The 144,179-nt window shown below is 32.5% G+C and overlaps 1 protein-coding gene across 4 annotated transcripts; it reads right to left on the bottom strand.

Moving 5' to 3' along the window:
* Nucleotides 1-62,068: 62,068 nt before the first annotated feature.
* On the bottom strand, nucleotides 62,069-116,688 carry LOC127722985 (neuroglian-like). Of its 4 annotated transcripts, XM_052229390.1 has the most exons (15): nucleotides 104,428-104,527; nucleotides 100,946-101,059; nucleotides 100,358-100,469; nucleotides 98,640-98,818; nucleotides 97,078-97,263; nucleotides 94,506-94,637; nucleotides 89,592-89,691; nucleotides 84,289-84,485; nucleotides 83,184-83,342; nucleotides 81,101-81,283; nucleotides 78,532-78,888; nucleotides 77,455-77,586; nucleotides 69,894-69,972; nucleotides 69,052-69,212; nucleotides 62,069-67,107 (listed from the first exon to the last, which is right to left on the bottom strand). In XM_052229390.1, the coding sequence occupies exons 2-15, from the start codon at nucleotides 101,007-101,009 to the stop codon at nucleotides 67,091-67,093; spliced, it is 2,058 nt and encodes a 685-aa protein (XP_052085350.1). In that variant the 5' UTR covers nucleotides 101,010-101,059; nucleotides 104,428-104,527; the 3' UTR covers nucleotides 62,069-67,090. The 4 variants fall into 4 exon arrangements, with proteins under 4 accessions (XP_052085350.1, XP_052085348.1, XP_052085349.1 ...); XM_052229388.1 differs by lacking the exons at nucleotides 62,069-67,107; nucleotides 104,428-104,527 and adding an exon at nucleotides 116,603-116,688 and having other exon boundaries at nucleotides 67,115-69,212; XM_052229389.1 differs by lacking the exons at nucleotides 62,069-67,107; nucleotides 104,428-104,527 and adding an exon at nucleotides 116,210-116,327 and having other exon boundaries at nucleotides 67,115-69,212.
* Between the last annotated feature and the right edge of the window lie 27,491 nt (nucleotides 116,689-144,179).

Raw genomic sequence — 144,179 nt, 5'->3', positions numbered from 1 at the left:
GCTGAACTAGTATACATTATTGTTTAGGGGCCAGCTGAAGCCTGCTTCCGTTTGCGTGATTTACTTGCTTCGTTGACGACCCAATGGTGGCCGTGGTCTGTTTTATGCTCTTTGGCCGGGTGGTTGTCTCTTCGACACATATCCCGTTTTCATTCTCTATTCTACATTAAACAAAATCTATCAATGATTTGCCATCAGCACAAAATTCTTCAAATAGATTACAAACATAAATATTTTAATTGATAAGCAACCACTGGGAAGGTTTCTATTTTGGAAAAGATACGATATAACGCGGAAGCGAGGTTTACATATATGAATATTTTTGACAATTCTGATATAAATTTTAACAGTTGCCAACTCTATTATTAATTTGAGACAGGAACATCAAAACTGTAAGTTTTAAAAGCTGAAGATGTGAAAAAGTAATACATGAATAGCTCAAAATGTATTAATACATGAAGAGTTCATGTGTGTAAATAAACGAAAAGATAAAGACGTATAAATACCAAAATAGCTAAAGATGTATAAATACATGTAAAGTTCAATATGTATAAAAGCATGAAGAGTTCAAGATGTATAAATACACGAATTGTTCTTGACGCATACATTTGTGACGTTTGCTAGATTCATAAATACATGATGAGCTTACGATAAATAAATTCATAAAATGCTCAAGATGTATAGATACATGCAAAGCTCAAGATATATGAATACATTAAAAGCCCAAGATGTATGAATACATGAATATTGTAAAAACATGAAAAACACGAAACGTTAATGAGCTTAATATGTTTAAATACCCAGAAAGCTGCTTTCAAAAGAGACTCGTATTAAATAATAAGTTAATTATATTATTATCTATACGTCTATGATATTAACCTGATGCTTCAATCCCTGATTCAGTTAAAACTAGTAAATCTAGATTTCAACTAAAACCCCTCCAACCTAATTGTTAACAAAATGTACCGAAACAATGCGAGTTTGGAAATTGCACACTTTAAAGTTTCTTCCAAATCTTCGATGTTCTGCTTCTTTCTTAAATTGTTATCTCTAAAGATTCAACATTTTGTCTGATCCATCTGGTTGTTGTGGTGCTTATCGTGAAGTTTCGCGTCGTTTCGTTAATGTATGTTATATTTTAGACATATGAAATAAACTCTGAGAAAATCTTCTACTTCACACTCACAATCTCATTTATGTTATCGTGTTTCTAAAGTTTTCATCGTAAATTTGCGTGCTACTACATTTATCCCTTACGCACGATTAGATAAGGCTTTTGCAATTTTGTTCTAAAAAAATACATGTAAGATTCATTGATGATTGCAATTGAACACTTATCTACCGGTAACGCTGATTCTCTATATTTATGGTGGTTTTGATACTTCTATACGATTGCTTTTTTCAAACCGAATTTGCCGATGCTGTCTGTCAACTTCGATTCTATGTTGATTTGGTACGTACATTTCATTGAAATACGCATTTATTAGGTTAACCATGGGCTGTTTGAATATGGTCGGGTTTTTAAAGAAGTTCTTGTCGCTCCGTTACAACGTGATCAAATGTGCTGGGAGTGATTATGTTCTATTCCAAATATTTGAAGGTTCTGCACGAAGCAAGCTATTTTAGCGAAATATTAGTCATGGTAACAGTAATCTGATCTTGCATTTGTTTTCATTGCTTGAAAACACAATATATACTATTTCCGTATTCCATATCTTCATCGTAACATTTTTCCACTTGTAAAGATTTTAAAAGTATTTCCTGATAGATTTCATTGATTTGAAACCAAATAGTAATAATAGACCAATTGCTGTTCAATTGATTAGTTTACACACGGCTACAAGAGGTTGGACTGTTCTCCACATTGATTTTTCTTTGCTGGTCACTTCCAAGTCATAAAGTTTTTGGTTGATGTCAGTATGACTATAAATGATCCATTGGATAAGAGTTATATCGCTATGTTTTAAACTTGCGCAATAGATCGTTATTATACAGTAAAATTCTCCATAGGTATAAATATCAAACCTTTACATCATTTTGTTCATATTACGATAAAAGATAAAGATGGCAGGTCAGCATTACATCTAGCTTCTTATCGCGGAAACACAGAAGTAGTTAAGCTATTGACTGATGTTGATATGGATATAAATGACATATCGAATACAGGCTTTACACCTTTTATTCTAGCTTGCCAAGGGGACCATTATGATACAGTGAAATTCTGACTTGATTTTTTAAATGACCAAGTATTAACTGGTCTTGTAGATACACTGATAAAAGATAATGAAAAGTAAAATAAAAAAAATACCGAACTCCAAGGAATATTCCAAACGGAAAGTCCTTTATCAAAATGGCAAAATCAAAAGATCAAACACATCAAGCGAATGGAAAACAATTGTTATATTCCTGACTTGGTACAGGCATTTCTTTATGTAGAAAATGGTGGGTTAAAGCTGGTTCAATAGCTAGCTTAATCTCTCACTTGTATGACAGTCGCATAAATTTCCATTATATTGACATCAATGTGTGAACAAAACAAACAGACATAATGGGTAAAAATGTCAAAAACTGGGGTACAGCAGTCAACATTGTGTTATTATCTTAATCACTATAATAAAAACAAATATGTCAACACTTGTCAAAAAAAAACTAAAATGGCATATAAACAAAGCACATAAGCAAAAAATTACTATAGCATAATAACACAATGTCGGGATGTATAAGTACCGACCCATGCCAAAAGAAAAATACAAAAAATGGACTAAACAGTAAAGGTTAAAAATATATAGAGACAAATAAAAGACTATAACACGTAATTAAAATGACAAACAACGTCAGTACCTAAAAACTATACTTCAAGACCATCATGTATTATTTGTGAAGTTGATACGGAATATTTATAAACAAGGTCTTGGTATCTTCCGATGAACATTTTTTTTTAGAAAAAGGACGAGACTTTCTCTGATTTAGGGAGGATCAGCTTTCCATACAGCTTGTCTTAAAGGACAAACAGAAGTAGTTAAGTTATTGATTGATGCCGGTATGAATAGAAATGACATATCAATTAATGGTTTGACGCCCTGAATCTAGTTTGCCAAGAGGGCCGTTGTGACAGTGAAATTTTTACTTGATTTCAATGGCCATGTACTATATAGTCGTTTAGATACAACGCTGAAAGATTCAGATGGATTATCAGCTTTACCTACAAGTTGTTTGTATGGGCATACGGAAGTAGTCAAGTTATTGATTGATGTTGGCGTGAATGTGAATGACACAACAAATACAGGCTTTACGCCCTTGTTTCTGTCTTGTCAGCAAGGTCATTATTATATAGTGAAATACTTACTTGATTTAAATAATCAAACATTAAATTCCCGTGTCAATATAACAATAAAAGGTACACTTGGATTATCAGCTTTACATGCATCTTGTTATAACGGACCTACAGAGATAGTAAATTTATTGGTTGAAGTTGGAATGAATATAAATGACACCACAGAGAAAATCTTTACTCCTTCTTTGATAGCTTGCCAACGAGGCCATTATCTGACAGTGAAATGCTTACTTGATTTAAATAGTCTAATATTAAACTACAGCAAAAAGATACTTGTGGAAGGTCAGCTTTACATAGGAATTGTTATTCCGGACAAACGGAAGTTGTAAAGTTACTGGTTGTTGTTGGAATGAATATGAATAACACGATAAATAATGGTTGTACACCTTTGTTTCTAGCTTGTAGTGAAGGGCTTTATAATACAGACAAATTCTTACTTAATATAAAAAGCAGACCATTGAAAAGTCATGTGAACACTTCAGTCAACGCACAAGATGGATGTTCAGCTTTGCATGTTGCCTGTTTGGATGGACACACAGATGTAGGTAAGCTAAATGGATGTTGGAATGGATATAAATGAATCAACAGATGAAGGTTTCACACCTTTGTTTTAGCCTGTAAAAAAGGGCATTTTGAAATAGTCAAACTGTTTCTAGGTTCCAACGATCAAACATTAGATCGTCAAGTAGAAACAACCGACGATAGATATTCACACAAAGTATCACATAAAGTAAACACAACAATAAGAAATGAATTTGGATCCATAGCTTTGCATGTAGCATGTTCAAATGGATTTACAGAAATAATAAAGTTATTAATTGGAGTTGGTGTGATAATAAATGACACAACACAATATGGATTATTCACACCCATATATCTAGCTTGTCAGAAAGGTCGTTATGAGACTTTGAAATTCCTACTTGGTTTAAATTGCAAGACTTCACACAGTCAAATGGATATACCAAAAACAAATGCAGACGTATGTAGATTGTTACCAAATACCCCGATTAAAGTAAAAACAACTACGAGAGATTACATTTAGCATATTCAAATGGACATACTGGAGTTGTCAAATTATTAATTAATGTAGGAATGGATGTAAATGAAAGAAGGCATGACAGAAAAACGGCTCTACATTTAGCCTGTTTGACTGGACATGATAATATTGTGAATATATTAAAGAATAATGATGCACAACTAGATATATGTGATAATCAGGCACGTAGTCCGGCTATGATTGCACCAAATATGTAAATTAGATATAATTGAACTGTAAGTACAAATGGTTTGAACGGCAAATTAATAAAAAAAAAACATTGCAATTTACATGTCGTTTATTTTCTATATTTATTTGTCACTAAGGGCATAGGATACAGTAGGAGGGGCAAAAAATAACGTTTTCAAAACTTATCGTGTAGTTTTCGCGACGTTGTGAATAAGAACGTTGCAATTTGGGATGTTTCATTAACATTTCGCGACGTCGCTTTAGTTGTAGTCACATTTGCGGAAAATTCACTGAGGTCATAAATCCGGTTGCGCGAATTCAAAAACGTAAGTAATTTAGATATCAACGTAACGTCTTCATCAATATATAGTATTTTTACCATTTGGCAAACTCTCAATCTTATGGAGAACTGTCATTGTACGGATAAATTTAACAGAGACGATCAGCAAAATAATAAAATAACATAATAAATAAAGACAACGTCTCATACTGTTCCTGACTTTGAATAGGTACATTTAAAAGTTGCCGAGTTAAACGGCTTTTTAAAATTTAAACCAGTGGAATATATATGTGCATGTAGAAGAACTGTAAGTGAAAAAGACACAGTTATAATAGACCCGGTATAAATTGAAGTATCGGCACACAGGAATTAGGTATCTGACAAACCAGAAAAGTGTTCACACGTTACAACTCATTGATGTCAAACTGATGACCAAATATGAAGTCATTCTGTAAGGTAGTTTCTGAGAAAAGTAACAAAAATATTTGTTGGACGATCGGACGGACGGCCAAACAAGGTGGTTGCAATATTGCCCCACTCCTAGAGTAAGTCAATAATTATATGTACCGTTATAAACAATACCCTGAAGACAATCTAAAGTAACTTATCTATTGCCATATAATCATTCAAATTCATGCTCTATAATTATCACCGGCTGCTGTACTTTATATCAAATGTTATACTACAACGTAATGGACTATCGAGACAATTATTCATGACATGAATTTGCACGAAACAATTCTAAATATTCACTTTCTAGACATGTTCAGAGTAGTTTCTAAGCTAACCTGAGCTAATGTGGGCATGGTTGAACGTACATATAATGCATATAGAGACAACATTTACTATACTGAGGAAGTACTTTTATTCGTGGGGTACCAATTTTCGTGGTTTTCGTGGATGGCTTTAAATACGAATTTAAGCGTCCAATGAAATATAACAACTGTTGTCCAATTCCAGACATGGAAAGATCCCCATGTAGGTTTGACGACATGGATATGGTCATATTAGCCAACGCACTTTGAACTAAATATACATTTTTGTACAACTTCAGACCGGATTTTACCCATCTAATATTTTAAAAATCTAAATGTATGACTGATAACCTTTTAATTCTCATGAGAAATAAGTTTTGATCGACGAAAGTCAGATTTCTGGTGAGGATATGCGATGATGAAGCGTTCATTTTTTTAGCTCACCTGGCCCGAAGGGCCAAGTGAGCTTTTCTCATCACTTGGCGTCCGTCGTCCGTCGTCGTCGTCGTCTGTCGTCGTCCGTCGTCGTCCGTCGTCGTCGTTAACTTTTTACATTTTGAACTTCATCTAGAGAACCACTGAATGGAATGAAACCAAACATGGCAGGAATGTTCCTTATGAGGTGCTGACCAAGTGTTGTTACTTTGTAGCGGGTCCATCATCCAAGATGGCCGCCAGCGGGGGACTTAGTTTAACATAGGACCCTATGGGAAAGACTTACAAATGTCTTCTTTTAGAGAACCACTGAATGGATTAAAACTAAACATGGCATGAATGTTCCTTATGAGGTGCTGACCAGGTGTTGTTACTTTGAAGCTGATCCATTATCCAAGATGGCCGCCAGCGGGGGACTTAGTTTAACATAGGACCCTATGGGAAATACATACAAATGTCTTCTTTTAGAGAACCACTGAATGGAATGAAATCAAACATAGTATGAATGTTCCTTATGAGGTGCTGACCAAGTGTTGTTACTTAGAAGCCGATCCATAATCCAAGATGGCCGCCAGCAGGGGACTTAGTTTAATATTGGACCCTATGGGAAATACATACAAATGTCTTCTTTTAGAGAACCACTGAATGGAATGAAACCAAACATGGCATGAATGTTTCTTATGAGGTGCTGACCGAGTGTTGTTACTTTGAAGCCGAACCATAATCCAAGATGGCCGCCAGCAGGGGACTTTGTTTAACATGGGACCCTATGGGAAATACATACAAACGTCTTCTTTTAGAGAACCACTGAACGGAATGAAACCAAACATGGCATGAATGTTCCTTATGACGTGCTGACCAAGTGTTGTTACTATGAAGCCGATCCATAATCCAAGATGGACGCCAGCGGGGAACTTAGTTTAACATAGGACCCTATGGGAAATACATACAAATGTCTTCTTTTAGAGAACCACTGAATGGAATGAAACCAAACATGACATGAATGTTCCTTATGAAGTGCTGACCAAGTGTTGTTACTTTGAAGCTGATCCATCATCCAAGATGGCCGCCAGCGGGGGACTTAGTTTAACATAGGACCCTATGGGAAATACATACAAATGTCTTCTTTTAGAGAACCACTGAATGGAATGAAACCAAACATGGCATGAATGTTCCTTATGAGGTGCTGACCATGTGTTGTTACTATGAAGCCGATCCATAATCTAAGATGGCTACCAGCGGAGGACTTGTTTAATATAGGACCCTATGAGAAATACATACAAATGTTTTCTTTTAGAGAACCATTGAATGGAATGAAACCAAACTAGACAAGCATGTTCCTTTTGAGGTGCTGACCAAGTGTTGTTACTTTGAAGCTGATCCTTCATCCACGATGGCCGCCAGATGGGGACAATGTTTAACAAAGGACCATATGGACAATACATACAAATGTCTTCTTTTAGAGAACCACATACTGAATGGATTGAAACCAAACATGGCATGAATGTTCCTTATGAGGTGCTAACTAAGTTTTGTTACTTTGAGGCTGATCCTTCATCCATGATGGCCGCCAATGGGGGGACTTCCTTTAACATAAGACCCTATGGGAAATAAATACAAATGCTTCTTCTAGAGGTGCACTGAATGGAATGAAACCAAAACATGGCATAAATGTTTCTTATGAGGTGCTGATGAAGTGTTGCTACTTTGTTGCCGATTTACTGTTCAAGATGGCCACCAGGATTTTTTATTAAATTACAGGACCAATATTAAACCAAATTTGGCCTCACTCATTATTAGGGTATCTGTTATGATTTTAATCTATTTTTACATGATTTCCAAAGCCAAAGTAGAATTAGGTGAGCGACACAGGCTCTTGAGAGCCTCTAGTTTTTTTCATAATTCCTATACGAAAAAAAAAATCAAATCTTGGCTATCTTTTTATTTTTTGATAATTAGTTCTACAATTCAAAGTACATTTGTAGCATTTTCTTATATGTAACCGTTTTCGTTTTCAGGGGAGACCGTTGAACAGATAACATGTGTATTGATCAGATAAACACGATACATTGTAACTATTGTTTTTATTTTGTACAGGTCATTGATGTCGGATCATGCATACATATTACGTACACATGTTTACGGGAGCACAGATTTGTATTTTAATGCATGTTTAGAAATTTGATTGTAGGATTTCAGTAATATTTACGAACTTTTGAGCGATTTCTACGACATTGATTTTAATTTCGCAATCAAGCAGACCGCACGTGTCTAATCGATTAATTTCAGAAAATACATGAATTGGAGCAGATTTTTGCAGAGATGGATTTCAATTTCAGAAAGAAATTTGTACATAAGAAGGATTAGCATTTTACTGTATAATGTACGGGACTAAAAGCGATTTTCTTTTCATAGAAATGGGATAACTTAAAAAAAAAATCAGTTGAAAAAAAGGGGGGGAGTGTAGTGGTAGACTGTGGTTGATAATTGAGATAAGAAACATTTACAACATGATAGCTGCAAAATTTGAAGTTTTGATAAGTAATTTGTTGATTCGACCATAACAGGGACATTGACCCTGCAATAAAATGACGCGTACCAATTCGACAAAACATTTCTAGTAAACACGTGTCGCGACAAACTTTTTGGTTAAATTGTTTTGTCGATATCTATAACTCTTTCTAGGAAGAAGCGATATGAACTTAATGTAAATAATCACAACATGACCTTGACCTTTGACCTTGACCTAGTTTCTATTCTTAAGGACCAAGGACCTCAAATCAAGAGACCCTAGGTCTCTATCATTTATGGTTTACCAGTTACAAATGCATATCACTTATTTCAAATGCATAAGGGGAAATAACTCTCATATGGAATATTCATATCGCTTCGGTCAAAATAGGACAAATCATGCAAAGGATATAACGAGCAATTTTATAAAATAAATGTGTCGCTTTCTTTTACGGAGGAGATGCAGTCACAAGGAAAACAGTGTTCGGGGAGATAACTCCTACAAAGAAACTTGTTCGGCTTAGAATGGGTGAAAATAAAAAGCGCATAAATTGTATGATACTATATAAGAAATATCTAAGCGACATCTTGCGAAACAAAATTTTACGCGAGAACAAAATTTGGCGGAAGAAAATAATAATAATCAGAACAAAAACAATAGGTCTTTCCACAGAAAAGTGGAAAGACCTAATAATCAGAACAAATACAATAGGTCTTTCCACCGAAAAGTGGAAAGACCTAAAAATCAGAAGAAAACCAATAGGTCTTTCCACAGAAAGTGGAAAGACCTAATTATACAACAGAAAAAAAATATGTTAAGATTAAACTATTTCAGTGCGAAGCAAGGTCATGTAATACAATATTTTTAGTTTAGCAGTATAATAAATTGATAAGAAACAGATGACACAATTTAGCCGCCTCTTGTGCTCTTTTCTTTATTGGTAAGGTGTAATCTATTGTAATCTATTGCGCATGTCAAGTACAGGTAACTCCTCCCTTATTCTTTCTGGCCGACATGTTCTCATTTTCATTGTGAGAACATGGCGAACAGATCGATTAAAAAATCTGATAAAAAGAAAAAATGCAGAAAACGGGACAAATTAAGATCCCGAATAAAAAACAAAAAAGCGACTCGAGCTGAGTCTTGTAGAAAATTCGTTCTGAACTTGTCAACAAAGTTATTGACGAATAATGAAATCCTCCTATTAGGAAAGGGAATGAAATTTATCCCTAATCTAAAACGTAGTAATATACGAAAACAAATATTAATGGATTTTAACGAGTTAACTAGAAAAATGAGATGTAAATTACATTACTCAGGAAAAAACAACAACAAACATATTCATCCATTATATTTGCAATCGGGGCATATACCACCCAGGGGAAATGTTGCCCATGAAAATTACTTTATTGACACAGAACTAGATACTGTGGATTCATTATTATTCGTTGTATACCAATTTTCGTGGATTTCGTGGGTACAAGTGAACCACGAAATTAAATGTTCGACGAATTACAAATTTTATATAGGCTTGTATGCAGAATTCGGCAAAAACCACGAAATTAAATGTCCACGAACATACTAGTTTTCCTTAAGCCACGAAAATTGGTACCCACGAAAATAAATGAATCAACAGTATATCAAAACTGGAGGTTAAACAGTTTAGAGACAATTTGTCAAAATTAGAACGCAAAGCTCTAATAGAACTAAAACATAATGATAGCATTTATATATCTTAAGCCGATAAAAATAACACAACAGTGATTGTAAATAAGATCGATTACATCAAAGCAGGAACAAGTCACCTTAACAGTAATCATTACTTGAAAATAAATGAACCAACTACTAACGTTGTTGTCAAATTTATAAAAGATATTGTTGAAAATCTATATAGGAAAAAAGAAATAGATTCACAAACTTATAATTTCTTAAAGAATAATAACGAATCAAAACATGGACACATATACCTTCTTCCAAAAATACATAAAATCAATCTAGAAATAATTAATGAGACATTTCGAGATGGTCAAATAGTTGGGAACATAAACATTCCTTACCGACCAATCATCAATAAGTGTAACTCTCCCACGAGAGGCATTGAAAGATTACTGGATCTAATTTTAAAACCATTATTGAAGAGGCATAACTTTTACATTCAAGATACAAAAGACTTCATTAATAGAATAGAGTCACATGAGGTCAAGAAAGATTACATTCTTATTGCCTATGATGTAACGTCAATGTACACAAATATGAACATTGATAACCTAGAAGAAACAGTTATCAATGCATTAGAATCAATTGACACACAAGAATATACTTTAAAAATTCCCAACAAAAAAGATTTAACGGCATTTGTTAAATTAATACTAAGAAACAATGAATTTGAATTCAATGGACAATTATACAAACAAATTATAGGAGCGCCTATGGGTGGTATATTTTCTCCGACATGCACAGATTTACATATGTCTGTACTATTAATAAATATTTTAGATAAGTTCCAATGGAGAGAAAACATCAAATTACACTGTCAATACAGAGATGACGGTTTTATGGTCTTCACAGGCACATTAAAACAGGTTGAAGATTTCTTTAACATAGCGAACAAAATTGACCCTCTACTTAAATTCACATTTGAGGTGTCTAGTTCTAGTATGACCTATTTAGATACCGAAGTGTACAAAGGTGAAAGATTCCATAATAATAACATCCTTGATGTTAAATCACATATTAAAAAAACTGAAACATATCAGTATTTACCAATCACTAGTGCACATCCAAAACACACATTCACAAGTATTACAGTGTGTGAATCTTTACGTCATATTAGAAATAATAGTGACATCAATGAGTTAAATAAATATTTAACTAACTTAAAAGATAAGTTAGTTGAAAGAGGATACTGTATTAATAAAACAGAGAATGTTATTAGAAACGTTAAAAATACCACAAGCAGAAAAACAACTTTATTGAAGGCCGACAGGACAAAGAATGTTCCACTCACTCTCATTACTAAATATAATCCAATGGTAAAAAACCTTAGTAAGGTCATAAGAAAACATTGAAGCAATCTGCAAAAAGACAAACAATGTAGTGAAATCTTCACCCAGGTGCCTATGATAGCGTATAAACGTAACACAAATATCAAAGAATACCTTGCTAAATCAAGGAAATAGTTGGGAGACTTTTGAAAAGGGACCCATGCTTTAATAGTATAAGCAAAAAATCCCGAAACACTGTTAATTATTATCTTAATTATAGGCAACAAACTTTCATATAAATGAAATTAAAAAAAAAAAAACAAAAAAAAAACAAAAAAAACGGTGTAGTCTTGAGATTTATTACGTATGTTGGTTGAAGAAACCGCATTTCATTATAATTTACGTTTGATATGAAAATTTATACACATTACAGAATGAACTCATAATTTTAATTTCTTGTTGAAATTAATGCACAACGTAGCTTAATATCTGAGTGCAACCTGTCAATATAAGTTTGAAACGTGGATGATGACTTATTCATAAAGACATATATAATAGACTTTTTTTTATAACCTGTTTACTTTTAAAAAAATATTCTGTTTAATTTCTATTTATCCAAATTAAAAAACATTAGAAAAACAATAAGGTCTTTCCTAACGGAGTGGAAAGACCTTAAATATTTACAATAAAGAGATCTGAACACCTAAGGAAAATTGTCAATCACTACATGTTAATCGCAATTCATTGAATGGTAAATCAGTTGATTCATGCAATAGAATAGAGTATAAAAGCTACGAAAAATATTGTAGAAAGGTCTGACAATTGTTCTACTATCTCGGCTAATATTCTAAAACTAAACTGTGTGGGGTAAAACCTGTATTCCTTCATTTCCGAATTAGGTAGTATTTTTTTTTTTATTTTTCAAAATTAAACCAATTACACAGAAAATACATAAAAACCAACAATTGAAGATATACCGTACAGTTAATTGCATCTTTTGAAATTCTCCTATACATTGTTACGCAAAGAAAAATGAACACACTGTTAAAGTTCAAACTCATAACCCTTATTTAAAGTCTTTTCTATTAGAAGAGTACTATATATGCAACTTTACATATGACATGAGGGTACCGCCTCGTTGGTGATAGCGCGCTCTACTAGAATGCGGGAAGTAGATGCTTGATCCCGGTCGGATCAAACGTAAGACTTGAAAAAGTGTATGTCCGCTTTCTTCTCTGAATACACTGCATGTAGCCGCAACTGCTATTTCGGGACACCAAAGATTTGATCACGTGCCATCCAATCATAAGGAATCAACCAAACTTATAATGGGGAAACTTTTTTTTGAAACATAATAGTAACGAGGCCGTTGCATTGATACTACAAAGCATAGGCATAAGCTCTGGACTCAAACGCTATGAGGGTAACAATAGGCATTGGACTTTTGTTTGTTGTGACGGTAGACCTCATAGTTTGTATCAAAAACTTTTAACAGAAAGTGTTATTTGCTCTTACTGTAACCAATCATTATTAACCAGAAAAGCATACAAGGATCATCATAAATTGATACACCGAGGCAAAAGTTCAACATTTTCCCTAGAATTTGATTGGCTTTATAAGCGAATAGAATTGGGACACTTCGAGATGAATGTCATCAAATCATTTTTTGAACTAAACTGGATGCCATTCTTGGAGAATATGTCCGAGATAATGCAGTTTACCACCGATAATGCAAAAAATATTGCAAAGACATGCAAAGACCATCATGTCGCCTGGCGGCTTCGGTTGGTATTTCACACTACCTCTCTAAAGGAAATGGTACTTCCATTTGTGAGATACATGATGAAACAAGGAGAAATGCCGACACCAGATAAATATCTGTTATTTTATAAGGAATTCATGTCGTCCAATCAAAGATGGGCATATCTACATTTGCAGGTTTTCAGATTTTTACAGGCAATAATTAATTCAAGAATTGGTGTCAGACGAAATAACAGCTGTCTGCTTCAAAGCGCAAAATTCCATCCAAAAGAACTTTTCTATGGTCGCTCACATCCCCATTATCGCAACATTGAACTGTTTGACACTTTGCAATATCACTTTATGCCTGATGAAGTAAAGAATATTTGGGACAACAACACATCATTTACAGTTAGCGGACACAATTCCAAGGGACAAGATCTGGATTTCTTACTGGAAGAAAAAAAATAGAGATGTAAAGCAGTTTATCCATAATGGCTCTATACCATCCAATGAAACATGGGATGCCATTTGCTGTAATTTGCAATACATAGAAGATCTTCAGAATTGTGTTTCCTCGTGGGGAGGGACACAAAGATCAAATAACTATCAGACAAAGCATGTCGATATAGAATTTGCTGTAAACTCTTTCCGGCAAACTTTAAAAACATATCTGAAACCTGAAAATGAAACCTTTTTGTGGTTTGAGTGGATCCAAACTGCACCCTGGGTTACTAAAATTTCTGGAAACATCGACTTTAAAACGAATGGATCACATAAACACTGAGGTTTTGAACGAAGAGCCTAATTTAATAGTTAATCAAAACGAACCAGTTTACGTGTCTGATGAAGAAATTGCAAGTCACATGAACAAGTTATCAAAGATTGACATAATAAGAAAAACAGAACATTTGATTCATGATGACTTGAAGGACAATCTTTTACGATCTCATTATGAAAATGTTCTTCACAGCTTAGATGGAGGGCAGTTAAAAAAAGATGTATACCTCACATTATACTATGAAATTAAAGATGTGATTCAAAGTGAATGTTATATTGGAGAAGATGAGTCAGTCAATTTCGACACTTTATTATGACATTCAAGTTGAGAATAATAACGAAGTATTAATTGATCCTTGTCAGATTGTATATGTGTCGCTCATCTTTTTTTCATTTTCGTTTCGACAATGATGTTTTTTTTTTTGTATTTGAATTGTGGTTTATTATTGCCGTTTTTGTATCGTCCCAGACTTTTTAGAATTATACCTTGCTCAATTTAGATAATTATCAACATCATTAGAAAGTTAAATGAGTTGATATAAAATTATAGAAAAAAAATCGGAATTAAAAGTTTAAACGAGTGAGTTTTATGTATTACATATATGAATGTTACTACATAAGTATACAAAAATGTTGCGCTCACAAAATACTATAAAAATACAACCACTTCCAGAGTCTGTGAATGTAACCTATCATCTACAACATACCACAATTCATAACCATACTCTATCGATGCACTTCTCAATTCTATTACATAAGTTCATTAATGTCAAAGCTGAACAACGCACTAATTCGTTCATTCAACATATACTCACCTGAAACTATATAAAACAATACTAACATCCCTAAATAATTGATTAATTGGATTAAAGAGCCTTATAAACGAACGAAAAAGCAGACGATTTCGACACCATTCAACCTCTGGTTCATGGACATCTTTGAAAACTAAGGCTAATGAACGAAGAGTTAGGAAGAAGGCTTATTCTCTTTGGTAAAGTTCAAGACAACTTATGTTTCCCAGAAAGCGACATACCAACTGTATATACAAGACAATCCATGCACTTAAATAACACCATAATGAATATTATGGTATCCAATTATCTAAGATATATTATGAGAATCAATAATATTATAACATAGCATGATGTGTGAATTAATATTATGCAATCAAATAATTTCGGAAAAGCATAATAATGCATCAAAATATTAAAAAATCAAACACATCGTGATAACGATTTTAATGGAATATGTTTTTGTTTCGGTAGACATATCTATCATTTTTTGTCTTATAATATAAACACCGGCAATGTATTGTTAAACATTTGTATTATCTTCTTAACTGTGATATAAGTATGCTTAACATTTGTGTAACAATTCTTTATAAAAAAAAAAACATTTACCCGTCATTTCTTTTACTTTAAAAAAAATCATAACTAAATGAGAGGCAAAGGATAACCAGAGGACATAAAAACCCATAACTCGAAAATAAACTGACTACGCCATTGCTAAAAAAGAAAAAAAAACTTAAAACAGTACACATTACAGAAGAATAGAAAACCAAAGACAATTTTTCGAATATCTATCCAAATAAAAATATATTACATAAGATCGTTATCACAATGTGTTCGATTTTTTTATTTCATGCATTATTATGCATGCATTTCCAAAATTTTTGGATTGCATCATATTAATTCACATATTATGATATCTTATACTGTTATTGATTCTCATAATACAACTTATATAATGGGATACAGTAATATAAGGGCATGGATTGTCTTGTACATTGGTACAAATAATCTTCATAAATATTAAAGACACAAGTCATTCAAAAAAAACGTGAGAGAAACATTCTAAAAACACGTGTTTATAGAGAGCCGTTGTGTAGTGGTTAGTGCATCGGACTACTAACACAAAGGTTCCAGGTTCGATCCCCACTCCGGGGAGAAAATTTCAGGGACTGAATTTTCGGCTCTTCCTTGACACCATTTGCAAGTATGGTCTTGAGCAAACGATGATAGTCCGTCGGAAGGGGACGACAAATGGCTGACCCGTGTTAAAAGAGAGCCATACCTCTTGCACGTAAAAGGCATCCTTGTAGATTTCGAAAAAGAGCAGACTAATGCTACTACAAGGCAGCACTCGCACCCGCAAAGTGGAAAGGGATTAATATAAGTTGCAATAACTTGTTTCCCAATCCACTGTACTTTGATATTCACTTTAGCAAGTGTAGGGCGGCATTCGATACTTGGTCACACCAAACAGCATCTTATATTAATTGTTACAGTCAATCCGAATGTGTGCTAAAGTTAATTAAAATAAAAGAACCTAGAATTGCTCTTCAACAACGACTTATCAATTTACATGTTTACTATCATCATCTAAAAAACTGATAACATGTGAGATAAGATGTACGAATTTAAGGTTTCAAGACAACATAAATACTACGTATACATATGCATGTAAATAACAGCCATTTCAAGATCCAATGGCATACATAGAATTTAAATATTGATTGATGTGTTTCTATAAAATTATTAGTTATTTAAACAACATGCTTTTTTATCTATTACATGTATAAAAGAAATAGCAATTATAGGCGCAACTTATTCTGGTTGATATTTGCTTTGTTATGCTGATATGATTTATTTAATGTTGTCGATCGTACTCAAACTTGTGCAATGTTTCTGTCGTAGTCTAGCTTAAACCTTAACATTACTACGATTGTGCTCCATCTGTGGGTATGCACAGGATTAAGTTTTCATTTTTGAGTTGATCATATGCATTCATATTATATTTCAACTGTGCATAGAGTACTTATACAATCTATATAGTCTATGACTTGTCCTAAATATGTGAAAATGTTTAAACATTTCTGATCTTTTTTCTGTAGGACCATCTTTTGATTCAAAATCTTCCTGAAGCCAGTTTTTGGAGAAAAAAAAATCAACTTAAAATTAAAAAGCACTATGAATTGGTCATTCAACACATAACACACTCTTATCAAACACTTTGTTGGTAGAGATTAGAAATTCGGAAAAAATGGGCGCGAAACTTTAATCTTTAACCATGGTAAACTGACCACAGACCTTAGAGAAAAACAAATATAGATTAAATCGCAAACATGTATTCGTACTTGGAGTTCGATGATAATGTTATACCAATAGCATTATCATATCCAAAACATATAACCAACTCGAATGTTTGCAAATAACTACATTTTAATCCAATATTTACAATATTTACAATCATTTCGTATTACAATTTCACAACATTGTTTTCGATGTTAACTTATCGCATGATAAAGACGAACTGTTTACGTCTGCAACATTAGACATGAAATTTCACACTAATTTAACCTGATTCCCAGAGATGATCTATCGCCACAGCTGCATTTGCAGACGACTATTGTTTGATTTCTAAATGACTAGACTGACCAACTGAAGGTGTAAATAAATCCATTTAGGGAAGGTGTAAAAGACAATACAGAGATACGAGATACAGCAATACAAGATACGAGATACGAGATACGAGATACAAGATACGAGATACATGAAATAAAATATCTGTGAAATATACTAAAATTTATATCATAATTAATTAAATTGAAGTCTCAATTAAGCATGGCAGCAAACGTCATTTAAAGCAGTCGTGTACTTAAGGATTGAATTGTGGAGTGGAGTTGTGGGTTTACATTTTATAATATAATAAGTAAACAAATTTTCAATATACAGTTTTATACAGTCTAAAAGCATTGAATCACCTTATATACATGTATGTCTAGTACAACCTCTTACTTCATTCTTTGATTATGATATGATTTTGATAATGCATGTACATGTACTTTGTACCAATATTATAACTAACTTAAGGTGATACTTGTATCTCCAAACATGCAAAATTGAGGTCACATACACGTATGTGTAGGTGCTTTGAAATAGTGTACAGGTTATAACTTTTTACTTGAAAACCGTAAGATGGTGCCAAAGGAATTATGAGCAGTATTATGTGTCATTTTAACTCCAGCAGATGACATACATATGTGGCTTTCAATTAGAACAATAAGATTAAAGTGATTTACAGGGTAAAATATTTAGTAGTTGAGAAAATTAATATATTAATCTATGTTGAAATAGTCTATATTTAATAAGCTGGTACATGTATCTGTTTTAAATAAATATCGAACTGCAAAAAGTTATTTGGTATGAACATGGAAGTAATTTCACAGGCCAATAACTTCAAGTAAAGTGAAAGTATTATCTGCAGCTGTTATTTTACAGTGATACTAATGCTTGCGTTTTAAACTGGTGTTGACAAATTTATCTAAAGTTCCCAGAGGTGATATTTGATATAGCAATTAAAATTCAACTTTTTTCTCATGTTTATCTGTCTAAATGAAAACTGATTAGTGCAGGCCTACACACTTGATTTGATTTCAAATTACATTTTATTGTATCTCATATCTCGTATCTCGTATCTTTTATTGCTGTATCTCGTATCTCTGTATTGCCTTTTACACCTTCCCTAAAATTTAGGAATCCCGTTAAGATTAACTTTCTACACTCTTTGGAAAATACTGTTATCTTTAGACGAAAATGTAACTTTGTTTCAACATAATTGTAATGAAAATTAACGATTAACTTAAACTTGCAAAAATATAAGTGCAATTTATAAAAACGATTTCTACTCTATTTAAAACAATCATACTCATTAAAACTATTAACTATTGTCTTCAATCCATGCATAATTTAAAACTACTTAAGTTAAGATATCTCATTGTAGTATTTACTTATCGTAAGACATGTAGAAAAAAATCTGTCCGTTCGGATAAGTAGATTTATGCATATCAGCCCAAGGTTATCATAAAGTTGCCGCGTTTAAATAAGAATGACGAATAGCAGCACAAAAACAGTTTAATGATGGTGTCAAACTGTCAAATCCAATTTAACTGCGTTTTTCCTCAAATGCGCCTACGCAGAAAGAGTTAAGTTTGTGTGATTTTTACGATTTACGTTTCTTTTAAATGCTACGTATTGTGTTTTCTCGTTTAAATTGATTAGATACTGCCCAGTTTGTATGGATATTGATATGTTTTAAATAAATATTAAATTAAAAAGTTCCGTACACGTGTCGTTTTCCATCCGCGTGCGTTATGCAAAAACACCTGATTGTAATACCTGTGTTTCTGGATTTACCAACATCGCATTCACATTCCGAAGGAACTGTGAGCTTTTGCCATCACTTGGCGTCCGTCGTCGTCTGTCGTCGTCCGTCGTCGTTCTTCTGGTGTTAACTATTTCAAACATCTTCTCTGAATGTAACTACTGAACCAATTCCAATCAAACTTAATACTGAATGATCCTTAGGGTATCTAGAATACAGTTTGTGTTTTATTTTCTGTTTCGTCAAAAACATGGCCGCCATGGCTAATTATATAGAAGATGGGGGTAAAATGCAGTTTTTGGCTTATATCTCAAAAACCAAAGCATTTAGAGCAAATATGACACGGGTAAAAGTGTTCATTAGGTGAAGTTCTATCAGCCCTTAATTTTCAGGATGAATCTAACAACTCATTGTCGGGTTGCAGCCACTAAATTGGTAATTTTAAGAAAATTTTGCAGATTTTAGTTATTATCTTGAATATTAATAATGATAATGATAAACTGTAAATAGCAAAAATGTTCAGCAAAGTAGGATCTACAAATAAATTTTGTATGACCTATATTGTCAATTGATCCCTAAAGGAGTTATTGCTCTTTAAGGACAATTTTACACAATTTGTTTATCATGCTTTCGAACTTTCAAAAATCTTCTCCTCTGAAACTACTGAACTAATGCCAACCAAACTTATCAATCTGAATGATTCTTAGGGTCTCTTGAATAAAGTTTGTGTTTTTTTTTTCTGTTTCTTCAAAAAAACATGACCGCCATGGCTAAAAATAGAACATAAGGATAACATGCAGATTTTGGCTTATATCTCAAACACTAAAGTATTTAGATCAAAACTGATGTGCAGTGAAAATGTTCACTACGTCAAGTTCTATCAGCCATGAAATTTTCATATGCATCTAACTACCCATTGTTGGGTGCTGCCACTAAATTGAGGAAATTTTGCAGTTTTTTGTTATTATCTTGAATATTGTTACTGATAAAGATAAACTGTAAACAGCAAAAATGGTCAGCAAAGTAAGATCTACAAATAAGTTATATATATGACCAAAATTGTCAATTGACCCCTTAAGGCGTTATTAACCTTTAAAGACAATTGTTTACATTTTTTTTCATCTAGTTTGCTAACTTTAAAAAATCTTCTCATTTGAAATTGCTGAATCAATTTCAGCCAAACTTGGGCTGAATGAGTTTCAGAGTATCGAGTATAAATTTTGTATTTTATTTCCTTGTACGTAAAGAAACATAGCCACAATGGTTAAAATGGAACCTAGGGGTTAAATGCATTTTTTTGCTTTTGAAGAAAATATTACATTTAAATGGAATTTTTATGCCACTCATTAATATATATTGAATAGCAAAAATAATCATTGATGAAAGATTTAAGCAAAAAATTACAGGTGAGAGATTTAGGCTCTTGAGAGCCTCTTGTTTATGCCTAGGTCACACATTCACGGATTTGACGCCGGATTAGCTACGGATACGATCCGGCAGCATTCGTGGCAATCTGTACAAGTCCGTAGAGCTGTAGTCATACGCAGTAGTACTTGTATATCCTTGTCAAACTGTCAAATCCAATTTAACTGCGTTTTTCCTCAAATGCGCCTACGCAGAAAGAGTTCAGTTGTGTGATTTTTACGATTTACGTTTCTTTTAAATGCTACGTATTGTGTTTTCTCGTTTAAATTGATTAGATACTGCCCAGTTTGTATGGATATTGATATGTTTTATATAAATATTAAATTAAAAAGTTCCGTACACGTGTCGTTTTCCATCCGCGTGCGTTATGCAAAAACACCTGATTGTAATACCTGTGTTTCTGGATTTACCAACATCGCATTCACATTCCGAAGGAACTGTGAGCTTTTGCCATCACTTGGCGTCCGTCGTCGTCTGTCGTCGTCCGTCGTCGTTCTTCTGGTGTTAACTATTTCAAACATCTTCTCTGAATGTAACTACTGAACCAATTCCAATCAAACTTAATACTGAATGATCCTTAGGGTATCTAGAATACAGTATGTGTTTTATTTTCTGTTTCGTCAAAAACATGGCCGCCATGGCTAATTATATAGAAGATGGGGGTAAAATGCAGTTTTTGGCTTATATCTCAAAAACCAAAGCATTTAGAGCAAATATGACACGGGTAAAAGTGTTCATTAGGTGAAGTTCTATCAGCCCTTAATTTTCAGGATGAATCTAACAACTCATTGTCGGGTTGCAGCCACTAAATTGGTAATTTTAAGAAAATTTTGCAGATTTTAGTTATTATCTTGAATATTAATAATGATAATGATAAACTGTAAATAGCAAAAATGTTCAGCAAAGTAGGATCTACAAATAAATTTTGTATGACCTATATTGTCAATTGATCCCTAAAGGAGTTATTGCTCTTTAAGGACAATTTTACACAATTTGTTTATCATGCTTTCGAACTTTCAAAAGTCTTCTCCTCTGAAACTACTGAACTAATGCCAACCAAACTTATCAATCTGAATGATTCTTAGGGTCTCTTGAATAAAGTTTGTGTTTTTTTCTTTCTGTTTCTTCAAAAAAACATGACCGCCATGGCTAAAAATAGAACATAAGGGTAACATGCAGATTTTGGCTTATATCTCAAACACCAAAGCATTTAGATCAAAACCGATGTGCAGTGAAAATGTTCACTACGTCAAGTTCTATCAGCCATGAAATTTTCATATGCATCTAACTACCCATTGTTGGGTGCTGCCACTAAATTGAGGAAATTTTGCAGTTTTTTGTTATTATCTTGAATATTGTTACTGATAAAGATAAACTGTAAACAGCAAAAATGGTCAGCAAAGTAAGATCTACAAATAAGTTATATATATGACCAAAATTGCCAATTGACCCCTTAAGGCGTTATTAACCTTTAAAGACAATTTTTTACATTTTTTTTCATCTAGTTTGCTTACTTTAAAAAATCTTCTCATTTGAAATTGCTGAATCAATTTCAGCCAAACTTGGGCTGAATGAGTTTCAGAGTATCTAGTATAAATTTTGTATTTTATTTCCTTGTACGTAAAGAAACATAGCCACAATGGTTAAAATGGAACCTAGGGGTTAAATGCATTTTTTTGCTTTTGAAGAAAATATTACATTTAAATGGATTTTTTATGCCACTCATTAATATATATTGAATAGCAAAAATAATCATTGATGAAAGATTTAAGCAAAAAATTACAGGTGAGAGATTTAGGCTCTTGAGAGCCTCTTGTTTATGCCTAGGTCACACATTCACGGATTTGACGCCGGATTAGCTACGGATACGATCCGGCATCATTCGTGGCAATCTGTACAAGTCCGTAGAGCTGTAGTCATACGCAGTAGTACTTGTATATCCTTGACAATTTTTGAACATGCGCAAAATTTGACCACTGATAAATCAACCGTAGTAAACCTTACTAAACCGTATAAGAACGTACAAATCCGTTTTAGTCCCTATCAAAACCGTATCAACCCTACTTATTCGTAGGCCCGAATGATTTCTACGGTTAGTTCCGGAGGACTACGAACTAGTACGGTTACACCAAGTATTTGTTAAGGATACAACACGATTTGTTACGAGTTTGTCACGGAACGGCACGATTTCATTAAGTTGCAATACGGATAGCTAGGGATCAGCCAGGGTTCTGACAGTCTGTTACTGTTTACTACGTAACACCACGACAAGATACGGAATATTACGGTCCATGACAAACTGATATAAGGATTCTGTATAAATACTCCCTACTTATAGGGTCCAACGTATTCTGTGTCTTGCCGTTGAGGTATACATAAAATTATCCAACATAAATGATCAATAACTGCTGCTTGCAATTAATTGATTTAAATATGATATAGATACGGCACAAAATGCCAGGGCAGTGGTCGAGCTACTTGATGACAGACGTAGAGGTGACCGGAGGCAGAGTAGATGGTGGACTAGGGACTGACTACCTATCCATGGCCAGTATGAGCCCCTCATGACTAAATTTTGTGCGAAAATTCCAGTTACATTCAAGAACTTTGTGAGAATAGTCCCAAATAATCAAGAATTGCTACATGTCGTTGGTCCGAGGATTACGAAGAACAATACATGGAACAGACAGACGGATAAATAATTTATTTAACAAAACAAAACAAAAGTCAACGATTTACTTCCATAAATAAATGATAAAGCACAAGCTTAATTATAGAAATGATTAACGGCTTTTAGAAAATGTGGCGGTTCGTACTATTCCGTTTCAGACCGTTCTAATTCGTGCTAACCCTTACTTATACCGTAGCAAATCGTTGTTTATCCGCAGTACATACGCCCCGACACGTGTCGTTGCGTACTAAACCGTGTCATTTCCGTATTAAACCGTGTCTCACCGTAAGACCCCGTATCACTCATGTCGCCAAATAACCCTTGTCCTTCATTATCCGTGAAAGTAACATCAAAACCCGTAGTCAAACCGTTATGCATCCGTATCGGATCCGTATCGGACTACGGAAACTGCATTTCTGGGATCATCCGTGGGATTTATTCCGTAGTGGATCCAGCGAGTTTAGAATGAATGTGTGACCTAGGCATAAAATACCAGTATTTGATATCAAGTGGGTTTAAGAAGATTTGAAAAGTTTCAATACATATGCATTGATATGGAGGACTCAGGGGAGGACTCGAGAACTTCTATAATACGGAAAAATATATTAGAAAAAAACAAGAATAACAAACATATATGTAGGACTCAAATCTATGGCGGGTTCCAAATCTATAGCAGATTCCTAATCTATTGCAAATGTGACGTTACAAACGTCAAACAAATCAAGTCCATGGCAGATTTTTGTTTTCTCCAAATCTATGGCAGATCTTTAAATTGCGTAATTTTCCCTGGGAAAGAGTAACATATCACGTCACAATTAAATAACGCCATATTACATCGTCGCCGCCGCAAACGATGGCGAATCCCATAGATTTGAACATCATTCCAGATGAAGGTATTTCCCTCGAAAACAATTTGCGGATGGTTTAAAGGAAGATGTGGCCTTTTATCCTGAAGAGGGACAAAATGTCCTGTACCGGCCAAAGCCCGCGATGAATAAGAGCATTGCTGTTTTCTGTACAGGATATTTTAGAAAAGGAGTTATAGTAAATATTTTTCTGTCAACGGCTGGCAAAGTTTATAAAGTGAAAGATGAAATTACCAGATAACAATTTGATTTAATTCGTCATCAAATAAAAAAGATGTATTGACGATAAAATCAATATTAATTGAAAATTCAAACTGTTCATTTTTGTCGAGTCTGCGAGACATAGCGATCCTACATTCCGTCGTCGGCATCAGCGTCTTCGATTTTGGCGGCGTCCATAAATATTCAATCTGTGGTTAAAGTTTTTGAAATTTTAATAACTTTCTTACTATCCTGGATTTCTACCAAACTTGGAAAGAAGCTTGTTTATGATCATAAGATAGTATCCAGAAGTAAATTTTGTAAAAAAATATAATTCTGTTTATTCGTATTTTTCTTATAAATGGACAAAGTTTTTTTGCAAGTTAATATAGCATTCACTCTGTGGTTAAAGTTTTGGAAATTTTAATAACTTTCTTAAAAACTATGTTGGATTTGTACCAAACTTGAACAGAAGCTTGTTTATAATCAAAAGCTAGTTTCTAGAAGGAAATTTGGTAAACATTTATTTCCTGTTTTTCCGTAAATTACTTATAAATGGACTAAGATTTTCTTCAAGTTAACATTACATACAGTCTGCAATTAAAGTTTTAAAACATTTATTAGAATCATAAACAATCCTGGGTTTTTACCAAACTTGGACAGATGTTCTTACAATCAAAAGAGGAAAACTTTTAATATTTTTTTCCCCATTTTTGTTGAACCCTTACGAATTTTTATTTATTATTTTTTTTTTATATAAAAAAACTGCCTTCTTCTTTATTAAGGGAGTTACTAGTTGGGTTAAACGGTTACCATGCACAGATTAGAAAATGTTTACTTTTTTACGGAGTACATCATTTCAATCTTGAAGTCTGTATTAAGGTATATGAATTCATCATTTACGATTTTTTTTGGTTGCCATGACGATTAGGTTGACCATTATGGAAATTCCGAATGTTTATTTTGCAACTGTTTATAGACATGCTCCCGTTGTCGTACATTTCCACTTGTTTAAGACAAGTCATTGATCGTATATGTACTGCATTGTTTCAATTTGCACAAAATTTGCTATAGATTTGGAGACAACAAAAATCCGCCATAGATTATGACATTACAAAACTTGCCATAGATTAGGATTGTAAAAAATCTGCCATAGATTTGGGCTGGTATGACGTCAAATTTGCCATGGATTAGGAATCTGCCAAAGATTTGGAACCCACCATAGATTTGAAAAGGAATAGATTTCATAAATAAGATTACAGCCAATTGTTTGGTCAAATATGGTTCTCTAACTCTTGATATTGGTAGCGCCTCCTAAACACCAAAGCCTGGATCAGTACATGATGTCTGTTATGTTTATGACAGTAGACGTGAAAAGAAATAACTAATGACCAGTGCATGATAGGAATTACATCTTTCTTCTTGATCAATCATCTTTCGGGGTTCACACGGGTTCGCATGCATATCTGCCATGTGTTCGCTTAATTCCGTTTTTCATCAGCTATTGACTTGGTAATTCTTAACAAATACTTTGTGTGAAATTTAAATCTCATTTTAATTATATATACATGTTAGTTCCTTACCTTTTTTACTTTAAATTCATAAAAAAAGCCATTTGCCAATGTTATAAAAAAATAACTAAAAAAAGAATTCAAATATGCTACGCGCCTTAGTGAGTTAAATAGTTGTTCGGTCACTCGTTGAATATTTTTCTCTATTTGAATTCTTCGATTATTTATTCTATAAATCTCATTTTAATTATATAATGTTATACATGTTCATATGTATATATGTTTGTTAATGGGACAATGTCTATCTGTCTTAAAATTAATTATACGAATTTCATATTTTAAGTTAAGTACTTATGTTGTATCATTCGGTCTTTTTTAGACATTTAATTCATCCATTATTTCACTGCTGTAGCTTAAAAATATAGTAGGAAGGCTCGGTGTTAGTCTTAGAAAACAAGTTGAACCCAACCATGAATAGAAACACCAATACTCTTAGATCTGTACTTTTTTTTTTATCTTTTGTTGTAAGGGATGTATAGATACCCTGCCACGTCCGGTCTATTTTTTTGTTAGAGATTTTTTCTGGATGTATCGATCTGATGAGTTAAGCCATTTCAACTGATTTCTATAGTTTGTTCATATGTTATGCTATACAACTACTGTTACAGGTTAGAAGGTTTGAGCGCTCACAAACATGTTTAAACTCGCCACATTCTGTATGTGCCTGTCCCAAGTATGGAACCTGTAATTTAGTAGTTGTCATCGGTTCATGTCAGTCATATTTTTTTTTTCCAATTGTTTTGTGATGAAAAATGCCGTTATTTTTCTCAATTGAATTGTTTACCTTTTTTTTATGTCGTGGCCTTTCATAATCGACTATACGGTATTATTTTTTCTCATTGTTGAAGGTCGTACGGTTGCCTCTGGTTGCTTACATCTACTTAATTAGAACCTATCTCCTTATTTTTATATTTTTAGAAAAGGTAAGGAAATGGGATATCCATCCATGACACAAAACCAGTGTATATATATATGCATGGCATTAAATAGAATTCATGCGAGTTTTTTTATTACGGAAAATAACATGCAAAAATCAAACGTTTGACGTCGCGCAAAGATTTTACTCCATTAAAACAGTGTCGAATGGCCTTGACAATATGGAAAGGGTGTGGGATATCAACAAAACTCCATGAAACAAAGTGATGAACAAGTTTCCAGACAAACAATCAAAAGGGAGGGAAATATTTCTTTAACGGTTCACTCCCTCATTAACACGAGTAACAATATCAATGCATTAACCTCCATGTTGCATTACTTGATGTGATTAACACGGACATAAATATTAGTCAACAAAAGTAACGATACACAAGTTTGAAGTCCAATTTATCATAAACTATACTAAACATTCATTTACAAAGCAAATGCATATAATAAAAAGAATCTGACCAAATTGAAAAGGTAGAAAATTACGTACCGTGTTATTGAACATAGGGGTCAAATTCATTTTGCGGGAAATGGTTACAAAAGTCTGCACTTAAATTCAAAGAGGATAATTTAATATTCAAATATCTGCAAAGGCATTCAAAAATATCAGCACCATGTTTAAGTTTGAAGTTTTAAGTTCAAAATAGATTCATGAATTTTTGGGTGAAAATACGACTTTTGCAAAATCAAATATTGCAACAACAAAAATCGCGTATTTGCCTTCAATGGTTTTGATAAGAACATTACACTCTGTAAATATTCGACCAATTGGTCTATTATTTTCCTGGGTACAGTGTATCCAATTTAATTATATATAGAAAATACATTGCCTTGTGTCGTTTTTTTGTTGTTGACTAGTATAGATAAATTGATTTTAAATAATATTTAAACTATATTTATGAAGATTCGAACGGATTATTATCATATCATATTTGTTTACCATTAAATCATAGAATCGTCAAGACTTGTCATTGCTAGTGGCGATCTATGTGTGATAGGGCGTGCATGATGTACACCTCACCCTCCGTTCATCGACCAAGAAAGAAAATCTCATGGTTCTCACAATTATATGTATTTTAAGGATATTAACATCTTCTAAACATTGTTTGGCCAAGCTCCGCTTGCCAGTATGAATTGCCTATTCGGAATTTACACCCTCCCCCCCTTTTTTTTTTACATATCCTGGATTCTACCTGATTGCACTTATAGTTGTACTAAAATGGAATTAAATCAGTCTTTATCGAAACTTGTAATTTTGAAGAAAATATGTGTTAAGTTTAAAATGAGTATTATCACAGCTGCATGTGTGTACTTTTGAAAATACATGTATTACAGCAGAATGTCAAATTCCTAACCATGTATCTTTAGATGAAGGTCACTCTATATGATCAACTGGGGAACCGTCGAGTAGTACATTTGCTCGCGTAATAAAACATAATTATAAAAAAAAGAGATGCGTTATTATTGCCAATGAGACAACTCTTCACAACAGACCAACTGACACACAAATCAACAACTATAGGTCACCACACGGCCTTCAACAATGAGCAGAGCCCATATTGCATAGTCAGCTACAAAGCTTCGAAATGATAAACGTAAAACAATTCAAATGAGAAAACTAACGTCCTGACTTATGTTTAAAATAATGAACGAAAAACAAATATGCTATATAGAAACGTGTTCCCCTCGAGATCATTGAAATATTCCCATTTGGAACACATGATAACAGTTATCATTTGGTAGAATAGCGAAATTCTCCTCTGAGGAACCTTGTAATGGATCCCTGGGTAACACATGATACAATTATCACAATGTGAAATGTTCCGCTTGGACCACATAATAAAGTTATCATTTTGTGAAATATTCACTTGGGAACATTGAAAAAGAATTAGAATTACAACAAAAATATCGTTCTCCCTGGAAAATTCAAAACGGAAAGTCCCTAATCAAATGCCAAAAGCTCAAACACATAAAACGGCTGAATAACAACTGTCTTATTCCTGACTTGGTACAAGCATTTATTTCTGTAGAAAATGGTGGATTAAACCTTGTTTTATAGCTAGCTAACTCTTGAAATGATCCTTTAGGAAACTTTTACTAACATAAACGGTACTAACATTTCTGTACCAGATGCATGCGCATTTCGACAATCAATGTCTATTCAATGATGCTCGAGGCCAAAATATTTGAAAATCTAAAGCTTATTAAAAGGACGAAGAGCTATGAACCAAAAAGGACAAAAAGGTAAAGCTAAAGCCGGGCAATGAATCAGAGCTTTGCATGAGGGAGATGCATTACTTAATTTCAGGGAACAGATGATTAAAGTAATCATTTCTTGTATATTCTCCTGTGAAACATATACACTTCTTGTATATTCTCCTGTGAAACATATACACTTCTTGTATATTCTCCTGTGAAACATATAATATAATACCTATTAATAGAAAGTTTCATTGGAGAACATTGCAATGTACCACCTTGGTACACAAAAAGTCATTATTTAGTGAAATAATATCTGGAGGAACACACATATTAATTTGTATCTAGGTAAACGCATATCAAAAGTTACCATTTAATAAAATGTTTCTATGAGGAGCATTGAAATGTTCCATAAGGGAACACATAATTAAATTGTTCTGGGGAATAACACGAATGTGCTTAAGTTTCGCAAATTTGCAGATTAAACATTGTTGTGGTGATAATTATGGCTAATCTGCAAATAAGTCCATCTGCATGCTTGATATATCAAGTACTGTGTTACAACTCTAGATTCTACTGACGAGGAAAGGTAACACTAGGACACCGAAAGCTGAATCATTTAGTTCAGTCTAGGTGGCCGAGTGGTCTAGAGCGATGGGGATAAAGATAAAAAAAAGTCTAAAGCGATTGACATAGTGCAGGCGGTATTGTCTCGATATCCCGTATGAGTTCAAATCCTGGCGATGGAAATGCAAAACTTTGTTGTGCTGATATTTAGAGTACATGTAGTTATGAATATACCCCTGTATGTGTAACAGTGTCATAATTAGCTGATGAAACCTAGTATTTGATTGACTAAATAATATTACTATTGGAAGTGGATTAAGCTTCACGCAGTATTTTTTCAAATATAAAATCATCATATCTTTATGAAAATATTTTTGAAATTGTATATATCGATTTTACTTAAAAGACCATGTAAATATGCATGATGTTAAAAGATAAGATGTATCTAGTCATATTGATAAAAAATAGGGTGATATGGTATGATTACAAATGAGAAAACTATCCACCATGACCAAATGATGAGGAGACATTTAAACACCCATATGTGTCCGTACGGTAAATGTCCGCCTACCGAAATTAAGCAAACAAATAAAAAAATATTAGAGAAAAATAAGCGTTCGATTTATGCTTAAAAAAGCAATAAACGAGAGATAATTATGGGAGACACCTAAATTTGTTTGAATATGTCCTCTGCGATGAAGACCACCCCTTCTGGCTTGAGGGTCCGTAGTTTAAGGGTAAATTCTTAGCATCAATCGACGGACATAATATATTGGTAAAAGTTTTGTGTTTAAATTAACTGTTTGAACCATATGCCTAACCAACCAACACCAAACTAAACATTCATTTTTTCCCTTGGACAGAACAGGTTAAAAATCTTGATCACTGTGACTAATAAAACAAGGAAACTTGGGGTAACTTTTCTTTTCTGGACAAAATGTACTCTTATGAAGAGATTTCTTTTAACAAAGAAGTAAATTTTTTGAAATAGATCCATTAAAGAACCAAAATCTTCCCATTCAAAAATTTAATGTTATTTAGTTTTCGACTCTATCAATCGAATTATTTTTTTTCAAAATTTAACTCTATTAGGTACGGGGAAATCTGCATTCAGAATGTTTTTTTCTGTCATCTGCTTGACCAGAATATTTTTATTTGCATCAGATGTGGGATCCCATAATCCCCTTCCTTGAAATTAAATGGTCATTCCCTTATGATAAAGCTGATTTTCAAGGCCATATTTGCATGATTTGGTCTAAAGTGAACCTTGTTCAAGTGTGATATCCATTTTCTAGAATCATTCATTAATTCTATTAATAGGTATTTTATTATATGTTTCACAGGAGAATATACAAGAAATGATTACTTTAATCATCTGTTCCCTGAAATTAAGTAATGCATCTCCCTCATGCAAAGCTCTGATTCATTGCCCGGCTTTAGCTTTACCTTTTTGTCCTTTTTGGTTCATAGCTCTTCGTCCTTTTAATAAGCTTTAGATTTTCAAATATTTTGGCCTCGAGCATCATTGAATAGACATTGATTGTCGAAATGCGCATGCATCTGGTACAGAAATGTTAGTACCGTTCATGTTAGTAAAAGTTTCCTAAAGGATAATTTCAAGAGTTAGCTAGCTATAAAACAAGGTTTAATCCACCATTTTCTACAGAAGAAAATGCTTGTACCAAGTCAGGAATAAGACAGTTGTTATTCAGCCGTTTTATGTGTTTGAGCTTTTGGCATTTGATTAGAGACTTTCCGTTTGAATTTTCCAGGGAGAACGATATTTTTGTTATAATTCTAATTCTTTTTCAATGTTCCCAAGTGAATATTTCACAAAATGATAATTTTATTATGTGGTCCAAGCGGAACATTTCACATTGTGATAATTGTATCATGTGTTACCCAGGGATCCATTACAAGGTTCCTCAGAGGAGAATTTTGCTGTTCTACCAAATGATAACTGTTATCATGTGTTCCAAATGGGAATATTTCAATGATCTCGAGGGGAACACGTTTCTATATAGCATATTTGTTTTTCGTTCATTATTTTAAACATAAGTCAGGACGTTAGTTTTCTCATTTGAATTGTTTTACGTTTATCATTTCGAAGCTTTGTAGCTGACTATGCAGTATGGGCTCTGCTCATTGTTGAAGGCCGTGTGGTGACCTATAGTTGTTGATTTGTGTGTCATTTGGTCTGTTGTGAAGAGTTGTCTCATTGGCAATAATAACGCATCTCTTTTTTTTATAATTATGTTTTATTACGCGAGCAAATGTACTACTCGACGGTTCCCCAGTTGATCATATAGAGTGACCTTCATCTAAAGATACATGGTTAGGAATTTGACATTCTGCTGTAATACAAGTATTTTCAAAAGTACACACATGCAGCTGTGATAATACTCATTTTAAACTTAACTCATATTTTCTTCAAAATTACAAGTTTAGATAAAGACTGATTTGATTCCATTTTAGTACAACTTTAAGTGCAATCAGGTAGAATCCAGGATATGTAAAAAAAAGGGGGGGTGTAAATTCCGAATAGGCAATTCATACTGGCAAGCGGAGCTTGGCCAAACAATGTTTAGAAGATGTAAATATCCTTTAAATACATATAATTGTGAGAACCATAAAATTTTCTTTCTTGGTCGATGAACGGAGGGTGAGGATCATCATGCACGCGCTATCACACATAGATCGCCACTAGCAATGACAAGTCTCGACGATTCTATGATTTAATGGTAAAAAAATATGATATGGTAATAATCCGTTCGAATCTTCATAAATACAGTTTAAATATTGTTTAAAATTTTTGGTAAGACTTGAACACACCCGCGACATCGTGGTTCCGTCCTTGAATAAAAGTACCTATACTTATTTTTAGACTGGACTTTTAAGTATACGTATTGTCATCTAATAAACCCATTCTGATCGTAAGGTGCACAGTTATCTCTGCTTTCAAAACCTTTCGGTTTGAACCCGTCTTGATTTTCTTACTACAATACTACAATAAACTTACTATAAATTAAATTTAACTTTTCAACTAATTAACCAAAATGTATATAGTTGTATCAAGATGGACTAGGACAGACTTGTTAAATAGTGTACCAAAGTGTAACATACTGTGGATATAAAACAACTACTGGATGAAGTCCATAATCAATAATAAATTACTTCTTGTGTGCATAGGGGAGCAGTTTTGTCCGTATTAGTTCACTCTAGTGTTGAGGTGGTTGCACATGTAAACTGTTTAAACCGGAGAGAGGTATAAAAACAATAAAAAATAACCAAAATCTAAAATATCTCATTTTTCCAACATTAAGACAACAAAAGTTACACAGAAAGCTAAATATCTAAAAACAAATCTTAATTCTCATCTTCGAAAACCAATTCTTTAGCAATTCTACAAAATAGGTAGTTTCCTAACACAGTTTTTTTGGATAAAACACTGCATCAATCGATTCCTTAAACGAGAAGATTGAATGACATACTTTACTGATATATATGTTACTTCGGGTAAGATTTTGTACTACAGTTTGTAAAAAAAATATTACATGTAATGTTGGTCACTCGATGTAAACAAGCTTCAATCAATTTATCTTTACTAGTCAACAACAAAAAAACGACACAAGGCAATGTATTTTCTATATATAATTAAATTGGATACACTGTACCAAGGAAAATAATAGACCAATTGGTCGAATATTTACAGAGTGTAATGTTCTTATCAAAACCATTGAAGGCAAATACGCGATTTTTGTTGTTGCAATATTTGATATTTCAAAAGTCGTATTTTCACCCAAAAATTCATGAATCTATTTTGAACTTTCAAACATGCAGACACAGAGGTTCAATCAGTACGTCGATCACTCGCATTGCAATTGCCACTTTAATAGACATAATCAGATGTAAACTATTTTTTTTAAAAGATAGATCAATTACCAGATGTCAGTTATTCATTATCTCGCTGTTGACGGCTTATTCTTTCTTGAAATAAAACGACAAATAATATGACAAAATGAATATCGTCACCCCGTGAGATGATCTTAAAATTAAATATTGATTTAAACCGTCATTTATATTGGTGTCAAAAATTTCATTTATAGCAAAGTTTGACACCAGGTTTGTTTTAGGTGTTTTTATATAGATATAAATTATGAAAATTATTATGAGACATTCAATTCCAATAATGGTATAAATTTTACTGCACCAGATAAAAAATACGTGAAGCTCAGTGGAGTGAGTGCCCACTTTCATCATTTTATGCTTGGAGTGAGCAAATGAGACACCAATTATCGATCCTTCTTTTATATCATAAAAGTTATCAAAAAAACCTTTGCATATATTTTTCTCAACAAATAAAACCTTAATATGGCTAATGCGAACTGATTGTTTTCATAATACTCATATTTATATTATTATTTAGAGAAATTGATAGACCTTGATTTAATCAATAAACAATTAAGTGTTGACCTGAGGCATTTCTATTTTGAAAACTATGTTAGTCGCCATTTCTTTTTAATTGGATAATACTTAAATAACGAAAAATAAACAAATGCAACACATGGAATTGTTTCCCAGGTGTGTGCTTTGCACGCGATAAAATGTGTAGAAGTAATCATAATAAGTAAGTCGACACTCAAACATGCAGACACAGAGGTTCAATCAGTACGTCGATCACTCACATTGCAATTGCCACTTTAATAGACATTATCAGATGTAAACTATTTTTTTTAAAAGATAGATCAATAACCAGATGTCAGTAACTTTTAAAAAAGACATAAATAAATAAACAAGCATTCACAATAAACAAAAAAATTAAATTTCAAAATATTTAATTTTATACAATTAATATTTTTTTTGAGGATCTTTTTCTTCGATTTATAATTTTAAAATTTCTTTTTGGTATTTTTCACCTCTCTTTTACAGTTTTGCGCTGTCATCACTCAATATTTTTTAATATAAATCAATCTAGTGAATCAAACGCAAAACAAAAATTGCATAGCAAAGACTTTTATATAAATGATAAGATATAGTATCATTCCCAAAGACTCTTGTTCCCACCGGAGACAAAATGACCTAGACGTTAGCAATTATGACCTCGCTTACATTTGCATGTAATTGAATCGACCTATTTTGGAATCGATTTTTAAAAGATAACTTTGCGTTTACATTTGCAAGAGAGAGATCGATCTTATCAAATTAAGAACGTTTACAATATATCTATAAAAATTATTAAATCTTTAGTAATATAAGATATTCAGAATCGTTCTTATCTAAATATCTTACTTTCTGTTGAAATATCATCGTAAAAATATGTTACATATTCATTTTTGCTGCAGGTTGCAGATTATTTTTATGACACTTCTTTCAGTAAAATTTAACTAAGATTATATCGATAGTATAGTTTCTTTTTGAATAGTTTTATTTCGATTACTTAAGATACTATTAGTGTCAATTTGTTTGATCTTTTTCGAATTCACTGCACTAATTGATGGATAATATCTATTATTTACTGATTTTGAAATTTCACCGTACACTTTGTTTTATATGTTATACTTGTTTTCTTGTACATGTATACATCTAATACCGCAACCCTTATTCCCAAAAATTTGAAATGAATGCAATCTTTCTCAAACCGTAGATAAAACGTCTAGATGTAAATTTTAGCGCTGAAGACATAAAGTCTAAGCCTGAAGATTTGAGGATAAAAGGTCGAACACTGAGAGGTTTAATTATAGTGATGAAGATGTAGAGTATAGCGCTAGATGAAAACGTAAGGGCACGGATTTTAAGTATAGAGATGAATCGTTGTTGATTCCAAGTCTTGCATGGAAAATCTTAGGTCTACCACAGCAGTTTGAACGTTATAAAGTCCAGTGCTTAAAATTTAATGTCTTTCACTAACAATTTAAAGTCAAGCGACTAGGATGTTAAGTCCGGCGCTGAGAATGTTAACTCCTGCGCTCTACATTTAAAGCTTCATCTGTTTACTTTCCTAAATTAGCGCTATACTATACATCATAAGCGCTATATTTTACATCATTAGCGCTTGTCTTTACTTCCAAAAAGAATGCTAGAAAATTTCATACAGGATCATAGATGGTAAATTAGTATTTTTGATACAAAGATATTATCATCCCTAAATTATTTTGTTCTAAAAACATTTAATAAAGCCTTACAGAGCCTTTTTGTACAATGTAGATTAAAGCCATTTTATACACATATGATATACCAATGCAAATGCCAACAGAAATGTGAACATCGAATTTATGTATACTTCGATATACAGACACCTTTCCCTTAATTTTTTTTTTTGCATTGAAACGGACATTTTGGAGAGTAAAGTCATTTTTATATGTTCGTGTTTTTTTTCTTTATAATAGTAACCTATTTATTCTAATGCAATCTTTACCATGTCTGATTATATACCTAATTTTATTTATAAGATGGAATAGTGTAATATGACACAAGAGACACAGTAGATATGAAAGAGTGTGTATTTTGTTTGTTAATATGATAAATATGTCAGTTGTTGTTTAAATTCCCATGAGTATCATTTACAGCCGCTGATAACAACCATGTCCATAAGTGTGAGACATGTGGTATATATTCATTAATACAATATTGGAATGTACGTTATGCAGTCAATTGTTTCAAGGTCATCTTGATGGCGTGGCTTTATCGTTATCAATAAAACACTAAATCTTTTAGATTAGTTCGTATGCATTATTGTGCATACGATAAAGGTATAATGCAATAATTATAACCTGAATGAATTATGCTTCATAAATAATAATAAAACAAGAAAACGTTGAAATGTGTATAGTATCGAATAAGAATAAATAAAAATTATATTTACATGTATATATAATCGAAAACAGTTTTGTTTTTATTTGTAAGGAGCTAGATCGAAGGAAAATGTAAACCTAAAAATGTGATACTTAAGGTAGATGATAAAAACGCCGAGTTTTAACTTTCCATAGTTAAGATTGTTTGATGTGGAATAAACTCTCATATCAAATAGTTTCGCTATAGACAAGTGAACCACTACTTCTTTGGTGTTTCGCCGCTGAAAGAACAGGTCTTTCTCACCTGTTCTTAAAATCGTAGACGGGTAAGGTTCATATCTATTCAGAAAAAAAGAACTCCTCCGAAAGACCTCAACGAAGGTGTTTTGATTGTTGTCATCTGCTTGTCCAGTTACAAATATCTGATGGGAATGCAGGATGGAAATAAATCAGAACTTTTTTATAAGCAGGCTTTGAAGAACGACTTTACTTGGGTAAAGTGAGTACATTTTGATGGCTACTTTAAAGTAGAAAACGAGGACATCCTAGCTCGGCCAGTAACTTCTAGCTAAAAAAAAACAATATGTGTATCTGTCAAAGTGTGTTTGCATGAGTTATAATAAACTTGCAAGGATCATAGCTATTTATCCACACTAGACATTAGATATGATGTGCTTTTTTCGCTTGAACGTGGCTTGCTATTTATACATCCCGGACACATTTCCTTTGTTGGGGAATTGTACCCTTCAGTCAAATAAAAGGCGACAAGTCCATAGTTGCATCAATTAATTATAAGCATAAGAGTTTTTGGTCTAAAGTAATGAACACAGTGCAGGCGATGATGTCTCGATTTCCCAAAAGCCGTAGTTCAAATCCTGTTGTTTCCTAATCATTTGCAAATGTTTAGAACTACGAGGTTACATCGTTACCCACTTACATTTTACAATTTTTTTTTTAAAGTATTTGATACAACTTTGAAATATGTTAAAGTTACGAGTATTAACCGCAAGATCGAAAAAAGGCGCGTTGTTGAAATAATCAAAAGTGGATTGGAATGTTAAAGTTATGCTTGTTGCTGATTAGAATAAACATAGACTCGGAGTTCCGATAATAAATCTCAAACAAACGCAACAACTTGACTCTCAGCAATTGAGATTTCCTGTCGGAATAATTATCCGCCATACTAAAGAAGAAATGCATGTGTTGGATGTTATATAATGCGTGTTTTAGTATTTCATTTCGTTTTATACATTTTTAAGGTAGTGATTATTATTTGCATATTTTTTTAGTGTTATACAAACTGTTTTTTCTAAAACATTATATTACTGCATATAACCTTTAACGGATTCGCTGTAATTAATTGGGGTGTTTTTTTACTTCCAGTCACAAATATTTCATACATGTTCAGGACGAGAATAGATATATTATAAATACAACATGTAATGTCCTTTATGCCACTGTATGGAATTTAAACATCACGCATGATTTTATTTGTTGCGGTTCGGATGAAGAGCAAAGATGACCTTAAGTTGTAACTGATTGATTGTTTGCGAAATAATTCTGACGCCCAACATTTAGATATTGACAAATATAATGTCTATCAGTGTTAAAGTATTATTGGTTAATTGATCATTGGTCTTCAATACAGCGAGGTTATCCATAAAGTGGGCTTTAGCTTGCCCCTAAACAATATGTTTGTATACTAGTTCATCAAAAATACACTAATAACATATAAATGTACCAAATTAGAAGAGAAAAAAACCCATACAAGACTAACAATGGCAAGAGAATCCTGACTATGAACAGGCGCAAAAATGTGGCGGGGTGGAACATGCTTAGTTAGATATTATTCCCCCCCCCCCTCTATACATCTAGCCAATGTGGAATAAACAAACACACAGCAATACGCACAGTAAAAAAAGTCCGAGTCCGATGTTAGAATAGGTAACAGAAAAATACTATAAGACACGTTCGAACGGCCGCTATTGTGATTTTATAAGCTCACCACGGACACATTCTAATATTTGCATATTGGAAAAAGGCACGAAGAAAATCGTCCGCGTGTAACATCCCACGAAATGGCTACCCATGACAACGACAAAAAAAACCCGAGTACTGAAATTTATTAAAACGACATAAAGACAAAGAACGGGTCTACACAAAACAACATAAAATCTGAAGATTGAGTAACAAAACCCCTACCGATAAAAAACAGAGAGATGCTGATCCACATTGCACATGTGTCCGCCGTTGCATGCATCTCTCTCAAGTTTTACCAAGATTTACTCTGAAAGTTATAGTTTTTTTTTTTCAAAACGCGATCGTGGATTTAAGACCTTTGCCTGATTAAAGCAAAAACTTGAAAATTAGTATTTACTGTGCCTTTGATCAAACTTAAGACAAAATAGCGATATAGGTGCTTGAAGTTGCAGAACTAAACATACATGGTGGTGTTAAGGTAACAGGTACGTAAATGGCTTGTGTTTGCGGGATGTATAAATACGCAGCAACGTTAAATCGAAAAAAGCACATAATACCTTTGCCTGATCAAACCAAAAAATTGAAAATTAGTATTTACAGTGCCTTTATTTGTTCTCATGATAATTAATTAACCACCCTTAAAAATCAAACCACCATTCATCTAACATGCAATTAAGGTATTGTAATATAATTTTGAATGACATCATTGAAACAGAAATCAAACAACAACAAACAAAAAAGAAAGAAAAGACTTCCCTAATGTACAAAAATATGTCATTTAATTCTCCTTTAAGTCAACATACAACACGCAACATGCAACTTGCAACACGCAACACGCAACATGCAACATGCAACATGCAAAATAGCAGTACCCCCTTTGTTTAAACTTTAAACATACAGAGCAACGTTAACGGAGGTATGCATAAGTGGTGTTAAGGTAACAGGTACGTAAACGGTTTGTCAAGCGGATTTTATAAGAAATACTAGTAGTATACACGTAGAACTTTCAAAAAGACCTCGAAAAAATGTAAAATTTAAGTGGGTAACGATGTAACCTCGTAGTTCTAAACATTTGCAAATGATTAGGAAACAACTTAAAGTACATAGACATAACGTCAAATTTAAATGTTAAATAAGAAATTTAAATCTTTTAATTATTTTGCGGTTAATACCAATCCTGCGATTTTTCTAAAAAAATTAAATATTTTTAGGGTCGAATTTTCCTTTCTATTGATATATAATTTTCATGGGGTTTCCGGACTCCCTTATTAAATAAAAAAAATATATTACCCAAACTATGAACGTCTTTCTAGTAAGTAACAGCTAAATTATATAATGAATGGTTCTAGAAAATGGAAATCACACTTGAACAAGGTTCACTTTAGACCAAATCATGCAAATATAGCCTTGAAAATCAGCTTTATCATAAGGGAATGACCATTTAACTTCAAGGAAGGGGATTATGGGATCCCCAATCTGATGCAAATAAAAATATTCTGGTCAAGCAGATGACAGAAAAAAAAACATTCTGAATGCAGATTTCCCCGTACCTAATACAGTTAAATTTTGAAGAAAAATAATTCGATTGATAGAGTCGAAAACTAAATAACATTAAATTTTTGAATGGGAAGATTTTGGTTCTTTAATGGATCTATTTCAAAAAATTTACTTCTTTGTTAAAAGAAATCTCTTCATAAGAGTACATTTTGGCTTCAAAATCAGCATATTTTGGATACATATGTTTGGTTAAATATCTTCAATGCAGGACTGTATAGTTATTTTTATCTGTACTATTAACAACGTCTGCGCTAAAGTTTACGTTTTCTGGACTGAAATCGTTCTAGGTCGAATTTAACATCTACAGTTGAAACTTTTATTTCAGCGCTAGATATTTTGAGGACAACCATTTACATCTTCAGCAATGTAGAATTTATCTTTGACTGTGGCAATTTTCATCTTGATAATGGCTTTAATTTAAATGTCCAGAAAAGAAAAGTTACCCCAAGTTTCCTTGTTTTATTAGTCACAGTGATCAAGATTTTTAACCTGTTCTGTCCAAGGGAAAAAATGAATGTTTAGTTTGGTGTTGGTTGGTTAGGCATATGGTTCAAACAATTAATTTAAACACAAAACTTTTACCAATATATTATGTCCGTCGATTGATGCTAAGAATTTAACCTTAAACTACGGACCCTCAAGCCAGAAGGGGTGGTCTTCATCGCAGAGGACATATTCAAACAAATGTAGGTGTCTCCCATAATTATCTCTCGTTTATTGCTTTTTTAAGCATAAATCGAACGCTTATTTTTCTCTAATATGTTTTTATTTGTTTGCTTAATTTCGGTAGGCGGACATTTACCGTACGGACACATATGGGCGTTTAAATGTATCCTCATCATTTGGTCATGGTGGATAGTTTTCTCATTTGTAATCATACCATATCACCCTATTTTTTATCAATATGACTAGATACATCTTATCTTTTAACATCATGCATATTTACATGGTCTTTTAAGTAAAATCGATTTATACAATTTCAAAGATATTTTCATAAAGATATGATGATTTTATATTTGAAAAAATACTGCGTGAAGCTTAATCCACTTCCAATAGTAATATTATTTAGTCAATCAAATACTAGGTTTCATCAGCTAATTATGACACTGTTACACATACAGTGGTATATTCATAACTACATGTACTCTAAATATCAGCACAACAAAGTTTTGCATTTCCATCGCCGGGATTTGAACTCATACGGGATATCGAGACAATACCGCCTGCACTATGTCAATCGCTTTAGACTTTTTTTATCTTTATTCCCATCGCTCTAGACCACTCGGCCACCTAGACTGAACTAAATGATTCAGCTTTCGGTGGCCTAGTGTTACCTTTCCTCGTCAGTAGAATCTAGAGTTGTAACACAGTACATGATATATCAAGCATGCAGATGGACTTATTTGCAGATTAGCCATAATTATCACAACAACAATGTTTAATCTGCAAATTTGCGAAACTTAAGCACATTCGTGTTATTCCCCCGACGGGATTTGAACTACTGCTTTTGGGAAATCGAGACATCATCGCCTGCACTGTGTTCATTACTTTAGACCAAAAACTGTTATGCTTATAACTAATTGATGCAACTATGGACTTGTCGCCTTTTATTTGACTGAAGGGTACAATTCCCCAACAAAGGAAATGTGTCCGGGATGTAAAAATACCAAGCCACGTTCAAGCGAAAAAAGCACATCATATCTAATGTCTAGTGTGGATAAATAGCTATGATCCTTGCACGTTTATTATAACTCATGCAAACACACTTTGACAGATACACATATTGTTTTTTTAGCTTGAAGTTACTGGCCGAGCTAGGATGTCCTCGTTTTCTACTTTAAAGTAGCCATCAAAATGTACTCACTTTACCCGAGTAAAGTCGTTCTTTAAAGCCTGCGTATAAAAAAGTTTTGATTTATTTCCATCCTGCATTCCCATCAGATATTTGTAACTGGACAAGCAGATGACAACAATCAAAACACCTTCGTTGAGGTCTTTCGGAGGAGTTCTTTTTTTCTGAATAGATATGAACCTTACCCGTCCACGATTTTAAGAACAGGTGAGAAAGACCTGTTCTTTCAGAGGCGAAACACCAAAGAAGTAGTGGTTCACTTGTCTATAGCGAAACTATTTGTTATGAGAGTTTATTCCACATCAAACAATCTTAACTATGGAAAGTTAACACTCGGCGTTTTTATCATCTACCTTAAAGTATCACATTTTTAGGTTTACATTTTCCTTCGATCTAGCTCCTTACAAATAAAAACATAACTGTTTTCGATTATATATACATGTAAATATAATTTTTATTTATTCTTATTCGATACTATACACATTTCAACGTTTTGTTTTATTATAATTTATGAAGCATAATTCATTCAGGTTATAATTATTGCATTATACCTTTATCGTATGCACAATAATGCATACGAACTAATCTAAAAGATTTAGTGTTTTATTGATAACGATAAAGCCACGCCACCAAGATGACCTTGAAACAATTGACTGCATAACGTACATTCCAATATTGTATTAATGAATATATACCACATGTCTCACACTTATGGACATGGTTGTTATCAGCGGCTGTAAATGATACTCATGGGAATTTAAACAACAACTGACATATTTATCATATTAACAAACAACATACACACTCTTTCATATCTACTGTGTCTCTTGTGTCATATTACACTATTCCATCTTATAAATAAAATTAGGTATATAATCAGACATGGTAAAGATTGCATTAGAATAAATAGGTTACTATTATAAAGGAAAAAAAACACGAACATATAAAAATGACTTTACTCTCCAAAATGTCCGTTTCAATGCAAAAAAAAAAAAAAAAATAGGGAAAGGTGTCTGTATATGGGAATGTGTAAATAGCAAAACCAGAAACTAAGAAACCAGAAATCAGAAACAAGAAACAAGAAACAAGAAATTAAAAATTAAAAATTATCTAATATTGAATATGTTTCTAATAACTAATTATAATTGACCTGATATAAATACACATGCATAACTGATAAGGACTCTGATCTTTATGCACCTGTTGTAGCTGAAAACCTGATCAATTGTAATAAAACTTAATTATATACAAAAAAGTGTCAGTTCAGTGTTGGATTTTTAATTGTGTTGAAAGATTGACATTGTTTATAGATGTTTTAATCGTGTGTTTACTTTATAGTAAAGGGTTTCTGATGTAAAACAATTATAAAGTGTCAGTTCAGTGTTAGACCACAAACATAACTTGGTACAGATTTTTATTTGTGTTGAAAGGTTGACATTTTTAATAGATCTTTTAATAGTGTGTTTACTATAGTAAAGGGTTGCTGATGTAAAACAATTATAAAGTTTAAGAAATATCACCTCTGAATTTGATTTATGTTTTCCTTTCTTTCCTTTTTTCATTGTTTTAATAAGTAAATCTCATAATCATCTGTTCAACCAGTCGAACCAAACTTAAAATTTAGGAACTATGTCTAAAAAAGTTTTCCTGATGAAGACCTATGCTGATGCAGTGAAAGGTATGTAGATTTCCATTCTTAATTCTACTACATAAATATTGTACATTTTTACCCCAAGAAAATAACTAATCTGACTTTTTGAATCACTACCCTATATTTAAATCAAATAGGCCCAGGACCAATCCAGTAATCTTCGAAATTAATTTCATTTATAAAGTATTATGTGCATAGATTTAGAGTAATTAAGAGCTAATATACTCAATGTATGATAAATATTTCTTGTTTTGGAATACATTTTTTCGGCATTTATTTTTATACTTTTTTAAGAAACACTTGCTTGTATTATGATTATTGTGTGTGTATTTTTAGAAAAGAAACATAGAGCCGGGACTGTCTTCTTAATACTATAAGAGTTGTTTCTGTTACGGTTATGTAGATCTTAGCCTATCGTCATCAGGTATCCCTGACCGTAACATTTTCTTTTTGTAATATTAAGAATGGTTCGAATGGTGCAAATGTATCCCCTTGAATCAACAGACTTTCAGTTGAAATCCCCACACTTCTTTCTGGAGAAAAGATGAAATATTTAATGACATGCCAATTTACTTCGAATTCTGATAAAGGTACATGAGTTTCAATCCTGATTTTATAGGTCTAGAAGAAGAAAACTCATTTGAGGATGGTTCTCCAGGTGAAAGTGTAATAAATCCACAGTTATGTATTTTCAAGTATACAAATATAAAGGCCAAAGATTCCAATGAACCAACATTCCCATTGGAGAGAAGAAAAAAAGTAACTCAAAAAGCAGACCACCAATGAAAGTTGAGGAAGATTTAGAAGAAGTAATAGAAAAATGTCTTCCCCAGAGAAGTCACCATTTAAAAAACATAATGATTCCGTGCAAATGCATTTGAGAGGTCAAAGATAAGACGACGAATAATTCCCTTATGTGATGATCAAGATAGCGACAGCTCAAATGACGATAATAAAGATGTGGTTATACATGTAGTATCGTCAGACTCTATGATCCAGCTTTTCCAAAAGAAAAAGAAGTTGATACAGATTTTGAAATGGAAGACGAGGAAGATGAGGAAGAGGAGGAAGAACTCGAGTTTAAAAAATTCCAAGGACAGATGCATTTCGACCTGTATCAGGCATTTACATATATTAACCGCTGACTCACTGCAGACGAGATCCTAAATGTTCTTTTAAGCCCCATGGATTCAGCCTTTGTGAAACAGTTCCACAATATGTGCAGACGCCATCGGGCTTTCTTTTGGACACTAGAAAGCTGAAAGATGCAAAAGATGTACGTGCCGATGGAAATGGTGCATGGAAGGCACAAACAAAACCAAAAAGAAAATACAAAATCAATTCAAAAGGAAAAGCACATATTGCCAGAGATGCTTTGAACTCAGAATCTGACAACATTTATGAGATTATTAGATCATATTCTACACACAAAGAAACACCTAATTTCCGACGCTTGATTATTGAAGTAAGCTCTCCGTTTATCATACTGCAGTACTATTTTATTGGGCCAACTGTTCCTGTGCTCATGAAGCCTCATGGAAATTCAAAGCAAAAAACTGCACCTGTGTACCGTAGAGTTGCACTGAGTTCATTACAAAGGATGACAAATATGGCAAATTTATCTAGGTATTCAACCAAATCGGTAATCAAAAATTTTATTGAGGAAGAAGGTGGAATAGAAAATATGCATGCACAGGATATCCCAAGAAATGAGCAACAAATAAGGAGTTTGAAACGAAAAATGAAAGATGATGATACAGACGAAATAATTGAAATTCTACATGAATTTGATGTTCAACGCGACAGTCTTATCAGGAAAATAGACATCCGACCAGACTTTATAGTTGTTTTAGCGTCTGACCAACAACTAAAAGACCTAAATCACTTTTGTACAAGACATCCATGCTCTATATTAGGAATTGATCCTACGTTTCATTTTGGAGAATTTGATGTTACCGTGACAACGTATCGAAATCCCATGTTACAGGATATTACTCCAGGTAAAAAAATGTTAAATACTAGCCCTGTGTTTGTTGGACCAGTTTGTGTACATAAAAAAAAAGACACACAGACTTATTTTACATTTTTTTCAACCTTAATTGCAAAAGAAAAAGAACTAAGAAGCATGAAAGCTATTGGCACTGATGGTGAAGTTGCCTTGGCAAATGCCTCACTAATGGCATTTGAAAGTGCTACTCAACTCAGGTGTTTTAATCACATTCAAAGGAATATTAAAACCAAGCTTCAAGAAATTAATGTTTCAAAAGAGAATAAAAAGATAGTTATTTCAGACATTTTTGGATCATTAGCTGATACTGCACTTAGATATGCTGGACTGGTAGACTGCCTAAAAAACATAGAATTTGACCAAAAATTAGAAACATTACAAGAAAACGGGACACCTTATCTCCTAATTTTTATATGTGGTTCAAGAGACATTATGCAGATAATTTTAAATCACATGTCATCCAGTCTGTAAGGAATGTGGCTGGGCTTTCAAGATCAGAGTGCTACACAACAAATGATAATGAAAGCATGAATATTGTCTTACAGAAGGTATGCGAAAAGAACAGGACACTTCCATCATTTCTTAAGGAACTGAAGGATTTCATAAAAACTCAGGAGAATCAAATTTCGATGGCAATTGTTCAACAAGGACATCTAAGATTGAAAGAAGAATTCCAAAATCTTGAAGTTCCAATATCTACATGAGCAACATGGGATCCATCAGAGAGAAAAAACACATTTCAAAAGTTAACAATTATACTGCAAAGGCAAAGGAAAGTTGTAGCCGTATATATACTCCTTTGGAGGTAACAAATGGTCTTAGTTCCTCACCAGACTCATATGGTATTACAGATGTCCAGGAAAATATTATTAAGGACATTTGGGGAAAAGCAGAAAGATTATTACAAAAGGAATTCTCCATTGTTTCTATTCCTGAGTACCCAGATGCCAGAAAAGTAAGTAGTTTGTCCAATCCTAAAAAATGCCATTTTGTGGAAATTTGTAGGAAGACAGGAAATATCAAGTGTGAATGTCATTTCAATAAACTTTACAAAATTTGCCATCATGTACTAGCGGTTGCAGAGAATGCTGGAGTATCGGATGATTATTTACAATGGAGACAAAAGAAGAAAACAACTCCCTCTCTATCACTAGCAGTAAATACCACTTTGCCAAAATCAGCTGGGCGAAAACCAAATGAAAAGAGAGGGTGGGCCAAGAAGAAAGCTACATGTACCTATCAGTCATTGACCCTTTCCAAGTGGACACTGAGAACAATTATATATTCCGATTTTTAGAAAATACCAGGATAATGGTATGTTATGGTTGTGGAAAAAGAGTTCGTTCATCAACTGCAGAAGTTCCTAATCCTCCATTTGACATAGTTCTTGCCAAAAAGGAGTATAGGAATTATGTCAACGAACTTGGCCAGCTTAAACTGTCACTCAGGCGGGAATTTGTCCATTACCATATTAACACAAAGTGTATTTTGAAAAAAGATCTATTGTTCGATGGACAGAAAATTATAGTTACACATAATGCAACAACAAGACTGAGTAAAGAACATCGTGAGTTCATTCAGGAGAGATTGTCTACAACTGTAAATCATTAATAATGTACCATGAAGGAAATACAGCGTTTTAATTCTGATCTATATGGTTATTTGTAAATTCTTCACATTGTACAAATCATGTAAACTAAGTGTTTTGTAAATTAGGATAAAATAGCCTTATTTCCTTTGGGTTTTCGCTTAACCCTAATGGTCACATTGACATTTGAATCATCTCTTCACTATTTTTTTGTCATTTTTGTGAATATGTACATGCTTGAATTATAGTCATTTTATACACAGTTGAAAATTGTGTCATTTTTATACGCACGTTTACGGGACGTATTATGGTATACTGTTGTCCGTCTGTCCTTCCGTCCGTCCATCTGTCCGTCTGTCTGTCGTCAACATGTCGGACATTAACTCAAAAATGTTTTTACCAATTTGCAAGAAACTTGGTGAATTGTTTATATCTATTGACGTGAGCTCCCTTTCGATTTTAATAAATTCAGATTTTATGTTTCCGAGTTATGGGGTTTTATTCATTAAAAAAGGGGGGATTTTCCAGTTTTCTGACAATAACTCAAAAATGCTAACAGCAGTTCTCATGAAACTTTGGTGAATTGTTTATATCTATTGACGTAAGCTCCCTTTCGATTTTTATAGATTTTAAATTTTATATTTCCTAGTTATGGGATTTTATTCATAAAAAAGGGGTGAATTTCTAGTTTTCAGACAATACCTTTATTACTTTGAGCAGTTTTCATTAAACTTTGGTGCCTGGTTAGTATCTATTAAGGTAACCTCCTTTTAATTATTCATAAATTTCTGATATGACATTTAGAAGTTATTGAACCTTGTTTTTGAAAAATGTGACGGGCGTATCATGCGCTCATGGCGCAGCTGTTTATTCTTTTTTTACTCATTTTTACATAGAAACTATGAACAGTGTAACTGATTTTTTGTTTTTTCCAATTTCACTTGTGGTAATCTGATCACTATTTTTTCTAAATGATTAAATAACATGACACAATTTGTACTCAAAATGCCACTTGAAAGATATGTTTACAGCCAGAATATAAAACAATATTAAATTAAAACATCTATAATCAATGTCATCCTTTCAATGTAACAAGTTAAGTATGCAGTCCAACACTGAACTGACAATTTTTTGTATATAAGTTTTGTTTCATCTATTAAGGTTTTCAGCTACAGCAGATGCATAAAGAACAGTCTTTATCAGTTTAATGTGAATGTGTAATTATATTATGTCAATTATATTTAGTTATTAAAAAAATAATATTCAACATTACATATTTTTTATATTTTTTGTTTCTTGTTTCTGGTTTCTGGTTTCTGATTTCTGGTTTCTTGGTTTCTGGTTTTGCTCTTTACACATTCCCGTCTGTATATCGAAGTATACATAAATTCGATGTTCACATTTCTGTTGGCATTTGCATTGGTATATCATATGTGTATAAAAATGGCTTTAATCTACATTGTACAAAAAGGCTCTGTAAGGCTTTATTAAACGTTTTTAGAACAAAATAATTTAGGGATGATAATATCTTTGTATCAAAAATACTAATTTACCATCTATGATCCTGTATGAAATGTTCTAGCATTCTTTTTGGAAGTAAAGACAAGCGCTAATGATGTAAAATATAGCGCTTATGATGTATAGTATAGCGCTAATTTAGGAAAGTAAACAGATGAAGCTTTACATGTAGAGCGCAGGAGTTAACATTCTCAGCGCCGGACTTAACATCCTAGTCGCTTGACTTTAAATTGTTAGTGAAAGACATTAAATTTTAAGCACTGGACTTTATGACGTTCAAACTGCAGTGGTAGACCTAAGATTTTCCATGCTAGACTTGGAATCATCAACGATTCATCTCTATACTTAAAATCCGTGCCCTTACGTTTTCATCTAGCGCTATACTCTACATCTTCATCACTGTAATTAAACCTCTCAGTGTTCGACCTTTTATCCTCAAATCTTCAGGCTTAGACTTTAGGTCTTCAGCGCTAAAATTTACATCTTCAGTACTAGACGTTTTATCTACGGTTTGAGAAAGATTGCATTCATTTCAAATATTTGGGAATAAGGGTTGCGGTATTAGATGTATACATGTACAAGAAAACAAGTATAACATATAAAACAAAGTGTACGGTGAAATCTCAAAATCAGTAAATATTAGATATTATCTATCAATTAGTGCAGTGAATTCGAAAAAGATCAAACAAATTGACACTAATAGTATCTTAAGTAATCGAAATAAAACTATTCAAAAAGAAACTATACTATCGATATAATCTTAGTTAAATTTTACTGAAAGAAGTGTCATAAAAATAATCTGCAACCTGCAGCAAAAATGAATATGTAACATATTTTTACGATGATATTTCAACAGAAAGTAAGATATTTAGATAAGAACGATTCTGAATATCTTATATTACTAAAGATTTAATAATTTTTATAGATATATTGTATCCGTTCTTAATTTGATAATATCGATCTTGCTCTTGCAAATGTAAACGCAAAGTTATCTTTTAAAAATCGATTCCAAAATAGGTCGATTCAATTACATGCAAATGTAAGCGAGGTCATAATTGCTAACGTCTAGGTCATTTTGTCTCCGGTGGGAACAAGAGTCTTTGGGAATGATACTACATCTTATCATTTATATAAAAGTCTTTGCTATGCAATTTTTGTTTTGCGTTTGATTCACTAGATTGATTTATATTAAAAAATATTGAGTGATGACAGCGCAAAACTGTAAAAGAGAGGTGAAAAATACCAAAAAGAAATTTTAAAATTATAAATCGAAGAAAAGATCCTCAAAAAAAATATTAATTGTATAAAATTAAATATTTTGAAATTTTATTTTTTTGTTTATTGTGAATGCTTGTTTATTTATTTATGTCTTTTTTAAAAGTAACTGACATCTGGTTATTGATCTATCTTTTAAAAAAAATAGTTTACATCTGAAAATGTCTATTAAAGTGGCAATTGCAATGTGAGTGATCGACGTACTGATTGAACCTCTGTGTCTGCATGTTTGAGTGTCGACTTACTTATTATTATTACTTCTACACATTTTATCGCGTGCATAGCACACACCTGGGTAACAATTCGATGTGTTGCATTTGTTTATTTTTCGTTATTTAAGTATTATCACATTTAAAAAAAATGGCGATTAACATAGTTTTCAAAATAGAAATGCCTCAGGTCAACACTTAATTGTTTATTGATTAAATCAAGGTCTATCAATTTCTCTAAATAATAATATAAATATGAGTATTATGAAAACAATCAGTTCGCATTAGCCATATTAAGGTTTTATTTGTTGAGAAAAATATATGCAAAGGTTTTTTTGATAACTTTTATGATATAAAAGAAGGATCGATAATTGGTGTCTCATTTGCTCACTCCAAGCATAAAATGATGAAAGTGGGCACTCACTCCACTGAGCTTCACGTATTTTTTAAAATCGATTTATAAAAATTTTATTGTATCGTATTGTACAAAGAAGTTGTTTTGGAAGACACGATTTCCATTAAATTTCTTTTAGTTTATTACACAAATAACTAGATTTTTTTCTATATTATTTGATTATCATACTGTACTAATATCATTTTTCACACTTTTAAGATAATACTCTTCAATGTTTAAAGATTTAGATTTTTAAATATTTTGGCCTTAATTAACTGTTGCCTTTTGCATCTGGTGCAGTAAAATTTATACCATTATTGGAATTGAATGTCTCATAATAATTTTCATAATTTATATCTATATAAAAACACCTAAAACAAATCTGGTGTCAAACTTTGCTATAAATGAAATTTTTGACACCAATATAAATGACGGTTTAAATCAATATTTAATTTTAAGATCATTTCACGGGTGATGATATTCATTTTGTCATATTATTTGTCGTTTTATTTCAAGAAAGAATAAGCCGTCAACAAGTAGATAATGAATTCCATTTGTCTCCCTTTTTTGAAAATTATGTTAAAAAATATATTTATCTCCCATCTCTAATTTGACTAATAAGTCAAAGGGAAATAACTATAATTTTTCCAAAAAATTACGGAATTCCATAATATTATGGAGTTCGCTAAGTGCCCCGACTGTCTGAAATGTTTACTCTGCATTTTCCTTCAATCGAGAGAATTTGTTAGCATAGATGAATCAGCTTGTTTCCAAATGCAATTTTTTTATTAAAAAAATTATGAATTTTGTTAGTAATGAAAAACGAACGAGTGAGTGAAAATAAACACCTTATTTTACAATGTCCCACAAATCATTATAAAACAACATATGATTAATATCACTAATATTCGTTTCTAAAGTCTTCAAATTTGTCGCTCGATTTTATTTTTTTCAGAAAAAATAAAATCTACGAATTTAAGCACCCACGAACATGTAAATTTTGCTGAAACCACGAAAATTGATACCCTCGAATAAAAGTACTTTAACAGTTACATGAGCAACACGACGGGTGCCACATGTGGAGTAGGGTCTACTTACCCTTCCAGAGCACCTGAGATCACCCCATGATTTTGGTGGGGTTTGTGTTGCTCAGTCGTTGGTTTTCTATGTTGTGTTTTGTGTACTGTTGTTTGTCTGTTGGTATTTTTTCTTTTTTTAGCCATGGAGTTGTCACTTTATTTTCGACTTATGAGTTTGAATATCTCTTTGGTATCTTTCGCCTCTCTTTTACAAGCTCCTGACTTGGGACATGCGCATACAGAATTTGTCGAAGCTACATATGTTTGCTGGCGCCACCACGCCCCTAAATCTGGGACAGTAGTGTAACAGTACCACTTTAGAACAATCTATAAAAATCAGTTGAAAAGCTTTTAACTCAACAGATTGATACAAAGCAGAAAAACAATTAACAAATACACAGACCGGACGTGACAGGGAATTTATACATCCCCACAACAAAAAATACACCAAGTACAGATCTGAAAGTACTGACAGCTAGTTCAAAGCTTATAACAACTAAAATTCTTTTGGGTTCAAATAAATTCTCAAAAGTAAATTATCAAAAAATCCATGATTCATTTGTAGTAGCTGAATCTATAAACCACATTGTTATACGAACTCTGACAATTTTACCTGGAATTACTTTGTCAATAAAAAGAAATGTATATAATGTCTTTATAGTGGATATGCATTTTCAAAATCAAACCTATACCTAATATAGGAACACGTTATGACCACAACATCTATTCAGTTGGGATTTGCAGTACTTTTCACTCATGTACAACTGAAAGACACTCGACGAAGATCATCTCCACTCATATTTTAACTATGTTGTTTATAGTAATCAATAAAATACCTTGTCAACGTATATTTGTTTTTTATATGTGTTCAACCTAACAAAAGTTCCCCTGTTGGAACAATAATTCTATACCATTTATTCCATAAGCAACAGATACGTCAATATTTGTTCCAGTAGAAATAATATTACAGAATATTTGTTCCACTTGAAACTTATATTATGAAGAAACGTCTTTTTCATGACTATTTTGATTTTGCCCATTTTCTTCATAAAATGCATTCACATTTTATCTAGTTTATGAAACAATGAGGACTACATTTTGTACCTAACACACGTACACAAAACTCGCACTAACTGAAAATATTTGTTTTGAACATTGTCTTTCTGTCTTTCTTTTTTTCCATTGGAATTTATATGTGTATGGTTTAACCTTTTTGTATTCTAGACAAGTTTGTTTGTCTCTCAAAAGGATGTCCAAATGAGGAATAACGTTACAAATGTTTCTAACCAAAGTATAGGCCTTTTTTACGTTGAATTGTAAGAGATATTACATTAAAATACAGTAATCGCATGCTATCATCATACATATCTTTGACAAATTTGTTTATGTTGTCTTTTTAATATGCTAGTACAAAAGAAAAATGATTAAATTGATATTTTTATGAACATGTATTATTAAATTGTTGGTCTACAGAATATTTAACTTGAAGTTTTAATAAGATACTGATTTCTATTGATCTTTTGTTATGAACGATATATATCTGCAAGATAATTTATAAAATATATGTAAAGATTTTAAAAGTATTCCCTTCTGTTATTGGTTAGGATTAGGGTCCGGGTTAGGGGTTATCCGATTTTACTATTGAGTGTCATTGATTGGAAAATGTATGTCATGAAATGTCAAGTACAGGCTTTGTGACAAAAAGAAAAAAAATACTTACATTAAGCTCTACAGAATCTGTCTCAAATGTGAAACTATAAGTGCTAAATTATGGAACTTTCCAATAATCCAGCGATTCTAAACTTTAGTGTCCGAGCTTTACTGCAGCTGTCTTGATATTGAATGTCCATATATATATATATATATATATACAGTACTTAAATTATCCATGCTTCGGTAAACACATTCGTGTTAACAATTGTACAAATAACGATTGAATATGATATATTTGTATAATTTCATTACAATTAATTTTGATTGGGCCAGGCATTCCAGAATTTAATTGTTTGCCATTTAAAATGCAACATCTTGACTGCACGTGCTATCCGTGACAACATTAAAATAATGCATAGAAAAAATAAACGAAAGGCTTAATTTAACTTGTTATTTCATGAAAATAGCAAACACATGTAATTGAATTCTACATTTTGTAATTTTATAGCATTGCAAAAGTGATAAAGGTGCGCATTTGTTCTTCGGTCAATGCTTTCGAAATGACTGATGAATTATAGATTGTGACAGGTTAAGCTTATAGAATAAAATTATGAGTTCAGTTTTCTAATAAAGGAATCGATGCTATCAACATCAGCAACGTTTTTCATCACATAGAGGTAACATCTAAAATTCCACTTTATTTTTTTCAAAATCACTTCGTTCATATTGTATCCTATAATTACACAAAAACCATTGACCTAAAGTATTGTAGGACCCTGATTTAGAAGAATACCTACAAAAATCCTTTGACATGTGACTGTTCCCACTCGCCTTATGTTTAGATCCCCTCTGGCCATGTTAATACTGGGAATCTAAACATAATTCAACATGAACATCTCCGAAAGGTGACATCTCATGGTCCTATATTCAGAGAACCCCAACACATCAATTGGAACCATTACTTCAAAAATATGTATTGCTTCCATTGAGGACTACGCCAGACCATGGGCTACACGAAAAGAAGTTGAACCGGACACTTTGTCAGAATGGGTTAAAGCAATCAAATCTCTGATAAAACGTCAAATTCAAAAGTTGAAAAACTGTATGAATGATCGACCAAAATCAGTTTTCTGAGACAAAGAAGCTGTGACATGTATATCATCTCTTCGAGAAATACATGTTGTTGATCCTGCGGACAAAGATTCAAATAATATTGTTTTTGTTTGTAAATCGTACTACACGAGTGTCTTGTAAAAGAATTAGGAATAAATGAGCACTCAGTTAATCCCACATACAAAAACATACCCCTGACAAGGATGCGATTTTGGCGAATCATAAGTCCTTCGTGGCTCCAATGAACATTACATTGAACAGAAAATCTGAGGACTTACCTTTTTTTATTGGATACCTAAGCTTCACTAAATTTCGTACAAATAACGTTACATTGCCGTCTCATCTCCATGTTCTACAAAGGTCTCCAGAAATGCTGTGAAACTGTTTACTCGCGTAGTGGTAATAACCATATGTGGATTCTAAAATTATTTTAAAAACTTCTGGAAAATTTTACATCTCGATCTCTCTCTTAAATTAATTCTTTCAAAACCTTTGATTTTTCAACTCTTTATACCACTTTTCCCCATGTGTTATTAAGAAATCATCTAAAAGAAATAATCCTCAATGCTTTTCAATATAAAAATGGTAGCATACGCTATAAATTTATTGTTTTGTGATACCACTCGGCATATTTTGTTAATAGTGAACAAAAATGTAAAACATGCTACACCGAGGAACAATTGATCAGTATTCTGGAGTTTTTTTATTGACAACATATTTTTTGAAATTTGAGATAACAAATCATACATATTTCCACCAAAGATAATGTTTATTTGTATACGCTTGAAAACGAAGAAAAGAAGAATATTTTGTAAGAATAAAATACTGTGTGTATCTGTTAGATCTACAGGTTTTTACGATCTGCATTTACTGTATAACTTAATATTGTGTACAAATATAAATCATATGTTTACTAAAAATAATTTAGATTAGAAATAATCTAGCATACTTACCAGGGCGAAAGTGAAATCCAAAATGTTCGAATGAATAGAAAGTTAACAGAAACCATGTGCTTTCCTAACGGTTTCATACACCTGTTCAAAATTTTATTGGGTCAAAAGGTCAATGATTAAAAATCGATTCAAGAAAAACACGTCAAACCCGGTGAGTAGAATGATTTTGATCCGTAAACATGTGACACCAACTTAGAAATATATTAACTATGTTTAGGAATGAAATAATGTAAGAAATTGTAAAATTAACATTTATATTTATTTGCCCAACTTTTATTCCATGGAAGTTCAGTAACTAATCACAGGGGTATCCAGATAAACGCTGTAATCTGGATAAAATGTAAAACAGCAGTTGTGCAACAAAGTTTTGTTAAATTGTAAAAAAAAAAAAAAAGAAATTTGAGATAGACTTTTCAAATAATTGGCGTTCATCTGGGAACGAACTGTGCGCCTCTTCTTATTTTCGGAGTTCCTTCAGACACTTGTCAAAATCAAGAAGATCAAAGAAGCCAGATCATTTAATTTCACATTCATATATTGATGATGTTCTTTCCATTATCAATCCAAACTTTTCTGATTAGGTTCCATTAATATATATCCTCCAGAACTAGAAATTAAAGAAACAACAGACACGGCTTCCTCTGCCTCATTTTTAGACTTATACCTCGAATTTGACATAAGGGGTCATCTCAGTACCAGAAGCTATGACAAACGAGACGATTTAAATTTTGAAAGTATAAATGTCTCCTTAACAGCAATATGCCAACTTCACCTGCATATGGGATATAGATTTTCCAACTCATTCAGTATTCAAGAGCTTGCAGCTGCTACTCAGACTATATAAAACATCACCAGTGTCTGAGCAGCAAGTTGATGAACCAAGGTTATGTCAAAGAACGTCTCGTCCTTTTTCTAAAAGAATTCATCGAAAGATACCAAGCCCTTGTTGATAAGTATTCCGTATCAACTTCACAAATTATACATGATGGTCTTGAAGTATAGATTCTAGGTACTGACGTTGATTATCATCATAATAACATGTTATAGTGTTCTTTTTATTTGTCTTTGTGTATTCTTAACCTTTACTGTTCAGTCTATTTTTCCTAATATCCTTTTGGTCGGCTCGGTATTTATACATTCCGCCATTGTGTTATTGTGCAATGGAGATTTTTTGTATTCTTGTTTTTTATTTTGCTTTTTTGCAATGTCTATAGAGTGTCATATGCCATTTTGTGTTTCTTGGTTGACATAGCTGTTTATTTTTATAGTGATTAAGATTATAACACAATATTGACTGCTGTACCCCAATATTTGACATTTTTACCCACTATGTCTGTTTGTTTTGGCCACACATTGTTTTCGCTATAATGGAATTCTATGCAACTGTCATACAAGTGAGAGGTTTAGCTAGCTATAAAACCAGGTTTAATCCACCATTTTCTACATAAGGAAATGCCTGTACCAAGTCAGGAATATGACAGTAGTTTTCCATTCGTTTGATGTTCGAGCTTTTGATTTTGCCATTTGATAAGGGACTTTCCGTTTTGAATTTTCCTTGGAGTTCGGTAATTTTGTTATTTTACTTTTTATTGTCTGTGTTGTATACTTCGTTACAGGGGAAATGGAATGTAATAATTCCAAGACGACCAACTGTAGATAAAGCGGCATTTTACCTGTCATCAGAACCAAGTGTTTCAGTACTGACATGATATCCCTAAGGCAAAGTTGGATTTGACAATACTTTGTTATCAAGTTTTGGTCATATATCGCCTTATGTTTTCAAGTAGTTATTGATCCTTGGCTTTAAATGTTATGGATTGTTAGCGTTCCCGATGAAGGTCATTCAAGACAAGCGCTACGGACCCAACAATTTAATAAATATATCTTTACATGTTATTGTCAATATCTAAATAAAATAGCGATTTTGATTAGTTTTTTTAACAGACAAATCGAGATCTGGCGGGCCTTTGGTGAACTTTCTTATATCTATTCGTTAGTTTTAAGTATAGTCTTGGTGTGGTTGTAAGAGCTTGGTGTTTTGCTCTTTTGTGTTCCTTTTGGAGTGAAGAATTTTATGTTTTATCACAACGGCTCTTTTGTATGACCTGATAAATCAGTTTTACAGTCCACACACGATGACGATAACAGCTAGGAGAATAGAAGTGGTTACGAAATCGTTGATAGGGTAGTGCCAAAAGTTGTAAGACAGTGGAATGCATGTAGTTGTCCTTTATGCGCATTATAACAGAAGATCAAGACCACATCAGCAGGTAGGTAGTCATATTTACGGGGTGGAAATGTATACTGTAGTCAGTGGTTCCATCCTTAACCCAGCTAACATCTTATAGCAGGCCCCTAACAGAACCTTTCTTTGTACGTCCAATCAACTTAATGAATAAGACTCGAGTCGATGATGATAAATACCGGCTATATAAAAAATAAAGCAAAGTACGACTAAGAAACCCTTAAAATGACTTGTAATAACGCTTATAAGACAAGAGTTAAAAATTTAGGTGATTCTTCAATGACCTCAATGGAATAATAGAAAATAGACAATAGACATGTATATACATATTTTCTTATTAGAAAATTCGGAATGTAAGAACTTGACTTATACTTTCCTTATCTTAGATAATGCAGCTACAAAGTGTGTGCTATGCATGTATGCCGTCTTGAACTTGCAGTGATAAGATTTGTGCTCCATATTGAAAGCCTCATTCTGAGTTTGAATACAGAACATAAATAGAAGCGCTATTTCTTTGCTTTTGGTTTATTAGTTTGCGGTCGATATTTTTTTAGTATTTCTTTGTGTCATAAATTCTATTCTATCAAATATATAAATGGATGAATAAATGGTCTTGAGTATTTTCCACTCTTTACTCAAATAAAAAGAGCATAGAACAGCAGGATATATTTTTTGTCATTTCCAGAACATAATCAAGACAATTTCGTTGTGCAAATTTTATTTCCCCTTATTTGTCTTCGTGCTATTATGTTTCTTTTGTTCGTGTGACTTTTGACGTGACTCAGTATTTGTGCATCCCGCCATCGGGGTTTTGACTTTTTAGCTTTGGACATTCCTGGTGCAAGTGGGTCCTGAGGTGCGATTCGGAAACAACGGGCTTTTACGGTGTTGTTTCTATTTGGTTTACCTTTGTATTTATATTTATTAAGTTTTTACTTTTATATCGAGAAAGTGTATACTATATAAGGTATGTACTTTAAACGACAAAAACTTTTTTGTTGACGTCATTGTCAAATTAACTATCTACTACACCTTTTCTGTTGGTGTCTATGTTAGATTAATATGTAAATTTGTTTGAATTTTTAGTCAGTTGTGTTGTATATCTGCTATGTATATATACACAGTTTTGGCTGCTGGATCCCAATTATTGTCACATTAACCTATTATGTCTGTTTGGGTTGCTCGCCCAATTTTGTCAATATAATGGAACTATAAACAACTGTCATACAAGTAGAAGGTTTAGCTAGCTATAAAACCAGGTTTAACCCACCATTTTCTTCGGAAGTCAGGAACATGGCAGTTGTTTTTTCGACTTGTTCCGTTGATTGGTCACGTTGATTTTGTCAGTTTTTATGCACTTCCCCTTTTTGAATTTGATTTGGAGTTCGGTATTTTTGTTACACTTTTTTGGACGACTACTTCACTATAAGAATCACTTCGCGAAGTGCGCACAAGATATCGGTGAATAGTGTGCGATATTAACCGTGCTGATATAAAGTAAACAAACACGCTAACAAAGAATCAAGATCCACCAGCATCGATAAGGAATAGATAACCAGGACAGATCATTTCATCGATGGATAACGTTAGTCATAGTGGATAGTTAACCTTAGTTTGAACTGAACGATTATTATTGAATCAGGAAACGAGGTCAAGTCCAAGTAACTCCTACTATGTTGCTTATAGTATCTGTAAAACAGATTGAAACACAAAAACATAACATTGACCAATGGACCATAAAAACTAAATTGGTTCGAGGTGACATGAAACCTGCCAGACAGACGGAAACTTTGTAACATAAGGCATCTAAAAACAAGGTATGAAGTATCTAGGTCTTCGACCTTCTGAAATATAAATAATATAAGCCATCGCGCTGGGTAGTAACTCCTAATTCTCGCATTCTACGAATTTCCCTGCAGATAAGACCAACATAAAATTGAAATAGGTGGACTTATTTTGCATGTTTCTCAGAACAGAAGAACCTGTTTTGTACTTCCGAATTTCAAGGCACCAGTAAGCTCTAATATATAAGTAAAGGTAAGTAGTTTTTTTTCAGCACTAGCCATTGAAGGTATAGTTTCGACATGCAATGGCTGTCACATTATTTAAACTTAAGACACAATACCCATCAATGCTTGATTTGGAGAATTTAACATAGAAATCAATTGGGCCATGCAGTAGTGTTTTTATTCCTTTAGGGGAAGCAAAATGATGTAGCTTTCATAGGAACAAAGATATACATCTGAGTAACACTATTTAAACTGAACATAGACATTTGTTGAAAACTTTGTGTCATACAGACGATCAGATGACAAAAGGAAACTAGAGGCTCTAAAGAGCCTGTGTCGCTCACCTTGGTCTATGTGCATATTAAAAACAAAGGACACAGATGGATTCATGACAAAATTGTGTTTTGGTGATGGTGATGTGTTTGTAGATCTTACTTTACTGAACATTCTTGCTCCTTACTACTATCTCTATCTATAATGAACTTGGCCCGGTAATTACAGTGGAAAATACTTTGTAAAAATTTACAAAAATTTACAAAATTTATGAAAATTGTAAAAAATTGACTATAAAGGGCAATAACTCCTTAAGGGGTCAATTGACCATTTTGGTCATGTTGCCTTATTTGTAGATCCAACTTTGCTGTACATTATTGCTGTTTACAGTTTATCTCTATCTATAATAATATTCAAGATAATAACCAAAAGCTGCAAAATTTTCTTAAAATTACCAATTCAGGGGCAGCAACCCAACAACGTGTTGCCTGATTGGTCTGAAAATTTCAGGGCAGATATATCTTGACCTAATGAACAATTTTATCCTCATCAGATTTGCTCTAAATGCTTTGGTTTCAGAGATATGAGCCAAAAACTGCATTTTACCCTATGTACTATTTTTTAGCAATGTCGGCCATCTTGGTTTGCGGGCGGGGTCATCGGACACATTTTTTAAACTAGATACCCTAATGATGATTGTGGACAAATTTGGTTAAATTTGTCTTAGTAGTTTCAGAGGAGAAGATTTTTGTAAAAGATTACAAAAATTTACGAAAAATGGTTTAAAATTGACTATAAAGGCCAAAACTCCTTAAGGGGTCAACTGACCATTTTGGTCATGTTGACTTATTTGTAGATCTTACTTTGCTGAACATTATTGCTGTTACAGTTTATCTCTATCTATAATAATATTCAAGATAATAACCAAAAACGGCAAAATTTCCTTAAAATTACCAATTCAGGGGCAGCAACCCAACAACGGGTTGCCTGATTGGTCTGAAAATTTCAGGGCAGATAGATCTTGACCTAATGAACAATTTTATCCTCATCAGATTTGCTCTAAATGCTTTGGTTTCAGAGATATGAGCCAAAAACTGCATTTTACCCTATGTACTATTTTTTAGCCATGTCGGCCATCTTGGTTCGCGAGCGGGGTCATCGGACACATTTTTTAAACTAGATACTCTAATGATGATTGTGGACAAGTTTGGTTAAATTTGTCTTAGTAGTTTCAGAGGAGAAGATTTTTGTAAAAGATTACAAAAATTTACGAAAAATGGTTAAAAATTGACTATAAAGGGCAATTACTCCTTAAGGGGTCAACTGACCATTTTGGTCAAGTTGAATTATTTGTAGATCTTACTTTGCTGAACATTATTGCTGTTTACAGTTTATCTCTATCTATAATAATATTCAAGATAATAACCAAAAACGGCAAAATTTCCTTAAAATTACCAATTCAGGGGCAGCAACCCAACAACGGGTTGTCCGATTCATCTGAAAATTTCAGGGCAGATAGATCTTGACCTGATAAACAATTTTACCCCATGTCAGATTTGCTCTAAATGCTTTGGTTTCAGAGATATATGCCAAAATCTACATTTTACCCCTATGTTCTATTTTTAGCCATGGCGGCCATCTTGGTTGGTTGGCCGATTCACCGGACACATTTTTTAAACTAGATACCCCAATGATGATTGTGGCCAAGTTTGGTCAAATTTGGCCCAGTAGTTTCAGAGGAGAAGATTTTTGTAAAAGTTTACGGACGACGGACGACGGACGACGGACGCAGGACGACGGACGACGGACGACGGACGCAAAGTGATGAGAAAAGCTCACTTGACCTTTCAGGTCAGGTGAGCTAAAAAGAATGTGTCTCTTTAAAATAATGTACTGTACCCCATCTTCTCATCAATATGGATTCTACACATAGACAAAAAAAACTAACAAAATACCAAACTGCAAGCAAAATTCAAAATGGGGGAAGTCAATAAAACCTGAAAAAAGGAAAAACTCGACTATATCAACTAACGAAACGAATGGTAAACGACTGTCATATTCCCGACTTGGAACAGGCATTTTGAAAAAAAAAATTGGTGAGTTAAACCTGGTTTTATAATAAGCTAAACCTCCCTAAATAATTTGCTGTATGAATAAACAGATGCACAGTCGCACAAAAAATCAATTTGAATATAGTTTATAACTTGATACCAATAACACTAGGAAACCATAATATGGATTCACATGCGCTTTCTATCAGGCATAATTATGTATAAGTGACTAGAAAATGTTTTGTATAAAAGCTTTATTATTTTATCATTTTATCAAGACAATCCAGGAAATGAGAAGGAACATATCAAGTTCAGATGTTTACAACAAAAATATTTCTTTAATTTTACCAATGTAAAAACATAAAGATAATGCTACACATAGAATTACTTCTATCTCAAGTACACTTAATATTTCTTTCACATGATTGGTTCAGACTTTCTCATTGCAATTACTCTATGCAGTTTAAGCTACTGGTAAAAAGACATTTTGACCAACGAAAACATCCATATTAAACAGTTCCTTTCCTTTCTGAACTAGTCCATGTGCAATATTCATGTAGAAATAAGGTTTAAAATAACACAATTCATGTATTAGATATTGTATAACAGTGTTTTCTGTAGCATATAACATAAACAGAAATACTGGCGCTAATTACAATCATTGTAAGTTATCAGTTTGGAATGTCTCTCCATTTTTTCTTCAAAAAAAAATATTTTTATAAAAATCTACTTCAAAATATATATATAAACAATATCTGCTGTCCTTGACCCAAGGACTGTGGTCACATGACTGACCTAGCAAATCAGGGAATTACTGTAAAGCAGAAGATCTGGACCCATAAGGGTTACTAAAGGGAAACCAGTTGTTGCAATTAACTGACAAGAAAATCAATGTATTCTTCAAATTGCCTTTGAAATATCATATTGAACATAGTAACATCTATTAAAATTTTAAGATAACTTTTAAATGCTGTCAAACATCAGATCTGGTTCATAACATGTTTAGGAAAACTTTATTTTGCACCACATCTGATTAACCTTTAGAATACCTTATTTTGTGCCACATTGTTGAAAATTAATTCCCTATTAAACAGATTTGTAAAGCTATGACATAAAAATTTCAATGTGACAAAACCATCTGGTCTACATAGTAATTAAGAACTAATTAGGGCACTGTTGTCATAGCAACCACAGCCTCTCCAGTCACCTGACTGACCTAGCAAACCAGCAAAAGTCACTGGTTAGGGCACTGTTGTCATAGCGACTAGAGACACCCTCACATGACTGTCCTAGCAAATCTGACAACCTGATTGGATATTTGAGGTTGTCATAACAACCCTCAACATGACCATTCCTGCAGCTGACCTGGCAAGCCAGAAACAACAAATAACAAACTGGCTGGGCACTAATGCTGATGAAATGGACATCTTTAGGGTAGCAGAGCAACATCAAATCCCCATCAGACATCAGATTAGGGCACTTATTGTCATGGTAATAGTGGTTAGATCAAAGACAGCTTAGAACTATTTTGTATAAAAATATAACAATACTTTGCCTTGGCAATAACAAATTGCACAGCTAGACTGGACACATTCAATGTTCACAAAAATAAAGAGTAAAAAGAAAACAATACATTGTTTAGACTTTTTCAAAGTCATACGACCATATGGACCACCTTTCACACGTGTACAACAATAAAAAAAAATTATAAGAGCATACACGCAGGGCATATAATGTCACATATGGCCCTACTTATAATTTCAAAGGGAAAGTTTCAAACTACATTTCTACAAATCACTACAGGCAACCTACATTTACACTTCAACACCTACCCACTACTTTCATTAAAATTATAAAAGCAAAGAGATGAAAAGCTTATAAGATATTCTGGCTTAATTCCAGATCTCCATTCACAAAACAAAACATATTGTAGTAGTAATAAGTAATTATACACATTTTTAAGACAATTGTAAAGAATTATTTCTATTTCATGGGATAATATATAGGTAACAATAAATAATTGTACTGTAAATGCATATATGACAATGTTTCTAAGAATAAAAAATGCTAGTGAATCAATAATTTACTTTATCTTGCACAACTTTACATTAATTACTTTAAAAACTACTGTTTTGCTTCTAAAAGGTGAATCAATGTTTCTATCAGAATGTATTGTATAATGTAACATTAAACATTCACCTGTACAAGTAAAGATAACTATAGATACTTGGAAAGGGAGGCAACACATAAAACTTTGAAAACTTGCTGAAAACCTTCTCACTTGGAACAAGACTAGGTTCACAAAAACAAATTAAGTAAATGAAATTTTGGAATGAACTTATTGAAATAAAAAAATCACAACTCTGATTACAGAAAATTAACAACATAAACAGTTAAATAATAGAACATATATCTGAGAATGTTAAGAAGCACAACCTTTTTATATATCTTGGTGTGTATATGAAACAGATTTTAGTCATGTGTGCAATAATATAAATTTATACTAAAGAAAAGTAATGTGTATAAATAAAGGCAACAGTAGTATACCGGTGTTCAAAAGTCATAAATTGATCGAGAGAAAACAAATCCGGGTTACAAACTAAAACCTAGGGAAACACATCAACTATAAGAGGAAAACAAAGTATATAAGTTGCAATAAGTATTTTTCTTGTTTCTCCCAACATTTAAGTTGTAGGACACTTTATCAATACACAGTGATGAAAACTGATAACATTATAAATGGTAATGTTCTCACTTTCTGTAATGTTAAAATGTATATGTCAGAATTGCAGTCATTTCTTCTATGATTTGAAGTTTATTACTCTGTTTCTCTGATTTCAAAATTCAAATTCAGAGGTACAACAAATTGCATTATAATCTGTAATTTTCTAATTTTCTCTTTTAAAATTTATTCAAATAAATAATGTTTTGACAATATTTATAACATTATTATTTTTCTCCTCATTTACACTGATGTAAAACTACAGTTATACACATTATTTAGTATATCTATATCATAGATAACATTATTGATTTGTGATTTACTTTGATGTTTATGTTCTTAAGGATGTTGTGCATGAAGGAAATGTACAAATAAAAACTGAAACATAAATTTATCAATTTCTAGTGAATATATACTGCATATAATCTAATAGGTTTAACTCACACTAGTTCAATTGGTCAAATAAGAATATTTTGGTAAATAAAATTGACAAGCTGAAAGAAATTCTTAAGTTAAAACTATGTACGAAAACATGTATGACTATAATCTGAGACCTGAGCAGACATAAAACAGATAGTATACGTCCACAGATATGGAATGCCTCTAAATAAAATGTTTAATATTAATTTATAAAATAATCGCCATTAAATTTTGATATGTGAATACATGAAATACTGCCAATTGTGACAAGATATAAAGTATTTATCGGACAAAACTGTCTCTTAAAATAACATGAATTTCTACATTTAAAGGATACCCAACAGGATTACAAGGAGTTAAATGACATTCTTGTTCTACAATAAACAATTCAAGTGAATCAAATAAAAACTTTCTCATTACTTAGTAAATAGATTTCACACAATATATCCAATTTTATTTTAGTCAATGTTAATAATTAAGATGCTTAAATATTACCAAGCCATTAAAACATACATATGACTTCAAATGCTTATAAAGCATTCTTATGACTTGTAAAGAGTTATTTCCCTTGGATGTTATTATATTATGAATTCAACATCAAATCTCATTATTTTGGTAACATTCAAATCTAAGTAGGTATACTAAGAGCCATTTTAGCATCCCTATGGAAAAATAGTATAAAGGATGTAGATCATACAGAAATACTTATGAATCTAAAAGGAGTAAGTAATGTTAATTCAGAAATGTTTGTAATGGATTTTATTATTGCAAAAACAATTGCTACAGCATTGGTTTTGTAAAAATCGAAAACTAGCATTTTAAATTTTGATAGCATTATTTGTATGCTACATTTAACACAATCTCAATAATTATTCTCACATTTTTGTTTGCTGTTCAATAATGGCAATTATAAATGCACAAAAAAATTTCTGAATTTACATTTGTTCTTATTCTGAAAATGTTTGAAGGCTTAGACAAATTTCAAGTAATTTTTAACTAATATCTGAATTCTTTAATTTTGAGAGAATTGTAATATTTCAAAATGTAGGGATCAAAAGGATGCCTTGTTACGTCTATTGCCTAAGGAATTCAATAAAAATGACAAAATAGACACATTATGGATCCTTTTGATATTAGAAAGGATCTTCTTAACTGTATAATTAGTAAGCACCATGTGGGGTCATGCAAAGCAGAGATGCTGCAAATTTATAACATTTACACACTAAGCCTATCACCCTGTAAATGTACGAGCTATTCTAATTGTCAGTGTTTCGTTTGATCAAGCTGACATATTGCCTGCTGCATTGTAATTAAGTAAAAACTTTTTAGTTGTGTAAACTTTCGAAAAAGAAATGGTACTCATTTTTGTGCAGTTTCACTCACAATGCAACAGGTAATGGTCACTATCTTCAATACTCTCATTTTTTCACACAGGCAAATTATATTTCCAATCATGCTGTCTTTAAATCACTGACAAATTAAAATTCAGCTCCATTCTAAATCAATATCCATTTATTTAATCTATTAAACTAGCAACATACTCAAAATGTCCCGATTAGCAAAACTGTCTAAATGTGAAATCACTTTTACATTACTAAGATATTTCAGCAATTTTAAGCTACAGTGAAGATTTTCAACAAACCAGGTAATGTGCAGGGGAAAAAACTCACTTTTTTTTTTTGTATTTACTGTCATTCATTACAGTAGCTTATAAACAGCATTTAATAAAAAGTAAAACTGCATAAGATGATCTTGGGTATGCAGCAAAAGCAAGAATGGCAACCATAATTCAATGTTTCATGACAAGAAAAATGACAGATTTTGAAGACTTCAGATTTCCTCAAGATGTTTTATGCTAGAATCAAGTGCCAAATGAAATAAACTTGAAAAAGAAAATCTGATTATTGTTTAAATGTGTGTGCAATACAATATACACAGGGCAGACATGAAACAAATTGGAAAACACACAGGTACCTGGTATTGTTTTGGAAAGTGGTATGGAAATGACAGATTAGTAAAAGATTACATGGTTTGTTACAAAGCTCTCTGTTTTTTACCAAAATTCTTTCATCATCTCTCCAGTGTGTGCAGCATCTCAACTTCCATTCCCAAGAATTTTAACCATGGAGTAACCCTATATAATATAGCAATGGTCTCATTATAAAAACGAAATAAAAATTTCAAAACTTAAATATCAAATAAAATGGTAGATTTGGGATTTAGAAGTTTTACCCTAAGATAATTGATCAATCAATATCATTTGTGTCTTAGAAAAATTTGAATAACACTTTATAATTTGTGGTTGTAAGTTGAAGGGATATAAATTTAATTTATAATTTTGAGATGATCCTAAAGATAACTGGACAATATAATTTGCTTCAAAGAAGTAAGAAAATGAATATAATTACAATTGATTCCTACAATGTCACATGCTCTTTTTGCCAATTCAAAATAGCCAAATTATAAGTCAAACAATGGATATTTACAAAATCACAACCCTCAAAAAGATTTTAGGCATAAATAAGTGATATATGTAATGTTAAACATCATTAAAACTGTGTTTCAGTATTTCCTAATAAGCAATTGTCTTTATACAATTATCAAATGTTTTATGTGGCCATATAAAAATCAAATATTCAAAAAGAAAGAATTAAATAAAGAAAATATCAAGCATTAAATGATGAAAAAAATCTATAAATACAAAACATTAGGCTTTTAAATTCAGATAAAAATGAACAATATCATAAAAATCTGAACTTTTATTGAAAATTAAAATTAAATATAGTTTATATAAAATTTGGAGACAGAGAGTGAACAACAGCTTTCAAAAATCCAAGTATATACACCTTCAAAATAATTTTTCCAGTTTAATTCACTTTGCCATTTAATTTGGAAGTGTTGTTCTAATATGAAACTTCCCATCACCCACAAACTGAATAATCAGACAAAACATTCTTCCAAAGATTCCAAAATAAGATATGTACAAATGGATAAACAATAAAGGGACACAACACCAAATTATTTAATGCAAAGGAAGGTGCTCAATACTTCTTGGTGATTGTCCTTGTGGATTTACATTTAAAAGCATTTTTTACATTTCTAAATAAATAGAGTGAACTTTACTAACTAAGGGATAATCCTCCACCTTCGAATCAAGTTCTTAAGAAGAGTCAAATAGAATATAAGGAAATTAGAAATTTTCAAAATAAAGACTATAAATATGACATTTAAATCTTGTCATAATTAGTTTTTATAAATAATATTATACATTACACATCAAAATAAATTGAATAAAAATCTATGAATGATAAATTGTAAGGCTTAACCCCTAAGATACAATAATTGTTATTACTTTTTTCAACTTTACTTTTATTGGAATGAATACACATTTACTATCATATGGCACATTATTGTTGAAATTAAAAATGGAAATGAAAAATGAAATGATGATGATGAAATGTAATGAGATCATAGTCCTCTAAAATAGGAAATTATTGCATCGAAATATCACTAATAAAAAGTTTCTGCAATAGTTTAGGTATTGTTTTGAATCAGTTACACTTACATAAATTACACTGAAAAAGTTGAATATTATTCAATATTAATTAATTAAAACTACAAATGTTTTATGAATTATTACTCAATACTTTTACAATCATTTGAAAGACTTCTGAACTACAAACCTGTTTATATAGTTTAAGGAATTTCCTGATTGAATTTGAGTTACAGAATTTATTTAATCTTAACATTAAATTAAATAAAAAAGAATGTTATGGAAGCAACAACTATTAATCTGATGTTCAATTAACACTTTTTTAAAGTAAAACGAAACTAAGTGTACTATCAGCTCTACTCTAATAGTACTTCCAGTACATTTCTTAATTTTAGAACCTATCCCAATAGTACTGCTTGCATTTTTATTTCAAAATCTAAAAAATACAGAATTGCAAGCACTTTTACATTAGAACCATTTCTTTCAGTACTGTTAGCACTTTAATTTTAGAATATTTTTTAACATCTATACACATATATATTTAGACAGTTGACTGATTTTGATGTACAGGAGTCTGATCTTGACCTTTTTTGTCCATGTATACACCGATAAATGACCCATCTTCATTAAATTTAGTCATATCAGCATCATCATCATAATCTCCCATCATACTGTCTTCGTCGCTTTCCAATGGTTTCACATCATCCGATAATGATACTTTGTCAAAAGGGGTCTTTTCTCCATCCCTGTATCAAAATAAAATAATTACTGTATTGATTGATTGATTGATTGGTGTTTAACTTCGATCGCTATTGGATATTACATGGCAGTCATTGTTTTTGGTGGAGGAAGCGAGAGTGCACCGAGAGAACCACCCACCTTCTGGAAGAAAACTGACAATCCTAGTCAATTAGGATTGGAGTGGAATGCACCTACCACATGTGGAGTTAGAACTCACAACCTCAGTGTTGACAGGCTAGTGATACAGTAGTTGAACTACTGAGTAGACCACTCGGCCATCAAGGCCCCCAATATTTACTGTAAGGTTTATAACTAAACAAGAAAGGATTTGAACACATTTCAGAATGATGGCTTAATCTTTCAAATTTAAAAAAAAAATACAAAGCAATAATTTCTGAATTTACATTAACCGTTACAGATATGCTTTTTCGGACATTTCTTGAATAAAACAATATGGACCAGAAGATATTTATATTATCCTGTTATTTACACATTTATAACTTTGTAAATTTTGAACTTAATTTGCAAAGAAGAAAATTTGTGAAACTCTTGGCATAATTTCAATGGTCTATATTATACTATGTTTGTAAATGTGGGCACCACTTTATTATAGAAGGCTCAGCATTGATATAACTACTAGATTGCAGTCTTATTTCAAGTATCTAAATAAAAATTAAATTACTTACGCCCTAGATAAATCTGAAAAGCCACTGTCCTTTAATTCTTGAGCCGGATCGTGTCCAGCTGCAACTTCCTTCTTATCAACTAAAAATAAACACATATGTACTTATAAATCTGACAACTAAAAATAGACATATAAAAAATTATAAATCTGACAACTAGTAAAAAACGCATTTAGAATTATAAATCTGACATTTAATATTCAAACACATACAAAATAAGAAATGATTGTAACAGGATGCTGTTACGAAGTCTCCCAAACGAAGCTCCCATAATTCGTAATTCCCAGGATCGCCTGACATTGGGCAAAGTCCAGTGAAAATTGGTTTGGTCCAGTAAAGTTATATGCATTAGTGATGCCTGGGGAATAACCCTGTATATCATTCAAATCATCTTGGCATGACAAACCATAATATATATGGTTTAGGGGTGGGGACCTCAACTATTTACAAGATATTAGAACTTTCTCAAATGGCAGGGGGTCGGGATGACCCCTGGGGACTAACCCTATATATCATTCAAACCATCTTAGCATGACAAACCAGAATATATATGGTTTAGGGGTGGTGATCTTGACCACTTACAAGATATTAGAACTTTCTTAAATGGCATGGGGTGGGGGTGACCCCTGGGGACTAACCCTGTATTACATTTGATGTGCTTTATCATGACAAACCAGAATATATATGGTCTAGGGGTGGGGATCTCGACCATTTACAAGATATTAGAACTTTTTCAAATGGCAGGGGGTCGGGATGACCCCTGGGGACTAACCCTGTATATCATTCAAACCATCTTAGCTTGACAAACCAAAATATATATGGTTTAGGGGTGGGGATCTCGACCATTTACAAGATACTAGAACTTTCTCAAATGGCAGGTGGTCGGGATGACCCCTGGGGACTAACCCTGTATATCATTCAAACCATCTTAGCATGACAAACCAGAATATATATGGTTTAGGGGTGGGGATCTTGACCACTTACAAGATATTAGAACTTTCTTAAATGGCATGGGGTGGGGGTGACCCCTGGGGACTAACCCTGTATTTCATTAAATGGGTTTTATCATTTAGAACATTTTCAATTAAAAAGATTGTGTCTATCACAAACGGTTTTCAATTTATACTCATTTGAAAATTTTTAAATATAAAATCCCATAGGGTTCTATAGTAATACCCTCTTTTCTTTTTGCCCCTCAAAGTACCCCTTTATAAACCCCATTGCACAAACAAAACCCTGATTGCACCACTAGACATGTTAGTCTAACATATTGTGAACCCCTAAGTTAATCTGACAAGCGGTTTTTGAGAACGGATGCGGACAAGTTCAAATTTAAAAGCGGCGGAAGAGGAAGAAGAAGAAGAAGAAGAATAATAAGAAGAACTGAGCAAAAACAATAAGTCTTCACAAACTTCGTTTGGGAGACTTAATTATAAATCTGACCACTAGAAATAAACAGTAAACACATATATGGAATTATAAAATTGACCACTTAAATAATCACATCCTGAATTTTAAAACAGAAACAGCATTTCACATTCTCATAGCATTAATCAATTATTTCATTTCACTCATTTCAAACATTTTGGAAACTAGTGAGAATTTATTTTCAAAACTTATAAAATTACTTTCTTATTAATATAAATAAACTCATAAACATGTAATCCATCTTCAAAGAATTTAAAGTATGAAGTAATTATTTAGCCTTCCAAACTATTGCCCTTTTCTCCAGTACAAGGTATAGATTATATTATAGAGCCTTGTTTAGGGATTTAAAGAGGGATATAGGATAGTGGATACTCTTAGACTAGGCTCTATATATCAGACAGTAACATACACAAAGGAATTACTGTAAATTCAGAAATTATTGCGAGGTTTTTATTAATGCAAATAATGCGACTGTTTGAATATCGCAATAAGAAGAACTCGCATTTTGATATCTGAAACATACATCTGTACGAAGATTTTCCTAAAATCGCAATAATAAATCTCGCATTTCTGTCCATTCTTCAAAAATCACAATAATAAATGCATGCAAAAATTTCTGAATTTAAAATTAACTCACTCACCTACCTGGATATTTCTCCTGTCTTTTTTGGGACAAGGAGAAAGTAACAGACAATGATGCCATATACATTGGCCTACCTGGATATTCTCCCCTTCTGTTACTGTTTAAGACATATATATAGGTAATAACCCTGCTTTCATGAAATTCATATATTCATGAATTAGGAAGAATATTCATGAATATTCATGAATATTCCAGTTTTATTCATGAGTTCGATTCCAGTGTCAAAATTATTCATGAATAAGAAGCATGAATAGACTGGAATATACATGAATTCTTAATAACTGTCTGAAGACAACCAAAAAGAATTGTTAAAATGCCTAAAGATTACTATAATGAAGTTTTTTTCTTTCTAAAACTAATTTGGGGACAAAAGAAACCTTTTTTTTGGACATGAATAAACATGAATAAACTTGAATGTTTGGACTTAGAATTTTTCTAATAGTCATATAACATGAATAAGGATGAATAATGATGAATGAAATTTGGACTTAAAATATATCTCGATTGTGTGACAAACATGAATAAGCATGAATAAAGCTGCATGATAATGACTCAGAATTATGAGTGACCAACTGCACTAATAATACCGATGAAAAATGTAATTTGTTCTAGGATTTTGTTGTTTATTTGGACTATTTTTGGCTGAGGAAATATGTTCAATAATTAGATGAAAAAAATCATGAATATTTCATGTGACATCAAGCCCTTACGTTTGATATTTTGAATGACCCCACTTAAAACTGCTGCTTTGAAAAATTGGATGCCCTTTTTTTAATGCCTCTCCCCAACTTATTGCTTCTAAAAATAAAAGTTGTCCTCTTTCAATGAAAAATTTGAATTATTATTTGAATGCACTTGATAGAATGGAAGTAAAGATGAAAAAAATAATTTTCAAAATATTTATATTTGAAGTGTTTTCAGGTTAAAAATAATTAAAAGTAATATTCTGATATGCATTTGCATTCAATTTGTTTTATTTATTTTTTTTTTAGAAAAAAAAACAATAAATTTAAGGAATATTTTGTGAAAAGGTGATAAAAAAGGGGAAGTAACTGTAACATTTTTGAAATATACAAATTATTTATGACATAAAGCAAAGGTTATTTGTGTTAATTAACAATGTGTTTGACACCAAAGCTGTCAGGTGAAGCCCTGCACTTAATGGGTCACTTAATTTGACAGTTTACACAGCTAGCTGAACTTCCTGTTGATGGAAGAATTACGAATTTCAGTTTGACAGTATTTCAAAGTCAGAAAAATGCCGAGATTTTCGCGATAAAAACGACAGGGAGCCCTAGAAACGCCAACGGCTGTTTTGCCAGACAAGCTGGATCGTTTCTGATTTTCTACCTGTTGTCCGGCATTTAAATAACATAGAAAAATTATCAGATCAATGATAGGCCAACGATCGCCATCGTAATACCTTGGTTCTCAACTTAGTCTTATGTAAACAAGTCATGACCACGTGGTTTTTAGTAATTGTACTGAACAGTCCGACCCTAGAAAATACCGTCCTAGATAATGCGGCCATTAGTTCATCCGCATGCACCCTGTGCCGATTAAATTAAAGGTTTTTTTTTCTTATTTTTAAAAACTGGCCAGTAATAAATACTTTTATACGACACCCTTGATTTATTTTTATAATACCGTTACGGGGACGGATCAACTTCTGGCCGATATAATATGGGGCGAGATTGTCACCTCGACGTTAGAGTACTCAATAAAGACGTCATAAAAATGTGATTACGCTGTAGCAAAATAGAAGATTCCATGTGAAGATGTTTTCAGATAAGTGCATTAAAAATTTAATTTAACATGTGTATATAATGAGATTATAAAATATAATTTATTGAGGAACTATGATTTTTTTATGGTTTGTTTTTTTTAGCAAATCAACATCAGAAAATCTGAAAGCATAAACCTGGGAACAGTATATCTAATATATATGTTCCTGCATAAACTGAAAAATATATTTATTTTTAACAACATTGAATAATCTTGTTGTCACATAACAGGCATACCTGGTAGATATGTAAAAATTTAATTGAATTGTGTGAATGGTTAGGGGACGACCATTTGATATTCTGGGGGGGGGGGGGGGGGGGGGGGGCAGGAGGATTTTGAAAATAAATAACTCAGCCTTGATAATCACAAAAATAAATGGTTTGTTCTGTGGTAGTTTGAAAATAAATTACCTGACTTGCAATGTATTGAAAATAAATAACTCAGCAGGTCTAATCGAAAGTATGAGATGGCACCAGATTCTTCATAAATTCATCTTGTTTCCAAAAAAAAAATAGGGAAACACTTCCCATATCTTTTAATAATAAAAGTATAAATATTATTTAAATATACTTGAAATGTCAGAAAATTGGTTTCATTTAACTTGAGGTTAATTGTCTCAGGAACACTTACCTCACTTTTATTAAATCAGGGCCGTAACTACATTGAGACAAATGCCTCATGTAGGAAATTTCAAAACCAAACGCTTGTCTCCATATCAAATTGTGTTCACCGTGAGTGCCTTGCAAGAAGTAAGTTCTGTTCTCCCTCAGACGTAGCCCCTGATTTTTCGGGATCAATGTTTCTTATTTATTTGTCTTTTGTTCATTGATTGCCCTTCTGTATTCTGTTAGTGTTGCATTCATTTTGTAATTTAGTAATTTTAGACTTAACTATGTGAATTACATTTTTGCTTTTAATATCATGCATATTTGTCTTTTGATGTTGTTCCTAGAAACTTAAGTCTTACACTGAATCTATAACGTGATTTTGCTTTGAGACCAAAATATTGTCATAAAATTATTAAAACAGAACTTGCATTTTCAGTTTAAGAAAGGGTCTGGGGAACACCCAGAAGGCATGATTTTGCATCATTTGTTCTATAGCTTCTTGGGCCTTCAGCGGTTCAAAAACCCTTCAAAAAAAACATGTTTGCCAATACTTTTAGAAGAGCCTTAGTTTCAACCAAACTTTAATACTGTGTATGTATGCAATACATGTATATGCATTCGGGGATACAAAAGATTCATTTCTGCAGAGGATAATAATTAATTCTGATTAAATGGTACATAATGACTTGACTATACATGAATTATTTATAATAAACAAATAATTTAAAAATTGTATGTTTTCGAATATTATAAATATAGTTGTGAAAAAAAATAATCAGACCCTGGCTTTAATGAAAATGAAAAATCTTGCTTCAATAGTGCAGAAAATAGATAATCTGTCCTCTTAGTTTACAAAAATAAATAACCGATCCCAAACAAATCCTCCTGCCCCCCCCCCCCCCCCCAGAATATCAAATGGTCGTCCCCTTATTTGGTGAAAATAATAAGTCGCTAGTTTTTTATCTTCAGGGGATAAAAAAAGAGGGAGGGTAATTAATTTGATTCCAAATGGCTACCAATGTATACTGTATAAACATGCAATAATATTTCTATTGAATTTATTGCTTCAAAATGTCTAGAACAATTGATTCTTTGTGGATTTTTTTGATACTTTTAGGGGATTAAATGATTAAATGGAGCTGCCAAATTTGAAAGTAAACGGATTGCATGCAGATTCCAGTTACCTTTACTCAGCAATACTAGTTGGAAGTACAGAGACAGCAAATTTAATTACAGAAAGGAGGAGAACTTCACATGTATCCTTTATATCTGACACACATTTTTAATATTATAATATTTGAAACTGAACAGCGAGCATCATTAAGCCATGGTGAAAACTGTGTATCTAAATACAATTAAGACAATGAAATGCTTGAAGGTGTTAGTGAACATGGGGAGGAGGGGTGGGGTGAGTACCATATTTAATTAATGGGTAATTTAACAATATAAGCAGCCATTAAAAATGGCAAACAAGTTCGCTAGTAGTACTAGTATCTATAATTTTGATGGAAGTTTAAGGATCTGACATTAAATACAAGTACATTTTTTTTTAATAGGAACTTGACAGCCATTGAAATAAGATATTAAACATGGCCAATACAATGTAATTCATGCCGCAATGTTTATATATACGTGACAGATTTGATACAACAAGGGCAATATTCATCTACCTTATAATGAGGAATATGCATTTAAACTAATAAAAGAAAATATTTGCAAAAGAACAAATTTGTGCATTAAAAATAGATTTTACTCAAATTTTTTAATTCCTTATAGAATACATGCAAGACATTAAGTCATTTTATTGGTCCTGAACTAAGGACATTCTCAGGATTATCCAAGAATTATCCCAGGGCCAACTTAATGCAAGCAAATCTGTAAATCCTGACATCAGGATAATTTCCTGAGACCAGGACCTGATGAATCCTAAGCACAGGATTATCACAAGATTCTTTACTATGATCATGATGATATTTATGGTCTGGATGGTTTCTGGATATCCCTGGAATATCCTTGTTCCAATACCATCCCATGTATAACCCTATCTCAGGATAAGGATTATCTCAAGATTGCCCTGGGATTTTTCCCAAGATTATCCTGCTGGGGATATCTTGTGATATCCTGACCCATTTTCACAAGGGTCAGTCACCGTCACCAGGGGCATTAAAGTGATTTTCTTAATTAAAATGTCTTTAAATATTTTAAATATTTTATATCAAGAATGCAAAAATAGCAAAATATATTTAGAACTGCATTTTAAAGGTCAAATCCTGAATTCCTGCAAAAATAAAAGCTCGAGAAAGACCTTTAGCCCCTCATATTTGTATTCATGGAATTCCAAATTTATTTCTACATTCAATATTCAAGAACATCTATTTCACATTCATGGTTATTCTAAAATATTCAAGGATATTTCACATTCATGGTTATTCTAGAATATTCAAGGATATTTCACATTCATGGTTGTTCTAAAATATTAATGGAAAATTACTTCACATTCATGGTTATTCTAAAATATTCAACCATTCAATACTCATGGACATCTTATTTCACAGTAATGGTTATCCTTAGTCAGTATTCCACTATCAATACTCATGGACATCCTTTTTCACATTCAAGAATATTCTGTAGATAAATATTCATGTTAATTCTTGGTTATTCAGTTCATACAATATTCATGTATATTCAAGGTGCCATTTAACATTCATGAATATTCATGAATATTCATGAATTGTAACCTTGAATATTCATGAATATTCATGAATATTATTCATGAATGTTCTAGAATTATTCTGGAATATTCATGAATAATTCCAGTTCAGGAAAGCAGGGAAAGGAGAAGAATAATTACTCGCAATAGATAGCTATTCAAGGGGAAATAACTCATTGCCCTCTATGAATATTGCCATCTAATTCTGATCAAGTCACTGGTCATAAAGAAACATGATAACTATACAACCCCCAATTATGGATAGCCTGTACAATGGAAGTAACTATTTGGCCTAGCTGGGTCTTTTCTCCTCTGATTAAGTTTCTGGCTATAAACTACAACCCTCCAACAGTGGAGAGTCTATAAAAGGGAAGTAACTCATTTACTGACCTGGATATTCCCCTCCTCTGTTTCTGTATAAGGTGCAGATGATAAAGAAGACAACAATCAGTAAAACTATTACTCCTAAAATAACTCCAATGATCCACAAGTCAAAACCAGCAGAGCTAATGATGGGGGCTTCTGAAAGTAGAACAATAGTGTAAACAAACAGCAGGTATATTACACGGGGGGGGGGGGCTTCTATAAATAGTGAAACCAAAAGGGGTTACAAAGGGGTTTCTAGTTTCTATAAAAAAAACTAATTGCTTTCATTTAAAAGTTCAATATACTTAAATAAAGTTTCTAAGATTTCTAGATTTAATTTTTTTTCCTAAATGTAATCTTTTTATTTATAGTATATCAGTCACTCAATTGGCTTAAAGATTAAGTTGTGATTTTGCAACTGTAAGCAATGAATAGAGTCTAAATAACAAGGGGAAAATAATTTGAAATGTAATAAGCACATAAATTAATGGAAATTTGAAACCCCATTTCAAATATTTTGATGTTCATTTGGTAAAAGCTTACCTCAAACTGTTTCCTACATCAACATGCAATGTTGCGTTTATTACAGGCAAGATAATAATAGGCAGATTTTATCAATCTGTCAATACAACTGTCAATCAAGTGTCAAATTAAACATATAATGATATGAAAATGATGTGTGAAATAATAAAATGTAAAGTTACATTCTAAATATTAGGGAATGAAATATATCTATGCATACACTGTGTATTTGTCACTTACTATTGAGGATAAACTTATTCGAATATTTCAAGTTTTCTTTTTCTATCATATCAAATTCCAATTTTTCCAAATTCATGAAAACATAAAAGATAACTTATTTGAATGATTCCATCCATGATAAAATTGTAATTTATAGTTATAGTTGAATCTTATTTACTTTGTTGCACCTACATATAAAAATAAGAAGATGTGGTATGATTGCCAATGAGACAACTCTCCACCATAAAACCAAATGATGTAGATTTATGCAACTATAGGTCACCGTACCACTTTTCAACAATGAGCAAAATCAATCCTGCATAGCAAGATATATATTATATGTTTATTAATAACACTTACTGGGTGCAGGTTTAATGTTGCTCGTAACCTCAAAGCTTCTCATTTCCCAATCATGTGTATGTGAAATGTTGACTCTGTAAGTTCCGATGACAGCTCTGACCTTGTCATCATCATTGTCTTCATCTGCCTTGGCTGGATTGATGGTCAGATTGGTCATGTCTAAATTAAAGCTAGCAAACGGCTTACTCATCAGTGTATCGTGATCGTAAACCGTGACGTTGTCAGCTCCCAATAGAGACCACTTATAGATAAGTTTTGGTACTGATGGATCTGTGGTAGCACTAAATGCCATACTAAATGGTTCAGGTGCATCTATTTCCAACTGAGCTGGTGTAAGGACTTGAACCGAAATCGGCTCTGAAGTACAAAAGAAAAGCTATGAGACCAAGGAAAAAAAACATAAAAAATACCTTTTATATCAAACAATTATTTATAGAATAACTAATCGAAGAATTTAAATAGAGAAAAATATTCAACGAGTGACCGATCAACACATTAATTCACGAATGCGCATAGCGCATGAGTTAATTATCAGTGTTGTTCGGTCACGAGTTGAATATTTTTCGATATTTGAATTCTTTGATTAGTTATTCTTTTTATTACATTGGCAAATGGCTTTTTTTAATAAAATTAATGTAGAAAATGTAAGGAACTATATGTTTTTTCTACGCATTCACAATATGTTTTGATCCGACGTTATCGACGTCTTGACAACGCCTATTGTTGCATGACGTCAGAGAGTGAAATAACCACGTGAAATTATCGGTTTTTATTTAACTGGGAAATCAATGTAATTCATTGCTACCAATGTAATAAATTTAAATAAACACCTACTGTATAGTTCATTTACTTTTGTTGGTGACAATTTTTCACGGATTTAGGAAAATTTGCATTTTTGTGGATATCTTAATTCATGGTTTTGACAAATTGTGCATACAAGCATATAGAAAATTTGTAATCATTTAAATACCACCTGTACACACGAAATCTATAAAAATTGGTATCCCAAGAATAATAATGAATCCACAGTCTTTGATACAATCTGTTATTTCTATCATATGCATAGAACATATGCCACATGGGGCTAGCTATTATAAATTTTCATAAAACTGATTACTACTTTGAAGTATGCACCATTTTTAATTATTGTACTGTGAAAGTACTTTTATTCATGGGTATCGATTTTCATGGTTTGAGCAAAAGGTACATGTTCGTGGGTTCTTAAATTTGTGGATTTTTGTTTTCTGAAAAATAAATCGAGTGAAGAATTTGAAGCCATCACAGAACGAAGATTCTTAAAAATAACAATATGTTGTTTTATAATGATTTGTGAGACATTGCAAATTACAATTTTCATTTTCACTTAATTGTTCATCTTTCATTACTGACAACATTCATCAAATTTAATAAAATTTGTGCTTTCTGAAATAAGCTGATTCATCTATGCTTACTCGATTGGAGGAAATTGCAAAGTAATCATTTTGATTGTTGCACATATGTAATCAGAAGTGATGCCTATAACTAACCCCAGATTGAATGTTCAATAGATAAATGATCAGCAAAGGTGTTAATTGGGCCATAAACATGTCAGTGATAGAAAACAGTTACATAAAAAATGCTACAAATGTACTTTGAATTGTAGAAGTAATTCTTCTGAAATAAAAAGGCAAGCCCAATATGATTTTTTTTTTTTTTTTTTTAATGAGAATTATGAAGAGATAATTGCCCGGAAGTGTAAACCTCATTGATCAAAACTTATTTTTCATGAGAATTAAATGGTTAAAGTTGTACAGTTTAGGTATTTTTTAATGATTAAATGGGTAATGTCCTGTCTGAAGTTATATATATTATAGTTCAAAGTGCGTTTCCAGATATTCAATGTATTCTCTAGATTATATGCTCATATATGTGCAGTCAAACCTACATGGGGATCTTTCCTTTCAAAACGTCATAATTATTTAGACTACGATCTTTTCATGTCTTGATTTGGACAACAGTTATTATATTTCGGTGGACACTTAAATTTGTGGATAAACTCATCCATGAAAACCAGGAACATTGGCACCCCACAAATAAAAGTACTGTCATAGTATTCAACATAAAACTGATAACAACATAGTGTATCGACACGTTTCTATTGTTGAAGACTGTATATTGGCCTCTTTTGATTATTTTTATCATTGGTTTGTCTTTCTTTGTCTCCCCAACACTCCATTTTTTTATAAACAGATAAATATATCTCAGTTAAATAAATACAACTGGCTATAATATAAAGGTACATTCAAAAGAGATAAACAAGAAGTAAGATTAAAAAAAAACCTGTTCTACCAGGAAAACAGACAGTCAAAAGGTTACCGTAAATTCAGAAATTATTGCTATGTTTTTATTATTGGCAATAATGCGACTGGGTGAGTATCGCAATAATGAGAACTAGCATTCTGATACCTAATAAATGCATATTATCCTGAGGTCGTAGAAATTAATCTCGCATTTTACTCCACTCTTTAAAAAATTGCAATTATAAATGCGCTCAATCATTTCTGAATTTATAGTATATTATTATCCTTACCTATAACCCTTAGAAAAGCATCAGCGTAACTTGTAGCTACAGCATCATCACCATTTACATCAATTATAACGTTAGAAGTTTCACACATAATATTACACGAGTCACCTGGGTTCTGTACATTTTTTATGGTAAGAATTGTTCCATCATCACTTAACTGATACTTCTGTGAAGAACTGCTGCCAACTATAAAGTTCAAAGTTCAAACAAAAACTATAAAAACACATTTTTTTTTCAGATTTCAGATGAAATGTTTTATTAGTGAAGATATTTAAAAAATTAATGCTACATCCAAAAATTATCATAACAGCATTGCAAAATTGCAAGAAATTCATATTTTACAGAAACATGCTGAAATGTCTCGCCTTCTTTACTAACCATTGATTTTATGTTGATAGTCCTAAAAACAAAGCTTTACTACAAGTAACACATAAACTTAACATGATCCAAGAAAATGAGGTCAAGGTCAGATAAACCAAACGAGAAATACATGTACACCTTACAATCATTCAATAAACCAAACATAGTTGACCTATTGCTTATTGTTTCTAAGAAACAGTCTTAAACAAGAAAACTTAACATTGACCAATGAACCATGAAAATAAGGTCAAGGTCAGATGAACCATGCCAGACAGACATGTACACCTTACAATCAATTTAGGCATTAAATATAGTTGACCCATTGCTTATAGTATCTAAGAAACAAACTTAACCATGAAAACGTAACATTGACCAATGAACCATGAAAATGAGGTCAAGGTCAGATGATACCTGCAAGACAGACATATACACCTTACAATCCTTCCATACATCAAATATAGTTGACCTATTGCTTATAGTTGAAGAATAACAGACCAAAACACAAAAACTTAACACTGAGAAATGAACCGTGAAAATGAGGTCAAGGTAAAATAAAACCTGTGAGACTGACATGTACATCATAAAATATTTGCATACACCATTTATAGTTGACCTATTGCATAAAGTATTAGAAAAAAAGACCAAAACTTAAAAAATTAACTTTGACCACTAAACCATGAAAATGAGTTCAAGGTCAGATGACACCTACCAGTTGGACATGTACACCTTACAATCATTCCATATACCAAATATAGTAGACCTACTGCTTATAGTATCAATTATGGACTTGACCACGAAAACTTAACCTTGTTCACTGATCCATGAAATGAGGTCGAGGTAAAATGAAAATTGTCTGACGGGCATGAGGATCTTGCAAGGTACGCACACACTAAATATAGTTATCCTATTACTCATAATAAGAAAGAAATTAACATTACAAAAAATGTTAGACTTTTTATTCAAGTAGTCACTGAACCATGAAAATGAGGTCAAGGACAATGGACATATGACAGACGGAAACTTCGTAACATAAGGCATCTATAAACAAAGTATAAAGCATCCAGGTCTTCTAGCTTCTAAAATATTAAGCTTTTAAGAAGTGAGGTAACGCCACCGCCGCTGGATCACTATCCCTATGTCGAGCTTTCTGCAACAAAAGTCTCAGGCACGACAAAAATTACATAAAAAAGAGTATTCATCAAAGTTTTGTAACTTGCCAAAAATTGAGGGGCACAGCTCCCCTCTTCTCTTATAGTCATTTTCTGGGGGGGAAATAAATATTTTTTACTGCAGAAAAATCATATTTAGTACTAGAAAATTTTTTTTACAATCAAGCAATACAATAATTCCAGAAAATACACATTACTTTTTTTATATATTTCAACTTTTGATCAATAGAATTTATCACTTTTTAGACAGGAATTCATGCTAACCCTCAGTTTAAAACTGTGCCCCTCAGGGCTTTGTTCCTTTTTGCTCAATTTTTCCTTTGAGCTCAATTTTATAACAACTCTAAGAGAGGAGGAAAGACCAGAAATAGCACTATAAATAGATTGTTTTTTTCTGGGTAATCAGCCATTTGACACAACATTAAGCTTTTTTGCTCGTTCCCTATGCTCACTAGCATTAAAGGTTCAAATTGTGGCTTGCGGCTGATATCTTATGATATCAATGTGTAGAAATCCTGATATTCTATATACCTGTCTCTGGAAGACAAACAACTTACTTTGACTAGGGTTCAATACCACGCCATTCCTTCTCCAAATTGGCTTTGATGGAGGATCCTCACGTATCATGGATACCATGTTACATCTAAACACAGCATTGTCTCCACGTGGGATAACTTGAGATTCAAAAATCTGACCTTGGGGGAATCTAGGTTTTGCTATTGTTAAAATAATAAAAGTGCACATCATGATATAATACAAATACACTCAGCTGCTTTGGTGAGAAGAAAATGAAACCAGTAATTTGACTACAAAACTTTTTAAAAATGATTAACATATAATTGTGTTATTCCCTCCTGAACTAAGTAGGGAAGATATCGTAAAATAAAGGGATGTTAGTATTTATGATGAAACAGCATGTATATTTCATTACTCCAAATTATTAACAAGCCTAAAAATTTAAATGGTCCTTTTAAGGCCTTAATTATGAACAAAACCAGACATGAAAATAACCAGATATATATGGTAATGTTAGAAATAAGTCTTCAATTCTATTGTAACAGCTCAGACATCTAAAATTATTAAGGTTTTTTCAACTCTAAAAATCATATAAAAATGGTAATTTAAAATGTTTGTTAAAAACAAAATAAAAAAACCTTTATTTCTCAGAAAATAATAAATAATTTATCTTTTACATGTTGCTAATATATGACTTTAATAATATGAATACAAAAAAAGGAGATGTGGTCTGACTGACAATGAAACAACTTTCACCAGTGTTCAATTAAAGATGGATGTAATCAATCAAGAACATTGTTTTAGTCTAGTGCGTGTTCTGTGTAATGAACTAAATAATACACCATATCCATTTTGTGTGTGTAGAGGTATTTTGTGTAATGAGTATAAAACATCACATCCCGTTTTCCTTTACACCACTAACCATTCATTCTGTGTTGAAGGCCATACTTTGACCTATAATTGTTTACTTTTTACACATTGTGACTTGGATGGAGAGTTGTCTCATTGGCACTCATGCCACATCTTCTTATTTCTATTTAGATTCAACATGGATTGTTTTTAAAAAAAAAACATTTTGATGCATTTAACATAAAAACTTTATTTACTGAAAAAAAATGATAAACAAATAAATGGTACAATACTTACATGTAACATTGAGATATAACCTGGCTTCAACTCTAGCCAATATGTTGGTTGCTGCGCAGGTGTATGTTCCCTCATCACTGACACTTAACTGTTTAATCTTAAGGTTTCTCCTTACATTTACGTTTCTAAATTCGTACTTGTTGCTTGGCTGTATTATGGTGTTTTCAGGTGAATACCACTCAATATCTGGTAATGGACTGGAATACATAAATTAACATTTTATAAAATATAATGATGGAATTTTGTATTTCTCCATTTGTACAAATAGCTCAAAAGAAACAACTAGCAATGTATGAACTCATAATAATGTATCAGTATTTTGTGCATATCGTAGACTAAAAGTCATCTAATTCACTACGGAGATGACCTCCTTAAACTGCCAACAGTCTTATGACCTGATATAAACATAAATATAAATAGACAGATGTGTAATGACTATTTTTCAAGGTCTGTTTGATTTCATGTTTTAGATCCCCCCAAAAAAATAAATCATTGTTATACCTGTATATGAATGATTTTTTGTGGAACGAATCAGACAACAAAATGTTTTTTTTTTCTGGTGGCTACCTCGTTTTATTTTTTAATTTTGACGTTATTTTCATTTGAATAACAGAAAACAGTTAGCAAGTGTGTAACCCAGATCATTTAAAGGTTGCATGAATACAAATACAAATGAGTTAAAATATTGACTTGCAAGCCAATAATACATTTGCAATGTTTTTGAGCTTATTTTGACAATATTGAACCAAACTGGCAGCCATTAGCGAAATGTTAATTAAATTTTCCACCTCATTTTTAGTCTTAATTGTAGTTATAATGCTTATTCTAAAGGTTTCTCCATTGACCCTTTTTGAAAAAAAAAACATTGACATAATGGCAAAGTGTTTTGAATTTAGCCCCCTCCTACAAAAAAAACTAGAGTCTCTAAAGAGCATGTGTAGCTCACATTGGTCTATGTGCATATTTAACAAAGGACACTCTCCAACATTGTAGACGAGAATAGAATTCATGACAACAATCTCTGTTTTGTTGATCTTGTATTGCTGATCATTAAATCTGTTTAGTTTCTCTCTACCTTCTTTAGTTTTTGCTCAAAACACAAAAGAGGGTAAAATAAATCCTCCTTTAAGGGCAATCACACCATTAAAGAGTGACAGTCTACTAACTATATCAACAAAATTTGACTTGTTAGTAGATCTTGCCTTGCTGACCTTTTTGTGATTTAAAGTGTTTATTTATCTATTATAATTTTTATCATATAAGTTAAAACCCTCAAAAAATGGTAAAAATCGTCATTAAAGGGCAATAACTCCAATAAGGAGTCATCAGACGATTTCTTCCATTTGTCTTAAAAGTAGATCTTGTCTTGCTGAACATTTTTGCTTATTTAAGTTTCTATCTATCTATTATAATTTTTATGATATAAGGCAGAATGCAAAAAACCAAAAAATTGGTGAAAATCGTCATCAAAGGACAATTACTCTAATTAGGAGTTGACTGACGATTTCCACTATGATGACTTGTTTGTAGAACTTGTTTTACTGAATATTTTTGCAATTTAAAGTTTCTCTCTATCTATTATAGTTTTCAAAATAGGCAAAAATGAAAACAAGAGTGCACACACTGAAATGTCTCGCCTACTATACTGACCATTGATTTTATGTTGATAGTCCTACATATTAAGTTTTACTACAAGTAACACATTAACATTTATGATCCAAGAAAATGAGGTCAAGGTCAGATAAACCAAGCCAGAAATACATGTACACCTTTAATACAATCATTCCATACACAGAATATAGATGACATATTGCCTATAGTATTAAAGAAACAGACCAAACCATGGAAATTCTATATTGACCAATGAACCATGAAAATGAAGTCAAGGTCAGATGAACCCTGCCAGACAGACATGTACACCTTAAAATCATTCCATGCATCAAATATAGTAGACCTATTGCTTATAGTATCAAAGACCAATGACCAATGAACCATGAAAATGAGGTGGTCAGATGATACCTGCCAGAAAGACATTTTCACCTTACAAGCATTCCATACACCAAATACAGCTGACCTATTGCTTAAAGTTTAAGAAAAACAGACCAAAACACAAAAACTTAACATTGAGCAATGAACCGTGAAAATGAGGTCAAGGTCAAATAAAACCTGCCAGACTGACATGTACATCGTAAAATATTTCCATACACCAAATATAGTTGACCTATTGCATACAGAATTAGAAAAACAGACCAAATCACAAAACCTTAACATTGAGCAATGAACTGTGAAAATGAGGTCAAGGTCAAATAAAACCTTCCAGACTGACATGTACATCGTAAAATATTTCCATACACCAAATATAGTTAACCTATTGCATACAGTAATAGAAAAACAGACCAAAACAATAAAACTAAACTATAACTACTGAACCATGAAAATGAGGTTAAGGTCAGATGACACCTGCCAGTTGGACATGTACACCTTACAATCATTACATACACCAAATATAGTAGACCAATTGCTTATAGTATCTGAGATATGGACTTGACCACAAAAACTTAACCTTGTTCACTGATCCATGAAATGAGGTTGAGGTCAAGTGAAAACTGTTTGACAGGCATGAGGACCTTGCCAGGTACGCACATACCAAATATATTTATTTTTTTCAAGTAGCCACTGAACCATGAAAATGAGGTCAAGGACAATGGACATATGACAGACGGAAACTTAACATCATAAGGCATATATATACAAAGTATGAAGCATCCATGTCTTCTACCTTCTGAAATATTGAGCTTTTAAAAGTTAGTTAACGCCGCCGTTGCCGCATCACTATCCCTATGTCAAGCTTTCTGCGACAAAAGTCGCAGGCTTTACAAAAATGGTGAAATTTGTCATTTAAGGCAATAACTCCTATAAGAAGTTGTCTGACAGTTTTGATGTATATGGACAATTGGTAGAACATTCTGAACATTTTTGCTCCAGTCAAATTTTCTCTATTTATAAAGGTTTTCAAAATAATAGACAGAACTTACATTTTACCCCTATGTTCTATTTCTAGCCATGTCGGCCATCTTGGGGCCCAGTAGTTTCAGAGGAGAAGTTTTTTGTAAAAGTTAACCGACGACGCAAGACACCGAATGCCAAGTGATGAGAAAAGCTCCAGGAGAGCTAAAAATACAAAAACTAAAATAAACAACTGGATCATGAAAAAAATCGTAAGGGTTCCGCAGAACACAAGTGTCTCGCCTACTTTTGCTGTTAGTTGCAGGCTCAACAAAAATGGGAAAAAAATTATTAAAAATTTTCCTCTAGATACTATCTTTTGATTGTAAGAAGCTTCTGTCCAAGTTTGGTAAAAATCCAGGATGGCTTATGAATCTAATAAATGTTTTAAAAACTTTAACTGCAGACGTTATGTAATGTTAACTGGAAGAAAAACTAAGTCCATTTGTATGTAATCTTAACTGGAAGAAAAACTAAGTCAATTTATAAGTAATATAACGGAAAAACAGGAAATAAATGTTTACAAAATGTCCTTCTAGATACTAGCTTTTGATCATAAACAAGCTTCTGTCCAAGTTTGGTACAAATCCAGGATATTTTAAGAAAGTTATTAAAATTTTAAAAACTTTAACCACAGAGTGAATGTAATGTTAACTGGCAGAAAAACTAAGTCCATTTACAGTCGAACCTCGTTGTGTCCAACTCGGTTGTGACGAAAACTCGGATGAGTCGAAGTAATTTCTCGGTCCCGGTAAAATTCCCATTTGATTAATGCATAATTACCTCTGATGAGTTGAACTCGGTTGAATCAAATACTCGGTTATGTCGAGTAAATTTTATAGTCCCGTCGATATAAAAATTAATGTAAATTGACCCCGATGTCTCGAAGTTCGAAAGTAAGAATTTTCGAAAGATGCAGACCTAATGATAAAAACTCAAATCGGATGTATTTCTTATGTAACTTAATCATTTTCAAAAGAGATTAAAGCTGAGTAAACATACTTGTTTGTATAACAGTTAAATTGACATGTTTATGGTTGCCGGTAATTAACACCTTTGTTGATTGTTTAAGCGGAACTTTAGTGTGTTGAACATATTTCACATGAGATAAAAACGAAACGAATTTAAATGACACTAGCCGAGATTAAATCAATCGTTAGAATTAAAACTCATTAATTACATTAAATAAAGGATTAAGACAATTATGATAAATTCATGATAATTTAATGTACAGCAGAGACCCTTATCAGAGACGAATGATTTCATAATTTATAGTGACTGACCTTTATAAATATTTGTGTAGACTATTGATTTTATTTGTGCATGATTTGTATCTGTTCTTGTGTGCTTGATTATTATGAAGGACCAACAATGGCGATTGCATACACAATTATAAAGTGTGTCATATAGAAAAAAGGCACACTGTTCAAAGTATCTAGTTTACGCAAATCTCATACCGTATTTCTTGCATTACAAATTTTTGACAACACACTCGACCTCTGATGAGTCGAACCTCTGATGAGTCGAACCTCGGATGAGTCGAATACTTTGGTCCAGTCTTTTCGACTTCGACACAACGAGGTTTGACTGTATATAAGTAAAATACAGATAAACAGGATTTTTTTTTTACAAAATTTACTTCTGGATACTATCTTATGATCACAAACAAGCTCCTGTCCAAGTTTGGTAGAAATCCAGGATATCTTAAGAAAGTAATTAAAATTTTAAAAACTTTAACCACAGAGTGAATGTAATGTTAACTGGCAGAAAAACTTAGTCCATTTATCAGTAAAATACGGATAAACAGGATTTTTTTTTTTACAAAATTTACTTCTGGATACTATCTCATGATCATAAACAAGCTTCTGTCCAAGTTTAGTAGAAATCCAGGATAGTTTAAGAAAGTTATTAAAATTTCTAAAACTTTAACCACAGAGTGAATATTTGTAGATGCTGCAGACGACAACGACGACGACAGAATGTAGGATCGCTATGTCTCGCTTTTGCGACAAAAGTTGCATGGCTCGACAAAAACAAGAATGTGTCCATAGTACACGGATGCCCCACTTGCACTATCATTTTCTATGTTCAGTGGACCGTGAAATTGGGGTCAAAACTCTAATTTGGCATTTAAATTAGAAAGATCATATCATAGGGAACATGTGTACTAAGTTTCAAGTTGATTGGACTTCAACTTTCAGCAAAAACTACCTTGACCAAAAATTTTAACCTGAAGTGGGACAGACAGACGGATGATTCGAAAATCTATTCATTTAAAGCAGTACATGAGTACTTACTATCCAGAAAAGACACATTGTAGTTCCACCTCTCCACCTAGTAAACCTTTCACATCCTGGCTGAATAGAACCTTTGGTTTAACCTGTGTAGGATTAGTTACTGAAACAGAAAGTACAATTCTATAAGTCACTAAACAGTATAGTGGTTTGGTATTTATATAGGACAATTACCTAACACATGTGTTCCTTTGTTAAGGTTGGTGGCCATTACAACAAAACATTATACCTTACATGTTGTTAGTTTATAACTTAGATCAATATTCTATGTATGATTATCTTTGAAAAGAGACTATATAAAGTCATATAAAGTCATAAAAGCATTGTGAAACCTTTTCTAAGATAATTGTAAAAAAAAAGTATGTTCATTTGTTTTCCCAGTATCAAATTAATATAAATGCAAGCACCTGACCCCTAAGATACAAATAATTAAGCTTATTTTAGGAGAGTCTATGCAGGTCACTGTGTTGTCGATTTGCTTTAATTATTTTTTTATTTTTTTTTATCTTTTCGGTTTTCCAGTTCAAATTGTCATACATATAAATACTAGGAGTGAATAGGAGATGCACATTTCCTTGCTGCTTCAGATAATGCTTGAAATTTCTTTAAGCAAGAAGAAGTCTCAATACCCCACTACAGTGGATTTATCTATTTTGTTTGTATCAATTTCGTGAATTGACTGAAAATTGTATTTTCATAGATATTTGATTTCATGGTTATATGCTATAGTCTGCTTACAAAAAATAGAAAATGTATCATTTGTTGAACATATAAATTAGTGGATTACCTAAGCAACCAAATTCAGAAAAATTGGTACTTCAAGAATAGTAATGAATTCACAATATATCAAATTAAATTTTCTAATTTTTATATACCAATTCATTCAAATTAGAGAAAACTGGATTAATTAATGATTTGTGTTTTAGCCAAAACACAAACAAAGCAAACTTAAGAATAAAAACTTCACTTAAAAGTTGTAATTTTCTTCAAATATTAGGGAATGAATATAAATACCCCGTACATCAGCTCTCAAGGTAATAGCACACAATTTTTCAAAGATAGTGGACATGAGTCGAAACACTGCAACTTGGTGAACATGTGGGCACTGTGTATAACTGTAACCTCGCAGAAATCAATTAAAAGCAAGAGGAAAAATACCTCTTAGTAACAAATTAAGACACTAACTTCAGGGTGTAAATCATTTTATTGTTAAAAGTTTTAGTCAGTACATTCAATTTCCATAGCAACAGTTGAAGATAGTGATTAATGTATGTCAAAGTAATTTTTTTGTTATGAAATGGCTGAAATTAAAACAATGGGAAAATTACGGAGCAATTATGTGCTTTAGGTTGTTTGTTTAAAAAACTCATGTGCTAAGATGATGATTTAAAGAGAGATAAACTGTTGAGGAAACGAAAGATGGAAGTTATTGGAAGGTGAAGTGGACAAAATCAAAATGTATTTACTTTGTCCTGAAAAAGAAAGAACAGGAATGTAAACAATATTTAATGAATTTATTTGAAATTGTTTCTCAGCAACTGTTCTGAATTATCTGGATTATATTGTATTTATTAATAAAACACTTAAAATACAGATAATAAAACAAACTGGCATCATTGCCAGTCAGACCTGGGGTAATCAAAAAAGCAATTGTAATTAGCTGTAATTAATTACAATTTTGAAAGTAATTCAATGTAATGTGTAATTGAGCATATTTTCAATTACATGTTATTGAAAGTAATGATTTACATAATGTTTTTGCCATGTAATTATGAATTACTTTTCAATTACTTTGAATTACATTTAAATAATTGCATGGAAATTTTAAACAGTTTTGGCTTTTCTGATGCAACTTGTAAATTTTATTTTTTATTACATTTAGTATGCACTTGGTACTATGATTTTTTTGTGATGTAATTAATGACATTTAAAAATCAATGTAATTGAAATGTAATTAATTCAGTGTTCCTGCCTGCCCTAAATAGAAGGGCGGCCCGCCCTTGGTGCCCTTACCCCCGCCCTTCTGCCCTCCAAAGCAAAAGAATGCACCCCTCTGCCTTTTCAAAAAAATAAAATTTCCAAATGTCATGCCTATCGGCGTTTCCGGTAAAATTGTTACCTGATTGTGTAACACTAATTAACTGACAATGGGATTAAGTTAAATACCTAATGCCTTTGGCAGTTTTATCACCTTTGTTAATGATTGTTTACTGCTAATTAGTGGATTTAAGATAATTGAACAAATACTAGATATTTAATACAGAATTAAATGTCCACATGTTATCCATTTGTAATGTTTATGTACAGCATGTACACCTGAAAAAATTTATTTCAGTAGGCATAACATAAAAAATAAAATCTAAAACAATTTTAAAGGCATACACAGTTTTGAGTAAATTGGTAAAAATGTTTTGTTTCATAACCATGAGTATGAAATTTAAAGAAGAATCAAAGAAATTTGTACTTTGAACATAACAAGATTGCACCACTTCCTGTTTTACTTCTTGTATTTTATAATCCTCCTTTTATAGGAGCACTCCACAAATGCTTTTATTTTTAACAATGATGGAGAAAAAGTAACTGTTTATACCTTCTGCAATATATGCAATATATTATTGCATCAATATAATATGATCATCTCCTGTCTCACCTGTTATATTTTTAAAACTCCTTACTTAGGAGCACTTTGGTGTGCACTTAAAAATACTTTTTTGTAACAATTGAAATGATAATAAATAACTTTAATAACAATATACTATAGGGGGATTGATCAAGCAATTTAAATGTAGATAATTTAATTGATTAAACATTCAATTTTGCATGTATAACTCCATCTTTCAAAACTAATTGTTTATTTTTATAGACTGGTATAAGTTATAAAACATTGAAATTTCTGATGATTATTTTCCTTACCAAATGTACAAGTTTGTTTAGATTAACATCAAAATGATATGCTTTGCTTCATGGTATGATAATTTGATAAAAAAATTCTTACTGGAACCAACATCAAGAACACATTAATTTCTGAATATGGTTTAAATACAACTAATGTTCTCCAGCTGAGCCTAACAATATTCAAGGTAATTTATACACTGTCCAACAGTGCCCTTACAATCTGGGTTATTACGCTAAAGTGCCCTTTCAGACAACTAGCACCCTTCTGCCCTGAGATTCAAGCTGGAACACTGTAATTACTTTGGCATGTAATTGACCCCAGGTCTGTTGCCAGTGAGACGTGAGACTAGTATCTAACAAAGACCAAAAGTAGGAGAGTTGAAATATATAGGCTTAAGAGCACTTACAATGCAATTTTCCTTATAAATAATATTTCAAAGGGCCACAATTCTTGTAAAAAAAGTTCATCAGCTCTGATTTTGAGCCTTGTACGAGACATTGCTCATATAAACCTTTGATATAAATTTGATTAAAATCTAGCAAGAATTGCACACATTAGGGTGCTTACAATTCAATTTTCCATAAAAATTAATATTTCCAAGGGCAAAAACTCTTTTGTTGATTGGCACTGATTTTATAAACTGTCTGAGACATTGCTAGTATCCTTCGATATAAGTTGATAAAAAAAAAGTGAGAACGCTTACTTAACAATTTTCCATTATATAACTAATATATTCAAGGGATTTAACTCTCTTAAAATTGTTGATCAGCACTGATTTTTGAACTTGTCTGAGTCATTATATATATATATCTTTGAAATAGGTTTGATAAAAATCTGGCAAGAATTGAGTTTGCTTACAAGACCAGACAGACTGAGGGAATCAGAGATTTTCGTTGTCCCCCTCAATGCGTTGCACAGGGGACTACTAAGGGAGACTACAGCTGTATGTAATGGACTAACTAATTAGAATACTAAACAAAAGCATTTTTTAAAGTAAATGACAATTTTATATGTGTCCGACCAGTCTACATGTTTGTGAGATAATGTAAAACATCACCAATCTCTACAAGTCCAAAACCAAAACAAATGTTACAACTCACCTGGCCTCTCTGTTACAATAAATTATCATATTCAGTAATTTCAGAACTTTTTAGTCCATTTAGATAAACAGCTGCACAAAAAGTGCATGATACATCCATCTTGTGCATATTGAAATTGTTGGGAAAATATAATGGAATATTCAAAAGTGAGAAAAATGGCTTGGAGAAAAACTTGCATGAAGATATATTTCACATTTAAATGATGCTGTAAATATGATTGTAAAAAGTCCCATAACTCTACAACAAATCAGAAAATTTTACAAATTAAAACGAGTTTACAAAAACCAATCCCAACCATAGGGTACAGTTTGTAGTAATTCGATCTAATTTGATAACATAGCTAGTTTCTGACATGTAAGATAATTGTCATAAATCTAACAGTTAAAATACCATAAAATCTGGGATGACAGTTCAAAAAGAAAAAACTTAGAGTATCTTATTTAGACCAATTATGTAAAGTTTCAAATAAATCAATCCAGGCAAACTCGTTACAGTACAACATGTAAAAAATTACTTAAATCTGACAGTTCACCTTTCTAGCTTTTACTCTTATATTTCTGTAACTATATACTTGTTTTGTCAAATGATACACTCCAGTGCTTGTTTTCCTATCAATTGTAAGAACGTGCATGCAGAGTGAAAGAATTTATGAACATTAAAAGTTTATTTTCTGATGCTAGGGCTATAACGAAAATCTTTTTATGAGCTAATAAACCAAAAGCAAGCTATACCATTTTATCAATAGGTTTTGTTACAATTTGTATTTTGGCGTAATTTCACGTCATTACTGACCTGTGCCTATACTTTGAAATGTTGAACCATCATCTAACATCATGTTGATAGAGCAAGTTGCAGAGATGATTGATCAATCAAATTAGTTTTGACAGAATGTTTAGACTAAGTTAAGATTTATCTAAATACCTTTTTGGACTGTCATAATGACATTGCCACCTTTGTAGAATGCTTTCATTAGTTCATTGTTCATACCACATGCGTAGGGATTGGCTGCTGTGGATTCATCACTAAGTTCAACATACAGGAAATGTAGGGTACCTATAAACATAAAACAAGCAACTAATTTTATTCCCAATATAAACTGTTGACACAGAGATATGTCTCTCCTGTATATAATATTGAAAGTAAAATGCAAATGTTCAGTTTAAAATGGCAATACTAAGTATTTAGTATTATATGTAAATTATGCAAAATACAACAAAAACATGACTGAAGGAACAGGGCCAAATAATTTCTGAGATATCAGATGTCCCAATGCTAATACATCTGCATACCAAATATCATTGACTGTGTCAGTGGTTCCCCTTAAACTGTGGTTCCCTAGCGCCTTCCAAATATTTTTGTTGTTCCTGCAGCACTAACATTGGCACACAGTGCCTTAAAAGATAATCCTGCAGCGTGTTAACTTTCATATTTAATTATGAACTGTTTGTAACTTTTGCAATAAAGTTGAAGATCGCAGCTGAGAAGAAAATCGATATTACTCCAAATTGCGCAATTATTGATTGACTCGTCTATCCTTTACCTGTAATTGCCTTATCAGATGATGTAATTGCATAGATTATCAAATAGATAAATGTTTTTCTTCGATACTTTTTCAGTGTTCAGTCTTAGAATTAAGGGAAAAGAACGAAATACAAATACAAAACGATTTCACGCATGGCTTTCCTAATTAATTGCCGAATTAAATATCAAATTTTCTCATTTGTCAATAACAAAAATCTATTTTAATACGACCAATGATTATGATGAAAACATGTGGAAACTTTAAATACACAACTACAAATATTTATGAAATGAAGTCGTTTAACACAAAGTAAACTAGTATTTATGATAAATTCAGTATGTGAATCGATAGTTTGGGTCATAATGTGAAATTTTGTTCTTAGCAAATAAAATTCGTCTTTGTCATATTTAAAAAAATAAATCAGTTATGTCTGATTTTGGTCCTTGCACTGGAAAACTGACAATACACAATTTGATGTCAAAAGTTGGGTATGGAAAATCCGGGGGCATATGTATAATGTCACTAGTAAATAACTTTGTTGGACATTACTTACCTGCCAAAGAAATGATTGCGAAAAATACACACGGAAGCGATCTCGAAATGTCAAACTGCGGAAATTGGTCAGCTGTTCATTTTAATTAATTCTTGTGGTTTAAAAAGTTGTATTCCAAAAATTACAAAATTCTTTTAAGATAATACAATATCTTTAAGAGGAGCAGATGCACCAGATGTACCAGACATGGACATATCTAAAGCTGTTCAGCACTGGAAGGCTCAATTGGATTTTAACTATATAAATGGACTGTGATATCAACATGATCAATGTGTTTTATATGTGTGTAAATTGATTAAACTTTATATTATGATAATTTATAAATAGTGTACATAATTTAACACCTAGCCTGTCATAAAGCTTTTAAATTCATATATTTCTGAAGGATTGTTTCACATCACAATAGTTCACTCAAAACTAGAGGCTCCAAGGAGCCTGTGTCACTCACCTGATATTTTTGTTTACAATTGATGCATGAAATAATGCAACCATTATACTTTTGCTTTAGTTTCAGAGATATAAGCCAAAAACTGCATTTTACCCCTATGTTCTATTCTTACCCATGTCGGCCATGTTGGTTGGCAGGCGGGGTCACCGGACACATTTTTTAAACTAGATACCCTAATGATAATTGTGGCCAAGTTTGGTTAAATTTGTCTCAGTAGTTTGAGAGGAGAAGATTTTTGTAAAAGATTACAAAAATTTACGAAAATTTGTTAAAAATTGACTTTAAAGGGCAATAACTCCTTAAGGGGTCAATTGACCATTTTGGTCATGTTGACTTATTTGTAGATCTTACTTGGCTGAACATTATTGCTGTTTACAGTTTATCTCTATAATAATATTCAAGATAATAACCAAAAACTGCAAAATTTCCTTAAAATTACTAATTCAGGGGCAGCAACCTAACAACAGGTTGTCTGATTTGTCTGAAAATTTCAGGACAGATAGATCTTAACCTGATGAACATTTTTACCAATTGTCAGATTTGCTATGAATGCTTTAGTTTCAGAGATATAAGCCAAAAACTGTATTTTCCCCCTATGTTCTATTTTTAGCCATGGCGGCCATGTTGGTTGGCAGGCGGGTCGTCAGACACATTTTTTAGACTAGATACCCCAATGATGATTGTGGCCAAGTTTGGTTAAATTTGGCCCTGTAGTTTCAGAGGAAAAGATTTGTGTAAAAGTTAACGGACGACGACGACGGAGGGCGGACGCCAAGTGATGAGAAAAGCTCACTTGGCCCATTTGGCCAGGTGAGCTAAAAAAAAAGGGTTACGCAGTACAAACTTTTGCGCCTTCAAAAATTTCTTGGGAGAACGCTGAGGCCTAAGTGTCACTTTCATGACTTCTTGAAGGCAAGACAAATGTTCTGTTTATAGTTCCTTTAAATGTGATGACTACACAGACACCTACCTTCTTTATCTACAGCTATACGTTTAGTTTCTTCCACTGTTTGACTGGTTCCTTCCCCTACTTTCCATTCTATCTTACACTCATTGCCTGGTACACATTTAGGTTTACCCGTACAAGATATGGAAGTTTCCCTATTCTGAAAAGCATCTACCCTTCTTTCTACTGTATCAATAAAGCTTATAATTGCTGAAAAGACAGTCAGAAAAGTACATGCAGCAAATAAGGTAAAAAAACAATTAAAACATTAAATTTATCATAGGATTAAACACATTTTTTCTAGGGTATATTGATGTGTAAACTGGACCTGTTAACTCAAAAACTAAATAAAAATCTATAGGACTTTTATGTAAAGTTTGTCAGTCAGCAGCTCAGTTTACACATCAATAACCTCTAGAAAACATGTATTTAATACTAATAATTCTTCTAGCAAACATTTGCAACTTTTTATTAACAATTTTTTCATTTGACATCAAATTCACAGTTGACATGTTGTAACTAAGGAATGAGTTGCCATATTGACTTGCTGAACTCCATAAATGTTCGATTAATGCAAAAGAATTTAAAATGTAACAACAAATACCTCAAAAACTCCTTTTTATGAAATATTATACAAATTTGGAGCGCACAAGTAACAGGATGAGAGTTTTCATTCAAAAGATTTTATGTTTTACAATGACATTAATGCATCACAATCATTCATGTATCATGATTATATACATTTTTCCAAACTCTAATGATTTATATTTTTTTGTTATACATAGACAACTATTGAATTCATGCACTTTCCTGTAAAATGCTTATGTTGTAACATCACAGTAAGAACTGATTGTTCTATGAGGACATTAATGCCAATTGAACCCGGGTCAAACAGTTGAATTCATTCCTAAAAAACAACTCAAGATTGGTGTATTAGAATAGTTTCGGTTTTTTTTTTCAATTTCGATTTACACAAATGTACTTTGAACTCCAGGATCGAATGCATGTGTATCGTATGAATAGATTATATTGAAATCAACATGTTACAAAACAATGTCTAAACCAAGGGAAAAAATTTAAACAGACCAACTATATGCCAGTATATTTGTAGAAATGCAAATCAACATGTGTTTATGTAGGTTAAGAAAATAGTTTCAGCAACATGGTCTATCGCAGTATAAAGCAAGGGGAAAAAACCTAATGGACCACACCAATTCATGTATTTGTAGATATGCAAATGATATAAGAATTATAGTATAATCTATACTACTAAAAGAAGAGACCGATTTCATTGAGCCACAACTCCTCTGAAACCATACAAAGTCCGAAATATTTGTGATATGACGTATAATTGTAGTGTTTTGTACTTCCTAAATCTGTCTTTGAAACAATCATTTTTCCACAAAAAAAACCAATTTTTAAGAAAATATCCAAATTCGGAGACCGTTATCGATTTCTGTGTCTTATACGCTGTCGCGCATGCTCAGTCAACATACTGCCCGCGAAATTTTAAAACTCTTTGTTTCAACACTTGCCCAATTGTACCGCGATTTCGCAGGCATCTTTTAGTAAGAGTAAAACCTTACTTGCTCTTTCAACTTTGAATGGTGCAGACATTGCTGTACCATGTGAATTCGAAGCAAAACACTGATAGGTTCCAAAGTCAGCTACCATTGGTTTGGTTATAGTCAGTTCTCCTGTGTCCTTGTTCACACCTATCTGTAGGCTGGGCTGTAACACTTGACCATCTTTATACCATTCATATCTGCAATAAATATAGAATATTAAATGGCTTTTTCAATACTGCACCTTTATCAACTAGAGACACCACGTTGAAGGTTCATACGGTGTGTGTGTGTGTGTGATAATATATATTCACTTTATTATATGCCTAAAATAGATGTTTTTCACATGACATGGTATAAAACGAAGTTGTATTAAAATAAAAATTTGTTACATAAATATGAGTTTGAGAATGTTCAAAAGTTCACAATGTCACACTGGTCTGTGACTGTATATAGTTTGGGTGTTGACTTCTACTAACTCCGGTGGTGAATGAATTCTGTTTCTCCTACCCTCCTTGTGGGGAGAGTGGTGGACATCCTCTCTTGCTTATTCTCCTTAATCTTTTTTTTATATCGTGTAGTCTTCCTTCTTTTGTACAAGGCAGGGTTGCAACCCTTTTTCAGACATAAAATTCAAGGGTTTTTCCAGGATTATCAGTAGTTTTCAAGGATAGCGGTTCTTGCATCGTGATTAAAATTAAGATTGTCAAATAACATTGAAAAACATTTCAAGACCATTTGCATCAAGCATAATCGAGACCAGGATTAACCTCTATCAAGTCGCCACATTCGTATCTTCCCACGAAATGCGCTCAGGAATACCTGTTTAACATATGGATACCAATTTTCAAGGAACGAATCAATGAGCACAGGGGAGGTAGGTAATTCAATTTGTTTTAAAACTTCTGGTTTTTTAACTTTCAAGGATTTTCGCTGGATTTTTTCGTTTTTTCCTGGACTTTTCCCAGTCAAAGCACCTCCAATAAAATTCCCGGCTTTTTCCTGTTTTCCTGGGTGCGTTGCAACCCTGACAGGGTTATTAATTGTCCGTAGGATACAAGTAGTACATGTTTGACTGATTGTATAACACAATTCAAAGTCAAGTAATATTGATAAAGTACACGTTTTTCTGTATGGAATAAAATATGTGTCTGTACAAATTGTTTTACAGGTGTCATAGAGATTCAGGTTTTGATAATGCCTATGCAACAGTAACTGATATCGATATAATCACAGATGGCTGATACAGAGTGGTTGCCATTGATTGTATAACACATAAAATGTACTTGTATTTTCTACTAAGAATGAATATAAAATTACTAAGATTACAGCCTGGAACTCTGAACAGTATGTCATTCAACATATAACAGAACAATTTCTAACTAAACATTTAATTATTTTCGACTAGATGTAAATGACATGTTAACCCCATTGTTAAGTTTGTTTCATAAATATTCCATAAAGGAGTCAATACATTATTTCCCATTCTAATGTCATTTTTATGATTTTGATATATGTTTCATATTTAGATGAGATCTTTGCAATGTCATTAAATAAAACAGAGGCTACTGTGCTGCTTTGAAAAAAATTTGGTTAAAAATTAGGAATTTTGACGAAATTTTTTAAGTTACAGAGGATTTTCACCAAATGGACTGTAGTGGATATTTTTTTCTTTATATTTATATATTTAAACTTACTTTGTTGCAAGGATGCCTGTAGACATAAACCTTAAAACTTACTTTGGTGGAGGATTTCCTGTAGAACTACATTTGAACATTTTAGGTGTATCATCCTCTTCTTTCATATAATATGAATCTTGGAATGGACTTGTGATCTGTGGTGGCATCTCAGCTAAAATAATCAACACTTTCTCAGTACACTTTGCATGCATTTATTATTATAATCGTTTAACAATGGATAAAAAAAAAAGATGTGGTTGGATCAACATCTGACAATGAATTCCTTTCAAACACCTTGCTAGGGGCTGTCTTGAAAATTAAGATTCTAAATTTGCTAAAATTTTCGTAATTTGGTCTCTGGTGGATAGTTGTTTTATTAGCAATCATACCACATCTTCTGATTTTTTATAGATAGGAGTGTGAATTATCAAAAAGGAGTAATGATATAGTTACTGCATGAATATTGTTCAGAGTAGATTTTTATATCGCATTAGCTCACGAGTGCCATATAAAGTTAACAGGAAAGAATCATGTTCACCTTTATATTGTGTTGTTAAGTTTGAAAAACAGTTTAAAACTTTAACTTTGTCACCAATTTTGAAGCTTTGCACTTATAAAAGTAAAATGCAAATAAATGACAATACTTACGATCCGCACATTGTATCACGGATAAAAAAGCAACAAAAAATAACACTGTAACTAATGTCTTCATTTTCTTTTTTAATATCGCTTCTATCTTCTTTTTAAATGTTGTTTATTAATCTGAAAATAGAATAAATCTAATATCGTAACTGACAACAAAATGGAAAACTTGAAATAAAATTGAGAATGGAAATGGGGAATGTGTCAAAGAGACAACAACCCGACCATAGAACAGACAACAGCAGAAGGTCACCAACAGGTCTTCAATGTAGCGAGAAATTCCCACACCCGGAGGCGTCCTTCAGCTGGCCCCTAAACAAATATATATACTAGTTCAGTGATAATGAACGCCATACTAAACTCCAAATTGTACACAAGAAACTAAAATTAAAAATAATACAAGACTAACAAAGGCCTGAGGCTCCTGACTTGGGACTGGCGCAAAAATGCAGCGGGGTTAAACATGTTTATGAGATCTCAACCCTCCCCCTATACCTCTAGCCAATGTAGAAAAGTAAACGCATAACAATACGCACATTAAAATTCAGTTCAAGAGAAAGGTTACTTATATATGAGCTGTGTGTGATAGAAATCGACCTTATGCAAGTGCATGTATACATGTTCATGTATATCCTTTGATTGATTTTGGAACATTCAAATACGAAATAAAAGATGAATTTTGGTCAGGTTTGTAGGGTTCTTGTTACAACTCAATTTTCAAAGTTCGACTTTCTGTAGATTTTTTCAACCCAAAATAGGTTAACAGATGTATTGATATTAATTTGCATAAGCTCAATTTCTATCTGACACAGCTCATATGTTATTAGACACTACACACTACCATTACAATTCAGTACTACTTCAATACCATTGCAAGAATACTATTTTTCACAATATTAGTATCCATTTTTTTTTAGTGGACTTATCATAGCAGTGCCTAACAGTGCCCACTATTTTTTATCGTATAAACATCAATTTTTTGCAATGTACTTATCTTATCTTAGCAGTGCTTGTCAACACACATCATTTTTTATTGTATAAGTATCAATTTTTTGAAGTGCACTTATCTTAGAAGTGCTTGTCAATGCACACTATTTTCACTGTATAATTACCATTTTTTTTTCAGTGTACTAGTCACAGTTTATCTTAGCAGTTCGTCAATGCACACCAAGTATCAAAATTTTGCAGTGCACTTATCTTAACCGCGCCTGTCAATGCACATTATTTTTCACTGTATAAGTATCAATTTTTTGCAGTGCACTTATCTTAACAGTGCCTGTCAATGCACACTTTTTTCACTGTACAAGTATCAAATTTTTTGCAGTGTACTTATCTTAGCAGTGCCCATCAACACAAACACTTTTTTATTGTAGAAGTATCAGATTTTTACAGTGCACTTATCTTAGCACTAGCAGTGCCTGTCAATGCACACTATTTTTCACTGTATAAGTATCATATTTTTGCAGTGCACTTATCTTAGCAGTGCCTATCAAACTATGCACTAAGTGACTTAACTTCACAAATCATAAACCCCAAATATAATGCCATCACTATTAAAGAAAGATGCAAAACATGCAACCAAGGACTTTGATTGAACAAATACTCAATTGATTTCATCACAGACAGAACTAGTATCACATATGACATACATTTGAATTCAAGTTGTTCTTTGAAGGCAAAGACACCAATTTTCTGTTTTACAGATATTGTCAATAGATAAAATTGAGAATGGAAATGGGGAATGTGTCAAAGAGACAACAACCCGACCATAGAACAGACAACAGCAGAAGGTCACCAACAGGTCTTCAATGCAGCGAGAAATTCCCGCACCCGGAGGCGTCCTTCAGCTGGCCCCATAAAAAATATATGTACTAGTTCAGTGATAATGAACGCCATACTAAACTCCAAATTGTACACAAGAAACTAAAATTAAAAATAATACAAGACTAACAAAGGCTAGAGGCTCCTGACTTGGGACAGGCGCAAAAATGCGGCGGGGTTAAACATGTTTATGAGATCTCAACCCTCCCCTATACCTCTAGCCAATGTAGAAAAGTAAACGCATAACAATACGCACATTAAAATTCAGTTCAAGAGAAGTCCGAGTCTGATGTCAGAAGATGTAACCAAAGAAAATAAACAAAATGACAATAATACATAAATAACAACAGACTACTAGCAGTTAACTGACATGCCAGCTCCAGACTTCAATTAAACTGATTGAAAGATTATGTCTTCATCATATGAATATCAGGCACAATCCTTCCCGTTAGGGGTTTAGTATCATACCATCATAACATATATGAGAAGAACATAACCCGTGTCATGCCAACAACTGGTTTTTAAATAAATGTGTTTAGTGCCAATGCAAAGACCCTATAAGTGAATCAATATTAACGCCAAAATATGCAATCTTTAATGACCTGACAACAGTATCGTAACTATATCCCTTTTTAATAAGTCTATTTAAAGGTTTTGTGAGCTTCAGAGGTGAATACTGACATTTTTGTGCTTTATAAAGAATATTTCCATAAAAAATTGGATGTGAAATACCTGAACGTATAAGAAGTCTGCATGTTGAGCTATATTTACAAATGATGTCCTTATACCGATGATAAAATTTAGTAAATGTTTTGACTAGTTTGTGATATCGAAAACCCTGGTGTATTAATTTTTCAGTAATACATAAATTTCTCTCGTTAAAATCTAAAACATTGTTACATACACGAGCGAATCGTACAAGTTGAGATATATAAACACCGTAAGATGGTGACAAGGGGACGTCACCATCTAAAAATGGATAATTAACGATAGGAAATGAAAAATCATCTCTTTTATCATATATTTTAGTATTAAGCTTTCCGTTAATGATATAGATATCAAGATCGAGGATTTCTTTATATGTAGAATGGGGGCAGGAGAATCTGGAAATATTTACTTACATTTTTTATATTGATGTTGTTTTATGTTTATGTTTTGTCATATGCTCTCGCTATAGTTTTATTAGTATTTACAATAAAGAAATGTATTAAATTGATTTTTTTTATTTCAGATTATCTCCCTTTACTAAATGTGTTTTCCTAGAGGTATCATAAATAAACCGCTTCCAATGTAAGATGTGTTCATAATAACAATAACTTGTTAGATTATTTAAGAACAATTAGATTAAAATAATGGGGAAATTCTATAGAAAAAAACACAGAAATGAGCTTTGGGGTCATATTTTATAGACACAATGGTCAGTCTCAGAATCTTGAGTCACTGACTTGACATTAGCATTAAAATGTGGTTGAGTTCAAATGGTTTTAAGAGCACACAAACATCCTTACAATTATACTGCTAAACACATAATTTGAGTTATAAGTACTTGTACTGTATAATTATCACAAAGTATCTTCTCCATCAGTACTTTTCTATATATCTACTTAATACATGTACTATTCATAAGAAATTCTGATAGGAGCTGAAATTTTCAATTCTTAACTTACTTCTTAGGTTTACTAATTATCCGTCCTATACTTAAAAATGCATTGTTCACACAATAACGCTAAAATGTCAGAGAGGTAAAGATGATTAATACACCTGGTTAACAAAATCCAGGTAAATAAAGGCATACCTGAGATAACCTGGGGATCTCTGAAGGGTTAATAAGTTAATCTAGCATTTAAATTTACTTTCCTTTTTTAAGACTCTGATAATGGAGTTGTTATAAAAACAAGAATTATTTGTTTTTTACATTGTATATCTACGAGATAAAGGACCTTAAATTCTTCAATACACTAAAAAATCAATAGACACTTCAGAGGATTATATATACTTATTTAATCAAACATTCCGTATAAGGACGATTACATGTAAACTTCCGGTCAAAGCACTCCTGGATGAGTAAACCCTGTTATCATGTTATTGTTTAATCAGCTGTATTGTCAACAATTGTGTATCATATAATTACTTCTATTACATTGTCATTAATTATATAATAGGAAAACCTTGAGTCAAAACTAAAGTGCAGGATCATCAATATTAGGCTTTTAAATTGAATATTTTTGTATGTATTGTTTCTTCAATCTGATAAACTTCTGGTTCAGTGATTAAACATAAATATAATTAAATTACAGTGTCTATAATACTGTGAATATTATACCAGTGAGGCTACCAGCTGGGCATGTGAAAGTGTCCCAGTCAGGTATTAACACTGAATTATATTATACCAGTGAGGCTCCCAGCTGAACATGAAAAAGTGTCCCAGTCAGATATTAACACTGAATTATATTATACCAGTGAGGCTCCCAGCTGAACATGTGAAAGTGTCACAGTCAGGTATTAACACTGAATTATATAATACCAGTGAGGCTAGCAGCTGGACATGTGAGTGTGTCACAGTCAGGTATTAACACTGAATTATATTATACCAGTGAGGCTACCAGCTGTACATGTGAAAGAGTCACAGTCAGGTATTAACACTGAATTATATTATACCAGTGAAGCTAGCAGCTGAACATGTGAAAGTGTCACAGTCAGGTATTAACACTGAATTATATAATACCAGTGAGGCTAGCAGCTGGACATGTGAAAGTGTCACAGTCAGGTATTAACACTGAATTATATTATACCAGTGAGGCTCCCAGTTGAACATGAAAAAGTGTCCCAGTCAGGTATTAACACTGAATTATATTATACCAGTGAGGCTCCCAGCTGAACATGTGAAAGTGTCACAGTCAAGTATTAACACTGAATTATATTATACCAGTGAGGCTCCCAGCTGAACATGTGAAAGTGTCACAGTCAAGTATTAACACTGAATTATATTATACCAGTAAGGCTACCAGCTGAACATGTGAAAGTGTCACAGTCAGGTATTAACACTGAATTATATTATACCAGTGAGGCTACCAGCTGAACATGTGAGTGTGTCACAGTCAGGTATTAACACTGAATTATATTATACCAGTGAGGCCACCAGCTGGACATGTGAAAGTGTCACAGTCATGCAGGTATTAACACTGAATTATATTATACCAGTGAGGCTACCAGCTGGACATGTGAAAGTGTCACAGTCAGGTATTAACACTGAATTATATTATACCAGTAAGGCTACCAGTTGAACATGTGAAAGTGTCACAGTCAGGTATTAACACTGAATTATATTATACCAGTGAGGCTACCAGCTGAACATGTGAGTGTGTCACAGTCAGGTATTAACACTGAATTATATTATACCAGTGAGGCCACCAGCTGGACATATGAAAGTGTCACAGTCATGCAGGTATTAACACTGAATTATATTATACCAGTGAGGCTACCAGCTGGACATGTGAAAGTGTCACAGTCGTGCAGGTATTAACACTGAATAATATTATACCAGTGAGGCTACCAGATGGACATGTGAAAGTGTCACAGTCAGGTATTAACACTGAATTATATTATACCAGTGAGGCTAACAGCTGGACATGTGAAAGTGTCACAGTCAGGTATTAACACTGAATTATATTATACCAGTGAGGCCACCAGCTGGACATGTGAAAGTGTCACAGTCAGGTATTAACACTGAATTATATTATACCAGTGAGGCTACCAGCTGAACATGTGAGTGTGTCACAGTCAGGTATTAACACTGAATTATATTATACCAGTGAGGCTACCAGCTGGACATGTGAAAGTGTCACAGTCAGGTATTAACACTGAATTATATTATACCAGTGAGGTTACCAGCTGGACATGTGAAAGTGTCACAGGCAGGTATTAACACTGAATTATATTATACCAAGTCATAATTCTTGATGTGCCTCATGGTTGTATAGATATAAATAAAAGAAAAGTTTCAGGCAGTTTTGTATTGTTTCTGTACATTACGGTGAGATGTCCGGCAATTCATGACAATATTCAGTTACATTTCTTTGCCTGTCTATGTCTCGTCTGAACTCCCCCCGATTACAGCGGTGAATGCGGAGATTATAGCATGGGCATTGAATGTCTATCAAATAATTACATTCAAACCAGTGATACAGATTGTCGTGAACTTGCAGTGTGGTGCTGGTTTTTGCTTCGATTTGAAAATCTCTTTGTGACTTTGAGATGAAAACAACAAAAATGTTATGTTCCTTTGCTTTTTAACAGCCCTGGACTATGTGAGATTAGTTTAGAGTTTAAATTCTCATTTGAATATTGAATTTAAATGTAAATTTATTTTGAGATGAAAACAACAATAATGTTTTTTTTTTTTTTCTTATATTGTCATTGTTAAAGCAACATTTGATTTTTCTGAATTATTTCTTCCAAATGATTTTTGTCAATTACTGTATGTTACAAATACATGCATAAATTCTGTATGTTATATATAAAAAATAAGGAGATGTGGAATGATTGCCAATGAGACTGAACTTGTATTCCACCAGAGATCAAATGACATCAATGTAAGTCATGATAAGTCACCGTACGGCCTTCAACAATGAGCAAAACCCATACCATATAGTAAGCTATAAAAGACCCCAAATTATAAAAAGTAAAACAATTCATACAAAAAAACCAAGTCTGATTTATTTACGAAACAGTAATCAAAATATAAATATGAGAGATAGCGACCAACGACAACTACTGAATTACAGGCTCCTACATGTATTTGTGTGTTTCTATAATAAAGTCACTTTTGAGATTTGTGGATGCATTTAAACATGAATAGAATGAGATGTGGGTATAAATCAATGAAACACTCACTCACTAGCTTGTAATCTAATCTTAAAATAAATTTACATTTAAATTCAATATTCAAATGAAGATTTAAACTCAAAGCTAATCTCACAATATAATACGGGGCTGTTAAAAAACTTCAGCCCAGTGGTTTTATATTTACAAAAATTAAGTCAAAAGTGTTTGCTACATTTTGATGCTGACTTAGCAGTTATATATACATCAATTTATAAAACCATTCATCCATATCAACATTTTGAATGTTCTGAAAAATACAAAGTGTATTAACTAATTCAGATCTTTTTTAATTTAGCCCTAAAAATGTGAACTCTACAAATTTGTGGTGGCAAATTTTTATTTCAATTTTTTGTATAAATTTTTTTAACATTTAGGAAAAATATTTTCTAAGAAGATGGTTTCATTCATAAAAGAAATATAAACATTACTGACCTTAAATAACAACACCACCTGAACAATAATATACCGTCAAGATGTTATCCAAAATATATGCACAAAAAATTCCTATGTGACATGTACAAACTGTATTAATGACATACAGCTCAGTAAATCTTCAGTGTATCTACATACCCATCACATTTCATGTACTTAATAAGCCATTGTTTATTGACTCTCACATATTTACATTCATGAATATTCATTATCACAGTTTAGCCAATAATTCTCAAGACAAACAATTCTGTATCGATTAATGTGCCAAATATGGTCATGCTGCAAACACAAAATTGACAAATACGATAAAATTTAGGGTGAAAAATCAATTTCCTTGGGGCAATTTTAATTATAATTCTTGTTTGGCATGTATGGCTTTTGGTAACTTGAAGATTGTGTAAGGCAAAATCAATAAATCTATGACACTTTTTCTTTAAATTTGAAGCCTGCTTGCAGGTTCTTTTTCAATGTGAACAGTTTACTTTGAATAATTTATGAATGCTTTACATGTTTCCTATTGAAAACAGTTTAAACACATTTTATAAATGTATAGCTGTATTCATAATTAGTTATCCACCGTGATTTGGAGGAGCCAGGCATTACAATATAATATTAGCTAGTGGTCTAAGCTAGCCCAAAAAAGAGGGGGGCCCAGCTCCCCTCAGCCCTTTCTTTTCTATCCTATGCCCTTGTAGTCATGCACTATGAAGGAAAATATACAAAAAGACATTATTAACTTATTCAATGACAATATTAAAAAAAAAAAGCATTTGAATTTTAAGACACTTAACTACCCTCTGGTGGGAGACTTTCACCGTAAGCTGATTACACAATACTAAAGACCATATTATCCTTATGTAACGATCAATAATTTGACACAATGAAATCGACAAAAACTGCATTGCAAAGGGACTTCTATGGCTACAGTGTCACTTCTATATTTTAACAGCATGTCAAAATTGTTCAACATATTTTAATTCCAGTTAAATGTGGGCGTCTTTTACAAACCTGACAATGTTGAAATAATGTGTTAATCATGTTAATGCTATAAGTATGGGTGAAATTGAGACAAGTTGATAATTGGACAATTTCTTTGATAGATGTGACAAGCCAAAGTAAGTTCTATAGGTGACAAAAGAATTTTGAGTCAACCTTTACAAATAAAATGTGTTTTATGGTTTTAAAATCTTATTATTAATTTAAACTTCCCATTGCAAGTTCAGATAACCAAAGGACAAGGTCATGCACCACTACACATTCTTTCTCTTGACACAAGTTGCATTTTTTAACGACATTATGCATGTTATATATGGATATACATAAAATACATGTGCATCTTTTACAGATTTTACAATACATCATTTTCCTTTTTCCAAATGAATGTTAATATTTATCCAGGTACACTTTAAAAGGACCTGTTACCTTTCCCAATCAATCCCCACGCTTAGTATCATAGGTCTTCTGTGTATTTGTGACTGCTAAATAGGACCAGTGATGGTGTATTACTCAAGTTAGGGGTAATAACCTCTATCAGAGCTCATCACGTCTGAAAGCAAAATCATACAAGAGTTTTCTTTTTCCACTCAATGTCAAATTTAACTATATACATGTATTTAAAAGTTTTGAATTGCAAATGTATGCAAAAATTAAGTTTAAATTAATGTATAAAACCTTTTTTGTAATCACATTTTAAAGTTTTCCCTATTAATGTCTGTCTGGAATATTGAGGAACACATAAAGTAAATATAAATTACTTTGTAAGATTAAAATCTGTCATACAATATATTAAAGAACTTGTTTGACCTTCATCCATACAAAGTTATCTCCCTTGAACTCTACTTGTACCCCTGGTCTAATATTATACATGCAATAAATCTATTAACATTAACCATCTCTCATTCATTACTCCATACAGTTACCTCCCTTGAACTCTGTGTGTTCCTCCCCTGGTTATCTCCCTTGAACTCTACTTGTATCCCCCTGCTCAAATATTATACATGCAATAAATCTATTAACAAACCATATCTCATTCATTACTCCATACTAACATTACCACTCCTTTATTCTAACATGGATGATCTGAGTCAGATCACCCCTACCAGAACACCCTACCTTGAGTTTGCATGCTTTCGTTTGTTCTGTAACATTTTGGCAGGAACGTCGAACACACAATAAAACTTAGAAATATTTATGCTGAATAAAGACTTACTTTCAAAATTTATGTAGAACAAATCAACTAAATTTCCAGTGTCTATGCGGGAATCAAACTCAAGACCTTAACCTTCATATGAAGCCACGTTTCATACCCATACACCAGGACAACTGCCTCCAACTCACTGTTGATTGAACATATTTAAACATTGTATCCGGGGCTCATTTATAAAGGGTATATACTAAAATATATTATAATTATTGTATGGCATTCTGAACTAGATGTTATGAAGCGTAAATGTTTTTTCATATAGTTATGAGGCGTAAATGTTTTTTCACAAAGTTATAAAGCATAAATGTTTTTTCATATAGTCTAGAAGAGCTGGGATGTATAATATTTATCACACTCGGACTTAGTGTGTCAGTGTAACATCATCCTCCAGCCTCCGGCCATCGGGTGATCTTCCACTGACACACTGCATCCTCATGGGATAACCATTACAGAGTTATCTCCCTTGAACTCTACTTGTACCCCCCCCCCCCCCCCTACATGCAATAAATCTATTAACAAACCATATCTCATTCATTACTCCATACAGAGTTATCTCCTTTGAACTCTACTTATACCTCCCCTAGTTATCTCCCTTGAACTCTTCTTGTACCTCCCCTGGTCTAATATTATACATGCAATAAATCTATTAACAAACCATATCTCGTTCATTACTCCAATTGTCTTTTAATCATAAAATTTTCAATTATAATAATAGTAACTGAGCACATTTAATTAATCATCTTTATTGTAAATCATTGTTTTGTTTGTCAGATGAATACAGATTTTAGTTTCCATCTGTGTGATTAATGGATGAGTATGAAAGGGGTATCTGCCGTTACTAATTTATAGGGCATATGCACACTACAAATTGGCCATTAAAGTTAATTCATATGAATCCATCAATGGACTGTTAATTATTAAGTGGTGTGACGCTTAAATATCAAATTACGTTTCACATGCACTTTTGTTTCAGGAAAAGTAAATTTTTGAATAATTTCAGATAGTGATCAGCATATTTGTTTTTTTCATTTGTATCTATAGTTTTGGATGACTGTTCTGTGAACTGTAAGAGTTCATTTTCTGGTCCTATGGTCTCTGTGGATAGCTCATACAATAAATGTCAGAAAATATATATACAAATTTTTGAAGGAGCTTTAGGAAGAAGAAGACAAATAAGGTTTAAGGAGCTTTTCTCCTTTTCTGCAGCAAGGGCAATTTGCCAAATATATTTTACATTTTCAGACATAGTAAATATTCATATTCCTTTTATTACTTGTGTATACAATGTACTATGTTTGCATTTTAACCGGCCAGGGTTTCATGTTTTGCAATAAAGTTATTATTTATTCTGCAATTTAACTTTGATTCTTAAAAGATTTTTTTTTAAATTCTCATTCATTAATTTAATTTATATTACTCAATTACTGTAAGCTCGAAATGGAGTAACAATATGAAAAAGCACAATTTTTTGGTGTACATTTTTTGGGGGTTTTTTTTGGTACAATAGATTGCGGATCTCCATACAAAATTTTCATTCCGTATCCACTAAATTATGTCTTTAATCAAAAACCAACTGAAAAGATGTGAATGTTTTGTGACTTCAAATTAACAAAAATATTACCATAATATAATTGATCCATTCAGAATATATCCATCTGTGTTACATCCAAAAAACAGTATGGTTTCCCCAAGTAATTTAAAACTTGTCAATTATAACAATTCTAAACTTCTTTTTTTAAATATTCTCCCAGACTGCATCTTATTTTTTTTCTACTTTTTGAAAAATATTTACTTTTGGACAATGATGGGCTTTAATTGACAGTTAAACAATAACGATCGACAGTGAAGATAGATTGGGATATAGAGATAGACGGTTTCTGAAGTAATTAAATATACCAACTATAATTATGTTTTCCCTGTAGGCAGTCAGATCTAACTTGTCAATTCTAGGAAGTTACCAGACAAATATGGACTAGTTATTTCCTATTAAATTATCTTCTGTAATTTACTATGTTAATTATATCTTTTTTCATACCAGATGTAGCAGTGGGTTAATGAACAGTGTCTATTTTTCTGTTTTAGAATTTGTTTTTTTAATTTACAAACTCATTTCAGCACTTAAGCAGTTCCTGTCAATTTTGTTTGACATAAAGAAAAAGAAAAATTACATCAAAAAATAACATCATTAAAAAAAATTCAGTTAATACGTATTATTCAATAAAAGACAGAACAGATATCAATTATTCATACCACAACCCACAAACAAAATCTGGTGTGGATCCAGGATTTTGAAAAAGGGGGGGGCTGGCAAACCAAAGTAAGGAGTGATACTAGCAAAAATTCTATATGATATATGTAGCTTCATTAGTGTGCCCATGCCCACTGATATCCCCACCACCTAAATCTTCCTCTAAAAATATACTTAAAATGTTAGTAATGCATAAAATGAATAAAAGATGTAAGTTATATTAACAGCCCATATTTCACTCCTTGACCCAACCAATTTTCTGGGTCCACTTGAAGTCATTCCCTAAATCACACCTATATTATATATATAATTTTATGTGGTCTAATTATCACTAAGAATTCATTCAAGACCACTGCTGCTGAAAACAAATCAATTAGAGGTAGACATACGTACTGATGCCAGTATTCAATTTGAATCATTTTAGGGATTTACATTATACAATGAGGTATTTAATTAAGAAATAGTAAGAATCCAATTAATGTATTGGTCATTGAACAATGATGGAAAGCAACTGACAATATTCCACAAAGGATGGAAACAATATTGAACTTACCACAAATTAGAATTATCCTTTTACAGTCTAAATCCAGTAATTATTCCTTGCGGAAATAAATTAGAAAATAGAAAATATCTATTGAGCCAATCTACACAATAAGACAACGTAGTGTAATGCCGTCTACGTCACTTCTTATCCAATCAATGAATCAACGATGGTTTCCCAGGATTCTCACGAGAATATCTGACACACTCCCAATTTCACATATATTTTGATTCTCTCTCAATTATAGTGTTTTCAATTATATTTGATCTTTGTAAAACTATTTCATTACATACCCTTTTTACTCCATGGAAATCATCTACGTGTTTCACATGTTTTTATCTTTATATAATGTTCAAATATTTAGATGCTAATTACATTGGACATTTAAATGTCATCAGAGTATTAAATTGATGTTGAATTAAATTTAAATCTCATGGCGAAAAAGCACAAGGTTTAAAGTTTTTATATAGTCTATTCTACAATTTTGACACTTCTTATTCTATTTGAATTCCGTCTCTTTAATGCTATTAACTTAGAAAAATTAACTGCCCTGGCATCTTTCTTACTTGTAAAGGATTACCACTATTATAATATACATAATAGAACCAGTAAAATTGTCAGACTTAAACAACGGGATACTCCCATACATAATTGTGCAACCACCATGATTAGTCCAGAAAAATATACATGTATACATGTGTAATAAGAGAATTTCCTAAGGCATAGTTCTATTACTTCCTTAATGCGATGGGCAAAAAAAGTATAAATGAAAGAAAATAATTTTAAAATGGGGACATGGCCATCCTTAAAGAATTTGATATGCAAGTGTTCTCCCAAGGCCATTATAGCACAATGGTGTTGTACAATGTATCCTCGTACTATCTAAAAAGATGTTCTTATGGAATGTACATGTATCATAAAAGTTGTGCTAAGATTATAGGGAAATTATGGCTTTTTTAAATCTGTTCCCATCGAGATATTTGAAAATAGTTAGTACACTGTCTCTTCTGAAATACAGTGTACCATTCTAATGCATACTACATGTACTGTAGAACCTGTTATGAATCAGTTTCGTTGTCCATTTTGTATTATAAAAAAATCCTACTTAGGCCAAAAATAAAATTAGAATTGTTTGATGTTGCCTATTTACCCACCTAAAAAGCAGCCTACCAGAAAAAATTTATGACATAAATTGTTTCAAATTTTTTTTTTAAGGTTTTTTCAGGCTCTGATTGGTAGGCAACATCAAACAAAGAATTTGTTAAGGGTGGCCTTACTTTGAACTTTTTAGAATCAACATAGTCAAAACCTTCTATAAAGGTCGTCTCTATTAAGCAAAAACCTAACTTGTCAGGTCACCCATTTCTTGTCCAATTGTAGAAATGAATACTTATAAATTTTGAACCTCAATTCAAAAGTCACCTGCCTTGTAAGGTCAGTTTTTATTAGTCCCAAGGTTGACCTTTATATACAGTTTTGACTGTACTTGAATTTTGAATCATTTTGTTTTGTTACATTAATGTTTGACATTTGCTATCATAAAATGTTTGTTAAATAATCAAAAATAACAATTACACCTATCAAGGGACTATCAAATTTTGACTTGTTTTTTATAACAAAACTGATTAATTTTGCAACATATAGAATTGGCTTCAAACACATCAGTTCATATACAATTATTACATTGTTGTATTGACTAGAAAAGTAGTTGAGAAGACTATATAACTAAGCAAAATTCACATGTTTTTCTGCATCTGAATAAGAAAAAAGCTTTTAAACTAGCAAAGAAACAATCAATCAGAAATTTATGAAATAGGTCTATCAGTGTATAGAATATATGTAAAAATTGGTGAACAAATGCAGTTTTCACTTTCAATAATATGTAAGTTCATCCAATTAGTATGTATACTTCGTATTAAATAAAGCTGAATTCATCAAAAAAAAGGGAGACAACTGAAATTGCACATAATTCACTATTTACATTCTGCAGAAAATGTTGCACCCATTTTGAAATGACATTAAATATTATAATAGCATGAATAGTAGTAAGTTATGAAAATTTATAATTTCAAATTATAATCATATTTTTTTTTCACCACCACAATATGGGTAATACAGAAGATTACATTTTTAAATAAAATTCAAAGGTTACTTAAAGCAACTCAATCCAGGAATTTTAGATGTTTTTCAATCATTTTGTTCAAATTCAATGCATAACACAAAGAAAGACAAAAGGAACAGACAGATCATTAAATAATCTGATTATATGACAAGTCAAATCTCTTTTAAATTTATTGATTGATGTACAATACCCTAAGGGGACATAACTCCATGTTATTTCACATCTGTTTAATTCAATGTTTACTCTTATCCATAAAATGACATAATTTAATATTGAATGATTGTTATGGTGGATATTGAATGATTGTTAGATTGTTATAGTGGACAGGTGATAATCATTAACAGGTAATTTAGAAAATTACAGTCTACAATTTACAGTTCTTGGTCTGTAATTTTCAAATTGACAATATATTTATATTATACTTGAACTTAAATTTTGATGTTGGTCTAGGATTTTGAAACTGGGGAGCCCGCCAACAATTCAATGTTAGGAGTGGGACTTGTAAAATGTCTATGCATTAACCATGCACATTTATGTAGCTTTATAAATAAAATTTCTGATATTGTGTGTATTTAGTTATATATAGTATATGTATAAGTCATATGGAATAATTATTTATCGAGATGGTCCACTTGTCAAATCATAAATTATGCAGTTTGTAGAAAATATTTAAAGAAACATATTTTCAATATTCAGTTTTGAAAATGAAATTGACAAAAATTTTAAGAAAAATGATAGTTTTGAGAATATTAATTATATGCGCTTGTAGTATAATTCTCCATGATATTATTCAAAGGGCTTTTCATAACTTGGAAATGTTATTGCAATTTTATCTGAATTTCAAGTATAAACAAATTATTTAGAGTACTGACTGTGGAGAAATCCTCATATAGCTGAGTGGAATAGTAAATCATTTGACAAGGTATATCAGATCATATCAGGTATATTCACCCTGGGAAGTTAACTTTTTGTATATTATTAAAATTCATAAACATAAATATAATAACTTCAATATTTACCTCTTTTGTACCCTTCAAGTCAAACAAAACATCTGAATAAAATGCCTATAAACACATTAAACTTTTCCTTGTGTACTACAGATCTCCACTAAATCTTTCAAATATATAATAAATCATTGATTTGGAGCAAATTCAATTAGTCTTTAAAAAGCGAAAGCTGTCACATTCCTATATTTTACTAATTGCAGTCCTGTTAATTATAACCCTGTATGCGGACTGGGGTACGCTAAGTTCAATCAAATATGCCGCGTACCTGTCGGTGTACAGGTAATCGGTAACATTCAAACATGTGGCGATTCATCGAAGATGAAATCAGCAAATGCATTTGTTCACGGACGCGATAAATATAAATACCAATATTCCATTAAAGTATTTGACATGCAACATATTTACCTGTTAAAAGAACAAAAGGAAGTTGAATTCAAAACATCTTTCCTCAACAGGTATTCTCTCACCTTGTAATATCCGGGTATTTCCGGTAGTCCAAATTTGTGACGTATTTCACAAATCAATGAGAGGCACGTAAGGGGCAGTTGATGTTCCAACTTTTAAGGCTAAACTTGATCCTCAAAACAAATAATGATATAATAATACATTAATGATAAATGGGACTAATGCATGAACTTAAATATTGGCCCATTATTATATGATATGAAAGGATAACAAACTATAGGCCCTAAAGAGCCTATCATGAGTGTGTCGCTCAATTTGTCATGAAATAGTAGTTCCTTCATTACTATATTCTTAATAAATATAAGTTCCAAATGGAAGAAATATTCGTAATATTATTTCCACTGGAACAAATATTACAGAATTTGTTCCTTACGGATTAAACATGTTAAAGGATATGGAATATTTGTTTCCACAGGTACAGATCGCAATATTACTGCATTGTCTATAACAAAGTTTTCAGGGGAACTTCTGATGGCGGAACAAATCATTATTCGTTTATAAGCTAAGTCCATGTGCATCTCCAACAATGGACACTCTCCAACACCTGTGGAGTACTCTTGAATAGAATTCCTGACGAAAATCTCTTTTACTGCTAATATTTTTTTTCTGTTTACAGTTTTTTTCTATCTTCTTTTTTTTTGTGCCCAAAACACATTTAATGACAAACACTCCTATCAAGAATCACTATAAAAATCCTTGCTCCTTTAAAGAGTCTACTTACGATTTCGGCAAAATTTGACTTATTTGTAGATCTTTTCTTGCTGATAATTTTTTCTCATAAACATGATAAAAGTATCTATCTATTGTTTATAGTTTTCAAGATAATAGGCAAGTAAACACGCAAAATACTTGTAAAAATCGCCATCAAAGTTCACTGACGATTACGGCCATCTATCTATAATAGTTTTCAAGACAAGCGACAGACCACTAAACAATCCAATTATGAATTACTTGTAGATCTTAGCTTTCTGATCATCTTTGCATGCTTATTTAAGTTTCTGTATATCTATTATAGTTTTCAGATATTAAGCAAAATACGCCAAAAAAATGGTAGACATTGTCATTAAAGGCAATAATTAACTGCGATAAGGAAACATCTGACGATTTCGACAATATTTGACTTATTTGTAGATATTGTTTTGCTGATCATTTTTGCTATTTAATGTTTCACTCTATCTTCTATAACTTTCCAAATAATATGCAAACATAAATATTTAGAGTGCACACGCTGAAGTGTCTCTCCATTTTTACTTATCATTGATTTCACGTTGAAAGTTAACATTATCACGGGTCTATGAAAATGAGGTCACGGTCTGATGAACGATGCCCGACAGACATAAAATTGAGAATGGAAATGGGGAATGTGTCAAAGAGACAACAACCCGACCATAGAGCAGACAACAGCTGAAGGCCACCAATGGGTCTTCAATGCAGCGATCGAGAAACTCCCGCACACGGAGGCGTCCTTCAGCTAGCCCCTAAACAAATAAGTATACTAGTTCAGTGATAATGAACGTCATACTAAACTCCAAATTATACACAGGAAACTAAAATTAAATTTATGATACAAGACCAACAAAGGCCATGCAGAGGCTCCTGACTTGGGACAGGCGCAAAAATGCGGCGGGGTTAAACATGTTTTTTGAGATCTCAATCCCTCCCCCTATACCTCTAGCCAATGTAGAAAAAACAAACGCACAACAGTACGCACAGTAAAACTCAGTATAAGAGAAGTCAGAGTCCGATGTCAGAATAGGAAACAAAAGAAAATAAACAAAATGACAATAATACATAAATAACAACAGACTACTAGCAGTTACTGACATGCCAGCTCCAGACCTCAATTAAACTGATTGAAAGATTATGTCTTCATCATATGAATATCAGGCACAATCCCTCCTGTTAGGGGTTTAGTATTATACCGTCATAAAATATAAGAGAAGAACATAACCCGTGTCATGTACACTTTACAATCATTCCATACACCAAATATAGTGGTCTTATCGCTAATAGTACCTGAGAAACAGATCAAACAACAAAAAATCTTAACATTGATCAATGAACCATGAAAATGAGATCAAGGTCATATGAACCCTGCCGGACAGACATGTACACCTTACGATCATTCCATATACCAGATGAAGTTGACCTATTGCTTATAGTATCTGATAAACTGACAAAATTACGAAAACTTATCATTGACCAATGAACCATGCCCGGAAATTTAGGTCAAGGTCATACTATTGCTTATAATATCTGAGAAATAGACCACACCACAAAAACTAAACATTGGCAAATGAACCATAAAAATGAGGTCAAGGTCAGATAACCCCTGCCAGTGAGTTGGCCATGTATACCTTACAATCATTACATACACCAAATATAGTAGACCTATTGCTTATAGTATTGGAGATATGGACTTGACCACGAAAACTTAACCTTGTTCACTGATCCATAAAATGAGGTCGAGGTTAAGTGAAAAATATCTGACAGGCATGAGAACCTTCAAGCTTGCAAGGTACGCACAACCCAAGTATAGTTATCCTATTACTCATGATAAGAGAGAAATTAACATTACAAAAAAATTCTTAACTTTTTTTCAAGTAGTCACTGAACCATGAAAATGAGGTCAAGGACAATGAACAAATGACAGACGGAAACTTCATAACATAAGGCATCTATATTCAAAGTATGGAGCATCCAGGTCTTCTACATTCTAAAATATTAAGCTTTTGATTAATTAGTTAACGCCGCCGGATCGCGTTATCACTATCCCTATATATCGCTTCTGCAACAGAAAAAAATGGTAAAATTCGTCATTTAAAGACAATAATTCCTATAAAGAGTCGTCTGACAGTTTTGATGTACTAGTTGATGGACAATAGGTAGATATTATTATTCTGAATTTTTCTATCCCTGTCAGATTTTCTCTATTTATAGCCGTTTTCAAGATACTGGAAAAAAACTTGCACTTTACCGCTAGTTCTATTTTTAGCAATGTCTTTCATGTTGGTTGGCAGGCGGGGTCATCAGACACATTTTTAACTATACCCTAATGATGATTGTGACCAAGTTTGGTTTAATTTGGTCCAGTGGTTTCGAAGGAGAAGATTTTTGTAAAAGTTAACAATGACAGACGGTGCACGACAAACGACTGACGACGGACGCCAAGTGATGATAAAAGCTCACTTGGCCCTCTGGGCCAGATGAGCAACAAACAAAAACACGAAGCCTTAGTTTCTTCTGGGACTTAAAAGCTTGCAATAATTTTAAACATGAATTAAAGGCTCAGTTGATATGTGCTTAAATTTTATACTTTTAAAATTAATTGAATAAAAGCATTTTGGAAATTAACTGTGGCCTTATAATGTCCTATTGTGGATGAACAAGTTAAGAGTGAAAATAGAGAACAAAAGTTTTTCTCTTCAAATTTTCGAAAGATGGTGACATTTTAGGCGTAATGATTTTAAAATTTAAGCAGGCCGTATACACACTGGATACGTACGTAGGTCTCTGGTTTAAGGTTCATGTGGACCCTTTGGTTAAAATGGCTGCGTTTTCACCTCAAAATTTACTCTGAGTACAGACAAACCTGTGTATCTGGAAAAGTTTTAAGGCATAGCATGCCCTAGATTAATAAAATTCAAATGCATTGTATGTTTTAGAAAATTTAAAACTTAACTGGATTTTGCAGTGCACTTTTTTTCGTTCCTGTAGAAGATGATAAAATTAACAAACAGTTGAGTTTCACTTGATATGGTCCACTCAGGTACACAGTTTAAATCACCAATTATTGTCAGGTATCTATTGTCCATCTATTGTCCATGTCAATCAATACAGTTCACTTCAATTATTACCTGTGGGGAAGTTCTCAAACCTCTTTCACAACTTAGTTTATTTTGGCAACTTCTGGAGGAATGAAAAAAGTGCACTGCAAAATCCTGCTAAGTTTTTAATTTTCTAAAACATAAAATATATTTGAATTTTATTTATCTAGGGCATGCTATGCCTTAACATTTTTCCAGATACACAGGTTTGTCTGTACTCAGAGTAAATAATGAGGTGAAAATGCAGCCATTTTAGCCAAAGGGTCCACATGAACCTTAAGGATTATGTACCCTTTTGTTGTTTCAATGCTAAACGTATGGAAATTTTATAGAAAATCCACAGCCTTTCCTCTTGTACCCTAATATTTGACAATTCGGTGCTTGATAGATAGAGGATTATTGCATGCAGTGCTAGCAATGATTTCCTTAAAACAAGTTTATACATTAAGATATTGGTTAAAGCAAATAGAAATATGGACCAATTCAAGTACACCTTCTAGGGTGCGCTCGACTTTAGTGACTCAGCACGAGGCTTTTTGGAATGTAAAGGTTGTTTAGGAATTTTTGTAATCAATAACGAACGAAGTTTCCCTTTAGTATATGTACAAAATGGCTCATCTCTATTATTCATTATCTTTGCTGTTTTTATATTATTGCACTTCGAAAATTTCATTGACTCATAATTTAACAGGGAAAGATACGTATCAAAAGTGTTTGACCCTAGTTTAAATGAACAGAAAGGAAATATAATTAAGTAAAAAGATAATGACAAAATTGTTTTTCATATTTATTCGTTACATCCTTAGGAATGTTTGCCTGATTTGGATCGAAGCGATCCGTTGAAATCTTATAGGAGTTATCTACCTTTACATTTTACAAAATGTTAAATGACGTGACCTTGAAAAATATCAACCGGAAGTGACAATGAGTGAACCGGAAGTAGTCATGTTTCCACTTACTTTATGAAAAAGAACCTAGAAACCATATATATTTTAAATGGGCATACGAAAACCTATCATTTGAGACCGGAAGTGACATTCTATAAACCGGTGGTAGCAAATTATTTCCTTATTACAGGCATAAGTATATACAAACTATATATTTTTGAAATCAGTGTGAATAAAGCTTTCATTTTAGACCAGAATGACATTTTCTAAACCGGAAGTAGCCAATTATCTCCCTTTTTAGAGGCATAAGTATATAAAAACCATATACTTGTGGAATCATTGTAAATACAGCTACCTTTAGAGACCGGAAATGAAATTTTTTTAACCGGAAGTCGGCAAATATCTCCCTTGTTTCAGACAAAAGTATATAGAAATCATATATTTAATAAATCATTATGAACAAACCTATGATTGGACGCCAAAAGTAACTTTAAGTAAACCAGAAGTAGCTTCTTATCAATTAATTAGAAAATTGAAGTGGAAAGACCTTCAATTGTTCTCTGAACAATTGGTTTTTAATTTGTTTTGCTTTTTTCAAGCCTTCTACAAAAGTTGTGACCTGAGACATGTACATGTATATATAACGCAATCCTAGTAGGGTCAACATTTAGTTACAGACATGAATTATTTTGTCAAACATTTATGGAACTTTATTCAACTTGGACCGAAGCTTTTTCATGATAAATAAACAGCATTAAAGAAAAATTTTGATTGTAACTGTTTTTATTTCCTGTATTTTACCGATAAATAGACATTTTTTTGCAGTTAACATTTAGATACTGTCAGGGGTTAAAGTGTTAAAGGAATCATTAACTTTGTCAGACCTTCATAGAATTTTATGAAATTTTGAGAGAAGTTTTTGTACGATTCAGAGTAAAAATCTACAGCATAAGATTTTAAAAAAAATATTGTTATAATTTTTTTGGTATTTTACTGATAAATGGAATTAATTGTTTTGCAGTCATCATTTACATATATAGTCTGTGGTTAAATTATTTAGACATCAATAAAATAATAACTGTTAAACCTTCATGGAATGGTACAAATTTACTGTGATTGCAGTAACAGTTGTGTATCGCCACAATTTGCAGAAGATTAAAGCTTAATTTATCATGTCCTTAACCTAAAGTTCAGATTTAAGAGTACTCACAGTTATTGAAAGCTTGTTCAAAGTCAATTACAACTAATAAAATAAATCATGTTAAATCTTTTTCAGGAATCAGCAGACAGTTTCAATATCAAAGGCATTTTCAGGGGGTGAAAGAAATCCATGGAACCAGTTGCCAAAAACCGCAAGATATGGATATATTGTAAGATTTAAAGAAATAACAAGTGAAACTGCGAGCTACTGCTCACTGATGATACCCCCGCCCAAATATTTCGGTAAACAGGAAGTTGTTGAGTGATGAATCTGAAAACGTATCACACGGTATAGCCGACTTATATAAACCCTGAAACCAAATTTCAGAAATCCTTTTATTGTAAATCCTGAGAAAAATGTGCCGAAAATTTTCAACTTGGCTATCATGTGTAAAATGATACAACTGTTCGGTAAACAGGAAGTTGTTGAGTGATGAATCTGAAACGCATCACACGGTATAGCCGACTTATATAAACCTTGAAACCAAATTTCAGAAATCCTTGTATTGTAGTTCCTGAGAAAAATGCGACGAAAAATTTTCATGGGACGGATGGACGGACTGACGGACTGACAGACTGACGGATGGACGGATGGATGGATGGATAGACAGACAGAGGTAAAATAGTATACCCCACTTTTTTAAAGCGGGGGTATAATAAGAAAACAATTATATCAACTATTTCCCCAAGAATACAGAGGAGGTCCTTCAGACAGTAAGTATGTTGAATGCCAGAAAAAGAAGAGAATACCTCAATTGTTCTTAGAGAAGGGTCCATTGGTCCACTACTCAAAGCCTATACAGAGGCAGGCTCGTGGCGTCACAAACGTCAATGCTTTCCTATTGAGCACAGACATTGTCATACAAAGAAACAGCAAACTTTCTTCCATAAGTAACAGAAAACACGTACTATGCAGCCAAAATTCATGCCAAAAATGTAGGACCAGATCTTCCTGTTTTAGCAACATCTACCAGACAAAGAATGAACCCTGTAAAGCTTGATAATTTTCTAGACTTTATCACTTCTCATATTGTACGCGATTAATTATATGGAGATGAGAATGTTAGATTGAACTGTTATTGAGATGCCTAATTTAATTAACTGCATTGGATCAAGTGATGTTATTCAGCAATATAAGTTGTATTGTTCAGAAAACAACATTTTACCCCTAGGTAAATAATTCCAACAACATTTTTTTATTTATTTACCTTTAAAGTCCGGCATAGAAGACTGTACAGTCCACAAGATGACATGTTTTAATTCAGCACTAATATGTGCTTTTATAATAGTTATACTTAAAGTTCTTGCTTGTTAGTTCTGAGTAAACGTAAACAGGCATTTATGGTTACAAGAGTGCACTTATTAGTAATGGATTTTCCATAGGATACAAGTTGTGTTCCATATTTTATTTCTTGAAGACTACACAAACTAGATTAGAATTGATTGCAGTTCCTGTTACTAGAAATATCAGTATTGTATACCAGCCAAAAAAAGACATATGGTCATGAGACAAAAGTTGACCTAAAATGTCTTTGAACATTTTTTTGTATGTTTTTCGCTTAAATAGAAAAGGCAATTTTTTAATGGCTCCTTTGTACATAAATTGAACATATTTTCTGCACTTTGTAAATATGAATTTAATGTTTTGGGTTTTTTAATCCTAAACAAATAAGCTTTTGATTAAAATAATTTCAACCCTATATCCTCCCATCAGGAGCCGCACCAGAATGTATTCTAAGTTTCATCTTGGGGTAAAAAACTTAAATTTTTAAAGAATTAATTGCTCCCTTGTTACCTTATAATATTTATTTCATTTTGCATCTTTAACGTATGTATTTGCTTGCGCATTTTTTTTGTACGTAGTACGGTCTACTCGACTGCGAAAGGCTGTTCTCCCGCCTTTTGCATTTATCGAGTTTAGTTCACACTTAACCAGGGTAGCGTTCAATATCGTAGCAGCTACATAGTGCTACGTAGATTTTTGCCTACTGAACGAGTAGCTAGCCTAGCTGCTATCAATATCTATGTCGCAGCTAGGCTAGCTATACGTTCAATAGTCATAAATCTACGTAGCCCTATGAGGCCGCTACGATATTGAACGCAACCCAGTTCGGCAGGTATATTATCGACACAATTTGCATGTATTAACATAAAACCAATTTTTCTAACATTTTGTTTTTATTTTGTAGATTCGTGTTACTGGTCATCGAGGAAGTCAACCGTTTTGGACTCTTTATTGAAATTCAATTTCAAATATTATATAAAACAAAACTGGTTGGTGTGCCATCTCAATCCTTTGGATTTGTTTATTTTATTTATTATAGAGAAACTATAAATGTCTTATTAAATTATAATCCTGGTACCTTTGACAACTAATTATATTCGTATGAACGAAGGGAAGTAGAATAAGCTTCCTTATTTCATTTTTGTGATTTACATTAATTATCTCCCATATTAGAACGTATTCATATACATGATATATATGTTACAGTGAATTTGTATAATCAGGGATTATGTAGAATCCCTTGTTTTTCAGGGATTATGTAGAATCACTAAACTCATTAGTGATTATATATAATCCCTGAAAATGACCAGTGATTTTACATAATCACTGAACATTTTACTAATTATTTTACAAATTCCCTAATATGATTTCAGGGATTATCAATAATGAAAAAAAATAATAAGGGAAAGGTTTTACCATTGATATTTTATTTAACTGTATGTTGAACCACAGTATTTCACAAACAAATAAGTATGGCAGAGGAAAATACAAAATGCAAGCTATGGACAAGGAACAAAAAATGGTATTTTTACTTTGATGACAAAAGAACCAAGTAAAAAAGACTAAAATCCTGCTTAATTCTATCTGCTAACAAAGTATATACATTGTATTTAAATTGTTTTAAGGCTGCTATTATCCTATATATTTCATACATATTACACTCTTTACAGCATTATGCAGTACTATAGGAGAGGACGGGGTTGGTGGGCATGGATCTAAAAATAGATAGTCTTCAATATTTGACGAAACAAATATATATTTTGTGAAAAGCAAAAGTTGTCAAAACTAGATATACAAAAACAGAAGTACCATTTATATGATTTGCGTCTCATAAGTATACTAGTTTTTATAACAAATCAGTGGTTGATTCGAGTTGAATTGAGGGCGTTGTCCATAGAGGGGATAAAGAACATGAAATTCAATTCTGAGAGAAATAACGCAACAGAATTCTGCTAGCATCAGCAATCAGTTCACGGCTGCTGATTCCCTTTTTTGGGTACCTTCAGATGATTGTATTACAAACTTTATTTCTCTTAGACATGCCGTAAAATCTGATTCGATATGAGAAAGACAAGGTTTTTTTTTTAATGTGGATAGTGTAGTAAAACAGATGCGAATCAGGTAGATGTGCCTGTAGAAAAACAGGGCAAATGTGCAAAAGTTTCTGCCATCCAAATTTATTTAATGAATGTTTTAATATATTGTGCTTAACATTTTTGTATTTTGTGTAAAATATATTGAGGTTATCATTTTGATATATAGTGCTTAATATTTTAATTTTGTGTGACATTTTAAAATATTATGCCTAACATTTTTATTATACTTTAAGGTTATCATTTTTTTCGAGCCTTCGACTTTTGTCGCAGAAAGCTCGACATAGGGATAGTGATGCGGCGGCGTTAGCTTACTTCTTAAAAGCTTTATATTTTAGAAGGTAGAAAACCTGGATGCTTCATACTTTGTATATAGATGCCTTATGTTACGAAGTTTCTGTCTGTCACATGTCCATTGTCCTTGAACTCATTTTCATGGTTCAGTGAGTACTTGAAAAAAAGTTAAATATTTTTTGTAATGTTAATTTCTCTCTTATTATGAGTAATAGGATGACTATATTTCGTATGTGCGTACATTGTACCTTGCAGGGTCCTCATGCCCGTCAGACAGTTTTCACCTGACCTCGGCCTCATTTCATGGATCAGTGAACAAGGTTAAGTTTTGGTGGTCAAGTCCATATCTTAGTTACTATAAGCAATAGGACTAGTATATTTGGTGTATGGAAGGATTGTAAGGTGTACATTTGCAACTGGCAGGTGTCATCTGACCTTGACCTCATTTTCATGGTTCAGTGGTTATAGTTCAGTTTTTTGTTATGATCTGTTTTTCTTATACTGTATGCAATAGGTCTTCAAATTTGGTGTATGGAAATATTTTAGGATGTTTATAATGAAGTTTTATTATGATTTGATATTATAAATTATTTAGTTTAACTTACATTTATTTTCTTCATACCCAAAACTGTTTCTTCATTTCAGTTATTATGCATAATCCCTGACGTCTTTTCTAGTGATTATACATAATCCCTGAAAATTTCAGTGATTATATATAATCCCTAAACTAACCAGTTATTTTACATAATCCCTGAAAATTTCACTGTAACATATAGACTGACAAAATGTTTACCGATCGAAATAAAGCAAAGCATTGTCTTTCTACGCGTCAATTAACATTGTATGTGTGCTTCGTCAGTCGTTCATCAACAAATCATACATCGGAATTATATTACAATAATATTTGATAATTTTACTACTTGGAATTAACAGTAGCTTGGTTTAATCCACCATTTTCTACATAAGAAAATGCCTGTACCAAGTCAGGAATATGACAGTTGTTATCCATTCGTTTGATGTGTTTGAGCTTTTGATTTTGCGATTTGATAAGGGACTTTCCGTTTTGAATTTTCCTTGAAGTTCGGTATTTTTGTCATTTTACGTTTTTTGTATTGAAAGGTCTACACATGGTCTAAGTGTATACGCAATTTATAACGCTCGAAAAAACCAATGGTATACTCCATGTTAATCAAAAAGGACATTACAAATTATCAAAAATATTTGACAGGACAATAGACAACACTTACTCCCAAAACTCGGCTCCTCTTGAAAAGGACAAACAATAAAGAGCACATGGTATACTTCATAATAATAAAAAGAATAAACAATAGATAGTACATGTTATACTTCATGATAATTGAAAAGGACTGGAGGAGTTCTCAAAATTATTTGACATGCAGTAAAATAGACTAAACCATAGACGATACTTGCCACATACATCTTGGTCCCCTTGGAAAAATCAAACATTAAATAGCGCATGGTATACTTCACGATACTTAAAGAGCTACCATTTGATTTTTATGGGGGGCTAGGATGTAATTTGAAAAAAGGCAGGACAGGGGTTTTGAGTAAGAAAAAGGCAGGATGAGCAACTTTGCCAAAAAAAAAGGCAGGATGACAATTTATGTAAAAAAAGTCAGGATAAACTAATAAAAAAAAGGCAGGACCGAATAGAGTAAAAAATAAAAAAAGGCAGGACAGAGATCATAACTAAACAAAAATGTAGGACAACATTTTTTTCATCCTAGCCTCCCCACCCCCCCCCCCCCCCCCCCCCCCCCCCCCCGCCCTAAAAATCAAATGGTAGCTCCCTTAAAAGAGACAATTATAAGTATCAACAATACTTGACATCACAATAGACGACACTAATCAAACACATGGCTCAAGTAACCTAGGTTAATCACAAAATATTGTTGGATATAGCCAATTTTACGTAAACAAAAACTCATCTATTTACATTTTGGTACCATATGTCATACAAGTTAACTGGAGAATACATTGTACAGTCCCTTAAAGTATATACAATTAACAACATTTCAAAAATAAAGGATATAACTCTGGAGATACACTTATGTTATATGTATCTTAAAGATGACACGTCAAAGTTGACTATATTATCTATTAATGTGAAACCAGTATGCATACTACTTGACCTGATGAAACCATTATGTAAAGATGTACACGAAATATATATTTGATTTCTGATAACTTTTACTGCAATGAGATAAACCTTACATTTTCTTTCAATGAAGATAAACTTACAGTCGTAACCTCCACATCTGCAGTTTTAGGGGAATGAATACGAAAGAAGAAAAAACTTCTTGCAGGAATTCTACAATAAGATAAGTTTTCATTGATTCTTTTGTTTTTGCTTGTTGTCATGTTTTTTTTTATCACTCCTCATATTTTCGGATTGTGTAACATATAAACTGTTTCATCACAAATACGTATAACAGAAATACGTGTCATTAGTCAAATAAGAAAATCTAGGGAAAACGCTTGAAGAATAAAATAATATTGGATTAAACACATTTTTGTAACTTTTTATACAAAAATTAAAGATATATTGCTAATGGTATGATTGCTAATAAGACAACTCTCTACAAGAAAACACATGACGTAGAATTAAACACCTATAGGTCACAATGAGCAAAACACATACTGCATAGTAAGATATAAAAGGCCCCGAAATTAAAAATTCAAAACATTTCAAACGAAAAAAAATAACGGCCTGGTTTATGTACAAAACAATAAACCTAAAACAAATATGATATACAACAACAAATGACAACCACTGAATTACAGGCGTCTGACTTCGAACGGGCACATACAGAACGTAGCAGGGTTAAACATGCTTGCTGGCGTCAAACCGTCCCAAAACCTAGGACAGTGGTGTCTTTGTTTCCCAAGAGTGACTGGGGAATAGAATAATGGTCACTTCGGTCTTCTTCCGACCGGCAGTAAAACCCTTGTCAAAGTAGGACGTCCGTTTGGCTGCCCGGGATGTATAAGTATTAAAATGGGGTCGTTAAATCCTATGCCTCGTGTAGAGAGATTGTCATCCATTATAAACACGAAGAAACTTCTCAACAACTCTTTTAGTCGTCCGGAGGTGGCCTGTTGCAAAACAACATTTATGTCCTTATCCCATATACCCTCATTTTCCACTGGCAATCCAAATTTCTCCGACCTTCATCCCGAACGGTGTCTACTTGTCGATCAATCAATCTATATATTTGTGGTAGTTGTTTCAATAATTGGAACGTATCTGTCATCATCTGTGTAACAGACATTTCATATTGGTCTACCAACTCGTGATAACCCCTTACATTTTCGATGGGATGACTTCAACTTCCCCACTTTAAACACTTAGTTAAATGGCTTCCTTTTAAGAAAGACTAGATAAGTGTCATTTTGTAAATATTTGTTTTTAAACAGGTATTTTTGACACATTCCCGAAATTCACAAGAGAACTAAATGTTTATAAACACCAAATCAAAAGGACAACTTTGGAGGTGAGAGTTGCAGTCTGGGTTTTAATTTTGATTGCATGATTAATGATTCTATTTGAAAATCTAATACAGTGCACCCATTTAACTTACCAAAATACCGATATACTGACTATTATGTAGATGCTATCCTTTGTGACTGATGGTTAACACATACCATTTAACACGAGTTTTTTTCTGGAAAAACCATAATCTATAAGTGCGTACAAGACCTTTCACAGCAATAAAATACTGAATTACTGGACTTACCACACCATACACCGTCTATGTAAGGACAACCATGTCTCAATTACTAATTGAGATTTGTCTAAGCCGTAAACAACACAAACAGACAATCTTGTCAAGGAAAACAATCCATTTTTAATAGAATCTTGTTATAACCATATATGCATTTGTTTTTATCTTTTTGCACAAATACAACGTTCAAAAACACACCGAGCAGAATGCAAGGAAATTGTTAAAGATCTGCAACCTCATGTAAGAGCTTTTCTTCTTAATTAGGAAATTCTTTATTCTGATAATGGTCATTAAATGTATAACTTTGGGAAGAATTACACTGATTTCGATAACAAATACATCGAAAATGGTATCATCACGATGCTAGACTTTTAGATCGACAACATGTTTCTGTGTATGGTGGATTGATATTGCAGCAATTGGTTGGTATTCCATTGGGTAATAATCGTGCACCACTATTGATTGACTTGTTTTTGTACTCATATGAATCAAAATTAAAAACATTATATGCAATGTGTTTTGTTTGTTTTTTATTATTTAAATAACCACTTCAAGATCTTTGCAAATTAATAAAAACAATTACTCTTTAGTTATTTAGAGTCACCAATGTAAAAGATGCAAGCATACTCAGGATGAGGACCTTTAATATCAATACGTATTGATTACATCAAATGGTAGCATACATCTAATTCAGATGCAATCGATATAGTGCCTGTGTTGTTCCATGATATTTCAGCATAACCAAATACACCCTTACAAAATATTTACTAATAAAAACCGATGAAATTTGTTTTTGCATTCGTCTTTCTGGTTTGCTATCCATCTGTCCTTTAATAATAGTATGAACATTATGAGTTCATTGGTTTATACAGTACTATGATTAAACAGTTTTATTTCAAAACGGATATTAAGGGCGCGCGCCAATGCAACAATAGATTAACACCACAAAACATAAAAAGTACAAAAACAACTCCAAGGAAAATTCGTATCGGAAAGTCCCTTATAAAATGGCAAAATCAAAAGCTCAAACACATCAAACGAATGGAAACAACTGTCATATTCCTGACTTGGTACAGGCATTTCCTTATGAAGAAAATGGTGGATTAAACCTGGTTTTATAGCTAGCTAAACCTCTCACTTGTATGACAGTCGCATAAAATTCCATTATATTGACAACAATGTGTAAACAAAACAAACAGACATAATAGGTAAAAATGTCAAAAATTGGGGTACAGCAGTCAACATTGTGAAATAATCTTAATCACTATAAAAACAAACAAATATGTCAACAAAGAAAAACAAAATGGCATAAAGACATAGCACATAAGCAAAAATGAAAGACAAGAATACAAAAGATGATCACAGCACAACACCACATTGGCGGGATACATAAGTACCGAGCCACGCCAAAAGGATATTACCAAAAATGGATTAAACAGTAAAGGTTGATAATTTACAAAGACAAATACAAGAACACTTTAACACGTAATTAAGATGATAAACAACGTCAGTACCTAGAATCTATACTTCAAAACCATCATGTATTATTTGTGAAGTTGATACGGAATATTTATCAACAAGGTTTTGGTATCTTCCGATGAACTTTTTTAGAAAAAGGACGAGACGTTCTTTGACATAACCCTGGTTCAACAACTTTCTGCATAGACACTGGTGACGTTCTATAAAGTCTAAGTAGCAGCTGCAAGCTCTTGAATACCGAATGAGTTGGGAAATGTATATCCCATATGCAGGTGAAGTTGGTATATTGCTACGTAGGCGGGGGAAATTGATAATTTCAAAATTAAAATCGTCTCGTTTGTCATAGATTCTGGTACTGTAATGACCGCTTATGTCAAATTCGAGGTATAAGTCTAAAAATGAGGCGGAGGAAGCCGTGTTCGTTGTTTCTTTAATTTCTGGAGGATATATAAATGGAACCCAATCAGAAAAGTTTGGATTGTTAATGGAAAGAACATCATCAATTTATCTGAATGTGAAATTAAATGATCTGGCTTCTTTGATCTTCTTGTTCTTGACCAGTGTCTGAAGGAGCTCCGACTCACATGAAAATAAGAAGAGGTCGGTAAGGATGGCGCACAGTTCGTTCCAATAGAAATGATACAGTTTGCAGGAATACTTTGCAATAACATAAACGGTACCAATTTTTCTGCACCAGATGCGCATTTCGACAATCAATGTCTAAACAGTGATGCTCGAGGCCAAAATATGTGAAATCCAAAGTTTATTAAAAAGATGAAGAGCTATAAACCAAAAAGGACCAAAAAAGTATAGCCAACTGCAGCTGTTACCACTCAGAGGTGACCTTTTTTAATTCGATGATACATTTCTTGTCAGATAAACCTTTTCTAGTTATTATTTGTGTCCTTGATAAACATGCATTGTTTATTACCTCAATATTATTTGAATTTAAAAAAAAAGGTAGTTAAAGGAAGCTGAAACTAAGAGCTAAACAAACTTCCTAGTAAACAAATTTTAAAGTACTTGTCCAGATGGTATCTGCTATTGTATGTGTTAAAACAAAGAGAAGGAAAACTACTGATGAAAAATGTAAAACACTTGTATACGTACACTTTAAAGGAAATTGAAACACAACTTTACTGAATAATCTTTCGAAAACCTAACTCAATTTTTATTTTTATATATTATACATTTCCCGGTAGTCACATGTAACAGTCCAATAAATGTTGTTTATTTTTCTTCTGGTACCTGATAAGTTTTATGCAGATGTACACGTTTAATACCGACACGATTTGTAGAAGTTGTTTTCATGTTCAAACCAATCATATAACAACATGAACAATAAGAAGATATGGTATGTTTACAAATGATGCAACTAGTCATTGAGCAAAGATAAACATTTGAGCTATTGTAGGTCATCGTATGACCTTGACAAATGAGCAAAGCCCATCCGTGCAGTAATCTATAAAAGACCCCGGTATGACAAAATGTGACACAATGTAAAATATAAAATGAATTTCGTGATATATATATTACAACAATGAACATGATGAAGGAAATGCAATAGGTTATAAGCGTCTACTCAATTTATTTTGACCCCGCATGTTTGTAGTAAGTCTTATACAATAACGTTGAAGGTGTGAATTAGAGAGATGCAATTATGACAGATGTTGAAAAAATTAAAATAACATAAATACGGAACTCCAAGGAAAATTCAAACGAAACCCCCTTATCAAATGGCCAAAATCAAAAGCTCAAACACATCAAACACATCAAACGAATGGAAAACAACTGTCATATTCCTGACTTGATACAGACATTTCCTAATGTAGAAAATGGTGGATTAAACAGACCATGCATGCAGACTATGGATACGAATGACAAACTTATAAATAGAATGATGACTACAAACGGCAAAATGTAGTGAAGCGCTGTTTGAAAAGAGTGAAAATTTAATTTCTGGGTGTGTAAACTTAAATTTCAAATCACAGGCCATACACAGCTATATCATTTAATTATTAGTAATATATTTCGGCATTTTAGGTCAAATATTGATAAAGATTTTGTCAACTACAATTGGCAAAAAAAATCAAAATGTCCAAAATGTGTTATAGTAGTCTCAGAATCATATGACACATTTTACAAACAGAAAATAAAAGAAGATGTACTTTACTATTGCTATATTGATACAAATAATTATGTCAAAACTTTATCAAAAAAATATTTAATTATTTGTTTTCATTATTATTGTTATGGCATTTTATGCAGTGTTGTAATATAATTTGTTTCCTAGGGTCGAACTATGTCGTATATTTCTCCAAAACTCTGGAAATAACTATTTTTGACATTTTTACCTGTTATGTCTGTTTGTTTTGTTCACACTTCGTTGGCAATATAATGGAATTTTATGCGACTGTCATACAAGTGAGAGGTTTAGCTAGCTATAAAACAAGGTTTAATCCACCATTTTCTACATAAGAAAATGCCTGTACCAAGTCAGGAATATCACAGTTGTTATCCATTCGTTTGATGTGTTTGAGCTTTCGATTTTGCAATTTGATTAGGGACTTTCCGTTTTGAATTTTCTTTGGAGTTCGGTATTTTTGTTATTTTACTTTTTTTTGTACACGGATGAGTATTACAAATATTTGTAATTTGGTTTGGCATACATTTCCTGTGTGATACCTGAATAATTGCGTAATGAAGCCTTGTATTTACCTTTTTGTAATAAACAATGCTTGTCTGGTGTCATTACCTTTGTCTGAGATTTTAAAGTTATCTCTGACTTTTTTTTGTATTTAAATACAGATGTTATAAAATGTATGGACTGTAAGAAGTTTATATTATTGCATCGAAAAAAGATACTATAAAAAAGACATGGTCAAAACATACAATCTTCAGAAATTTTGCATTTAAATAATGAAAAAAATAATTTCTTCTGAGGTATAAACCAATTTAAATGACACAACCGCCATTTGCAAAATTCCGATATCGCCAAAATAATAATGTTTTTAATCAATTAGGGGCTTAATTTGCAATCAATTTAAATTGTTAAAAATAACATACGTTGCTAAATCTATTATTATTTCGGTATTACAATAAAGCTGCAAAGTATGACTATAGAGTCAATGGGCAGACGAGGAGAAGAAGAATGGTATTAGCAATTGATCAGAAACAACTTGACTAAAAGATGGCAGATAGCCACGTCATGAAAATCAAGTGATGTCTTACTTAGTTGGATATGTGACATTAATAAAGCAGTTTATAAAAGTTAGCGATTTTTTAACGTTTAAGTCAGCCAAAGTGTATAAATCTCGAGGAAAACCGGCCAAAATTATTCCTAAGAAAGATAAACCAAATTTAACTGTATCTACTATCCAGCGTGCTACTGAATCATTAGAAGCTTCTACATGATGGTTCTTTTGATAAGTAATAAAAAGTTTCGCTGATTTGCGCAAAGTATCAGTTCTTTTAACATAGGCTAATAATGCTCTTCACGGGCATAGAAGTAAATCGTTTGCATATGTTGCAAAGTTATTGAATTTGGGAATAAATACTGGCTCCCAGGGTTTAATTAAAGTTTGAGTTTTAGCTAGAAATTGCATATTCGGCAATAAACTTATTCCTCTGTGTTCTCTCCTAAAATGTTTGTCATCAATTGAGAAACTGTGTAGTTCACTTGCTTTTGCAGCTGATGCTAGTGCTAAAAGAAAAACAGTCTTCATTGTTAAAATTTTTAACTTTGCTTCCTGTAGTGGTTCAAATGGATCCTTTGTAAACATTGATAAAACCAATGGCAAATTCCAATTTGGAGCCAACTGTCGAGTTGGTGGGTTAATGTTGTCTAATCCTTTTATGAAATTACTTAAATCTACGTTAAGGGAAATTTTGTTTTTAGATAAATGTATCAATGATATGGCTGCCCCATAACCAGCTAAAGTACTTGGCTTGCATTCCTTAACTGCATGTAAAAACATTAGAAATTCGGCTATTTCTGGCACAGTTGACGTACTGGGATTGATACGCCTTTCATGACACCTGCTGTCAAATAACTTGAGCCTTGCATAATAAACTGTCTGAGTGTGTAGATTGTTTTCGTGTATTTGATATAACTGAAGCAATTTGTAGTGAAATCCTACCTGTCGCAAACAGATCTATCACTGGTGTTCCCAAATGATGAAATAACAGATTTGCTATTGTTATAACTAACGCCCATTCTGTCAACCGAATTGAATCCTTCCCCCTGGACAAAGCATCTGCTGTGACATTCTTTTCCCCGGTATATGAACAGAGTGTAATCTGATCTTGTGAATCATGCACCATTTCAACAATTCCCATGTCAGGTAACAAAGCTCTGTGGATCGAATCCCGCCCTGTTTGTTCAGATAACTGACAATAATAGCATTGTCTGTTCTCACTAGAACACTCCTGCATTTTATTTGCGATAAAAATGTTCGAAGTGCTAAATGCACAGCTTTCAGTTCTAGCCACTTGATGTTTTTCATTTTGTACTGAACTTGCCACACTCCTGCTAGTTGATGACTGTTAATATGGGCTCCTCAACCTGACTGTGACGCATCTGTCACTAGAGTCACTTGAGCAGATTCCTGTTCCAATGGTACTCCCTTGAAGAAATTGTTCTGGTTTACCCACCAAAGCAGATGTTCCTGAAGTGGCTGGTACAATGGTATCATGTGATTTAAACAATGATGAGCTGGTTGCCACCAAGCTAGGAGGTAAAGCTGTAGTGGTCTCATGTACAACCGTGAAATTGGAATCAGGTCTATGCATGAAAACATTGGATCAAGAAGTCTCAACATTGCACGTGCCTCTACCATGTCTACTGTTGGCAAACGTGTAATAATGTAAATCATTTGACTTATATTTTTGAACCTCTCCTCTGACGGAAAAACAAGGCATTCTTTCAAATGAATCACTGCTCCTAAGTACTCTATGGGATTAAACATGATTTTTTCACATTGATTATTAAACCCATTTTTTTTTTAATAATTCCTGAGTGTAAAGTAACTGTTGTGTCAGCATAACATTGCAGTGGTTCTATAACATCCAGTCATCTAGATACATTAAATAAAGGCAACAGTAGTATACCGCTGTTCAATAGTCACAAATCGATTGAACTGAAACAAATCCAGGTCACAAACCAAAACCGAGGGAAACCCATCAACTATAAGAGGAAAATAACGGAACAACATAAACACTGAACTGCTACAAAAACAAACGCCAACATACATAGAAACGGACTATTTGATAACAACTGCCATATTCCTGACTTGGTACAGGACTTTTTAAGAAAAAATGGTGGGTTGAACCTGGTTTTATGGCTAGCCAAACCTCCCGCTTATATGGCAATGTTAAAAATACAGCTAAAATGACAACATTACGTGACAGGAATACATTACAACTACACGCAAGAACACTCAGGACAGAGACATATATAAATAGATAATATAATAGTACATTACAACATGTAAACCACAGAATAACAACGGACACCTCCCAACTTACACAACAATAGAATTATGAACTGTGCGTCACACGAATGTATCAACGCCACAAAAAGTGACGTCACAGGTAAATTTCTAAAAATAGAATATAACATTGGAATTAAGATTGTAATGGTGTTATTTTGTGTATTTTCTAACCATTACAAGAATATTAATATAGAATTGTGTTAGTAATGGTGTAATTATTTGTATTTTCTAATCATGTCGGTTTTCTTTTAAATAAAAACTGTAAAATCATAAAAATCCTGTGCATACAGTAGCTTTAAACTAAAACTCATATAAATGAACTAGCTGATTAATTATCTTAACTTTTACATACATGTAGAAAATAAAAATAGAATTCATACCACAAACGATAAGACATAACACAATATCTTACTAGAATTACAAACGAAACATCATAACTAAATACATGAATGTTGGATGTATAAATACCGAGACACGTCTAATAGCAATGCGAATTCACACTCGTGAAAACAGTCATATTCGGGAATAGGTCACGTTCGGTACTTAGCAGACCAGACGATGGAGATGATAAACCACAATCTAAGACGTGGTAAAAATGTCGTTAGTTAGTTTAGACGCAGACACATCGCATAGATCAATCAATTTGTGATGGTGTCCATAAAATTTACGGAGTGTCAGTTTTAATCTTTAATCTAAAATATAAATCATTTGTTTTCTCAGAAACGCACCTACTACTGCCATTATTTTGGTGAAAATTCTTGGAGCTGACCTGAGACTAAAAAGTAGAGCCCGATATTGATAGCTTTTTTCTAGCACACTGAAACGGAGGAACCGCCTGTTATACTTGTGAATGGGGATATGAAAGTATGCATCCTTTTACGTTCAATGTTACTGCCCACTCCACAATTTTTAGACGTTTAAGAATGGACCTTAAGAGTTTCCATTTTGAAATGTTGTGGAATTACAAATTGGTTTAGTGGTTTTAGATGTAAATAAAATGCCTCGCCGAGCGCAGCCTGATACGACCGCAGAGGTCGAACCCTGAACAGTTGGGGAAAGTTTGGACACAATATTCAAGCTTGATACTGTCTGAATTTGGATTGTGATCAAATTTTTGACATAATGTAGGTTTATGACACAAAATTAATGTGGTCAAAGATCTTAAAAATTTGAAATGGGACATTTAATTTACCTAGTATGGTCTGATATCCAAAATCTAACAACATGGTTAGATTCAGCATATAAAAAAACACAAAAAATGATAATCTCAATTCAAATTTCCAATGGACTTTGCAACCATAAAAGCCCATTTAAATACATCATAAAAGTATAAAAATAGAAAATGACATCATAGTCATGGCTAAAATTAGAAAACCTTGATCAGCAAAATTTAATAGTAATATCTAAAAATAAAATTCCTTTGTCAACATTTAATATAACTTCAAAAAATAAATGTACAGCTAATCACCTCAAGAGATTACAACATTTCTTTATAACAAAACCATTGTAAGGGTGGTAACTCTAATGCAAAAAATAAACCAAACCCATTTAAATACATCATTTAAGTGTTAAATAGAAAATTTAAATACATCATTAAAGTATTAAATAGAAAATGACATCATAGTCATGGCTAAAAATAGAAAACCTTGATCAGCAAAATTTAATAGTAATATCCAAAAAAAATTCCTTCATCAAACCAAACCCATTTAAGTACATTATACAAGTATTAAATAGAAAATGACATCATAGTCATGGCTAAAAAAAGAACAACATTTCTTTATAACAAAACCATTGAGAACTTAGAATTGGTTATAGGATTTGAATTTATACTTAATTTTTTATTTTAGTGCAATACACTATGCTGTTGCGCATTGCCCCCTCCCAAAAATTAAAAAAAATACTCCCCCCTTTTTTTTATTCTGTGCAATACACTATGCTGTTGCATATTGACCCCCCTCCAAAATTAAAAAAAAAATTCCCCACCCCCTCATTTTTTTTTTAATTTCTGAAATCTGAAATCTGAAAATTGTCCCCCTCCCACAATTTCTTTTTTACCCCCGCCTTTTTTTTCACTTCTCCCACCCTTTTTCCAACCCCCCCCCCCCCCCAAAACAAAAACAAAATTTACCCCCATCCCCCTTTAAAAAAAAAAAAAAATTATCCCCCCTTTTTTTGCCAAAAAAAATATATAAAGAAATTTTCTTTTCAATTTTTAATATCTGAAATGAGAAAAAATTGTCCCCGTCCCACAATTTCTATTTTAACCCCCCACCCCCTTTTTTTTCACCTCCCTGACCCTTTTTCCAAACAGAAAATTCTTTCCCTCAAGATATGGTCATAATCTTAATTCAAATTTCCATTGGAGTTTGTAACCATAATTACCCATTTAAATACATCATAAAAGTCTTAAAATAGAAAATGACATACATAACCATGGCTAAAATCAATATTCCTTAATCATCAGAAATTTAATAGTAAATTCTTAAAGTAAATTTACAGCTAATCACCTCAAGACAATACAACATTCCTTTATACATAATTTAAAACATTGTTTGTGTTTGGATTACCTCCCTTACACTGCTTTAAAATTGTCTTAATTGTACATTAACCAGGAAACCCTTGTTTCCCCCCTTTTTGCCCCTAATTCCTAAACGGTTTGAGCCATAACCCCCCAAAGCCAATTCTTACCATCCCTTTGTGGTATAGAAACTTGTGTATAATTTCAGAGAGATCCATACACTTAAACACAAGTTATTGTCTGGAAACTAAATAGATGCTTATTTGGGCCTCTTTTTGGCCCCTAATTCCTAAACTGTTAGGACCATAACCCCCAAAATCAATCCCAACCTTCCTTTTGTGGTTATAAACCTTGTGTTTAAATTTCAAAGATTTCTATTTACTTACACTAAAGTTATTGTCCGTAAACCAAGTGTCTTCGGACGACGACGACGACGTGATACCAATATACGACCGCAAAATTTTTTTTGCGGTCGTATAAATATGTCTCGTTCCTTCTTGGCGTTTTGGTACTAATAATATTGTGCTGTAATATCCCTGATTTTCTACATTTTTTTGAACTGGCTCTATAGCACATTTTCTAACAAAGTATTTACCTCTTCTAATAAAGAAAATGTGTTGGTACCTTCTCTGGGTACAATTGTATCTAATACTCCTGTAAAAGCTGGAATTTTTATGAAATCTAACATTAAACCGTTTGTCACTATTTGAATTACTAAGTTGTCCTGAGTTATTTGACCCCACTGACTGTGGAAATGTATCAGGCGAGCTCCTACCTGGAGACTTACCGCAGGCAAGTAATTGTTCATTTTTTGTAATTTTTCTGGGAGAAATTCTTCCATAAAATAGAACCTTTCCCTCGTTGTTTTGTTTGCAAGGCACGAAAATTAAACAAAGTGTCAGTGCCACGGCGATCATTAGAATCTTGTTTATCAATTTTGCATTTTTAACAGGTTTGACATTAGAAAATTCTACAGATGATTTTCGCTTTGAGTTCTCGATCCTTCGTCAAATTTTGACTGCTAGGTACAAAAGAAGAACCATAAACATTCTGTGTTTCTTTTGCATCACGAATATTCTCAGCAGAGGAATGCAAAGTTTCAAAATATTTACCACCAAAGAGTTGAGCACCATTCAAGGGAAAATTCAATGATATAGCTGATGTGGTTTTGCTACTGAAATCTACTGTTTTCAAGAAATGTTTTCTTCTGGTCATAACAGAATTAGCAATTATACGTGAAGTCATATCTGCCATAGACTTGAAACATGCTGCTAAAGCTGAACATGCTTCTACTCTATCTTCTTCAGACTCCACTTCATCAATATAGCTAGCTATGAAAGATCCATATGAAACACTTCTCAACAAAGCTCTAGCTGAATTGTCTACTTTAAATCGGTATCCATTTCCCAGTAAAAAAAAAGGTAGGGAATAAGAAAACTTGTTATGGTCTATAAAGCCTTTTTTCTTACTGCCCATAGTAGAAGACAAACCCTCCTCTATAAGGCCATCAAGCCTTGGAGTTAGGTGAAAATTCGGTGAAATCTTGCTTCGAAATCATAAACTTTTTTTTAAGGCTTTGTCGTGCATCTCTTAGGCGCACTGATCTATTCTTAAGCCTACCAGACATAGCTTCCTTTTCTACATTTTTAAAAAATCTCAATAGTTGTGCCTTCTAAAGGCAATTTCAAATGTGTTGCCTGATCTGGTTTACCAGGATTAAGACGTGACGATAAATATGAAGGTCGTACTTCATCTTTTTCAACGTCCTCTGAACAACTAATGTTCAATTTATTAGCTGTTTCAAAACCTTCGAAGACTTAACAAAAAAGTATAAAATCAAGTGCAGGTCAGGAGAAATACTAAATATGCATATCAGTCCAGAATAAGTAATCTGTCGTGCCCTAGTTATACTGCTGGGTGTCGTGAAAACATTACAATAGAGCAGGTTCTATTACTCTCGGTTGAATCTATTCCTACCTCTCTTTTCGACGAGGACGGCATCATGCTTAAAACATGTAAGGCCGATCTAAGTCATAAAATAGAAGCAGAAGCTGCATGTCAGAATCTTTTAGCACCGTATGTTCGATTATCAGGGACAAAATGGCAAGTGCAGGTCAGGAGAAATACTAAATATGCATATCAGTCCAGAATAAGTAATCTGTCGTGCCCTAGTTATACTGCTGGGTGTCGTGAAAACATTACAATAGAGCAGGTTCTATTACTCTCGGTCGAATCTATTCCTACCTCTCTTTTCGACGAGGACGGCATCAAGCTTAAAACATGTTAGGCCGATCTAAGTCATAAAATAGAAGCAGAAGCTGCATGTCAGAATCTTTTAGCACCGTATGTTCGATTATCAGGGACAAAATGGCATTAGTTCAATGGTTTTAAAATGTTGAGATTTCTATCACTTTCGGGTACTTGGCTCTACATTTCATTCAAAATCAGATATCATACATTTAATTTACAAATGCTGCTGCAGTTGTTGCTATTTTTGATAGATATGATATCAAACTTTCTATCAAATCGGTCAAAAGAGACCAACGAACTAGTGTAAATTCTACATGTTCTAGCCAAAATGTAATTCAGGTAATAGATGGCCGATACATACCAGTATGGAAAATTCTTTTGAGCGTCATCATGCCCAGTCGCAGTTGACTTCGCATGAGCATAAACTCTTTCTAGCGGGTAATTTTGGTGACCGGATTGTTTTGAAGAAATTTTCTTCAGCAGATATTTCTGACTTTCAGGATTAAGTCAGGACACACGAAGAGGCAAATACCGAATGATCCTGCATGTCATGTTTGGTGAAATTTGGGTCCTCAATGCTCTTCAACTTCGTTCTTTATTTGGCCTTTTTAACTCTTTTTATTCGAGCGTCATTGACGAGTCTTTTGTATACAAAACGCGCGTCTGACGTAGAAAATGTTTATCCGGGTAACTGGGATGAGTTTATTTAAACAAGGACAATAACCAGCAATAACTATGGTCGTATATTCCTCCCTGCAATGTCTTCAGATTTCTTGCAAGATTTATTTTGAACCTGTAAATATGTCTTGCACTGAACTTTGTCTGTGCCAAGGCGGTGAAGCGTGTTAATACTCTTACCGGATTCGCAAATAATGACGAAGAGATTGACGTGTAGCTAAGATTCTTGTATATAATTTCCCAATGTGAAGCATTTTTAACTGTTGACCCCTATTTGATGAAGACCAGAGCTAATGTTTGTAGCCCTTCAAAGACAAGTTATATAAGGTTCTTTGCCGATTGTCAAATTACAACATTAGCAAATTGACATTATAATTAATAACTTTGCTAAAAAAAATGGCGAGATTAATTACTCATTTTCACCAGGATAATCCCTCAAAGAGAATGTTCATGGCATAAAACTAGTTTTGTTTTACAATGAACCAACAAAGGAAGTTACACCTATGACTTTTATTTTAAACCTCGCTTTCGCCTCGATTGACAAGGTTTTTTCTTTGGGTTATAACAGATCTTTCGAATTTCAAGTACATGATATCTGTGAATCTATTACCACATACTAATTTTCCAAAATACACATCCTGTGTATGCAAAATGGAAAAACACGGTTTCAGTGTTTGAAATTTTTGTTTAAAGGAAGAAAAATAACTAAAATATATCGTGAAACTGCTGTTTTACAATTTAGAAAAAAATTCTGTTACATGCTGTGGTGAAAAATGATAAGCAATGTAAAAGTTAATGGACGTGAAAAGGTCAAGGCCACATCTACATTTTCTTGGTCATAAATGGAACAAAATTCAGAAGATTCATCATTGACGCCATTTTGTACTGGCAGCTGTTCATTCAAATAGCTAAACCTATCTTTTTGTCGTCCTTTGCAGTATGTGCTTGTTATTAAATCGTTTTTGTAGCATTCTACTGAATATATCTCAGAAAATTCCTTCTTTTTTTCATTTTTGAATTTATGACATCTTTGAGGTTTGACCTTTGCACTAAATTTCGCAAAAATGTGACCAATCTGGGATTTTATAACCAAGCTGTTCTTATTGTACACATCTTCCTCTTTCCATCGATATGCAATATAGGTGTGTGTTCTTCCGGTACATTAAATTTAAAAAAAAAAAGATCTATGGTTGCAGTACTATAACGTGTCATATTTTAGAGTGGATTATCATTAAATTGTTATTTGAGTTATTTCCCTTTGAACAGAAATGTCAATATGGGGGAAATTATTTTTAAAGTATGTGGGAAATGTTCAAATTATTATTGAAGTGGATTGATATATTTGAATGAGAATGCTGATAATTTGATAATTTTGGTAATGCATCTTTTTACCTATTTAAACTGCATAACTGTTGATGTGATGTTATGGAGGACGTAAGTTTTCATGGTTTATTTGTTTTGTATTACTTAGATTGTTGGAATGTAATTTAGAAATATATATTGAATAAATTTGTATGGACCAAAATTCTAAATACACGGTAAGATTAAGCATTTCAAAGAGCCCCAATATTAGAAGATTATTTAACTCCATTGAAATATTTTTATTGGTCAGAAATAAGCAGAATAACCTTAAGTGGTACAATTTCATTCACTTATACTCAAGTTATTGTCCGGAAACCAGAAAAAAATTTGGTTTTGGCCAAAATCAATCCATACCTTCCTTTTGTGGTACGATTTCATACACTTATACTCCAAGTTATTGTCCGGA

Source organism: Mytilus californianus, unplaced genomic scaffold (assembly GCF_021869535.1).
Source record: "Mytilus californianus isolate M0D057914Y unplaced genomic scaffold, xbMytCali1.0.p SCAF_13, whole genome shotgun sequence".
NCBI classification, from domain to species: domain Eukaryota; kingdom Metazoa; phylum Mollusca; class Bivalvia; order Mytilida; family Mytilidae; genus Mytilus; species Mytilus californianus.
Note: the sequence above shows the minus strand (reverse complement) of the source record. Positions and strands in the feature narration are given on the sequence as shown.

Bases quoted from the DNA above. Each gene is read 5' to 3' on its own strand.
- LOC127722985 (XM_052229388.1), bottom strand. From the start codon at position 101,009: ATGAAGACATTAGTTACAGTGTTATTTTTTGTTGCTTTTTTATCCGTG. The intron at 98,819-100,357 runs GTAAGTTTTAAG...TATTTATTGCAG, and splicing joins ACAGGAAATCCTCCACCAAA to ATATGAATGGTATAAAGATG. The intron at 77,587-78,531 runs GTAAGTGTTATT...TTCTACTTTCAG, and splicing joins CAACATTAAACCTGCACCCA to AAGCCCCCATCATTAGCTCT.